At 42.9% G+C, this 144,179-nt stretch overlaps 1 protein-coding gene across 1 annotated transcript; it reads right to left on the reverse strand.

Annotated features, from left to right (window-relative positions):
• Positions 1–14,503: 14,503 nt before the first annotated feature.
• Positions 14,504–105,822, reverse strand: slc6a17 (solute carrier family 6 member 17). Its single transcript, XM_072563966.1, has 12 exons — positions 105,207–105,822; positions 67,377–67,793; positions 47,363–47,520; positions 42,542–42,668; positions 41,743–41,924; positions 37,425–37,535; positions 35,894–36,135; positions 25,554–25,746; positions 21,953–22,145; positions 20,069–20,228; positions 16,947–17,109; positions 14,504–16,252 (listed from the first exon to the last, which is right to left on the reverse strand). Exons 2-12 carry the CDS (start codon positions 67,660–67,662, stop codon positions 15,887–15,889), a joined length of 2,181 nt encoding a protein of 726 aa, XP_072420067.1. The 5' UTR covers positions 67,663–67,793; positions 105,207–105,822; the 3' UTR covers positions 14,504–15,886.
• Between the last annotated feature and the right edge of the window lie 38,357 nt (positions 105,823–144,179).

The raw sequence follows: 144,179 nt of genomic DNA on the forward strand, positions 1-144,179 counted from the left end.
TTTTAAGTATATCGCAGTTTTCTTTCCTGGGCTTTATACCTACATTGTCTTTCTCTACAGTAAATACAGAGATGAAGTACTCATTTAAATTTCATCTGTCTCTGGCTCCATATACAAATTGCTATTACAATCCCTGATGTGCCCTGCTCTTTCCCTTTGGATTATCTCTTACCTGCCCTCAATCTCTTCATTGAAAACTGCCACCATGACATTGGCCTTCTCAATTTCTCTGTTACTCTCATCTACTCTAACCTGTCCCCTTCTGAAATTGCTGCAATTCGCACTCTCAGGTCAAATCCTAACTTTGTTATCAAACTCACTGACAAAGGTAGTGTTATAGTCTGGCACAATGATCTTTACTCTATGGAGGTTCAATGTCAACTCTCTGTCAACTACCTGTCCCAGACCATAACCTCACATCCAAACATCAAGCCATCATTACCAGGACTGTCACCAACCTCATTACCTCCAGAGATCTTCCCCCACTGCTTCCAATCTTACAGTCTCCCAACCCCAGACAGCCCGCTTCTGCCTCCTTCCCAAAATCCACAGACCAGACTGCCCAGGATGCCCATTGTATCAGCCTGTTCCTGCCCCACTGAGCTCATTTCCACTTACCATGACTCTATCTTCTCTCCACTTGTCCAGACCCTGCCCATCTATATCCATGAGTCCTCTGAAGCCCTCCACTATATTGACAATTTCCAGTTCCCTGGCCAACTGCTGCCTGTTCACCATGAACGTCCAATCCATCTGTATCTCTATTCCCCACCGGGATGGTCTGGGAGCTCTCAGCTTTTTCCTTGACCAGAGGCATGAACAATCCCCATCCATCACAAATGTCCTCCACTCGGCCGAACTTGTTCTCACGATGAGTAATTTCTCTTTAAATTCATCTCACTTCTACCATGTCAAAGGAGTGGCTCTGGGCACTCTCATGGGTCATGGACTCATTGAGCTGTAGAATGGAAACAGACCCTTCAGTCCAACTTGTCCATGTCAACCAGATATCCTAAATTAATCTAGTCCCATTTGCCAACACTTGGCCTATATCCATCTAAACCCTTTCCTATTCATATACCCGACCAGATGCCTTTTAAATGCTGTAATTGTACCAGCCTTCACCACTTCCTTGGGCAGCTCCACAGTTATGCATCTTTAATGGGTATGTGGAACAATCCTGGGTAGTCGTACACTGGCCCCTCTCACAACTCTTCACGCGGTACATCAACTACTGTTCTTGGTTTCTCTTCATGCTCCCATCTGGACCTTGAAAACATTGTTCATTTTGCCTCCAATATCCACCCCTCTATAACTGTTACATCATTCATTTTCGACACTTCTCTTCCTTTCCTTAACCTCTCTTCCTTTCCTTAACCCCTCTGTCTCCATTTCGGGGAACAAACTGTCATCTGCCATTCACTACAAAGCCAATGACTCTCACAGCTACCTTCACTGTAACTTGTCACACCCCACATCCTACAAGGACTCCATCTTATTCTCCCTAATCCTTTACCTACATTGTATCTGTTCAGATGATAGCACCTTCCCCATCAACGCTGCTGACACGGCTTCCTTCTTCCAAAATCGAGGTTTCCCACCCACTGTGGTTGACAGGACCCTCAACTGCATCTGACCTATCACCTGTGCTTCTGCCCTTGTCCCTTCCCATCATGCACAGCAGCGTGATCAGGTCCCCCTTGTCCTCACTTTTCATTCCACCAGACTCCACATTTAAAAGGATCAGTCTACACCATTTCAGACAACTCCAGCAGAACGGCACCACCAAACACATCTTCCCCTCACTCCACCCATCTGCATTTTACACAGATTGTTCTCTCCAGGACACCCTAGCCCATTCCACAATCACCAACACCACCCCTCTCCCCTAACCCTCCACAGTATCTTCCCGTGTAACCGCAGAAGGTGTAACAGCCGCCCCTTCACCTCCTCCCTGCTCACCATCAAGGGGTCCAGTCTTTCCAGATGAAATAGCATTTTCTCTGCACCCCTTCCAATCTTATGTATTGTATTCACCACACCCAATGTGCTCTACTCTACATTGGAGACACCAAACACAGACTTGGTGCTCACTTTGCAGAACATCTCCAGTCTGTGCTCAGGCAGGACCCCCACCTTCCCATAGCCGGTCATTTTAATACAGCGTCCTGCCCACACGTCCAAATGTCTGTCCTCAGCATGCTGCAGTGGTCTAGTGAATCCCAGTGAAAACTGGAGGAATAACATAGCTTCTTCAGAGTGGGCACTTTATAACCTCCTTGGCTCAATACAGAGTTCAACACCTTCAAACTGTGATCCTTCCCCTTCTGTTTGCTTTGCTTGTTATATTCTCTCTGTACTCTCTCCCCTCCCCCCACTCCAGTGGGACTATCTGTTCTTGACAGTCTGAAAGTTAAGATTAGATTAGATTAGATTAGATTACTTACAGTGTGGAAACAGGCCCTTCGGCCCAACAATCTACACCGACCCGCCAAAGCGCAACCCACCCATACCCCTACATTTACCCCTTCACCTAACACTATGGGCAATTTAGCATGGCCAATTCACCTGACCTGCACATCTTTGGGCTGTGGGAGGAAACTGGAGCACCCGGAGGAAACCCACGCAGATACGGGGAGAATGTGCAAACTCCACACAGTCAGTCGCCTGAGGTGGGAATTGAACCCGGGTCTCTGGCGCTGTAACACATCATTCTTCTGTCATTTCACATTCCATTCACTCAATCTGAACTATCAAGATCCTTTCTTCACCCTCCCCCACCCCATACTCCAAAATTCCCTCCCTTCCATGACAGCATAAATGCTGCCCCTCCACACTTCACTTCAGCTCTGATGAAGAGTCATCTAGACTCAAAACATTAGCTTGCTCTCTCTCTCTCTCTATGGATGTTCCCTTTTGCGATCTCCAGCATATTTTGTTTTCAGCTTTGGATTATCGTTTATTTTTTCACTGGTGCTTTTTTTGTAATGCTCCCTCCTCACTCTCCTGATTTCCTTGTGCAACTCTGGGATATTGCTCTATCTCAAGTGCTTCTGATAATTAGAGTCACTGTCACCAAAACTCTCCCCCCACTGCCACATTTACTTCTTGCCCAGCTTCATTCCAGAAAACTACACTTTCCTATGATGCCAATCACACTTCCTTCAAACTCTGCCAAACAGTTATGGAGGGGTGCTCCTATTTGCAAATGGACCCTTGTTGTCCCAGAAGTTATAATTTGCATAACATTCATGTACATTCAAGAGAAACAGGAGGCTGGGAAAAGGTATCAGCATAACTACTAACAAGACATTGGTACAATAGTGAGATGATCTTAGTTCAAAATAATAGCATCAGTTTAGGTTGGAACTAAAAAAAACAAGAGGCAATGTTTGGTGGTATATAATGTAAATTACAACACAAATCAGGAAATTGTTGGTTGTATGTAACAAGGATAATACAGTCACCATGAAGGATTTTGACATATATAGACTGAAGCTGTAAAGACAAATTGCCTGCAGATTTGGAAATTACATTAAATGTACAACATTAATGGCTGACGTTTAAAGAACTCATACATAGTTTACAACAAAAATACATTTCATTGTGTTACGATTAGGTTAACAAAAGAAAGCAAGAATCGTATTAGATCAAATGAAAACGCCCATAAAGTTGCCAAACAAAACAGCAAATCTGATGATTGGGATGACTTTAGAATTTTGCAAAGGAGAACAAAAAAACTTAAAATTAAAGAGAGAAATAAAGAAATAGCAATAAATATAAAAACTGTAGAAGCTCTTTTGGTTGTGGCCGGACGGGCTGCTCAAAATGATGAATTAATGAAAATGGGCAATAAACAAGGCATGCTGGGAAATTGAGACAAGCCTTGGCCAAAAGTGGACAGCATGGTGGCTCAGTGGTTAGCACTGCTGCCTCATAGCACCATGGACACAGGTTTGATTCCCGCCTCGGGTAACTGTGTGGAGTTTACACATTCTCTCCATGTCTGCGTGGGTTTCTGCCCACAATCCAAAGATGTGCAGGTTAGGTGAATTGGCCATGCTAAATTGCCCATAATGTTCAGGGATGTGTAGGTTAGATGCATTACTTAGGGGAAAATGTAGAGTAGTAGGATAGGGGAATGGGTCTGGTGGGTGAATCTTTGAAGAATCAGCATGGATTTGTTGGGCTGAATGGCCTGTTTCCTGCTGGGATTCTATGATTTGGAAATGCTGGTGTCGGACTGGGGTGTACACAGTTAAAAATCACACAACACCAGGTTATAGTCCAACAGGTTTATTTTGAAACACTAGCTTTTGGAGCGCTGCTTCTTCATCAGGTGGTTGTGTAGAAAATGAAAAGTGACTGTGCTCAAAGACTGGAGTAAACAAGCTGCAGAATCCAGACAGGCTGCAGCTAAAGATAAAGACCATTGACCCAGCAGCTGCAGACAATACAATATACAATTGAATTTGACAGGAACGGGATCGAACTGAATGACATCCCCAGGTCAATCAGAAACAGAGTTGTTTACCAGACACAGGGGCACCTCACACCTTTATTTGGAAAGGACTTTCTGACCCATGCGCGCCTAACACCTCCAGGAATGGATGCTCAAGGACCACCCTGTATCACCTGATTGGATCCAATTGATCAGGGTGATTGAGGGGCAGTAACTCGAGACCAACCACCATGAAGGGAAGACAGTCCTAAGGCCACCAGGAGAAGACAACCAGATGATCATCACCACATGGATCAAGGCCAAGATCTAGCATGCTGGGATATGATCATCCAGATTTAAGGTAAAGGACAAGACAGTTGATTAGATCTATAGTGTAAATTGTGTTAAAGTAATAAATGATAATATTTATTTAAGAGTCAACTCAGTTTCTTTGCTTGATACAAGTGTTTAAACAAACTATGTGATGACAGTATGTAAAATAGAAAAGTTAGAAGAGCCCAGCAAGTCAGGTACCAGCAGGAGTTGAGAAATTGGTATTTTGGGTATAACCTTTCTTCAGGACTAGGAGTGAGGGTAGGTGGAGTTGTAGATAAGGAGAAGGGGGGTGGGAAGGGTTCTGGGTGGGGAGAGGGGCAGAGTGGTGAGGTAGTGATAGGTGAATACAGGTCGTCGGTACGAACTGTTAGGTCCACAGGAGGAATGAATCCAGTTGGTAGCTGGAAAGTGGGGTCAGTGGGAGGGATGGAAGGGAGGAGGTGGGGCAGCAAAGGGAGTTGGAGGATTAGTGAGAAGGTTATTTGAAATTGAACAACTCAATATTGAGTCGTCCGGGCTGTAGGCTGCTTAGGCGGAAGATGAGGTGTTGTTCCTCCTACAATACCTCATCTACTGTCTGGACAGCTGACAGCCTGAAGGACTCCACATCGAGTTCTCTATTTTCAAATAACGTCCCTTCCCATCCCATCACTCCCTTTGCTGCCCCACCTCCTCCCTTCCATCCCTCCCACTAGCACCTCCTTCCAGCTACCAACCAGATTCATTCCTCCTGGAATGAATGGACCTAACAGTTTGTACATACTACATGTGTTCATCTGTCACTACCTCCCCACCCATAACCCTTCCCCCATCTTCTATTTATCTGCAGCTCCCCTTACCTCTTCCTCCAGTCCTGAAGAAGGATTATACCCAAAACGTCGACTTCTCCACCTCCCGACACTACCTGGCTTGCTGTGTTCTTCCAGCCTCCTGATTATCAACCTTGGATTCCAGCACCTACAGTTTTATTTTGTCACTAACTGAAATAGAAAAGTTGAGCAAATAGAAATGTGGGTCCTTTACAAGTCAAGAAAAAAGAATTTATAATGGGGAATATGAAATAACAAAACTAAAACAGACTCTGTCTCCCTAACTTCATGGACAAAAATCCTACTAATCTCCAAGTAGTAATAGAGAATCTCAGAATTAAAGCATTTTGGGTAATCTGAGATAGAGGATAGGACGAAAATGTGGCTGTCAGAGTTGCTCCTTTTTTGAGGTATTTTGGGTGTTTGAGGTGATTTCCTAAAATTCCAGGAGCAGCAATTACTGTTTTATAAACTGTTGCATTGTTTTGGAACTTTGGGGGAGAAAACATCAAAACAATGGCTTTTTAAAAAGGAAGACAGACAAAAGGCAGTCACCAGATGGTCAGAGAAGGAAACCTATCCTGCTGTCTGACACAGCAGTGAATCTGTACAGTTACTGCCTTTGCTGTTGAGTTCAAGTATCACTGGACATTGGAGTGCATGTGTGAAAAATTAAACAGCAAAATTCTCAGCTGACCTTGGAGGAACCTGTGTGGAAGAGCTCACAGCACAGGAACAGTTAAGTGCATAGATTTTAAATGTATCCTTGCTGTAAATCTACAATAGTGAGTATAGGGGGTTCCTTCTTGATTATATGCTTTACTGAGATCTGTCCCTTGATTAAATTTTTAAAATATATTAAGTATTAAGTTTGCCTGGAGCAGTGTCTTTTTACAGCAAGAAGACAGTGCTATTTTCTGGGTCTGTAGATTGTGAAGGAGCAAATATGACCTTGAGTAGAATGATGTGCTCTTCCTGTCAGATGTGGGAGTTTCCATATTGCTGATGATTATGTCTGCAGGAAGTGTTTTTGGTTGCGAATCCTATCAGATTATATGGATTAGTTGGAATGGCAGTTAGAGGGAATGAGGAATTTACAAGAGCTAGGAGGTATGATGGATGGCAGTTATAGTAAGGAAGAAAAGCCGCAGAGACAGTCAGGTCAATGAGTTAACTCCAGGAAAGTTGGAGGAGTAGGCAGGTAGTGCAGGAGTCTCCTGTGGTTATCCCTATCTCAGATAAGTATGCTGTTTTGGAAAATGTAGGGTGTGATGGACTTTCAAGGGAATGTAGCAAAAATAGTCTCTGGCACCGAGAATGGCTCTAACGTAATGAGGGGTACATCTGGTTCAAAGCAATCGATTGTGATAGTGGACTGTCTCGTCAGAGGCACAGACAGACATATCCGCCGCCGGCAATGAGAAATCAGAATGGTGTGTTGGCTCCCTGATGCCAGATTCAGAGAGGTTGCACAATGTTCTCAAAGGGGAAAGAGACTAGCAGGAGGTCATTGTACACATTGGAGCCAATGACATATGAAGGAAAAATGAGATTCTAAAGGGAGAATATAGAACGTTGGGCAGGAATTTAAAAAGGAGGTCCTCGAGGGTAGTAATATCTGAATTACTCCTGGTGCTACAAGCTAGTGAGAGTAGGATTAGGAGGATAGAGCAGATGAATGCATAGCTGAGGAGCTGGTACATGGGAGAAGGATTCACATTTTTGGATCACTGGATTCTCTTCTGGGGTAGAAGTCACCTATACAAGAAGGACGGATTGCTTCCGAATTGGAAGGGGACTAATATAGGTAGAGTTGCTCAAGGGGATTTAAACTAGGGGGGTTGGAATCCAGGGAGATAGTGAAGAAGGAGATCAACCTGAGAGTGGTACGGTTGAGAACAGAAGCGAGTCAGTCAAGACAGGCAGGGACAAAGCAGAGAACAGGGGAGGACTGATAAATTAAGCTGCATTTATTTCAATGCAAGAGGCCTAACAGGAAAGGCAGGTGAACTCAGGGCATGGTTAGAACATGGGACTGAGATATCACAGCAATTACAGAAACATGGCTCAGGGATGGGCAGGACTGGCAGTTTAATGCTCCAGGATACAAATGCTACAGGAAGGATAGAAAAGGGGGTGAGAGGAGAGGGAGTGGTATTTATGATATAGCATTACTACTGTACTTAGGGAGGATATTCCTGGGAATATATCCAGGGAAGTTATTTGGCTGAAACCGAGAAATAAGAAAGGGATGATCACCTTATTGGGATTGTATTATAGAGCCCTTCAATAGTCAGCAGAAAATTGAGAAACAAATTTATAAGGACAACTATAAGAATAATAGGGTGGTTATGGTAGGGGATTTTAACTTTCTTTTAACTTTAACAGATCTAAAAGTTGCAGTTCTAAATTTGAGGAAGGCCAATTTTGACGGTATTAGGCAAGGACTTTCAAAAGCTGATTGGGGGCAAATGTTTGCTGGAAAACAGGAAGCTTTCAGAAATGCGATAACGAGAATCAGAGACAGTATATTCCCATTAGGGTGAAAGGAAAGGCTTGTGGGTTTAGGGAATGGTGGATGACGAGAGAAATTGAGGTTTTGGTTAAGGAAAAGGAAGTATATATCAGGTATAGACAGGATAGATCAAGTGAATCCTTAAAAGAGTATAAAGGCAGTTAGGAGTATACTTAAGAGAGAAATCAGGAGGGCAAAAAGGGGCCATGAGATAACTTTGGCAAATAGGGTTAAGGAGATTCCAAAGGGATTCTACAAATACATTAAGGACAAAAGGATAACTACAGAGAGAATACAGCCCCTCAAAGATCAGCAAGGCAGATTATGTATAGATCTGTAGGAGATGGGGGAGATACTAAATTAGTATTCTCCATCAGTGTTTATTGTGGAGAAGGACATGCAAGGTAAAGAATGTGGTGACATCTTTTTAAAACGTCCATATTAGAGAGAAGTGTCCTTCCAAAATGGACAACCTCACACTTGACAGTGTTGTACTCCATCTGCCACTCCTCAGCCCAGCTCTGCATCATATCTTTTCAGCCGACAACAGCCCTCCTCACTATCCACAACTCCACCAATCTTCGTATCATCTGCAAATTTACAGACCCACCCTTCGACTCCCTCTTCCAACACTCAGATGTAGATCATTAGATTCAGGGGAAAATGTTACCTTGTTATGGATATTAACTACCTTGCAGTTTTGCTTACTCCAATCCTTACTGGACTTCCACGGACGATACTTGGGAGTATTGCCTGCAGCTTGGTCTTCTTGCCTAAGGAAAGATATACCTGCTGTACAGCCAGTGCAATAAAGGTTCACCAAATTAATTCCTGAGTTAGAGTGATGTTCCCATGAAGATTAAATAAAAGGCCCCTTATCCCCATGAATAGACAATGAGATAAGTTTCCATATCCCACACATCCAATTTACCCATTTCAGCAAGGGAACAGTCTGGCAGGATGGGGAGGGAGAGAGAGAGAGAGAGAGAGAGAGAGAGAGAGGAAAGAGAAGTCGGTGGGGTGGGGGGGTGGTGGGAAGAGAGGGAGAAAAGGTTAAGGAAGAACTGGGGAATCTTTTGTACTCATCCTGTCTCCTAAAGCACATTATCAACCTTACCGACCAGCTGCAGCTAGTGCAAGTCGTCCTTGTCTGTCATCTGGAATGCTGTAGCTCCCATCACACTGCTCCTCAGTGGACACTGAGCCACAGTCTAGGGCAGTAATGAAATAAATAACTCCAATTGTCAGTGTCCAGGTTAAATTGTTTTTTAAGATTCCCTACAGTGTGGAAATAGGCCCTCTGGCCCAACCAGTCCACACCGACCCTCCAAAGAGTAACTCACCTAGACCCATTTCGCTTTGACTAAGGCAGCTAACACTATGGGCAACTTAGCATGGCCAATTCACCTGACCTGCACATCTTTGGACTGTGGGAGGAAACCCACGCAGACACGGGGAGAATGTGCAAACTCCACACAGACAGTCACCCTTGGCTAGGATCGAACCTGGGACCCTGGTGCTGCGAGGCTGCAGTGCTAACCACTGAGCCACCGTGCCACCCAAGTATTCATCAATACTTGGTCAGGATTGGAATTGCCCATCAATCTATTTCAATCTGAGACAAAGTTTTGCTACCAGGTTTTTGCAAATCTCAAAAGCAGAACTTACACCGATCTTTGATCCACTAACTTGACTGGTCATTTTATTCCTCTTCAGCATCATTTTGCAATGTTGTGGGACTTCCCCTCAGCCAGAGTGACATTGCAGGGAGACAGAATAACATCAGCATCTTTAGCCACTCCAGCCACACCAATGACCAACTCTGTGACAACCTGAGGCACTGAACCCATCAGGGCAGTGAACTTGGATGTGGACCAGGATCAGGATACTGGGTATCTCAGCCCCTGGTCCCTGTCCCCCACTATTTATCTATACTTCTTCATAGTCCCAGTGGGTGAGGCTCAAATGTCTACACTTCAATGAGGCTTCAACAGAAGGAAACAGTAAATCAATCAATGTAAATCAGTGAACACAGATTCACCACAAAAAGACAAGAAACTTCTTCAGACAGAATAAAAACAAGAAATTTCTCTTCCCATACAATATATTCAATATACAATGAATATATACAGCACCACAAAGTAACAATAGCGTGAAAATATTCAGCGTAACATTTGTAAATTTTATCATTTAACATAATGTACACAGACATATACAGTTTCAATATACAATATAAATATCTTTAGACTATTACCATGTTCTCTAAATCACACAAATGTCAAACTGGAATTAATTGTTGATCAATATTCCAACTATAAACACTAGAGTACAACAATTACGGGTAGATCTTAATCAGGAATGAGGAGCCCACTCCCAGTGGAATTTAACTCTATGGCTCTGATAACTCCTGGTAATTTTATGCTTTAGTTCTGACCTTGAATGACTGAGTGGCACCAACACAGGAATAAAGGGGAGGATGGTCAGCAGATAAACTGGTGGAATAGTAATAGACAAATCTGCTGTGATACTATTCCAAAACTTTGATAGGTAATTGCTGTTTTCTCAAGAGATTGCTCAATCTCTTTTCTCACATTGATTTGATTTAACATTAGTTTTATAGAACTTTTCTCTCTATATTAAAATCATATCTGCAAACTCTTGACTTTTGACTTTATAAGCTTCTCATTGACACCAGAAGATCCAATGACATTTGTGTATCGTAATCCATCCACCCTATGAAGGAGCTCAGTGCCACCCTGGTGCACGGTGTCATGACAACGTGATAAATTTGTAAAGACTGGAACTCAGCAAAAAATACAAGGCACCAGGAGAAACTTGTGCTAATTATTTGACTGCAGTGCTACATGTTCTCAATAAGTGTCTCCTCTATGTTCCAAACGTTAAAACTGACTAACCTTGTGTATCTGTGCCAAGTCAGCAGAAGTCCCCTGAGAAATATAGGGATGATTGACACTGCAAAGCTGATAACTTTAAGCCTCATCTCTGCTGTTGACATTCCACCGATGTCTCTGTTTTGATCAACGTTTATATAGAGACTTGGTAGTGACTATGTCTAAAGCATTAGTTACTTGTCAGTGCGACTAGTTAAGTGCCAGTAAATGTTCCTTTACACTACATCCTCCAATATACTACTTAAAAGTCTCTCACCATCTACTCCCTTTCACACAGTCCAAGATGTCAGTCTGAACGAAGTATTACTTACTGCATTCACCTTAATTTAAAATATTAAATAGAACTCTCTTCCTCTTCTCCAGCCTGATAATACTAATTACAAACAGTAAATAAAAGCAGTAGGCTATTTGGCCCTTTGAGCTTTCTCTGCCTTTCAATATGATCATCCAAAAGTTGCGATTTCAAATAAACTGTTGAACTATAAGCTGGTGTTGTCTGACTTCTGAAGTAGAGTTTACATAGCCACTGGCCCCACTGGAGTTGAAGGATTGTACTGCAAGCAAGCTCCCTCCTGCCCCACATTTTCTTACATCTAGTTAATGTTAATACATCTGCTTAAGTGTAAAGAATTTCATCTGAAAGCAGATTAGTGTAATTTTCAATAAATGAATTAGATAAATACTTTTGAAAGGATAAAAATGAAGTGGAGGAGGAATGGGACTGATTACATAGCTCTACCAAAAGAGCTAGTACAGGTGTGAGGAGTTAAACAGCCTCCCTTTGGGCTGTATATAATTCTGCCTCTGGATTAAATAGCGAACTTCTAGGAATAATAAAGTGCAATAAACAATTATAACTCATCCAACTGATTGTACAATTTATCAACACTTTAAAGCTGAAAACTATAAATCTTTGAAAACAGTAGGATCTAACTACACCAAATCTAAAGAAATTGCAATGGTACATTCTCACTGTGCTTACCATCTTGTGCTAAACATTAACTGAGCTCCACAGAACATCTAAAATAATTTGCTCCCCAGACACACACACTTATCACGCTACCTAAAATACCAACATCGACAGAAACTTTAACTACTGACATCTAACACGAATACATCAATATCTGAACATTATACAGAATGCAACGATTATTACTCAGCACCAGGAATTTGCTGCTTATTTGTTGAAGTTGTTACTTGTATATTTTGAGCTTTAATACTGTAATTTATAAACCAACACTGATTTTTCAGTGACGGTGAGACCAGCTGCCACCTACAAGTCAATCATTAAACAATATCAACAAAGTTGAAAAAGCTGAGGGGCACAATGGGTTATGTTGGCACTGCATGTTGATGCATTATGTGTTGACTCTTGTTGGGCAGAACTTGCCTGACTCAGCTGTGGCTTCCATCCCTGTGACAAAGAAGCAGTGAAACTCAGTTGGAACACTTTATGAGAAGAATCTGTTTGAATAACATTTGAGCCATAAATGGTTTCTGCTGTTCTCATGACTGCAAATTCATTCCGGGTCTGCCAGAACCCAAATGATTTCAACCAGAAACTGCTCACAAGATCTCAGCTTGTAGAATGACCCTCTTCCCACTGTCTCCCTAAAAAGGTTCAAATTCTGTATTACAAGGTGAAATTACAATAGTAGACTATGGGAGCCAAGTGATGTAGATTTCACATAATGGAACGTTAACTGAAACCAGAAAGGAAAGCAGGTGAAGGGGAGGGTGTAGGGCCAGGAGACCACATGCCGACCAAATCAGTATGAAGTAGAAATTTTGGCTCTCTCTTGAATTTGTATCTCTTGCAAACTGTCCAGAGGAGTGAAAATGACAAGCTTTAACAAAAAAATTATTCTTTAAACAATAATCAAGTTCTATACCATCAAACAATTAAAAACAATGTGTAAGGACACCTACTTTACACTGTTAAAAATCACACAACACCAGGTTATAGTCCAACAGGTTTAATTGGAAGCACACTAGCTTTCAGAGCGACGCTCCTTCATCAGGTGATAGTGCAGGGCTCAATCCTAACACAGAATTTATAGCAAAAATTTACAGTGTGATGTAACTGAAATTATACATTGAAAAATTGATTGTCTGTTAAGCCTTTCATCTGTTAGAATATTGATAGTTTCACTTCTTTCATGTGCAAATCACAAAACCTTTTTTTAAAGTTGCATTCTCGGGTTAGCTGTTAACAATGGTGATAGCTAGGCAATATGTTGAAGGTGTTGGCCCCCTGTGTTCTCTGTCTATGCCATGATGTTTAGATTGATTCTAATCTAAAAAGTGAGATAACAGAGTTTTACATAAATTCATGCAGTTTTTGAGCTCAAGAGTTCTACATGAATGTATGCAGTTTTTGAGCAAAGTACAACGTAACTCTGCAAGTACAAATTCACCCCAAAAATATATGTGTGTGCATGTGGGTCTTTGTCTGTCTGTGTGTGTGTGTCTGTCTGTCTGGGGTGGGGGTTGTGAGTGTGAGAAAGTGTGTGTGTGTGTCGTGACTGCAGAGTAGGTCTTAAGTCTGTAAGGGGATGCATGTGTGAGCGTGGGAGTGTGTGTGTCGGTATCTGTGTGCGTGTCTGTGTGTACCTGTGTCCATGTGTATGTGAGAGTGTGTGTGTGTAGGAATATCTGTGTGTGTGTGCGTGTAGTGCAATGGTGATCACCTGTAATGTGACATGAGCAGAGGCTGATAGCTAAGTTCTGTACCCATAGGGAGGGCCTCAACCGGGACCTTGGGTTCATGTCACATTACAGGTGATCACCATTGCACTACACGCACACACAGATATTCCTACACACACACACTCTCACATACACACGGACACAGGTACACACAGACACGCACACAGACACCCACACACACCGTCCCACACTCACACATGCACCCCTCACAGACTTAAGATACTCTGCACTCACTACACACACACACACACACACACACACACTTTCTCCCACTCACAACCCCCACCCCAGACAGGCACACACACACAGACAAAGACCTACATGCACACATATATTTTTGGGGTGAATTTGTACTTGCAGAGTTACATTGTACTTTGCTCAAAAACTGCATGCATTCATGTAGAACTCTGAGCTCAAAAACTGCATGAATTTCTGTAAAACTCTTATCTCACTTTTTAGATTAGAATCAATCTAAACATCATGGCATCGACAGAGAACACAGGGGGCTAACACCTTCAACATATTGTCTAGCTATCACCATCGTTAACAGCTAACCTGAGAATGCAACTTTAAAAAAAAGTTTTGTGATTTACACATGAAAGAAGTGAAACTATCACTGTATTCTAACAGATGAAAGGCTTAACAGACAATCAATTTTTCAATGTATAATTTCAGTTACATCACACTGTAAATTTTTTGCTATAAATTCTGTGTTAGGATTGAGCCCTGCACTATCACCTGATGAAGGAGCGTCGCTCTGAAAGCTAGTGTGCTTCCAATTAAACCTGTTGGACTATAACCTGGTGTTGTGTGATTTTTAACTTTGTACACCCCAGTCCAACACCGGCATCTCCAAATCATGACTACTTTACACTGTATGTGTTATTCTGAATGGGTTACTAAAGATCATTTTACACTTATTTACGTGTGACTACTTGTGCAGATTTTGGAAAGTTAGGGTCCAATGACAGAAAAGGAGAACCAAAGGTAAACACAGTCAGGTGATTAAGGGAACAATGATCATTACAGAAATGATACTAGTAATGGCCTTGCAAGTTCTCAGGGACTGCTCTCATAATAACTGACTGAATTTACCATTCTGTTACCAGTTTTTGTGCTTTAGTCGAGATCTTTACCTACAGATAGAGCTCGATTTGTAGGATAATCCTCCGAGGTTAGGATACAGTGTGTTCACTGGAACTTCAGAGCCTGCATCACTTACACACAGGTGCTATCAGTCCACACATGCTCAAACACAGGGTTAGTAACAAATCCATACAAGGCCTAGTATCAAAGCTTCAATGAGATCATTAATACAGCAACAACATTAATAACAAAACCAAAGACAAGCTTAACATAGCTGGACTGACACACCGAGCACACACTCATACTGACTCATGGCAAGTACACAACACTTACACGCTCAGTTAGTACACAGACTCATACTGACTCTGGTTAGTACATGCATTGCTTGTCTTCATAAATGGCAGTATATGGCATGTACGTGCAGATGCAGACCTAACATTTGTGCTATTTCAGGGCTGATATGGTGTTTGGAGTAATATAGTGCAGCAGATGTCGCTCTTGTGCTGATTTTGGTTCAGGATGTGCATTTCCTGTACAGTATTTGCATTATCTGTACCTAAACTCAGTTTTTATTTCATCTGCTACTGCTGAAGGGGCCAGGGCACAATCTTCAGCATTGATTCGAGTAAGAGCTAGTATACTTGTCTTGATGCAGGTTCAGCATATGTAGTGTATGTGCAGATAAAAGGTGAGTATATACATATCTGCGCTGATGCAAGGCTGGTATATGTGGTATTTGTGCTATTACAGGTATATGTGTATGACTGATTTGATACAAGGTAATATATTCAATGTTTGCTGATATAGGGTCAGATCAATTACAGTGATTCCCATTGTAGCATTGTACATGCAGTGCCCGCACTGCTACAGGTCCAGTCTATCATTGGCTAATTTACATAATTGTGTGTTTTTTTTAAACCAGTGGAGATCAATGTCAAATTGACCAGATTTCAATCAATGGTGCTAGTTATAGGTTGTTTTCTCCAATTACAACCTGCTAATTAATCGTTACACCTCTCACCAATTCACTCAATATTATAACTATATTAGATGCTGATTTCCCTCTTGAAAGCCCAGCTTACAGTTCTGATTCAGGAGTGCCAGCGGACAGGTAACCAATGCAGTATCGTCCATTAGCAGCAGTCATCTCCAGCGGTGATATACTGTCTGGCCCATTATAGGAGCGATGAATAGGCATTGGTGAGGGAGTCTCACTGGGGACCTTACTCAGGATGAATCGAGTCTCATCGTGATCATCCAAATTGGACATATCTTTCATCATTCGACCTCTGTTGTAGGAGACTGATAAAGTGTTGGACCCATCAGACACGAGATGGAAGTGCCGGACAATGAAAACAATAGGAATGGGGAGAACTCCCAGCACAATCAGAGTTACAGTCAAACCCAGGGCCCAGCCCGGGAATATCAGGAACCTCTCCATAGCCTGTTCAAAGAAAGGAAGACTCTTAATTGTTGATCAATACACTCAACTAGCAAAAAGGTAACTGGATTATGATAGGGTTATGGGTAGTGCCTATAGCCAACTGCAATCCTAAACTAGAGGGAAATTTAGAGATCATCACTGATGAGGCTAATCCATAGAGATCCTGTCCCATTATAATTTCCTGTTCAATTCTAACACCTCACTGTCAAATGCCAGACAGCTCAGGATCTGCTTGGAGGCACATTTCCAATCCCCAGCATCTCACCAACCCTAATCTCACAGAAACACTGCACCGACCCCATTCCTAAGCAGCTCCCACCCCAGCGACCCCATCCTCACATAGCCCCACCACCACCAACCCCATCCTCACACAGCTCCAATGCACCGACCCCATCCCCACAAAGCTCCCACCTCACCATCCCATCCCTACACAGTCCCCACTCCACCATCCACATCCCTACACAGCCCCCAACGCAGCAACCCCACCCTCTCACACTGACCCCATTCCCCCAACATCCCACTGCATCCCCAACACAAACTCTTCACACACCCCTCATAGCCCAGTGATTTGATCACTGCCTCTACACATCCAGATTCTGTCCTTTGGAAAGTAATCACTTCTCACTGCAACCATAAGACCAATGTATCTTTGTATTCGAGAATATTAACATCAGATATGCCATCTTTCGATTACCTCCTCCATTATCCAGGCATTGTATCCTGGTGGAGTGATCCCCATCTGAATAATACTGGCCAACATCAGAATGACCATGGCCAGAGGAGAGATGTACTTCCAGGTGTAATAGTAATATCTGTATGGAGTGAAACCCAACATTTCTGTCAACTCCTGCATGAATCTGGAAAACAGCAGAGTTTATGTTAGCTGGTACCTTATGCTCGCAATAGTTGGATTTCTGCCTTTGGCTGTTGCTCACTGCCAACAATGTGTGCTGATGTAGCAGTTCAAATGACAAGACCCTCCATTATCTGTAATTATGGCATCAGTATTGGAATTTATTTATTGAGCAAATTCATATTCTCAGAGCCAAGTTATCACCTCCTCACTTGCTCAGTTTGAGGTGAATGTGCTCAGTCTTGAGAGGGGCCACTCCTCAGTAATCAGCAGCACCGTGAGAGTCTCTCTGCAAGAGCATTACAGCTTTGTCCTGAGGCCTCAATGATGGGGCTGGCTGCTGGCTGCTCAGCAAGGACTACTCTCACTGTAATACCTAAAAGGCCTGCCATTTGACAGATAGGGTTTGTCACAAATAACTTTTTGTGAAATCATTAGCTGGAACATAGAATATAGGAGCAGTGAAGTCTTGTTACAAGATTTTAAAATATTGGTGTGGAATATGGAATATGGAATACTTTGTGTAGTTCTGATCACCACACTACCAGAAGGATATGATTGCACTGAAGAGGGTGCAGAGGAGATTTACCAGGATATTGCCAGGAATGAAAATCTCAGTCTCAGAGACTACATAGTCTGGGGTCTGGGATCTGGGATCTGGGATTTGGGATTAGGCAAAATTGAGGATTGCAGATGCTGGAGATCAGAGTCTAAATTAAAATGGTGGTGGAAAAGCACAGCAGGTCAGGCAGCATCCGAGGAGCAGGAAAATCGACATATCAGGCAAAAGCCCTTCATTAGAAATGAAGACAGGGAGCCTCTGAGGTGGAGAGATAAATGGGAAAGAGTGGGGCTGGGAAGAAGGTAGCCAAGAGTACAATAGGTGGATGGAGGTAGGGATGAAGGTGATAGGTTGGTAGCTCTTCAACCATGTCCTGAAAGAGACTCGCTACCAACCTATTACCTTGGCAAACAAAAATCTCTCTACCTCTGCCTTAAAAATATTTGAACATTCTGTATCCACTGCCTTTTGAGAAAGGGAATTCCAAACACACACCCAGAGAGGAAAAAAAAACATTTCTTCATTTCTATATTAAATGGGTGCCCCAAAAAAAACATTTTCCCAAATGCCCTCCCACTCTGACTTTCTCCACTTTGCCTGCCTCATTTCCTACAACTCCTCCCTGTAGGGCTGGAAATATACTATTCCAGAAAGTTCTCTGCACACACTGCAAGAATTTCTCCCGTTCCATGCCCCACACTCTAATGTTTTTCCCCAGTCTGCCCCTGGGTAATTGAAAATGGCTTGTCCATTTTCATATTCTTCTTACAAACCTCTTTACTAATTCCTTCTTTCTATATGGAGTCTATAATAAATACCCAGCAAGGTCACTGCTGTCTTCATGTTTCTCACTCTAACCATTTAATTTCTACTACAGAAACTGCATCTCATGTATGGGCAATGTTACTATCTTTGACCAAGACTGCTACACCTCCTCCCTTTCTAACCCACCCTGTTTCTACTGAACACTTTATAACCCAAGTTATTAAGTATCCAGTCCTATTCTGGCTTGAGCTGTGTTTCTGTTAATACTACTATGTCATATCCTCCTAGTGCAATTTCTGCTTCCAGTTCTTTGAAACTGGGTTGTCCACAATCCCCTTCTCAGTTGTAGTTAGTGAGCTGAATTCTCTCAGAATTCTCCTCGATCAGTTCTCAACACCTGCCTCTCTGATTCATTCTTGTAATTCTGATCTCCTTCTCAAAGAAGCTCACATCATTACTAACATGTGAAAAGAAGATCTGGTCACATTACTCCAGTTCTGACTTGATCAGAGCTTTAGAAAAGGTTCAGAATAACCTCCCTGATTTTATGATCAGTATCACAGAATGCTGTAGAATAAGAGGTGGCCATTCAGACCAGTACACTTGCACATCTCTGTACAAGCAATTCACCTTGTGTCATTCCGTTATGATATAATAATCACCATCACTCAAATAATTTCCTACTGACACTTACTTTACTTGGTGCACCTCATTTCCAAGAACTAGGTCTAGCAGTGCATCTTTTCTCATTGGACTGGTAACATACTGCTGCAGAAAACTGTCATGGACACACCCTAGAAATCTTTGTACCTTTCTGCTTTTTGCATGACTACTATCCCAGTCTATTTTTAGATAATCAAATACCTTCATTATAACCACTCAAATTCTTGCATCTCAATGCTGATGTAAATTGTTCCTCCACATCACTGACTGATAGTCTACAGACTATTCTCAGTAGAGGGATTTCTTCATCCTCAAATAGATTCTTTCCTTGATCCCTCTGGGGCAACCTCTCTTTTCAGTTCTGCAATATTCTACTTAATCAATACTACCTTCCCTCTCTTCAGTTCCTTATTTTTATGAGTACGTTGCATCCAGGAATATAACTGTCCTGGATACTGTAACACAGTAAAATTTCATAATTTGCTGATGACACCACACTTTGAAGTGCAGTTAACTGCCAAGTTAATAACAATTTACTGTAACAGGAGAAAGAGAGGCCAGCTGATCAAATTTAATACAGAGGAGTGTGAGGTGATGCATTTTGGCAGAAGGGATGGAGAGAAGCAACACAGACTTAATGAACCAGTTCTAAAGCGTGCAGGGACACATCTGTCATGATTTTTCAAAGTGGCAGGACATATTGAAGCAAGCACATGGGACCATGGACTTCATAAATAAAGGTATTGAGGGAGATTTTCTCTTAAAATGGTGGAATAGATAGGAGGACTAAGTGGGCTCCTTCTTTTCTTATCTCCCTTGGTCTTAAGGAAGCAGAGATGATGGTTACGCAATGGGCAGCAGCCTGGACCAGTTAGAGTAACAGTTTAATGGGGATTATAGCATTAAACAAAAATACACTTTCTTTGCTCTTAGCTTTAATGAAATATATATCAGAGGATTTGAGAAGACTTACTTTTTTGTCCCATAGATCCATGAAACAGAGATATTTTCCAAAATGACCACAATTGTGAGGGGTAATGTAGCAGAGTAGTCATCGAACATGGTGACAAAGTAGTTCCCAGAACGTTGAACGAATATTAGTCCGACTGAGAAAGCGATAATTGTGCAGCCAACTGTGAGAACGAGGAGAAATTAAAATTGATCACAAATAATCATTGCATAATTAAATAAACAGAAGCTCTTTTTGCAAACAGCTTCAGAAGCTTAAGAGTTCAGGCCATGAAAGTCTTTATTTCACTAAAAATTTCTCTTTAAAATGCCACCTCTGTCAGACCATCACTCAATGGCATGGTCTGAGAGCAAATGCTAGTGGGGGTGAATACAGTAGTGACCAGTGAGACACAGCAGGGATCAATATGAGGATCCCAGCTATTCACAATATACAGTCATGATTTAGATGAGAAAACTAAAGGTTACATCTCAACATTTGCAGATGGTACACAGCTGGATGGGAAAGTGAGCCATGAGGACGATGCAGAGATGTTATAGTGTGATTTGGTTTGAACACACTGAGTGAGTGTGCAAATCCATGACAGATGCAGTATAATGTGGACAAGTGTGACATTATTCACTTTGGCAACAAAATTAGGAAGGCTGATTATTATCTGAATTGTAAGTTGAGAAGGGGAATGATCAACGAGACCTGAGTGCTCTCATGCACCAATTACTGAAAGTAAATCTGCAGGTGCATGAAGTGGTAAAGAAGACAAACTGCATGTTGGATTTCATAGCGAGAGGATTCGAGTACAGCAGCAAGGATATCTTGCTACAATTATTTAGGAGTTGTTAAGGCCACATCTGGAATATAGTGTGCCGTTTTGGTCTCCTTATTGGAGGAAGAGTGTTCTTGTGGTGGAGGTAGTACAGTGAAGGATTATCAACTAAAGTCCTGGAATGTCAGGACTGACATTTAAGGAGAGACTGAGTCAGTTAGGATTGTATTCACTGGAATTTAGAACAATGAGGGGAGGAGGATCTCATTGAAGCCTACAAAATTCTAACAAGATTCAGCAGGTTAGATGCGGGAAGGATATTTCCAATGGTGGGAGAGTCCAGAACCAGAGGTCAGGTTTAAAGATATAGGTAAACGTTTTAGGAAGAAGACAAGGAAAAATTGCTTCACCCAGAGGGTGATGAGCCTGTGGAATTCACTATCACAGAAAGCAGTTGAGGCCAAAGTATTGTATATATTCAAGGAGTTAGATATAGCTCTTAGGGATAAAGGCATCAAGGGATACAAGGAGGATGAGATTAGGGTATTATGCTTAATGATTAGCCATGATCATATTGAATGGTGGTGCAGGCTTCAGGGGTGGAATAGCCTGCTCCTATTTTTCACGTTTCAATGTAAATTTCTTCATGCAAACTATTGCGAAACTTTAATATCCTTTGCACCAGACAGTTCTGGTTTATCCATCACAAAATAATGTTTTAGACTAAAGTAGGCACGTTTTGATTTCTCAGGGAAAAAAAGATATGAACAGCAGGAGATTAAGTGGAGTTGGAGGCCAAGATCATTCATGATCTTATGAAATGGTGAAGCATGTCACTGCTGCTGGAACAGTTCTACATGATCTACTCCTGCTCTTACTTCTTATTTTGTGTTATTTTAATGGGACAGTGTTGATGGAATTTTAATCTTGTGCAAGTCATGGTTCAATTGATAACACTTCTGACTGAGAAGTGTATGAGACGAATCATGGGAACATTGCCATCATTAATATGGGATTCCAGCAAGTCAACTCAAAACACAAGTTGAAATTCTGAATTCTGGACAATTAATTTTTACTCCAGCAAGTAACTGACAAAGTCCCAGAAAGTAACATTGGACTCTTACTTGTCAAGAACTCTTTGCGCATTTTAAATGTGTCAACAATCGGTGAGGTGATGCCTTCCATGGTTCCCATCATGCTGCCCAATCCCAGGTTAATGAGCATCAGGAAGAAGAGCACAGACCAGAAAGGGGAGGCTGGGAAATGGGTCATTGCCTCCGTGAAAGCAATAAAGGCAAGGCCTGTACCCTGCACTGACTGCAAGAGATCAGAAAGATCAAATTAAATGGCAGAAATTGAATAATCATGACAGAATAAACTACAGCCAGGTATCAAATGACACATTGCAATCAGAGTGCTTTCTATAAAACAGTGGATTAAAAATCTTTGCCAATGTTTGTATGTTGTGCACAGACAGTGCTCATTTTCAAATTGACAATTTTTGACCAGTTCTAACCGAACTCTTTCGTATACCAAACATTAAGTTTTTAAAGAGCCAACAAAACTAGCAGCATTTAGAAAAGAAAATTTTTTTTTGAAATACACTAAAAGTTATTTCTTGATATATTTAAGATTGATAACTTGTTGCAGCTCTTAAGGCTAAAAACAGGCCCATTCAACAATAACCTGCATAAATATGATGCTTTGAAGGTAATAAAACATCTCACAGGTGTTATTAGGTATTAAAGATTAGGATTATTAAAGAGGAGGATCAAGGGTTTCTGCAAAAAGGAATATTTTAAGCAATGTCCTAAAGGAAGAGCAAGAGATTAGGGAGGGAAAGAGACAGAATTCGAGGGTTTAGGGCCCAGACAGTTAAAGGAATCAATTGTGGAATGATTAACAACAGAGAAGCTGAACAGACCAAAACTGAAGGAGTGCAGGTATCCCAAAGCATAGAGGGGCTGGAGGTAGTTAGCACTGGGGAGGGGCTGGACCATAGTATAATTTGTAAAGATAATAGTTTAGTGAGTTCAGGGATGTCAGGTAAATGCAAGCTAAAACATAGCAGAATTTTAAATTACCTCATGTTTACAGAGGGTAAAATGTGGCAGATCAGCCAAAAATGTTCTGAAATAGTCAAGGTTAACAAAGATACAAACATGGAGTCCAGCAGCAGATACTAGGCAGAAAGTTGGGTGATGTCATGGAGACTGCAAAAGGCAGTCACAGCAATGGCACAGATATGTTATCCTGGGGGTCAGAAATGACATGAAGTTGAAAACAGTATGATTCAATCTCAGTGAGTTGTCATGGATACCATTAATAGCTCAGGAAGGACAGGGCTACAGACTAAAAAGAAGCCTTCAGAGATTCATAAATCCTACAATGACTGATTAATAAAATTTAACTGAATGCTAGAACTGAAACTAAAGAACAAGATGAAAATATACCAATTTACTTCTTTAGTAACTGGCAAGAGGAGAAGGATACAAAAACAGAACTCAGCATTTAAACAACAATCTAAATGTGAGTGCTAGGAGCAAGGAACCTGACTCTGCCATGATGTGATGTGGTCAGACAATATCTTTTATTAATCAACTTTGAGGTCGTTGCACATTGTGTCAGTAGAAAACTCTCTACAGTGGTTTTGAAATAGCTGCTGTTAAAATATTGAGGTATTGATGTCAACTCCCTCCTGTCATCCCATCCCCACCACCACCACCACAAAAAGTAGGACAAATCCAACCCAGCCAATTACCACACAATTAGTCTACTCTCGATCATCAGTGCTATCAAGCAGCACCTGCTCAGCAATAACCTGCTCAGTGACACCTTGTTTGGATTCTGCCAGGGCCACTCAGCTCCTGACCTCATTACAGCTTTGGTTCAAACATGGTCGAAAGAGTTAAATTACTGACATCACTGGTTGTAGTTGTTGAAAACGAGTCATCGCAGCTCCAGGACATCTCTGCAGGAGTTCCTCAGGGTAGTTTCTTGGGCCCAAACATCTTCAGTTGCTTCATCAGTGACCTTCCTTCCATCATCAGGCTAGAGTGGGGATGTTTGCCAATGTTCACACCATTCATGACTCCTCAGATACTGAAGAAGTCCATTCAATTGCAACAAGATCTGGACAACATCCAGGCTTGGGCTGACAAGTGGCAAGTAATATTCGCACAGACAAATGTCAGGCTATAACCATCTCCAATAAGAGACAATCTAACCACTGTCCCTTGACATTCAATGGTGTTACCATCACTGAATCCCCACTAGCAACATCCTGGAGGTTACCATTGATCAGAAACTCAAATGGACTCACCACATAAACATAGTGGCTACAAGAGCAGGTCAGAGGCTAGGGATAGTATGGTGAGTAATTCACCTCCTTACTCCCTAAACCTGTCCAAGGCACAAGTCAGGAGTGTGATGGAATACCCCCCACTTGTCTGGATGGCGCAGCTCCAACAACACTCAAGAAGTTTGAGCCAAGAGTGTGGTGCTGAAAAAGCACAGCAGGTCAGGCAGCATCAGAAGAACAGGAGAATTGATGTTTCGGGCGTAAGCCCATCATCAGAAATTCATCATCCCTGATGAAGGGCTTATGCCTGAAATGTTGATTCTCCTGCTCCTCAGATGCTGCCTGACCCATTCTTTTCCAGCACCCCATTCTCGACTCTGATCTCCTGCATCTGCAATCCTCACTTTCTCCTAGTCAAGAAGCTTTACACCATTCTAGACAAAGCAGCCCCCAAAACTACATCCACAAGCATCCACCCCTCTACCACTGAAGCTCAGTAGTAGCAGTGTGTACCATCTACAAAATGCACCTCAGAAATTCATTAAGGCTCTTTAGACAACTTCCAAACCCACGAAGACTTCCATCCGGAAGGACAAGGGCAGCAGATAAATGGGAATATCACCACCTGCAGTTCCCTTTCAAGCCACTCACCATCCAGACTTGGAAATACATTGCCTTTCTTTCAATGTCACTGGGTCAAAGTTCTGGAATTACCTCCCTAATAGCATTGTGAGTCAACCTACTATAGGTTGACTAAAGTGTTTAAAAAAGCCAGCTCATCACCACTTTCTCAAAGGTAACTAGGGACCAGCAATAAATGCTGACCAGCCAGCGACACCCATATTCTACAAGTTAATTTTAAAAAACACTGGATGGGGTCTTGAGTAACCTTTCAAATTTCCCTCAACTGTGGCACTCCATCCACTGAAATTTAATCGATGAAACATTTCCACTGATTGGTACTGCTGAAATTAAGACTTCACAATTTTGATTCCCAGGTGTCTGACCATTGAACATGTGTGACAACTAGTTAAATTGTAAGCACTAACTGAACAGCTAATCTGGCTTGAGCAATAAATGTAAATAAATGAGGTGAATTTATTAGTTCTTTTCAGTTTGCTAATTCTTCCATATTTAAATTAACTGCAACAACTTCTTTTAATAATTCATTGTTTAAAATTATAAATATATAAAAGATAATAAAGTTCCCTTCAAAGTCCATTAGAATTAGTGATATTGGTGGAAACAACAGAAAATTTTACAATTCACACAATCTTAACATTTCCCATCAAAGAAATTAAAACTAACAAAATGAAACACCAGTATCTGTCCATTTCAAAGATTAATTCTGCCTCTTTACCTCACTGTTCATCCACAACTGGCTCATTGATTTAACATTGCACTAACCGTCAATCATGGCTCACCTTATCCAGCTCATCCTCCAGTTGACACGTGTCCAGCCCAAGTTCACTGAAATGATTTTCCTTTACAGTCTTTATGACACTGTACATCTCAGAATAATCAGAAGCTGTCAGATGTGAGAAGTTGATATGGGGTGGAATCAGATCATGGCTCAGTATTTTGGAATTTAGGTATCCAATAATCTTTTCAGAATTTCTGCCAACAAAAAAAACCTCTTAAAAGGTGAAGAACGAAAGGTACAGACTGTATCTCATGTGTCAAACATAGAGCAGTAATGCTGCCAGCACAGTCAAGACCAATGCCCTTACTCAATACAATATCCAAACATTGGTAAGAGTGCAATGGAGATTTACTAGGAAGTGGCCTGGGCTGGGAAATTTTAGTTATGAAAGGGGACTGGAGAATCCAAGGCTGAAAAATGGAATTTGAATAGTTAGGTGGTTGTTTTTGGACCAACATAGATTTTCTGTGCTGTAGACCTCTTTGACTCTATGACACATGAACCACATTACAAATCAATTTCATTATTTATCATAATTCGAGCCGGTCCTAAAAGTGCAAACAATAAAACCTCAGAAGCCACTCTCCCATTAACCAAGAACACAACCCAAAACAAAAAGTCAGGTGCTACACTCAACTCTTTAGTCAATGATGATTACTCAGCCATTCAATTAGATCGCGTTATACCCGGCGCCAGGTTGACCTCCGAGGGGGGAGGCACGGGCGCCTGTCGGCCGGTGGACAGTCCTTTGGGTCGGCCGTGGAGGGGGTCGTTAGGGCCGACTGCCTGCCCCTCTTCCGGGGTTACGTTAGAGCCCGGGTGTCCTTGGAGAAGGAGCACGCGGTGTCCACCAACACCCTGGAGTTGTTCAGGGAGAGGTGGGCGCCGCAGGGAGTGGAGTGTATTATTTCCCCCTCCAACTCTATTTTGATTTAGTCCTTACCCTCCCCTTCACTGTTTTGATCACACAGCATTGCCCTGTGGTTTGAAGGGCAGTGCTTGTCACTGGCCACTCGGGTGTTTTTCATATCTTCCTGGTGGTGGAAATTGAATAAAGATTTGTGCACTTTGTGTCTTTTCACTTTGTCTCGCACCTACACACACACACCATGAGTGCTGGGGAATAGAAATAAGCACTCCCGCACTTAGGCGGTAGTATGGGGGTTAAAAAACAAACAAACAGGAGTGGCCCTTTGATGTGAAGGACCACTGCTTGTCACTGCCCACTCGGGTGTTTTAAAAAAGTAAATAAATAAATAAATAAATAAAATAGATCGCGTTATCGAAGCACATAGGAGGTGGAAGTTGAAATGCAGATCAGCCATGATCATTGAAATAAATCAAAGAAACAGGAAGTGCTGGAGAAACGTAAAGTTTGGCAGAATCTGTACAGAGGAAGATTATCTTAGGGATAAATTTGAATTATACATCATGTGATTGCACTGAATGCTCAAAAGGCTGATTGGTCGACTTCTGCTCCAATTCCACACATTCATTGGACAACCTCCCCCCCACACACCCCCAAACCCCCAGCCCCCGACACCCCCCACAACCCTACATCCACAAACCCCCACCACCCTACATCCACAAACCCCCACCCCCCTACATCCCCAACCAACACCCCCACCCCCCTACACCCCCCAGCCCCCTACACCCCCACACCCTTACACACCCACACACCCCCACACCACCACCCCCCTACACCCCCAGCCCCCCCACACCCCTACACACCCCCTACACACACCCCCACACACCCCCTACACCCCCAGCCCCCCACACCTCTACACAACCCCTACACCCCCACCCCCCACACATTCCCTACACCCCCAGCCCCCCCACACCCCTACACCCCCACCCCCCCACACACTCCCTACACCCCCACCCCCCACACACTCCCTACACCCCCAGCCCCCCCCACACCCCTACACACCCCCTACACCCCCAACCCCCAAACCCCTACACCCCCACCCACTCCCTACACCCCCAGCCCCCCCACACCCCTACATACCCCCTACACATCCACTCCCCACACACTCCCTACACCCCCAGCCCCCCCACACCCCTACACACCCCCTACACCCCCCACCCCCCTACACCCCCCACCCCCCACACACACTCCCTACACCCCCCCACCCACCCCTACACCCCCTACACCCCCACAACCCACCCACTCACCCCTACACCCCCCCCACTCATCCCTACACCCCCCCCACTCATCCCTACACCCCCCCCACTCACCCCTACACCCCCCCCACTCATCCCTACACCCCCCCGCCACTCATCCCTACACCCCCCCCCACTCACCCCTACACCCCCCCCACTCACCCCTACACCCCCCCCCCACTCACCCCTACACCCCCCCACTCACCTCTACACCCCCCCCACTCACCTCTACACCCCCCCCCACTCACCTCTACACCCCCCCCCCACTCACCTCTACACCCCCCCCACTCACCTCTACACCCCCCCACTCACCCCTACACCCCCCCCCACTCACCCCTACACCCCCCCCACTCACCCCTACACCCCCCCCACTCACCCCTACACCCCCCCACTCACCCCCTCACCCCCACCCCCCCTACACCCCCCCACACACCCCCACCCCCACCCCCCACTCACCAACACCCCCACCACTCACCCCTACACCCCCTGCACCCCCCCACTCACCCCCACCCCCCCACTCACCCCTACACCCCCTGCACCCCCCCCACTCACCCCTACACCCCCTGCATCCCCCCACTCACCCCCACCCCCCCACTCACCCCTACACCCCCTGCACCCCCCCCCCACTCACCCCTACACCCCCCCACTCACCTCCACCCACCTACTCCTTTTTAAAGGTGACACGTTTTTAAAGTGAGAGAGGAGAGAGATTTTAAAAAGACATGAGGGCAAGTTTGTTTTATACAGAGGGTGCGAGGAAGTGGTGGATGTAGACACAATTACACCTTTTAAAAGACATTTGGATAGGTACATGAATAGGAAAGGTTCTAGGGAATATGATCAGGAGCAGGCAGATGGGACTACTTTGGGATTATGTTCAGCATGGACTACTTGGCCCAATGCGTCTGTTTCCGTGCTATATGACTATGAACATGAGAGCAAGTAGGACTTGAACTTGTGCCTCTTGTCTCAGAGGTAGGATACTACCATTATGCCACAAGAACTGTCTTCCTGTGCTTGCATTGTGACTTTGCATCTTCGTTGTACAAGTATACTCGAGTCTCTCTGAACATTTTTAATTTCACACATTTTTTAAAAATTCTGCTTTTCTATTCTTAAGATCAAAGTGAATAACTTGACAGTTCCACACATTATATTCCATCTGTTATTTTGCTTCCCACCCACAATCTCTCTAGATCACTTTACAGCCTTTCTAAATCCTTGCCACAGATTGTCTTCCCCACCGAGATTTGTACCATCACCAGATGTGATACCATTTCCTTTATAAAGACAGAACTGTTCTGAGGAAGGGTCACTCGACCCAAAAGATTAACTCTGCTTCCTCTCCACAGATGCTGCCAAACTTGCTGAGTTTTTCCCCACAATTTCAGCTTTTGTTTCTGATTTACAGCATCCACAGTTCTTTCGGTTTTTATACAATTTCCTCTGTCTGTTCAGTCACAAATGTAGATTATAAGAGAAGCTCAGGCACCAGCACTGTTCCTCATGGCAACCAGTGCTCATAGCCTACCAACTTGAAAATGTCTTGTTCATGGCCACTCTCTGCTTTTTGTATGTTAATCAATTCTGTATCCATGCTAACATATTCCCCCTGAAGCCATAAGACCTTATTTTACCTGGTTAATATGGGAAGCATACATGGTAATGACAATAGTGATGTCAAAATCTCTGGCACAGTCTGAGCTTTATGACAAACATCTAAATTGAATGTTAACTCACAAGCTCTCATGCATTACTGTAATAATTATACAATATCCAGGAGAAAGAAATTGAACACCTTTTCAGAACATTGGAATGAAAATTGGCCTTTCTCCAATTTGGAACTTCAACTTTTAGATCTGGTCTATCCTTTTCCATCACTTTTAAAACGAATAGAATTATGGTCGCTGTCCCCCAAAGTGCTGCCCCACGAACACCTCAGTCACCTGCTGCCTTATTTCCCCAAGAGTAGGTCATGTTTTGCACCTTCTCTACTAGGTACATCCACATACTGAATCAGAAAATTGTTTTGCACACACTTAACAAATTTCCTCTCCATCTAAACCTTTAACTCTGTGGCAGTCCCAGTCTATGTTTGGCAAGTTAAAATCCCCTACCATAACTACCCTATCATTCTTACAGATAGCTGAGATCTCCTTACAAGTTTGTTTCTCAATTTCCCTCTGACTATTGGGGGGTTCTATAATACAATCCCAATAAAGTGATCATCCCTTTCTTATTTCTTGGTTTCAGCCAAATAACTTCCCTGGATATATTCCCAGGAATATCCTCCTTAAGTACAGTAGTAATGTTATATCATAAACACCACTCCCTCTCCTCTCGCCCCCTTTTCTATCCTTCCTGTAGAATTTGTATCCTGGAACATTAAACTGCCAGTCCTGTCCACCCCTGAGCCATGTTTCTGTAATTGCTGCGATATCCCAGTCCCATGTTCCTAATCATGCCCTGAGTTCATCTGCCTTATAGAGATAGAGGAAGCTGATGTGCTGAAAATTTTGTCAAACATTAAGATTGACAAGTCGCCAGGCCAGGACCAGATTTGTCCTCGGCTGCTTTGGGAAACGAGAAATGCAATTGCTTCACCACTTGTGAAGATATTTTCATCCTCATTCTCCACTGGAGTTGTACCTGAGGACTGGAGAGAGGCAAATGTAATTTCTCTCTTCAAGAAAGGAAATAGGGAAATCCCCGACAATTACAGACCAGTAAGCCTCACATCTGTCGTCTGGAAGATGTTAGAAAGGATTCTGAGGAATAGGATTTATGACCATCTGGAAGAGCATGTCTTGATTAAATGCAGTCAACACAGCTTTGTGAGGGGCAGGTCTTGCCTCACAAACCTGATCGAGTTCTTTGAAGATGTGACTAGAAGAGTTTATGAGGGTCGAGCTGTGGATGTGGTGTATATGGACTTCAGCAAGGCATTTGATAAGGTTCCCGATGGTAGGCTTATTCAGAAGGTCAGGAGGAATGGGATACAGGGGAACGTAGCTGTCTGGATACAGAATTGGCTGGCCAACAGAAGACAGCAAGTGGTAGTCGAAGGAAAATATTCTGCCTGGAAGTCTGTGGTGAGTGGTGTTCCACAGGGCTCTGTCCTTGGCCCACTATTGTTTGTAATTTTTATTAATGACTTGGATGAGGGGATTGAAGGATGGTCAGCAAGTTTGCAGATGACACAAAGGTTGGCGGTGTCGTTGATAGTATAGAAGGCTGTTGTAGGCTGCAGCATGACATTAACAGGATGCAGAGATGGGCTGAGAGGTGGTAGATGGAGTTCAATCTGGATAAATGCGAGGTGATGCATTTTGGAAGGTTGAATTTGAAATTTGAGTACAGGATTAAGGATAGGATTCTTGGCAGTGTGGAGGAGCAGAGGGATCTTGGTGTGCAGGTACATAGATCCCTTAAAATGGCCACCCAAGTGGACAGGGTTGTTAAGAAAGCATATGGTGTTTTGGCTTTCATTAACAGGGGGATTGAGTATAAGAGCCACGAGATCTTGTTGCAGCTCTATAAAACTTTGGTTAGACCGCACTTAGAATACTGAGTCCAGTTCTGGTCGCCCTATTATAAGAAAGATGTGGATGCTTTGGAGAGGGTTCAGAGGAGGTTTACCAGGATGCTGCCTGGACTGGAGGACTTATGGGGAGAGGTTGACTGAGCTCGGACTTTTTTCATTAGAGAAAAGGAGGAGAAGAGGGGACTTAATTGAGGTATACAAGATAATAAGAGGCATAGATAGAGTCAATATCCAGAGACTATTTCCCGGGGCAGAAATGACTAACACGAGGGGTCATAGTTTTAAGCTGGTTGGAGGAAAGTATAGAGGGGATGTCAGAGGCGGGTTCTTTACACAGAGAGTTGTGAGAGCATGGAATGCGTTGCCAGCAGCAGTTGTGGAAGCAAGGTCATTGGGGACATTTAAAAGACTCCTGGACATGCATATGGTCACAGAAATTTGAGAGTGCATACATGAGGATCAGTGGTCGGCACAACATCGTGGGCTGAAGGGCCTGTTCTGTGCTATACTGTTACAAATTCCCTGTTAGGCCTCTTGCATTGAACTAAATGCAGTTTACTTTATTAGTCCTACCTTCTCCCTGCCTGCCCTGACTGTTCGTCACACTTCTCTTCTCAGCTGTACCCGTCTCAGATCGATCTCTTTCCTCACTATCTCCCTGGGTCCCACCCCCCCATCTTACTCGCTTAAATCCACCCAAGCAGTTCTAGCAAATTTCCCTGACAGTATATTAGTCCCCTTCCAATTTAGGTGCAATCCATCCTTCTTGTACAGGTCACTTCTACCCCAAAAGAGATTCCAATGATCCAAAAATGTGAATCCTTCTCCCATATACCAGCTCCTCAGCCATGCATTCATCTGCTCTATCCTCCTATTCCTGCCCTCACTAGTTCATAGCACTGGGAGTAATCCAGATATTACTACCTTTGAGGACCTCCTTTTTAAATTTCGGCCTAACTCTCTGTAAACTTCTTTCAGAATCTCAACCGTTTCCCTTCCTACGTCGTTGGTTCCAATGTGGACAATGACCTCCTGCTGGCCCCTCTCCCCCGTGAGAACATTCTGCACCCTCTCTGAGATATCCTTTATCCTGGCACCAGGGGAACAATACACCATTCTGCTTTTTCTCTGCTGGCCACAGAAACATCTGTCTGTACCTCTAACTAGAATCCCCGAACACAATTGATCTCTTGGAAGCCGACGTATCCCTCGTTGCATTAGAGCCAGTCTCAATACCAGAAACTTGGCTGTTCGTGCTACGTTCCCCTGAGAATCCATCACCCCTTATATTGTCCAAAACAGCATACCTGTTTGAAATGGGTATATCCATAAAAGACTCCTGCCCTAGGTGCCTACCTTTCTTACCCTTCCTGGAGTTAACCCATCTATGTGACTTTATCTGAGACTTTCTCCCCTTCCTGTCCCCGGACCAGAGGGGACAGATTAAAAATAAGGGGTAGGCCATTTAGAACAGAGTTGAGAACTTCTTCACCCAGAGAGTGGTGGGTGTGTGGAATGCTCTGCCCCAGAAGGCTGTGGAGGCCAAGTCTCTGGATACTTTCAAGAAAGAGTGGGATAGCCCTCATAATCAAGGGTTATGGGATAAGGCAGGAACAGGATACTGATTGAGGATGATCAGCCATGATCATAATGAATGGTGGTGCTGGCTCAAAGGGCAGAATGGCCTACTCCTGCACCTATTGTCTAATAACTGCCATCCATCACATACTGCTGCTGTTGCAAATTCCTCATCGCCAATTTTGCTCCTTCACAATCTACAGACCAAGAAAATGAGGTGTCAGTGGGGGAGCACTTTGGGGCCAATGATCATAACTCTATTTATTTTAAAATAGTGATGGAAAAGGATGGATCAGATCTAAAAGTTGAAGTTCTAAATTGGAGAAAGGCCAATGTGACGGTATTAGGCAAGAACTTTCAAAAGCTGATTGGAGGCAGATGTTCGCAGTTAAAGGGACAGCTGGAAAATGGAAAGCCTTCAGAAATGAGATAACAAGAGTCCAGAGAAATTATATTCCTGTCTGGGTGAAAGGGAAGTCTGGGAGGTATAGGGAATGCTGGATGACTAAAGAAATTGAGGCTTTTGTTAAGAAAAAGAAGGAAGCACATGTCAGGTATAGACAGGATAGATCGAGTGAATCCTTAGAAGAGTATAAAGGAAGTAGAAGTATACTTAAGAGGGAAATCAGGAGGGCAAAACGGGGACATGAGGTAGCTTTGGCAAACAAAATTAAGGAGAATCCAAGGGGTTTTTACAAATATATTAAGGACAAAAGGGTAACTAGGGAGAGAATAGGGCCCCTCAAAGATCAGCAAGGCGGCCTTTGTGTGGAGCTGCAGAAAATGGGGGAGATACTAAATGAATATTTTGCATCAGTATTTATTGTGGAAAAGGATATGGAAGATATAGACTGTACGGAAATAGATGGTGACAGCTTCCAAAATGTCCAGATTACAGAGGAGGAAGTGCTGGATGTCTTGAAACGGTTAAAGGTGGATAAATCCCCAGAACCTGATCAGGTGTACCCGAGAACTCTGTGGGAAGCTAGGGAAGTGATTGCTGGGCCTCCTGCTGAGATATTTATTTCATCAATAGTCACAGGTGAGGTGCTGGAAGACTGGAGGTTGGCAAACGTGGTGCCACTGTTTAAGAAGGGCGGTAAAGACAAGCCAGGGAACTATAGACCGGTGAGCCTGACCTCGGTGGTGTGCAAGTAGTTGGAGGGAATCCTGAGGGACAAGATATACATGTATTTGGAAAGGCAAGGACTGATTAGGGATAGTCAACATGGCTTTGTGCGTGGGAAATCATGTCTCACAAAGTTGATTGAGTTTTTTGAAGAAGTTACAAAGAAGATTGATGAGGGCAGAGTAGTAGATGTGATCTGTATGGACTTCAGTAAGGCGTTCGACAAGGTTCCCCATGGGAGACTGATTAGCAAGGTTAGATCTCAGGAATACAGGGAGAACTACCCATTTGGATACAGAACTGGCTCAAAGGTAGAGGACAGAGGGTGGTGGTGGAGGGTTGTTTTACAGACTGGTGCCCTGTGACCAGAGGAGTGCCACAAGGATCAGTGCTGGGCCCTCTACTTTTTGCCATTTACATAAATGATTTGGATGTGAGCATAACAGGTACAGTTAGTATGTTTGCAAATGACACCAAAATTGGAGGTGTAGTGGACAGTGAAGAGGGTTACCTCAGATTACAACAGGATCTGGACCAGATGGGCCAATGGCCTGAGAAGTGGCAGATGGAGTTTAATTCAGATAAATGTGAGGTGCTGCATTTTGGGAAAGCAAATCTTAGCAGGACTTATACACGTAATGGTAAGGTCCTAGGGAGTGTTGCTGAACAAAGAGACCTTGGAGTGCAAGTTCATAGCTGCTTGAAAGTGGAGTCGCAGGTAGATAGGATAGTGAAGAAGGCGTTTGGTATGCTTTCCTTTATTGGTCAGAGTATTGAGTACAGGAGTTGGGAGGTCATGTTGCGGCTGTACAGGACATTGGTTAGGCCACTGTTGGAATATTGTGTTCAATTCTGGTCTCCTTCCTATCGGAAAGATGTTGTGAAACTTGAAAGGGTTCAGAAAAGATTTACAAGGATGTTGCCAGGGTTGGAGGATCTGAGCTACAGGGAGAGGCTGAACAGGCTGGGGCTGTTTTCCTTGGAGCATCGGAGGCTGAGGGGTGACCTTATAGAGGTTTACAAAATTATGGGGGGCATGGATACGATAAGTAGACAAAGTCTTTTCCCTGGGCTTGGGGAGTCCAGAACTAGAGGGCATAGGTTTAGGGTGAGAGGGGAAAGATATAAGAGACCTAAGGGGCAACGTTTTCATGCAGAGGGTGGTACTGTATGGAATGAGCTGCCAGAGGGATGTGGTAGAGGCTGGTACAATTGCAACATTTAAGAGGCATTTAGATGGGTATATGAATAGGAAGCGTTTGGAGGGATTTGGGCCGGGTGCTGGCATGTGGGACTAGATTGGGTTGGGATATCTGATTGGCATAGACAGGTTAGACCGAATGGTCTGTCTCCATGCTGTACATCTCTATGACTCTATTTGGGTAAAAACATGTCACTTGACACAAAAGGCTCATCCCTCATTGGTTGATGATGGTCAAACCCACCAACATCTTATGACATTTGGGTCATTTGATTCCTTTTTTGTATAACTCACCATCAATAGTTTGCAAAGGTCTCTAGTTTTCAGTACTTTTAGTACGGTCATTAATAATTCTAAAGAAATGAAGTGCAGTCACAGTGTCAAGAGAAACTCAAGTCCCATTGTGCCTGGTGTAGGGTTGCTTAACCTCAATCAGTCGGAACACTTCCTATACCAACAAACATCTGGGAATTCTCAATGAGCACAGCTGTGTTTACTCTGTTCCACACAGTAACCCAACTATTCCGATACCACGGTTCACAATCATATCTTTGAGCACACTGCCTGACCTCACTCCTTATATCCACATCATTAAGTAGTGCTCATGGAAATAAAGCATTTGATTGTGTGATTCATAGATCACAATGCTCTGATCATCATCACTGCTCTGGGTTTCATTCTATTTTTCTATACACAGATTATTCAATAAACATCTGACAAACGTACGTTATGACGCATTTCTCATTCATCACATTAGCTTTGAATCCGAGGACTGCGAACACCACAAGTGTTGCCAGAACAGAGGTGAAGAAATTGATAAAAGCAACAAGGGCTGCATCAAAATGACAGTTGTTATCTTTCTTGTTGTAACTTGAGAATGCGATGACTCCTCCAAACCCGAGTCCAAGAGCAAAGAACACTTGTGTAGCAGCTTCCCTCCATACCTGAGCTTCCATCATCTTCTCCAACTGTAAAACAACAAAAAAAGAGAGAGCTATATGCAAAAACAAGTTAAACAAGCTGGAGGCTGGAAGAACACAGCAAGTCAAGCAGCATTAGGAGGCGGAGAAGACAATGCTAGGGATGTAACCTTCTTCAGGAACAAAAATAAGCCAGTCTCATTGTCATAGTGCGGGACAGGGTCTGAGGTCAGGGCAGGGGACAGGGCCTGAAGTCAGGGTGTGGGATGGGGGATAGGGCTTGGGTCACGTCAAAGTTTCAGATGTGACTGGCAGTTGGAACCGGGTTAACTGATCTCAGCAAGATGGCAGTTTCGACTCTACAATCAGATAAAGAAGGAAGGAAATGATAATCGTGAGCCTGAAGCCCATCTAATGTGGCATGTAGATAATATTTATACACCACACGTAGAAGTTGCTTTCAGATAGTGACTGAATTCATCAAACAATAAACAATTAGGAATGTATCAATTACACACAACATATGTAAAAAGACTAAAAATTAATCCATCCAACTGGCTCCCACATCAGGGTCAAATTCAACAGCCAATTCCGAAGGGGACATAATCCAGCAGTTCTTATTCTTTAATTAAATTTCCAGGTTGAAACCCCTTTGTTTGTTCCTTCTACAAAAATTAATACAATTTCTTTTTAGAAGAATCAACTTTACCAAAAGCAGAAATTTTGAGAAATTCATTCATAGGCTGTGGGCCTCACTAGCTGGACATCATTTACTGCCCAACTTAACTGCCCTTGAGATGGTGGGTGGTGAGCTGCTTCTTGAATACAGCTCCATGGCTCGATAATAGACATCAAAAGGCAGTTATGAATCAACCACATTACTGCGGCTCTGGAATCACATGTAGGCCAAGCCAGCTATGGGTGGAATCAGTAAATCAGACGTTTTTTTAGAACAATTGGATAATTTCTATGTCTCCATTGTGAATGCAGATTTTTAATTCAAGATTATTTAATTGAATTTAAATTCCTGTGGTTATATTGACAAAATTTGAACACATTTCTCGAGCATGAATTCACTCTGCATTAAATAATCCAGTCACATGATCTCTCTGCAGCTGACCTTAGCAATGAACAACTCCAGGAATGGAAAAGCTAGTTCTTAAAATTAAAATTAAGTTTAAAACATAACAAACTAAAAGATTTTCCTCTCCTGTCAAGGCTAATGGAATTGGCCTGTCCAGGAGTCCCTATCAAACAGCTCAGTCTGCTCCACTGCACCCTGCTCCAGCCAGCTGCACCCATTTGACTGACAGACTGTGCTGCTAGATGTTCGGTACCTTAGGAGTGAACATGTGAAGAATTCCATCAATCGAGCCTCTGAGAAGCAGACTTCGAACCAGGAAGCAAATCAGAACGACATATGGAAACAGAGAACTGAAATACATCACCTGAAAAGAATACAAACAAATACATGGAATTATATTCCTCTATTGAATATAAGTTTGTTATTAATTTTATAGCAACTTGAACGAAGCTTTCTACTTTAGTACTGAGTGGGTGTTCAGATAAGTCGGGTATGGATGCTAGGGCAGTTGCTTGCTCCTCCTGCAGAATGTGGCAGGTGGGAGACATGGCACACGTCTCCGCTGGCTACATCTGTGGGAAGTGCACCCAACTCCAGCTCCTCGAAAACCGTGTCAGGGAATTGAAGCTGGAGCTGGAGCTGGAGCTGGATGAACTACGGATCATTCGGGAGGCGGAGGGGGTAATTGAGAGGAGTCACCGGGAGTTGGTCACTCCTAAGGCTCAGGACAAGGATAGATGGGTTACAGTTAGAGGGAGGAAAGGGGACAGACAGACAGTGCAGAGATCCTCTGTGGACATTCCCCTCAGCAATAAGTATACCGTTTTGGATACTGCTGGGGGGGGATGACCTACCAGAGGAAAGCCATAGCAGTCAGTTCTCTGGCACTGAGCCTGACACTGTGGCAAAGAAGGGAAGGGGGCAGAATAGAAAAGTACTTGTGGTAGGGGACTCGATAGTTAGGGGAATCGACAGGAGATTTTGTGGTCAGGATCGGGATTCTCGGAAGGTATGTTGCCTTCCTAGTGCCAGGGTCTGGGACATCTCGGGTGTATAAGGTTCTAAAAGGGGAGGGCAAACAGCCAGAAATCGTGTTACATATTGGCACTAATGATATAGCCAGGAAAAGGATCGAGGATATAAAAAGTGATTTCAGGGAGTTAGGATGGAAACTGCAGAGCAGGACGAACAGAGTAGTGTTCTCTAGTTTACTACCGGTTCCACGAGATAGCGAGGCGAGGAACAGGGAGCGGGCGCAGCTTAACACGTGGCTGCGCAGCTGGTGTAGGAGGGAGGGCTTCAGGTATGTAGATAATTGGGATGCCTTCTGGGGAAGGTGGGACCTGTACAAGAAGGACGGGTTGCATCTGAACTGGAAGGGGACCAATGTCCTGGGTGGAAGGTTTGCTCGAGTAGTTCAAGAGGGTTTAAACTAGCATGGCAGGGGAATGGGAACCTGAGCTGTATACCGGAGGTGAGAGTTGATGCAGATGAGGCAATAGCAAGAGGTAGACCAGCTAGTGGGAATGAACCAAGTGTGTTTGCTTTAACGCAAGGAGTATCAGGAATAAAAGTGATGAACTTAGAGCATGGGATCGGTACCTGGTGCTATGATGTTGTGTCCATAACAGAGACATGGGTTTCTCAGGGGCAGGAATGGTTGCTGGATGTTCCAGGGTTTAGAGCATTTAAAAAGAATAGGGAGGGGGGAAAAGAGGAGGGGGTGTAGCACTACTAATCAGAGAGGGTATCACAGCTACAGAAGCTTCCATTGTCGAGGAAGATCTGCCTACCGAGTCAGTATGGGTGGAAATTAGAAACAGCAAGGGAGCAGTCACCTCATGAGGGGTTTACTACAGGCCCCCCAGTAGCAGCAGGGAGATGGAAGAAAGCATAGGTCAGCAGGTTTTGGAAAAGTGTGGACGTAGTAGGGTTGTTGTAATGGGTGGCTTTAACTTTCCCAATATTGATTGGAACCTCCTTTGAGCAGAAGATCTGAATGGCGCTGTTTTTGTAAGGTGTGTTCAGGAGGGTTTCCTAACTCAGTACGTTGACAGGCCGATGAGGGGAGAGGCCATTCTAGACTTGGTGCTCAGAAACGAGCCGGGGCAGGTATCAGACCTTGTGGTGGGAGAGCATTTTGGTGATAGTGACCACAACTGCCTCACATTCTACATAGCTATGGGGAAGGAGAGGATTAGGCAAAATGGGAGGATATTTAATTGGGGAAGAGGAAACTATGATGCGATAGACATGAGTTAGGAAGCATGGATTGGGAGCAATTGTTCCATGGTAAAGGCACTATAGACATGTGGAGACTGTTTAAGGAACAGTTGTTGCAAGTGATGAATAAATATGTCCCTCTGAGACAGGCAAGAAGGGGTAAGATAAAGGAACCTTGGATGACGAGAGCGGTGGAGCTTCTCGTCAAAAGGAAAAAGGTAGCTTACATAAGGTGGAGGAAGCTAGGGTCAATCTCAGCTCTAGAGGATCACAGGCAGGCAAGGAAGGAGCTCAAAAATGGTCTGAGGAGAGCCAGGAGGGGGCACGGGAAAGGCTTGGCAGAACGGATTAGGGAGAACACAAAGGCATTTTACACTTATGTGAGGAATAAGAGAATGATCAAAGAAAGAGTAGGGCCGATCAGGGATAGCATAGGGAATTTGTGCGTGGAGTCTGAGGTGGTAGGGTAATCCCTAAATGAGTTTTTTGCTTCTGTCTTTACGAAAGAAACGAACTTTGTAGTGCATGAAACCTTTGAAGAGCAGGTGTGCATGCTGGAATGGATAGAGATAGAGGAAACTGATGTGCTGAAAATTTTGTCAAACATTAAGATTGACAAGTCGCCAGGCCCGGACAAGATTTGTCCTCAGCTGCTTTGGGAAATGAGAAATGCAATTGCTTCGCCACTTGCTAAGATCTTTGCATCCTCACTCTCCACTGGAGTCGTACCTGAGGACTGGAGAGAGGCAAATGTAATTCCTCTCTTCAAGAAAGGAAATAGAGAAATCCCCGGCAATTACAGGCGAGTAAGTCTCACATCGGTCGTCTGCAAGGTGTTATAAAGGATTCTGAGGGTTAGGATTTATGACCATCTGGAAGAGCATGTCTTGATTAAATGCAGTCAACACGGCTTTGTGAGGGGCAGGTCATGCCTCACAAACCTTATCGAGTTCTTTGAGGATGTGACTAGAAAGATTGATGAGGGTCGAGCTTTGGATGTGGTGTATATGGACCTCAGCAAGGCATTTGATAAGGTTTCCCGTGGCAGGCTCATTCAGAAGGTCAGGAGGAATGGGATACAGGGGAACTTAGCTGTCTGGATACAGAATTGGCTGGCCAACAGAAGACAGCGAGTGGTAGTAGAAGGAAAATATTCTGCCTGGAAGTCTGTGGTGAGTGGTGTTCCATAGGGCTCTGTCCTTGGCCCTCTATTGTTTGTAATTTTTATTAATGACTTGGATGAGGGGATTGAAGGATGGTCAGCAAGTTTGCAGGTGACACAAAGGTTGGAGGTGTCGTTAATAGTATAGAAGGCTGTTGTAGGCTGCAGCGGGACATTGACAGGATGTAGAGATGGGCTGAGAGGTGGCAGATGGAGTTCAACCTGGATAAATGCGAGGTGATGCATTTTGAAAGGTTGAATTTGAAAGCTGAGTACAGGATTAAGGATAGGATTCTTGGCAGTGTGGAGGAGCAGAGGGATCTTGGTGTGCAGGTACATAGATCCCTTAAAATTGTCACCCAAGTGGATAGGGCTGTTAAGAAAGCATGTGATGTTTTGGCTTTCATTAACAGGGGGATTGAGTTTAAGAATCGTGAGATCTTGTTGGTTAGACCGCACTTGGAAAATTACATCCAGTTCTGGTTGCCCTATTATAAGAAAGATGTGGATGCTTTGGAGAGAGTTCAGAGGAGGTTTACCAGGATGCTGCCTGGACTGGAGGGCTTATCTAATGAATAGAGGTTGACTGACCTCTGACTTTTTTCATTGGCGAGGGGACCTAATTGAGGTATACAAGATAATGAGAGGCATAGATAGAGTCAATATCCAGAGACTATTTCCCAGGGCAGAAATGACTAACACGAGGGGTCATAGTTTTAAGCTGGTTGGAGGAAAGTATAGAGGGGATGTCAGAGGCGGGTTCTTTATGCAGAGAGTTGTGAGAGCATGGAATGCATTGCCAGCAGCAGTTGTGGAAGCAAGGTCATTGGGGACATTTAAGAGCCTGCTGGACGTGCATATGGTCACAGAAATTTGAGGGTGCATACATGAGGATCAGTGGTCGCCACAACATCGTGAGCTGAAGGGCCTGTTCTGTGCTGTACTGTTCTATGCTCTATATCTAATGAGTGGCAAGAACTATTATCTTGACAACTGAAAACCAGTGCAGGCATTATCAAATCAGTGAATTAATTGTTGATTTCACCAACTTTCAGAATTTTACTGCTGTACACAGAATAAAATTTCTTCCATACTATCACATCAAACATTCCCAGAACAAATACAACAGTGAGTTCAACACAGCAAAGCTCCCTCTATGCAGTCTCCCTGAAACTGATGGTCTTACCTTACCAGATGACTGGATACCTTTGATCGTACACAATCCTACAAGGAACCAAGCTGATAGGAGACACAGAGTCATCTTCCAGTTCAGACCTCCTCCTTCATTGATGTTATTGGCAATGTTCAGAGTGTCTCTGTACCAGAAGTAGGTAGTAGCTGAACTCTTTTCACATTCTGGTTCCACAACTAGAGTGAGATACATATTCACAGTGAGTGCCATCACCAACTTCATTGTAAATGTTAATGTGACTTACTTCATCCAGCAACATCCAGACGGTGGATCACAGGACTGTGCTGGAGGAAGTGTTTCTGGAAACATGGAACATCAGTGTCTGTTTGACACAAGGGAATCCAAACTGAGGGAAAAGACATTGAGCGTGGGAACCAATGGAGTGGGTGTGATGAAAAGAAACTCAATGGGGCATAGCATAGTTTGATCAGAAATGACCTTGTTGGAGGGCGAGGCACCCCAGTTTCAGTTTGTCTGGTTAGTGTTGCTTAACAAATCCAATATGTCAGAGAACGTTCATTGTCTGAGAAACTCTGACCTGTTTATTCATTAATTGTGTTTTTTTCAATTCTCATTAGATGATTGATTGACACAAATGTTTCCTATTCTTATTTTGGTATTGTTGGAAAACAAATTATGACTTTTACACATTTTTACCTCAAGCAAGCTGCTCCATTGGCTTAAGCTAAACAAGTGAAGGAGAGCAAAGACTTAACCTTAAATCATAACATTGACAGGAGGAAGTACTGAGGAAACACAAATAACAAGCCTCAGAATTGAATATTTTACTTACTGGTAACACTACCATTGGTGATAAGAGGACACTCGCTCCATGGGAGGGGAGACTGGAATGATTTAAAAAAATAAAAAATACTCCAGCCAATGATAACATTGTAATAAAGTCCAACAAAGAAACAGACCTAGGGAGAGACAACAGAGTTCAGTCTGAATGATGGTCACAGCAGCAAGAATACAGGAAGGGAGGGGAATGAGGGAGACAGGATAATTAGGAAAAGGAGAAGGGGACTGAGGAAAGCAGAAGGGAGATCAGGACAGATTGATAGAAGACATTGGGTTGGGGATCGGTAGGTGAGAAGGATGTGGAGGAAAGAGGAGAAGTGGGAATTGGAGGAGACAGAGGGGAGTACAAAGAGATGCAGGTAAGGAATGCCATTATGAGCATTTCTCATATCATGCCTGCATCAGAACAGGAACAATCATTGATTTGTTACAGCGCAGAAGTACTTTATAAAGTTCTGGCAAAGAGTCACTGGACCTGAAACATTAACTCTGATTTCTCTTCACAGATGCTGCCACACCTGCTGAGCTTTTCCAGCAACTTCTGTTTTTGCTTCAGAAGAACTTTTGTTTGTCAAACAGCCTAGCTGTGAGGATTGGGATACCGAAAGCTAGAACATTGCAACAGTGGCAACAGTTTAACTAGTCTCAGGCTGGATGAACAATAATGGACAAAATGGACTGAATAGACCTAGTCCAGTACAGTAGCAGCACAACAACTCACCATTATTAAAAATGAAACAGTATAATGACTGAATTAAATTGAAACATTTCCCCTGGAGCTGTCAGTCAGATTGAATGCTTGACAAAAAGAAATCTTGTAAATTAAGATTTCTGCCTCAACTAAACAAATAGGTGCTGGATAGAGTACTGACAATAAAAAATATTTTCTAACACAGATATTTCTCAATTTAAAATTCTGAGGGTTTATATTTGCAAAAAACTAAGATGGTGACAAATTTGAAATGGCCACAAAATTAATTCGAAAGTGTTTGAAAATACTTTTGCCTAGAGGAACTCTCTCTGGCAAACTGGAGCTGATTCAGATTATGGAAATTTACTGAGAAATTTAAATGGTGATCTGATTGAAGAAACATTCCAGAATATTATAGGCCGTTGAGTGAAAGCGTGGGGTTAGACTGGTACAGGTAACAAGAAACAGTTGGATGAGACTCAGACTGACCGAAGCATGAGTCAGGACCTTAGAATTGCAGTTCAAATTACAAAGAATATAGAACATTACAGCGCAGTACATTACGGCCCTCGATGTTGCGCCGACCTGTCATACCAATCTGAAGCCCATCTAACCTACACTATTCCATGTACGTCCATATGCTTGTCCAATGACAACTTAAATGTACTTAAAGTTGGCGAATCTACTACCGTTGCAGGCAAAGCATTCCATACCCTTACTACTCTGAGTAAAGAAACTACCTCTGACATCTGTCCTATATCTATCACCCCTCAATTTAAAACTATGCCCCCTCGTGCTCGCCGTCACCATACTTGGAAAAAGGCTCTCCCTGTCCACCCTATCTAACCCTCTGATTATCTTATATGTCTCTATTAAGTCACCTCTCAACCTTCTTGTCTCCAACGAAAACAGCCTCAAGTCCCTCAGCCTTTCCTCGTAAGACCTTCCCTCCAAACCAGGCAACATCCTAGTAAATCTCCTGCACCCTTTCCAAAGCTTCCACATCCTTCTTATAATGTGGCGACCAGAACTGTACACAGTGCGGCCGCACCAGAGATTTGTACAGCTGTAGCATAACCTCATGGTTCCGGAACTCGATCCCTCTATTAATAAAAGCTAAAACACTGTATGCCTTCTTAACAACCCTGTCAACCTGAGTGGCAACTTTCAAGGATCTGTGTACCTGGACACCGAGATCTCTCTGCTCATCTACACTACCAAGAATCTTACCATTAGCCCAGTACTTTGCATTCCGGTTACTCCGACCAAAGTGAATCACCTCACACTTACAGAATGGTACAGCACACAAGGCAAATCAGTCCATTAAGCCAATGTTGGTACTTTCAAAAATCTATACAACTAGCCCAACTCCCCGTAAATCTTTTTACTTTAAGTGTTTATCCAATTCTCTTTTCAAAGATAGCACTAATTCTGTTTCTATTGCCCCTTCAGGCAACACATTTCAAATCAATGTGCTGCATCAAAAAAACTCTCATCTTTCTTTTGGTTCATTTCCAAATTGGAAAGAGAATATAAAACTCAGCACAGGACATTGGTGGGACAACATCTGGAGTACTGTGTACAATAATGGAGCCCTTATTTGAAAAAAAAATCCTTGCTTAGAAACAGTTTAAAAAAGTTTCACTCAACTTATCCTGGGATGAAGGGATCATCTTGGAAAGAAATGTAGGCAAACATTTGAAACATACAAGATCTTAAAGGGACTTGACAAGGTAGCTACCAGGAGAATGCTTCCCCTTACCAAGAAAAGTACAATTAGGAAAAAAGACTGTTTAAGAATAAGAGGCCCCTCTTGTAAAATGCAAATAAGACATTTTTTCTCTCAGAAGCTGGTTGGTCTACGGAATTATGAAAGATTAGGCATTCTCTCATCTTCTTCCTTGGGACCCTCCAACCACACGGATCAATGTAGATTTCACCAGTTTCTTCATTTCCCCTTCTCCCAACTTATCCCTCATCAGACCTTTCAACTCGTACCATCCTCCTGAACTGTCCCACCTGCCCATCTTCCTTCCCACCTATCCACTCCAACCTCCTCTCCGACCTATCACTATCACCTCCACCTCCATCTACCTATCGTATTCCCAGCTACCTCCACCCCACCCCACCCCGGGCCATCCCCTCATTCCTGATGAAGGGCTTATGCCAAATCATTGACTCTCCTGCTCCTTGGATGCTGCCTGACCGGCTATGCTTTTCCAGCAACACACTCTTTGACTGACATTGAATGATGGAACAGCTTGAGAGGCCTACTTCTCCTCCTATGTCCTATGATCCTGTATTCAAGCAAATGAAATGTGTGGTCTCTGGTTGCTGATTCTCTTAACCATTCAAACAGACTCTCTCCATTTATCCTATCAAAAGCCATTGTGATTTTTAACATCTTTAAATCTCCTCTTAATCTGCTTGGCTTTAAAAAGAACAATCCTAGTTTCTCCAGCCTCTCGACATTACTTGATAAGATGTATCCAGGCTGCTATGGGAGGCAAGGGAGGAGATTGCTGCAGCACTGGCAGAAATAGTGAATACTTTGCTGTTTGCAGATGAAGCATCAGATGACTGGCAGATCGATAATGCGGTTCTTTTGGTCAAAGTGGGCAGCAGGATAGGCCAGGTAACTTCAGACCAGTTAGTCTATACATCACCGGGAGGGAAATTATTGGAAAAAAATCTGAGCAACAGGATTAATCAATCAGTGATAGTCTGATTTGCAAAAGGGAGAAGATTTTCTCTAACTTAATTGAATTTTTTGAAATAGTGACAAAATACATTGATGAGGTAGGTGTTGTTGACATGAAATATAAAGACTTCAGTAAGGTCTTTCACAATCCCACATGGAAAGCTGGTCCAAAATGTAACAGTCCATGGAATCCAAGGCAAATTGAGAAACTGGATCTAAAACTGACTTGTAAACACTGGGCAAATGTATTGGTGGAGGGGTGCCTTTGTGATCAGAAGACTGTGACCAGCAGTGTACTACAGAAATTATTGCTGGGACCCTTGCTGTTTATTTTATATATTAACGACTTGAATATGAATGTAAAAGTTTGCAGATGACCAAAATTGGTGCGTGTTGATGGTGCAGAGGATAGTTTCAGGCTACAGTCTGATATTGATCACACAGTCAATTGAACAGAGTAATGGCAGATGAAATTTAATCCTGATAAATGTGAGATGATGCATTTTGGGAGGTCTAATAAGGAAAGGACATACACAATGAATAAGCCTCTAGAGAGTACTGAGGAATAAAAGCATCTTGGGTGTACAAATTCACAGATCCCTGAAGGTGACAGTACAGGTGGACAGGGTGAAGGCAGCATACAGGATACTTGACTTCATCAGCTAGGATACAAAATATGGAGCAAGGAAGTCTTGTTACACCTTTATAAAACATTGGTTAGGCCCAAGGTGGAATACTGTGTGCAGTTCTGGTCACCACACGGATTGGACAAATGTGACTAAAGTGAAGAGGGTGCAGAGGAGATTATGAAAAGTCCTAGTTATGAGGAGAGGCTGGATAAGTTAGGTTTATTTTCCTTGGAGCAGAGGTGGCAGTGGGGAGAATCTTATTGAGATATATAAATTTCTTCCTGATGGCAGATACGTCTAAGACCAGACAGACATAAGTTGAGATGTAAGTGGTTTTGAGGAAAAAAACCTTTCACCCAGAGGGTGGTAGAAATATGGAACATGCTGCCTGAGAGGGGAGTTCAGGCAGGTACTTTTGCAACATTTAAGGAGCATCTGGATGAGCACCTAAAATGCCAGGGCCCAGTAGGCTATAGAGCAAGTGCAGACAAATGAAATTAGTTTAGTTTGGCGTTTATTGGTTGACAGGCCTGTTTCTATGCTGTATGACTCTAAGTCCTTCATCGCTGGAAACATTTTAGTAAAACCACTCCTTAACCTCCAAAAGTCTTGACATTCTTTCTAAAGTACAATTAGTCTACAATTAGTCACAAGGCTCCAGATTAGGCCTAAAATGTAATTTTTAAATGTTAAACATGATTTCCTTCTCTTTAATCTCAATGCCTTTACTTATAAAAGTCAAAACAGATCTACAGTTTTAACAGCTTCTCAACATTCAGCGATGGTACTCACAATGCAACTTGCAAATCCAATGCCGCCCAGCCTGGGGCATATGTAGTTCCAGACACCAATACTCCCACGCCTTATTCTTTGGCCCACTGCAAGTTCCAGGAAAAACAGGGGAATTCCAATGATAAGGAGCAGGATGAAATAGGGAACAAGATAAGCACCTGCAAATAAGACAGATCTTTAGCATGAATTAAAATAATTTGACAGGATCACACAGTCTGTAATATTCAGACAACGTGTTCTCAGATTGATGTGTGAAATCTCTGCTCCTTGCAGTTTGCTTTGTGTTTGAAGGGCAACTGCAGTCAAGGTTAAGCTGATGCTGTCTTCACAATCTCAAACAGAAGGCTCATCTGCTTTTCACATTACAGAAATTGACACCATTTCCGTGTCCCCTTCTGTCGTATCTTTTTGCAACTTCTCCTCACTGATATCAATTTTCTGCAATATAACCAAGTCTTGTTTCATCCTGCTCCCCAGAACCCTGACCAAGAAACTGTTCTGATCCCAAAATCCTGATTCTGAAACCATTCCAATCACCCCATCGTTCTTCCAATGCTAGATCTAAACCCCCATCCCTAATCTGAATCCTGATCTTAACTCAAATGCTCAAAACTGATGCCTGACAAAGCCCTCAGTGTTCTGTTCAATACCCCAACCCCAACACATGCCCTGAGCCAGCTACAGTCCCCTTCCTGGAACCCACTGCCAACTCTTTAACCGGTCTGGCCTCTTGTTCTCGTCGACCTTGACATGTCTCTTGACTTTAATTGCTGCTGCAGACAGTAATGAACCGGCAGGGCACAGAATATAAATCTTCACAGCTTGGTTGCCCAGCTGTCACGCTTCTCAAAAAATCTTATTTTAAAGCAAGAAATCAAAATTTCTAGTTTGAATGTATGACAACCATGAATAGTTTGGTTTTGTCAATTTTTAAGATATTGGAATTCATTCAACTTGCATTGAGAAGACATCTTTAACATTGTTAACACAGGAAAATTATCAAAGTATGAATCATACGACATAAGGATATCAGTTCAGGGCAAACTTGCTCAAAGAGGCTAGTTTTAAGGAGCTTCTTACAAACTCAGAGAAAAGGGCAGAAGCACTTAGGGAGGGAATTTTAAAGATCTGGTGACAGACAATGAAAGATATGGCCACTGCTGATGGAGTGCTTCAAACCGGGAAGGTTCAAGAGGGGAGAAGGGCAGAAATTGGGGTGTGAAGAAGATTACAGAGATAGAGAATGGGAAGCCACAAAGGGATTTGAGAACAAGATGAGAATTTTTAAAAATTGAGGCATTGCTTGACCAAGAGCTAATGTGGTCAGCAGTTAATGAGCAGGGCTTGGGTGCAAATTCAGATACATGCAGAATAGCTGAAGGCTAGATTAAGTTTAGCTAGGAGGGAATGTGTACACTCAGCCTCTAGGAATCACAGCTCAGAATAAAGAAAACAAAAACTTTCCAGTTATGAGCTGAGAAATCTGCAAGTTGAACAATGCAATGGAAGTGAAAATAGACACCATTGCTGATAAGAGATTAGCTGTGATAAATGCTGGGTAATGGGAATAGGGTAGTGGAATGGGTCTATGTGGGATGTTCTTCAGAGGATCAGTGCAGACTTGACTGACCAACTGGTCTCTTTCTGCACTGTAGAGATTTTATTATTCCAGAAATTTCTTCAGCCAGAGGATGATGAATCAGTGGAACTCATTGCTGCAGAAGACTGTTGAGGTCAAGTCATTAAGTATACTCAAGACAGAGATCGGCTCTTGATCAGTGAGGGGATCAAGGGATACGGGAAGAAGGCAAGAGAATAGAGTTGAGAAACATATCAGCCATGATCGAATGGTGGGGCAGATCCGATGGGCTGAATGGTCTAATTCTGTTCCAATACCTTTATAGTCTATGGTATTATGGTAATCATAAATCTACTTTAAATAAAGAGTACTCACCAGCTACCCATTTCTTGTTATAGATCGTAGAATGTTACAGCACAGTACAGGCCCTTTGGCCCTCGATGTTGCACCGAACTGTGAAATTAATCTGATGCCCATCTAACCTCCACCGTTCCATTATTATCCACATGTATGCCCAATGCCCATTTAAACGCCCTTAACATCAGCAAGTCTACTACTGTTGCAGGCAGCCGTTCCACACCCCTACTACTGAGTAAAGAAACTACCCCAATATCTGTCCTAAATCAATCACCCCTCAATTTAAAGCTATGTCCCCTCATGTTCGCCTTCACCATCCAAGGAAAAAGGCTCTCATTATCCACCCTATCTAACCCTCTGATTACCTTATATGTCGTGATTAAGTCACCTCTCAACCTTCTTCTCTCCAATGAAAACAGCCTCAATTCCCTCAGCCTTTCCTCATAAGACCTCACCAGGCAACATCCGAGTAAGTCTCCTCTGAGCACTTTCCATAGCTTCCACATCCTTCTTATAATGCAGTGACCGAAACTGTACATGCGATTCTCCAGGCGCGGCCTTACCAGTGTCTTGTACAGGTGAAGTATGACCTCATGGCTCAGAACTCTATCCCCCTACCAAAAAACGCCAACCATCATATGCCTTCTTAAAAACCCTATCAACCTGGGTGACAACTTTCAGGGATCTATGTACCTGGACACAGAGACCGCTCTGTTCATCCACACTGCCAAGAATTTTACCATTAGCCCGGTACTCTGCATTCCTGTTACTTCTTCTGAAGTGAACTACTTCACACTTTTCTGCATTTCTCCAACCCACAACATCCTTTGGCACTATCTACAACTCTGCCTACTTTAGTGTCATCCACAAATTTATTAACCCATCCTTCTATGGCCACATCCAGATCATTTATGAAAATGCCAAAGTAGTGGCCCCAAAACAGATCCTTGTGGCACACCACAGGTAACTGAGCTCCAAAATGAACATTTCCCAATAACCATCATCCTCTGTCTTTTTTCAGCTAGCCAATTTCTAATCCAAACCACTAAGTCACCTCCATGTCCTCGGCAGAGTGGGAGGGGGAGTTGAAATATTGGGCCACGGGGCGGTTTGGTTGATTGGTGCGGGTGTCCCGGAGATGTTCCCTAAAGCGCTCTGCTCTGAGGCATCCAGTCTCCCCAGTGTAGAGGAGACCGCATCGGGAGCAACGGATACAATAAATGATATTAGTGGATGTGCAGGTAAAACTTTGATGGATGTGGAAGGCTCCTTTAGCGCCTTGGATGGAGGTGAGGGAGGAGGTGTGGGCGCAGGTTTTACAGTTCCTGCGGTGGAAGGCGAAGGTGCCAGGATGGGAGGGTGGGTTGTTGGGGGGGTGTGGACCTGACCAGGTGGTCACAGAGGGAATGGTCTTTGTGGAAGACAGAAAGGGGTGGGGAGGGAAATATATCCCTGGTGGTGGGGTCCGTTTGGAGGTGACGGAAATGTCGGCAGATGATTTGGTTTATGCGAAGGTTGGTAGGGTGGAAGGTGAGCACCGAGGGGTTCTGTCCTTGTTACGGTTGGAGGGGTGGGGTCTGAGGGCAGAGGTGCAGGATGTGGACGAGATGCGTTGGAGGGCATCTTTAACCACGTGGGGACGGAAATTGCGGTCTCTAAAGAAGGACGCCATCTGTGTGACCTGTGGTGGAACTGGTCCTCCTGGGAGCAGATACGGCGGAGGCGGAAGCGTATTCCCAATTCCAAGAGGAAAGAAATAGTTAACAGCAGGACCTTTGGAACTTGATAAACAGAGAGCGGTGCAAGTTCACAGCTCCCTGAAAGTGGTAACACAAGTGGATATGATATGTTGGTTAAAAAAAAAGGCATACACCACGTTGCCTTTATTGGCTGGGGCACTGAATATAAAAGTAGGCAAGTCATGTTGCAACTGTATAAGACTTTAGTTAGGCCACATTGTGGAGTATTGTGCACAGTTCTAGTCCCTATACAAAAGGAAGGTGTGGAGACATTGGAAAGGGTGCAAAAGAGATTTACCCGGATGTTGCCTGCATTGGAGTGTATTTACCATAATGAGAGGTGGACACTCTTGGATTGTTTATCTAACAGCATTATTCACCCAGGTCATTTAGCAGCCTCGGACAATGGGATGGTGGCCAACTTCCCATATGCCAAACAAGGAGTCTCGAGACTAATTTTGCAGTGTATGAGGGAGGACTATCTCATCATATAGAGGGATCAGAGGGGTACATCCTCATCCCTCTTACGTGGCCTTAATCAGGAAGCTGAGGTGCTTGAAATGAAGCACTACCATTACTTTAAACTGGCAATGCAAATAAGTCACTGAAATAGAAAGTTAAACAAGCATGAAGTGGATTATTGTTTAAATTAACAGTTATGATTAGCTCCACGTGACTGAACACCAGGACCAACACTAGGACAAAACGATCAAAGGAAAGGTTATTGATTTCATAAGAATACTATTTATATATAGAGTGAGTGCAGTTTCAGTGTGCAATTTCAATGAGGTAAGCATACTGCTTTTAACTCAATCTTCAGATAAACAAAAACTAAAAACTTACCTTCCCAATTTTAGCCTCAGTCAGCCCTGGGGGTAAAATAAAAGTTTTCCTACTGGTGGAAAGATCAAGATTGATAAGGTGATTGGTTAAAAAAACAACAGGAACTCGAGTGGTTAAGGTCTGTAATGTACTCTCTGAGAATGTGGTGGAAATAGGTTCCCTTGAGTGCTCAGGGTCTAGAATGCACTGCTAAAGGTGGATTTTCAAAAGAGATTGGGAATATTATCTGAAATGGAGCTCTAGGGTGAGGTTGGGGCAGAGTGGCCTTATGAAAAATCTTCATCTGGAGAAATGGTGCACACCTGATGGGTTGAATGGCCTGTGGTAGTAATTCTGTCATGAGAATGGCTGCTGCTTTGTTGCTCTGCATTTAAAGAAACTGATCACAGCAGCCAAGCACATGTCCACCAATTTCATTTGTACTTCTTCCAGGGCCACTCAGCTCCTGACCTCATTATAGCCTTGGTTCAAATATGATCAGACGAACTCAAATCCAGAGGTGAGGAGAGAGTGATTGCCCCTGACATCAAGGCTGCATTTGACCGGGTATGGCAACAAGGAGAGTGAGCAAACCTAGATTCAATGGGAATTGGGAGGCAATCTTGCTGCTGGTTGGAGTCATACCTGTGTCACAAAGCTGGTCCTTTTTCTAAAAGTGGTTCCTTTTCTCAAGGATACAGAGTCTTTGATTTCTTTCAGTGGGGTCATAAAAATAGTCCGGGTTCCGAATTGATTGGGTTGGTACAGAGATGAAAAGGGCATTGGGAGGTCTTTTTGTTTATGCGTAAACAGATGACACTTTAGGCCACAGCTTTTATGTTTTGGAAGTGACCTGTTTAACAAAAGGGGAGTCCTAAAAGCTAAAACCATGTTTGAGTCAGTTCAGCAGTGGGCTGTGTGGAAACAAGCAACTAGACTCTCTCCTTCTAACTTCAACCTGTCAGCCTTTGTTTCATTTTTGCTCTGTGTTTAAAGGGTTTGTTTATTGGGACTGTTGCACGTAATATTTGGAACAGCAAATTAAGTCTGGTTTGGATAGACGGAGTTGTGTGGGTATTCCATATTCTGCTCTTTATGTTTCATTCAGTAATTTTGTAAATAACTTTTTGTCTGTTTTAAAACCTGGTAGTCAACCTAGCTAACTAACTCTGGTTAATTTTCACTGTACACTTACCAAAACAAATAGCAAAGTTACGATCTGGGCTGCCTGCTTAAGAATGTTTTGAGTGGTCTTTCTTAGTTCATAACACCCAGCACAAAGACAGTTACAATGGGTTAAGATCAGTCATCTCAGCTCCAGGACATCTCTGCAGAAGTTCCTCAGGATAGTGTCCTAGGCCCAACCATCTTCAGCTTCTTCATCAATGACCTTCCCTCCATCACAAGGTCAGAAATGGGGATGTTTGCTGATGACTGCACAATGTTCAGCACCAACCACAACTCCTCAGGTACTAAAGGAGTCCAGACCAAATGCAACAGGACCTGGATAATATCCAGGCTTGGGCTGACAAGTGGAAAATAACATTTGTGCCACACAAGTGCTAGCAGTGACTCCATCCAACAAAAGATAATCCAACCAGCGCACCTTGACATTCAATGATGTTACCATCACTGAATCCCCCATTGTTAACATCCTGGGGGTGGTTACCATTGACCAGAAATTGAACTGGACTATGTAAGTTTTGGATGTAGGTTTGCTCGCTGAGCTGAAAGGTTCATTTCCAGACATTTCATTACTTTACTAGGTGACATCTTCACTGGACTTTATGCAAAGCAATGCTGAAACTTCCTGCTTTCTATTTATATGTTTGGGTTTCTTTGGGTTGGTGATGTCATTTCCTGTGGTGAAGTCACTTCCTGTTCCTTTTCTCAGAGTGTGGTAGCTGGGCTCTAACTCGATGTGTTTGTTGATAGAGTTCTGGTTGGGATGCCATGCTTCTAGGAATTCTCGTGCATGTCTTTGTTTGGCTTGTCCTAGGATGGATGTATATGTTATGTAAGTATTGTGGCTGCAAGAGTAGGTCAGAGACTAGGAATCATGTGGTGGGTAACTCACTTCCTGACTCTCCAAAGTCTATTCATCATCTTCAAGGCACAAGTCAGTAGTATGATAAAATACTCCTGACTCATGGTTCTAGCGATGCTCAAGAATTTTTACACCATCCAGAAAAAATAAATTAGCCCACGTAACTGGTACAACATCAACAAATATTCCTCCACGGTCAACACTCTGTAGCAGCAGTATATACTCTGTACAAGATACACTGCAGAAATTCACCCGGGCTTCTTACCTAGCACATTCCAAAAACATAACCATTTCCATCTGAAAGAATGAGGGTAACAGATACCTGGGAACACTACCAACTGCAGGTTCCATTCTAAGCCACTGATCATTCTGACTTGGAAATATGTCACCATCTGTTCAGTGTTGCTGAGACTAGAATTCTCTCCTTCACAGCACTGTGATCCTAGCTACAACAGTTGGACTGCAGCGGTACAAGAAAACAGCTCATCACCTTCTCAAGGGCAATAAATGAATAAAATCAAAATTGGGATCTCATTCTGGATAGTCAACATCTGTTTTTGGCTAGACATCTGCAGAACGATATAGCGTGCTATCCAGTACATCCATAGTGAGGTTTTCTACATCCATCAGTTACCTGAGTAGAGTGTTGATCAATCTAATTTCTAAACCTACGATTCAATCTCACATCATTAGGTTCCGGCTGGAAGACTGTGTGCATCTCTGAATTTACCTTCATTGACAGTAACTGTAACAATTACAATAATCATTTGGATTAATATGACACCTTTGACATATCACAACATCCAAAGCAATGTTAAGCAAAAAAAATCTGACTTCATGTCACAAAAGAAGATATTCCTGTCTACTGGAGAACAGTGCCAGAAGACTATAGGATAGCAAATGTTGTTCCCTTGTTCAAGAAGGGGAATAGAGACAACCCTGGTCATTATAGACCAGTGAGCCTTAATTCAGTTGTGGGTAAAGTGCTGGGAAAGGTTATAAGAGATAGCTTCCTCAGGGAGCTGAGGAAATTTGACATGACGGCGAATCCCCTTCCCAACTTTCACAGGTGCACCATCAAGAACATTGTGTCTGGATTTAACACTACCTGGAATGGTAACTATAACATTCAAGATCAAAAACAGTTACAGAGAGTGGTGAACTCAGCCCAGCCAATCACAAAGGCCAACCTCCCATCTACTGAATCCACCTACCAGGCCCGTTGTCAAGGAAAGGCCGCCAGCATTCTCAAAGATCCATTCCACCCTGGCAATGTTTTTCTGCAACCTCTACTATCAAGGAGAAGGTACAGAAGCCTAAACACACACCAACTGGTTTGTAAAAGTTTCTACCCTCCTGTTGTTAGAATACTAAATAGACTCACAAAGTCTTAACATTCGCCTGTACCTGGGTTTTTGTTTTTGCTGTTGTTTACCTATCACCTATGCTACTTAACTCTGTGATCTGCCTGTATTGCTCGCAAGACAAAGCTTTTCACTGTGCCTCAATACATGTGACAATAAATTCAATTCAATTTATAATCATCCAGAAAGGAATGAATCGATTAGGGATAGTCAACACGTTTTTGTGAAGGGTAGGTCATGCCTCACAAACCTTAATGAGTTCTTTGAAAAGGTGACCAAACAGGTGGATGAGGGTAAAGTGGTTGATATGATGTATATGGAGTCCAGTAAGGCATTTGATAAAGTTTCCCACAGTAGGCTATTGCACAAAATACAGAGGCATGGGATTGAGGGTGATTTAGCGGTTGGATCAGAAATTGGCTAGCTGAAAGGACAGAGGGTGGTGGTTGATGGGAAATGTTCATCCTGGAGCTCAGTTACGAGTGGTGTACTACAAAGATCTGTTTTGGGTCCACTGCTGTTTGTCATGTTTATAAACAACCTGGATGAGGGCATAGAAGAGTGGGTTAGTAAATTTGCAGATGACACTAAGGTCAGTGGAGTTGTGAATGGTGCAGAAGGATGTTGCAGGTTACAGAAGGACACAGATAAGCTGCAGAGCTGGGCTGAGAGGTGGCAAATGGAGTTTAATGTGGAAAAGTGTGAGGTGATTCACTTTGGAAGGAGCAACAGGAATGCAGAGTACTGGGCTAATGGTAAGATTCTCAAATGTGATCAGGAATGAGAAACTGTATTAGTGACAAAAATAGTGAAAGCATGTGGCTCTTTCCAGTGGAACAGGTCAGTATAGATTAAATTAAGATCTTAACATTCTGAAGGTTTGCGTGGGGACTCGTCCATAAATTATATCCCTTGAAGAATGGATCAGACTGGACACCTTTAGTCACCTATTGTGGTTATTTGACTGGTGAAGTAAACTGTTTCAGACCCTCAGGCCAGTTACTGAATTCTCACTGCTTACTCAGCACGCACTCTCTCTCTCTCTCTCTCTCTCTCTCTCTCATTCCATTGATTGTTCAGTTTTAGGAGGCAGAGGATTGAACATTTCCCCAGTCCCATGCTTCTTCTTCAAAAAATGTGTTTTCCTGCCTTTCATAGCCTAAAATACCAAGCACATTCTGTGTCACAATTTGTTTTGAAGGAAGATCCCTGGTTGCTGTGTTTATAAATCTTCCTTTTGAATTCAGAGAGTTCTGGTTCTTTTAAATCATCAATTTTCCCTGAAATGGTATCTTCTACTAGTTTTAATTAAATTTACTCATTTTCAGTGAAAATAAATTCTGAGGATTTCTCAATTCCATAGCCTTTGTCTAATTTCTTTTCTGCCTCTCATTTTCCTTTGCAGCTGAACCTAATGACCGGACCAAAAACTGAAGTTGCTGGAAAAGCTCAGCCCAAGGAAGGGTCACTTGGCCTGAAATGTTAACTCCTTTTTTTATTCCTGATGAAGGGCTTTTGCCCGAAACGTCGATTTCGAAGCTACTTGGATGCTGCCTGAACTGCTGTGCTCTTCCAGCACCACTAATCCAGAATCTGGTTTCCAGCATCTGCAGTCATTGTTTTTACCTCTCTGATTTCTCTGCACAGATGCTGCTCGACCTGCTGAGCTTTCCCAGCAAATTCTGTTTTCGTTTCTGATTTACAGCATCCGTAGTTTTTTCAGTTTTTATCTAAGTGACCTGGACAGTGATTACAGAATTGTCCTTGTGTAGGAAGCAGCTATTTGGCTGACTGTTACAATGCTCAGAGAGCAAGTGTGACATTGGTCCAATCTCTTGCTCTCTCCCCATAGCCCTGCATATTGGTTATTAGGATAGAATTATTCAGTGCTGTCTTGAACCTGCCTTCACTATATTCCCACACAGTGCATTCCGTACCTTAACTACTCACCAAATGAAAAAGGTTTTTCTCACTTCACACCTGAACATTTGCAAAGCACTTTAAAACTGTGCCCTTTGGTTCTTGATCCATTTCCAAGTGCAGATTCTCCTATCCATTGTATTCAGATCCCTCATGATTTGAAAAACTCCTCTCAAATCTCTGCTCCAAGAAAAACAGTTCCAGTTTGTCCAATCTTCCTTGTAACTCAAGTTCCTTATCCCTGGAACCATTCTTGTAAACCTTTTCTGCACGCTCTTCAATCTATTCCCATCTTTCCTTTATCCTTGTGCTTAGAACTCCACATAATACTCAAACTGCAATTTAATCTGTCTCTTATACAAGTTTACCATAAACTTCAAGCTATTGTACTCCATGCACCTCTATGAACCCCAAAACAGTGCACGTTTTAACTATCTTATCTATCACCTTTGATGATGTTGGTATATATAAATCCAGGTCTTTATACTCCTGTGCACCTTGCAGAACAGTACCCTATATTCTCTCTCCATGTTCTTCTCACCAAAATGCATCATCTCACACATCCCCAAACTGAACTTCATCTGTCATTTATCCACCCACTCCCCTAAGTTGTCAATGTCCTTTAGAAGTTCTTCTCTCGGTTTACAATTCCATCAAAATTTGCCATTCACAAGCTTTGAAATTGTCCCCTGTAGACCAAGAACTAGTGATTAGGTGTTATTTATGGGACAAGGAATAGCAATAGAGCTTAATTCAAATAAATGCGCGATGTTACATTCGGCAAGACAAACTAGGGCAGGACTCACACAGTTAATGGTTGGGCCCAGGGGAGAGTTGTCAAACAGAGAGACCTAGGGATGCAGAACATAGTTCCTTGAAAGGAGCATCACAGGCAGACAGGGCAGTGAAGGTGCATTTGACACACTTGCCTTCATTGATCAGAGCACTGTGTAAAGTAGTTAGGACATCATGTTAGAGCTTCATAAGACATTGCTAAGGCCACATTTGGAGCACTGCATACAATTCTGGTTACCCTGCTATCGAAAAGATGTCATGAAACTGGAAAGGGTGCAAAAAAAATTTAAAAGAATGTTATCAAGACTGGAAGATTTGAGTTCTAAAGAGAGGCTGGATATGCTGGAGTTTAGGAGTCTGAGGAGTGACCTTATAGAGGTTAATGAAATCATGAGGGGATTAGATAAGGTGAATAGCCAAGATCTATTCCCCAAGGTAGGGGAGTCCAAAATAGAGGGCATAGGTTTAAGGTGAGAGGAGAAAAGTTTAAAATGGACCTGAGAGGCAACCTTTTCACACAGAGGGTGGTTTGTACGTAAGAATGAGCTGCCAGAAGAAGTGGTAGAGAGGGGTACAATTACAATATTTAAAAGACTTTTGGATGGGTACATAATAGGAAAAGACTGGAGAGATATGGGCCTAACGCAGGTAAATGGGACTATTTGGGAATCCTGGTCAGCGTGGACGAGTTGGGCTGAAAGGTATTTCTCCATGCTGTATGACTCTATGATACTATTTCAGGAAAACAAGGGTCCCAATACCAGGTGGAGAACTCCACTGCTATCCTTCTTCCAGTCTGATTAACATTTTCTGTTTCCTCTGATGCTTGTTGAAGGTTACATTTGGTAAAAAAAGGCTGAATTGGGCTTTCATGCAAATACAATGGCTGAAAGACTAGGAATTCTGCAATGAGTAAAGAGAAAGTGAGGACTGCAGATGCTGGAGATAAGAGTCAAGAGTGTGTTGTTGGAAAAGTACAGCAGGTCAGGCAGCATCTGAGGAGCAGGAGAATCAACACTGGGCATAAGCCCTTCACTAGGAATGAGGCTTGTGGGTTGGGGCTGAGATATGAATGGGAGGGGGATGGGGTTGGTGGGAGGAACCAGCTACCTCCCATTTATCTCTCAGCCCCGACCCACAAGCCTCATTCCTAATAAAGGGCTTATGTTCAAAACATCAATTCTCCTGCTCCTCAGATGCTGCCTGACCTGCTGTGCTTTTCACTCTTGACTGCAATGAGTAAGTCACCCCTTTACTCCCCATAATCTGTCCATCGTTTGCCACATGTCAGAAGTGTGATGCCTGGATGAGTGCAGTTCCAACAATACCCAAGAAGTTTGACAGAGATCGTTTGACAGCACCTTTCAAACACATGACCACTTCCATCTAGAAGGACAAGGGTAACAGATACATGGGAACACCAGCAGCTGCACAATCCCCTCCAAATTACTCATCGTCCTGACTTGGAAATATATCATTGTTCATGCACTGTTGCTGGATCAAAACCTGGAATTCCCTCCCTCAGGGCAATGTGGGTCAACCTACAGCACATGGATTTGCAGTGGTTCGAGAAGGCAGCTCACCCCTACTTTCTCAAGGGCAAGTAAGGACAGGCAATAAATATTGGGCCAGCCAGTGATGGCCACATCCTGTCAAATAATACATCTAGAAATAAAACAGGAGCAGACAATATGGGAATGTATTTAGTTGGGGGAGGGGAAGTTACAATGCTATTAGGTGGGAACCGTGGAATATAAACTGGGAACAGGTATTCTCAGGGAAATGCATGACAGAAAAGCGGAGGTTGTTTAGGGAACACTTGCTCTGAGTGCTGAATAGGGTTGTCCCACTAAAACAAGGAAGGTATGGTAGGGTGAAGGAACCTTGAATGACAAGAGATTTGGAACATCTAGTTAAGAGGGAGAAGGAGCTTACTTAAGGTTGAGGAGGCAAGGATCAAACAGGGATTCAGAGAGTTACAAGGTAGCCTGGAAGGAGCTAAAGAATCGACTCAGGAGAGCTAGAAACGGACATGAAAAATCCTTGGTGGATAGGATTAAGGAAAATCCCAACGCATTCTACATTTATGGAGGAACAAGAGGATGGCCAGAGTGAAGGTAGAGCTGATCAGGGATCGTGGGGAATGAACCCAGCCAGGTGTTAGATTTGGAGGTCGGTGAGCATTTGGGTGATAGTGACCATAATTTGGTTATGTTTACAATACCAATGGGCAGGGATAGGTATATACTACAGGGAAAGAGGTTTAACTGGGGGAAAGGCAATGATGATATAATGAGGCAAGATTTAGGTAGCGACCTGGATGAGGGCATAGAAGAGTGGGTTAGTAAATTTGCAGATGACACTAAGGTCAGTGGAGTTGTGGATAGTGACGAAGGATGTTGTAGGTTACAGAGAGACATAGATAAGCTGCAGAGCTGGGCTGAGAGGTGGCAAATGGAGTTTAATGCAGACAAGTGTGAGGTGATTCACTTTGGTCGGATAACCAGAATGCAAAGTACTGGGCTAATGGTAAGATTCTTGGTAGTGTGGATGAGCAGAGAGATCTCGATATCCAAGTACACAGATCCTTGAAAGTTGCCACCCAAGTTTCATCTTTTATTAATAGAAGGGATTGAGTTCCGGAACCATGAGGTTATGCTACAGCTGTACAAAACTCTGGTGCGGCTGCACTTGGAGTACTGTGTATAGTTCTGGTCACTGCATTATAAGAAAGATGTGGAAGCTTTGGAAAGGGTGCAGAGGAGATTTACGAGGATGTTGCCGGGTATGGAGGGAAGGTCTTACAAGGAAAGGGTGAGGGACTTGAGGCTGTTTTCATTGGAGCTTGGAAAGTTAAGAGGTGACTTAATAGAGACATATAAGATAATCAGAGGTTTAGATAGGGTGGACAGGGAGAGCCTTTTTCCAAGAATGGTGATGGTGAGCACGACGGGGCATAGCTTTAAATTGAGGGGTGATAGATATAGGACAGATGTCAGAGGTAGTTTCTTTACTCAGAGAGTAGTAAGGGTATGGAATGCTTTGCCTGCAACCGTAGTAGATTCGCCAACTTTAAGTACATTTAAGTCATCATTGGACAAGCATATGGGCATACATGGAATAGTGTAGGTTAAATGGGCTTCAGATTGGTATGACAGGTCGGCGCAACATCGAAGTCCGATGGTCTGTGCCACGCTGTAATGTTGTATGTTCTATGTTCACAGGATGGGGAAGGAAACTGCAGAGAATGGACACACTTGAAATGTGGAGCTTATTCAAGGAACAGCTACTGCGGGCCCTTAATAAGTATATACTTATCAAGCAGTGAGGTTGTTATCGAGAGAGGGAGCTATGGTTTACTAAATAAGTTGAAGATCTTGTCAAGAGGAAGAAGAAGGAATATGTGGGGATGAGGCATGAAGGCTCAGAGGGCTTGAGAGTTATACGTTAGCCAGAAAAGATCTAAAGAGAAGGCTAAGAGGAAGGGACATGAGAGGTTGTTGGTGGATAGGATCAAGAAAAACCCTAAGGCCTTCTATACGTATGCCAGAAATAAAAGAATGACTGGAGCAAGATTAGGGCTGATCAAACACAGTAGTGGGAAGTTGTGTGTGGAATCTGAGGACATAGGGGAAGCACTTAATGTGTACTTTTCATCAGTATTCACACTGGAAAAGGACAATGTTAGTGAGCATATGGAGATACAGGCTAATAGATTTTTGATGGGATTGAGGTTGGCAAAAAGGAGGTTTTAGTAAATTTGCAAGATCTTGAAAAAGATAATATGCCTGGGCCAGATGGGATCTATCCTTGGATTCTCTGGGAAGCCAGGGAGGAGATTGCACAGCCTTTGGCTTCGATCTTTATGTCATCATTAACGACAGGAGTCATGCCAGAGGAGCAGTGGATAGCAAATGTTGCTCCCTTGTTTAAGAAGGGGAGTCGGGCCAGTGAGCCTTACTTTGGTTATGGATAAGGTGTCGGAAAAGGTTATTAACAGATAGGACTTATTGTCATCTTGAAAGGAATAAATTGATCAGCGATAGTCAACACAGTTTTGTGAAGGATCAGTCGTGCCTCACTAACCTTATTGAGCTCTTCAAGAAGGTGACAAAACAGGTGGATGAAGGTAAAGCAGTTGATGTGGTGTATATGAACTTCATTAAGGCATTTCACAAGGTTCCACACGATAGGCTATTGCACAAAATATGGAGTTACGGGATTGAAAGTGATATAGCGGTTTGGATCAGAAATTGGCTAGCTGAAAGAAGACAGAGGGTGGTGTTGATGGGAAATGTTCATCCTGGAGCTCAGTTACCTGTGGTGTGCCACAAGGATCTGTTTTGGGGCCACTGCTATTTGTCACTTTCATAAATGATCTGGATATGGGTGTAGAAGGATGGGTTAGTAAATTTGCGGATGACACTAAGGTAGGCAGAGTTGTGGATAGTGCCGAAGGATATTGTGAATTACAGAGGGACATAGATAAGATGCAGAGCTTGGCTCTGAGGTGGCAAATGGAGTTTAATGTGAAAAGTATGAGATTGTTCACTTCGGAAGAAGTTAAAGGAATGCAGAGTACTGGATTAATGGTAACATTTTTGGAAGTTTAGATGAACGATATGTCCTGGTGCATAAATCCCTGAAAGTTGCCATCTAGGTTGATAGGGTTGTTAAGAAGGCATATGGTATGTTTGTGGTTATTGGTAGGGGAATTGGGTTTTGAAGCCACTACATCATGCTTCAGCTGTACAAGACACTGGTAAGGTTGCACCTGGAGTATTACGTGCAGTTCTGGTCACTGCATTATAGAAAGGATGTGGAAGCTTTGGAAAGGGTTCAGAGGTGATTTACTAGGATGTTGTCTGGTATGGAGAGAAGGTCTTATGAGGAAAGGCTGAGGGAACGGAGGCTGTTTTCATTGGTGAGAAGAAGGTTGAGAGGTGACTTAATTGAGACATATAAGATAATCAGAGAGTTAGATAAGTGAATAGTGAGCCTTTTTCCTTAGATGGTGAAGGCAAACACGAGGGGACATAGCTTTAAATTGAGGGGTGATAGATTTAAGATAGTTATCAGGGGTAGTTTCTTTATTGGAGAGTAGTAGGGGCATGAAACGACCTGCCTGAAATAGTAGTGGACTCACTGACTTTAAGGGCATTTAAATGGGCATCGGACATACATATGGATAATAATGGAACCGTGTAGGTTAGATGGGCATCAGATTAATTTCACAGGGTGGCGCAACATTGAGGGCTGGACAGCTTGTACTGCACTGTAACGTTCTATGTTCTATTTGTGCCTGGAGTCAGAGGAGGTAGGGGAGGTTCTTAATCAAAACTTTGCTTCAGTATTAATTAGAGAGAGGGACTTTGTCGTTTTTGAGGACAGTATGAAACAGGCTGATACACTCGAACAGGTTGATATTAAGAAGTAGGATGTGCTAGAAATTTTAAATAACATGAGGATAGGTATGTCCCCTGGACCAGACGCGATATACCCAAGGTTTCTACCGGAAGTGAGGGAAGGGATTGTGCACCTTCAGTGATGATCTTTGCATCCTCACTGTCCACTAGAGAAATATCAGATGATTGGAGGGAGGCAAATGTTATTCCCTTGTTCAAGAAAGGGAATAGGGATAATCCTGGGAATTACAGACTAGTTAGTCTTACTTTGGTGGTGAGCAAATTACTGAAGATGATTCTGAGAGACAGGATTTCTGATTATATGGAAAAGCATATCTTGATTCAAGATAAGCTGCATGGCTTTGAGAGGGACAGGTCATACCTCACAAACCTTGTTGAATTCTTTGAGGATGCGGCAGAACACATTGATGAAGGTAGAGCAGTGAATGTGGTGTACATGGATTTTTGCAAGGCGTTTGATAAGGTTCCCCATAGTAGGCTCATTCAGAAAATAAGGATGCATGGGATACGGGGAAATTTGGCTGTCTGGATACAGAATTGGCTGGGCCATAGAAAACTGAGGGTGGTGGTAGATGGAAAGTATTCATCCTGGAGCTCGGAAACCAGTGGTGTCCGCAGGCATCTGTTCTGGAACCTTTGCTCTTTGTGATTTTTATAAATGACTTGGATGAGGAAGTGGAAGGATGGGTTAGTAAGTTTGCCAATAACACAAAGGATGGTGGAGTTGTGGATAGTGTGGAGGGCTCTTGTAGGGGGCAACGGGACATTGACAGGATGGAGAACTGGGCTGAGAAGTGGCAAATGGAGTTCAACCTGGAAAAGTGTGAAGTGATTCATTTTGGAAGGTCGAATTTGAATGCAGTTTACAGGGTTAAAGGCTGGATTCTTGGCAGTGTGGAGGAACAAAGGGATCTTGGACTCCATGTGCATAGACTCCTCAAGTTCTTCCCAAGTTGATAGGGTTGTTAAGAAGGCGTATGATGTATTCGCTTTCATTAGCGGGGAAATTGAGTTTAAGACCCACAAGGTTATGCTGCAGCTTGATAGAGCCCTGGTGAGATCACACTTGGAATATTGTGCACTTTTCTGTTTGCTGCATTATTGGAAGAATGTGAAAGCTTTAGACAGGGTACAGAGGAGATTTATCAGGATGCTGCCTGGACTGGAAGGCATGTCTTATGAAGAAAGGGTGGTACAGTTGCCTAAATGGTTAGCACTGTTGCCTCACAGCGCCAGGGACCCAGGTTTGATTCCCACTTTGGACAACTGTCTGTGTGGAGTTTGCACATTTGCTCTGTGTCGGCGTAGGTTTCCTCCGGGTACTCCGGTTTCTTCCAGATGTGCAGGTTCGGTGAATTGGCCATGCTAAATTGCCCATAGTGTTTAGGATATGTAGATTAGATGCATTCGTCAGGGGAAATGTTGAGTAATAGGTTGGGGAATGGATCCAGATGGGAAACTCTTCGGAAGGTCAGTTCAGGCTTGTTGGGCCTAATTGTCTGTTTCTGCACTGTAGGGATTCTAATAGAAAAGTTGAGAGAACGAGGGCTTTTCTCATTGGAGTGAAGAAGGATGAGAGCTGACTTCATGGAGGTGTACAAGATGATGAGAGGCATAGATAGAGTGGATAACCCGAGACTTTTTCCCAGGGCGGAAACGGCTATCACAATGGTACATAATTTTAAGATGGTTGGAGGAAGGTTTAAGGGGAAACTTCAGAGATAGGTTCTTTACACAGAGAGTGGTAGGTGCGTGGAATGCACTGCCAGCGGTAGTAGAGTCACATTCGTTAGGGACATTTAAACGACTCTTAGATAGGCACATGAATGATAGTAAAATGTAGGGTATGTGGATAAGTTTGATCTTAGAGCACAATAAAAGATCAGTACAACATTGAGGGCCAAAGGGCCTTGTATTGTTCTATCTTAAAAAATTATAATACAAAAAGCTACAAGAGAACATAAACAGAACAGCGACGGATGAAATTAAGATGAAACCTCCTTCAGTAAATGCGGCAGAATATCTATTACACAAATTGTATGCAGAAAATTTCCAGAAGGTTGGAAGAGACATGAAGACACCTAACTGTGAGGAAAGCTCAGCTACAGATTGCAGAGCTGCATTAAAGCACACGATGAATCATTGACCTAGTTTCACAAGGGTAGTATCAGCTGTAACTGACAGCCAGGAGCAGCAAAATGGGGAACAAATTCCCAAATGATTGTCGAATTTTTAGCCATTCTCCCCACAGCTCTGCAAATTTCCAGTTTATCCCACTGACCTGATTTCTCCATAGCCCCAAACTTATCCCACTGCCCCAGTCATTCCCCATATTGCTTCTCTCTTTCTCTCCCTCTCACTCACACTCCATTCCCTCATCCCTCCCATTCACACCACCTTCCCCAACCCATCAACCCCTCACTCCCAAAATGTTCCCAACCAACCCCTCAATCCCAAAACCATCCCCAAACTCCTCACTCCCAAACTCTTCCCCCCACCAAACCCTCACTCCCAAACCCTTCTCCCCTACCCCTCACACACACCTCAATCCTCACCTTTTTCTTCCCTCTCTCCTGATGAAATCCTGCTGTTTTCAAACTGGATGACCTCCAACTGGCTGTCTATGTTTCAAATCCTACCATCCTTAATTGGCTAATTGGTGGAGAACTATATGTGTGTGTGTGCATGGGAGAGAGAGCAGAAGCGCGAGAGACAGAGAGAGCAGAGAGAGAGAGAGAGAGCCCAACAAGCCCACACTGACCCTCCGAAGAGTAACCCACCAGATCCATTCCCCTAACCTATTACTCTACATTTCCCCTGAGTAATGCACCTAACCTACACATCCCTGAACACTATGGGCAAGTTAGCATGGTCAATCCTCCCTAATCTGCATATCTTTCCGCTGTTGGAGGAAACCGGAGCACCCAGAGGAAACCCACGTATGACGAGGAAAATGTGCAAACCCCACACAGACAATTGCCCGAGGCTGGCATCAAACCGATCCCTGGCACTGTGAGGCAGCAAGGCTAACCATTTAGCCACCATGCCGCTGATTACTCTGGACCAGAAAGCTTCAGCCATCATGAAGAAGTCCTGAATTCTTCTCCATCCCCTCCTTCCCACAGTCTCTCCATCTCAATCCCTCCCTCCCCCCAACACAAATGTTGCATGCCTTTTGCCCTTTTGTAACCATTACTTATTGGTCAACCTTGCTTTCATCTGCAGTCCTGTTCATTTATTTGATTACTTGTGCTGAGTAGGACAGGTCCCCACTCCAAAAAATGTTACTCGTAACCATGGAGCTACTTCCAATATTTGCACCTATGTTTGTACACTATTTTAGCATATAGCTAAAACTCACTCTCACACAAATGATTAAAAACATTCATAGTTTCCTACTGCCACATCATATTATCTGTAAATGTACATACTGTGTAAATAAATTGAGTTCCCATGACTGGCACCATCTATTCCTCAATTCTATTTATTCAGTAATGTGCAAATAACTACATCTGCATTAGTTGTTAGTCACTTATGGACAATATAGACCCTTCACAGTTCAAGCATCTCCTGTTCTAAGTTGACAGGCTATTTTATCAATATTACTACAGCCATTTCTTCCCCAAAATTTCCTCTAGTTTCTGCCAAGCCACAGATCACCTCCTCCCCACCCTCTGAGTTATGTTTCTCCCCCATTTTTCAAATGGATTCACTGCATTAGTCCCCAGGCCAAACCATTTTCTCCCACAATCGCCAAGCCACAGGAGACTTCAAGTGCTCCCCTCTCGGTTCCCTCAGCCTCCATTCCCAACTGCACCCCAACTCATCTCCACCCCAACCTAATTCATAGGGATTTTAATTACCAGTCTCACAATAACCTTTTCTCCCTTCTTGAGCCCGCAAGGAGTGGGATCTTAGCTACACATAATGACTCTGAAGGTGAATGGATTCTGTGACTGTCTTACCTCCACCATTTTTTTGACACAGGTAAGGGAAACGCCAGACATTTCCCAGGCCTACGGAGTAGCCAATCTGGGCAAGGATGTACTGTAGCTTATTGTTCCAGACTGGGCGATCATCATTCTCGATTGCATTCCCTCCATCCTGGTCTTTCGTCACAGGGACTCCTCCCACATTCAGCACACTGTGTTTATAGTCAACAGGTTCTTCTCCAGCGAGCAGGTCAGCGACAGATTCTGTGACAGGATCATTGCTGTGCTCTCGTTGCGTGACTTTACTGTTTTTCGGCATTGGGCAGACCTATAGGCAAAGCTTCAGAAATGAGGAGCAGAGGCAAGAACTTTCAAAGGTGCCACAGTCTCTGGAATATTCTGGGACTCCCGATATTGATATAGGCAGTAAGAGTCTTCTTTGTGACAACCCTAATTACAAAAATAATCACAAGTTAAATGCATAAATGGTGAACTTCAAAATCACAGACCCCAAATTGTTGCAGACTTGACACTGCTCCCATAGCATTTAAGAGGTTCCCATAAACCACAGAGAGACATGCTTCTCAACAAACCTGCATTCCAAAATGAGGATCAGTGCCTCAACAGACCATGTGATTTTGTCTTTTTTTTTGGAGGTGGAGGGGGGAGGCGGCGTGCAGTGGGTTGTGTGCAGAAAAAGAGATGGGATGTCTGGAATTCGGAGACATGAGGAATTGAGGGTACAGGTTTGGTCTCAATAGGGGAGTGTGGAGGGATAGGGTTGGATCTCAAAGGGAAGTGGGCTTACAGAGCCTAGTCTTGATAGGAGAGAGGAGGGTGGGAGCAGAAGGACTGTTCTCGATAGGGAATTGGGGGTGGTCAGGGAGTGCAGGAACAGAGCCCGGTCTCAATTAGGCACCACATGGCTGGGTTTTGATTGGACACTGATAGACAGTTGGGTCTCAGTGGGGGCTGGTACACATTTGGGCTTTGATGGGGCAAGGGTAAACGGTTGGGTCTCAGTTCTCTCCTTGTAGCGGTCACATTGCAGAGCAGCAGAAGATCCTGAGAAAAATCATCCAAAAGGTAAAAAACTCATGTTTCTGCTGAAAATCTGGGACACTGCCAGTTGTGGGGTTTTTTAGTTCCATCTCTGAGTAAACAATTGGAAAAAGACTAGTTTTGCAAATTTGAAAACACTGGGACTTGTGTGTCAGAATCAGGAATTAAAATTCTCCAATCAACCAAACACTCTCAATTCTGGGTTGCTGCATTATAATCTCTGAACAAGACATTCACTTGGTTTCTTTTCTCCTCAGCAGGATTCTATACATGTGTGTCTGAACATCTAACTCAATAATGTTTTGAAAATGGTGTACTGGAGGTTAGCTCAGCTTTCTTCAATCACCTTGAATTCTTCTTTACTCTATTAAACTCCTTTTTTTTTCCAAACAACCTGTTCAAAACATTTATTACACTCCTCTGGAGCAGGTGAGACTTGAATCAAGGATATGCACACTACCACTGAGGTGTAAGAGGGCCCCGATCTAATCTTTTCATTCTTCATTATTTTATGAATTGTAAATTATTCAATCTCACTTTCCCCAACTATATGTTGACACCATGGTGGGGGGGGGGGGGGGGGGGGGGGGGGAGGTAAATCTTCCCAAATGGAACAACTAACATTGAGCCAGAATCAATAGGAAACTACAATTGGACCAGGCAGCTGAGCTCCCCATGGATTTCTAGGATTTGAGAAGACATTTACTCCATACGGTAAAGCTCCTGCTGAGAGCTCAGACTGTCAAAACTGTACCCACTAAGGTTTCTAGATTAGATTACTTACAGTGTAGAAACAGGCTCTTTGGCCCAACAAGTTCAACCGACCCGCCGAAGCACAACCCACCCAAACCCATTCCCCTAATTTACCCCTTCACCTAACACTACGGGCAATTTAGCGTGGCCAGTTCACTTAACCTGCACATTTTTGGTCTGTGGGAGGAAACCGGAGCACCCGGAGGAAACCCACGCAGACACGGGGAGAATGTGCAAAATTCGCAGTCAGTTGCCTGAGGTGGGAATTGAACCTGGGTCTCTGGCGCTGTGAGGCAGCAGTGCTAACCACTGTGACGCCCATAAATCTCAGCTCACAAGTCTCTCGCATTTTAATAATCCTTCAATAATCTGAATACCTCAATTAAATCTCACTAATATTTCTCTGCACCAAGGAGACAGAACCCTCATCTCCACACAGGTCCCACTCCAGGGACAATACTGGTAAAATGAGTCTGTGCCTTTCCAAGACCTGATATCAATGCCAAAGGCTGAGGCTAAACCAGATATCAGGGAAAGTTGATTAATCAATCTTTGCTTTTTTGAATTTCAAAAAGTTTGTCAAGTGTATTTCACTGAGATTTTCAGGAACAGGAGATCAGAGATTAATTCAGAGCTAAAATCCACAGAATAAATTGATAATCACCCAATGAATGTGAAATAGTTTTGTTATGAGATGCAGTGCACTATGAAATAGCAGGGTGAGTTTATATGGATCTAACAGACTGAGTAGTTTATAGAAAATTAATAACTTATAGGCATATTTAGAGTCCAGTGGGGAGTCTCAAACAATCTTCAACAATATTGAGCCTACAAGCACCATGTGAATGTGAGAGCAGGAGTGGGGATTGTAACTGAGAACAATGTGCTCATAATAACCAAGCCTTCTAATAATAACTGGATAAACATTCAGTGAGACAACCAAAATGCTCAATTTACCTGCTGACTGTTACTCAGGACAAAAGCAATTCACACCAGGTTTCATCATTAACAGAAAGTAACTATGTATTATAATAGGTTTAAATTTAACACCTGGCAAAGAAAGGAATCCAAATCATTACCTCATGAGTTGAATTATACCACCAAAGAAAACCCAGCTCACACTAATTCATGCTTCACACAAATGGAAGACTCACAGTTTGACACAGGTATTGTGTGGGGGAGAAAACAGGCAACAAAATTCTGAAGAACAAATGACCAGATCTCAAGAATGGGTTAAATTGCTCTCTGTTTCTTTTCATTTTAACAATAAGAATAGTGTTGTCTGTAAAACAAAAGTTTGGTCTTCACTTCAAGTGTTGCTCAGTTGAAGCCAAGACTTCTCTACTTACAAATCTTTATTTTAAACTTTATTGTTTGTCTGTTGGAAGATAAACAGGGAGGGACAGAGGGAGAGAGAAATGGGGAGGAGGGACAGAGGGGGAGGGGAAAGGGAAGTAAAGTGGATAAGGAGACCAAAACCGCACATAATATTCTTGGAATGGCTTCACCAGTCCTCTATGTAACTGCAACAAGACATGCCTGTTCCTGTATTCAAATCCTGACTATGGAAGTCAGGATACCATTTGCCTACTTTACTGGCTGCTGCATCTAAGACCAAAAGACATAGGAGCAGAAATTAGGCCATTCAGCACATCAAGTCTGCTCCACCATTCCATCATGGCCGGTACCTTTCTCAACCCCATTCTCCCACTTTCTCCCTGTACCCTTTGATACTCCAGAACCTAGCTATCTCAATCTTAAATACACTCAATGACCCGGACTCCACAGCCTACTGTGGCAATGAAATCATAGAATCCCTGCAGTGTGGAAAAGGCCATTCGGCCCAACAAGTCCACACCAACCTCTGAAGAGTAACCTGACTAGACCCATTTCCTTACCTTATTCATCTACATTTACCCCTGACTAAAGCACCTAACCTACACATCCCTGAACACTATGGGCAATTTAGCACGGCCAATTCAACTAACCTGCACATCTTTGTGATTGCGGGAGGAAACTGGAGCACCCGGAGGAAACCCACACAGACACTGGGAGTTTGCACAGTCACCTGAGACTGGAATAGAACCTGGGTCCCTGGTGCTGTGAGGCAGCAGTGCTAACCCGCTAAACCACCATGGCACTCTATGAATTCTGTAGATTCACCACTCTGTAGCTGAAGCTGCATGCTTACTTTCAGCAGCTGGTGTACGAGGACACCTATGTCTCATTGTGCATTTCCCGGTTTCAATATATGGCCACTCCGGTAATAATCTGAGTTCCAGTGTTTGCTATCAAAGTGGATAACCTCACATTTATTCATATTATACTGCACCTGCCATCCATTTGTCTATTCTTATAGCAGCTTAACTTCGATTCTAGTTTAGAGACCAATAAAATGTGACTACTCAAAACAGGAGTATGCAGAATGGGAATGAATAGTTGATGGGACAGTGCAGAGGGAGCTTTATCTGAATCTAAGCCCATGCTGTCCTAGTCCCAGCAACGTTTGGGAATTGTTTAGAGGAAGCTTAACTTCAGTTTAAGTGTGTAGAGGTAGCTTTACTCTGTAGCACGTTCTGTTCTTCCCCAAGAATACTTCACAGGGAAAATGCAGACAGAGCTTTCCTTCGGAAGGTGTTCAATAAAGTATCAGACATTAGATGATTTAATAAAAAAACAGCCTTGGGTGTTGGGGTAGTGTCAGCACGGACATAAGTTTGGCTAAATAGCAGAAGACTGAAAGTTGATGTAAGGGGGCATTTTAAAGACAGCAATCTGTAACAAGTGGAGGGTTACAGAGATCAGTGCTAGGTCCACAATAATATAAATATGAAGTAGGGTTGAGGATGATCAAATCAAACATAATTGATTGGCACTGCAGACTCAATGAGCTGAATCGCTTACTTCTGTTCTTCTGTCTTTGGTCTTATAGGCCTTCTCCTGATTCGTAAGTTTGTATGTCACAGCAATTATCAAGAATCACACTCAATCTGTGTGACACTTGGTTGAGTCCCAGATGTATCAAATCACCTGCACTTGAACCGAATTATTGAGGCAAATTGAAGTTTATACAAAAATGTGTATAGTAGGAACACAGCAAGTTGATCCATGAGAAAGAAACAGACCAAACAGGTTTATTGTCTCTCTTATATTCTTGTTCTGTTATGAATTCTTTCTGGGTGCCAGCTGCCACTGAACAGGCTCCAACCTTTCATTAACAGGAATTCTTTCTCCATGACTGAACTAAAATGCACATCACAGTGGGATACACACCAGCTGCACTTAATCTTGTTCTCAGTTCACACATGCTCACCCTCAACAGAATCTCCCTCGCCTTTGACATGTTAATCCCTCAATAGACACACCCTTAGCATACACCCCCTCATCAGACAAATGCTCACCCTCAGTACACATACCCTCAACAGATATACACTCACCATGGACATGCTCAATCTCAATAGATTCACCTTCAGCGCACGTACCCTCAACAGACTCACCCTTATCCTGCTTGACAAACAGTCCCCAGCTTGTACACTTGCATACTCATGAAAAAACTTTCCAAACGTAATAAGAAACACCAGTGCTTTGTGAGCCCAGTAACCTGTCCCAAATTGGATGTGTGGTGGACAGCGAAGAGGGTTAGCTTGGAGCACAACGGGATCTTGATCGGATACACCAGTGAGCCAAGGAGTGGCAGATGGAGTTTAATTTAGATAAATGTGAGGTGTTGCATTTTGGAAAAGCAAATCAAAACAGGACTTTTACACTTAATATTAAAGTCCTGAGGAGTGTTGCTGAACAAAGAGACCTTGGAGTGTAGGTTCGTAGATCCTTGAAAGTAGAGGCACAGGTAGATAGGATAGTGAAGAAGGCATTTGGTATGCTTTCTTTTATTAGACAGAGCATTGAGTACAGAAGTTGGGAGGTCATGTTGCAGCTCTACAGCACATTGGTTAGGCCACTTCTGGAATATTCTGTGCAACTCTGGTCTCCCTCCTATAGAAAGGATGTGGTGAAACCTGAAAGGGTTCAGAAAAGATTTATATGGATGTTGCCAGGGTTGGAGGGTTTGACCTACAGGGAGAGGCTGAATAGGCTGGGGCTGTTTTCACTGGAGCGTAGGAGGCTGAGGGGTACCTTAGGTTTATAAAATCATGAGGGGACGGATAGAGTAAATAGACAAAGTCTTTTCCTTGGGGTGGGGAAGTCCAGAGGGCATAGGTTTAGGGCGAGAGGGAAAAAATGTAAACGGGATCTAAGGGGCAACTTTTTCATGCAGATGGTAGTGCGTGCATGGAATGACCTATCAAAGGAAATGGTGGAGGCTGATACAATTATAACAGTTAAAAGGCATCTGAATGAGTGCATGAAGTGTTTAGAAGGATATGGGCCAAATGCTGGCCAATGGGAGTAGATTAGGTTCGGATATCTGGTTGGCATGGGTGAGTTGGACTGAGGGATCTGTTTCCGTGCTATACATCTCTATGACTCAAAGTGACTAAGAATGTCGATAAGCGTAGGGTAATGGACATAGTCTATATGGATTTCAGTAAGGACTTTGACAAGGTTCCACATGGTAGACTGTTCTAGAAGGTTTGATTGCATGGAATCCAGGAAGAGCTGGCAAATTGGATATGCAATTGGCTTGATGAAAGCAGAGGGTAATAGTGAAAGGGTGCTTGTTGGTGTCTCGGCCTGTGTCTAGGGTGTACCTCATCCTGCAGTACCTGTTACTGTTTGTTATCTATATCAGTGTTTTCGATGAGAACGTACAAGGGATGATTAGTAAGTTTGCAGATGACATTAAATGTGAGGTGCTGCATTTTGAGAAAGCAAATCTTAGCAGGACTTATACACGTAATGGTAAGGTCCTAGAGAGTGTTGCTGAACAAAGAGACCTTGGAGTGCAGGTTCATAGCTCCTTGAAAGTGGAGTCGCAGGTAGATAGGATAGTGAAGAAGGCGTTTGGTATGCTTTCCTTTATTGGTCAGAGCATTGAGTACAGGAGTTGGAAGGTCATGTTACGGCTGTACAGGACATTGGTTAGGCCACTGCAATTCTGGTCTCCTCCCTATCGGAAAGATGTTGTGAAACTTGACAGGATTCAGAAAAGACTTACAAGGATGTTGCCAGGGTTGGAGGATTTGAGCTATAGGGAGAGGCTGAACAGGCTGGGGCTGTTTTCCCTGGAGCATCGGAGGCTGAGGGGTAATCTTACAGAGGTTTACAAAATTATGAGGGGCATGGATAGGGTAAATAGACAAAGTCCTTTCCCTGGGGTCAGGGAGTCCAGGACTAGGGGGCATAGGTTTAGGGTGAGAGGGAAAAGATATAAAAGAGACCTAAGGGGCAACTGTTTCACACTTGCATAGAATGAGCTGCCAGAGAAAGTGGTTGAGGCTGGTACAATTGCAACAGTTAAGAGGCATTTGGATGGGTATATGAATAGGAAGGGTTTGAAGAGATATGGGCCGGGTGCTGGCAGGTGGGACTAGATTGGGTTGGGATACCTGGTCGGCATGGACAGATTGGACCAAAGGGTCTGTTTCCATGCTGTACATCTCTATAACTCTATGACTCAAATGAGATCACTTGCCTTGACTGTGTCAACCATCAACTAATCCTCATTCAATCGAATAGGGTGGAGCACAAAGTAATGGATATTGAGGTGACATGAAATCTGCTTCACTGGCAATATACGTCGATCAGTGAACACAGTCTGGTCACAGGAAACAAGCAGCTTTTTAAATCCACACTCTGTAACCCAAGAACTGAATGTGACCAGGTGGAAGACTGGCGAATGATTGTTTGAAGGTGTTAGGTGATCCATTTGCCGTCTTTCTCAGTCAGGCTCTGCCCAGCACTGTTGGCTTTTTACCAGCTGAGGAGTAATCTCTCGCCCATAGAAAGGACACCAGGAAAACCCAAATCTTCCAATAGATACTGTGGAGGCTTTCTTTATAGACACTCCATGGCCCAGGAAAGGGCATTTCTGTGGCAACTACTCCATCTCCCCTCAGTGATCCCCTTTCATCCACTGTTACCAGGCAATGCCTGAATAACCCCAGTGCCCCCAGACCCTACTTACTGGAGCCATCGGTTCCCCATATCTTACCTATTTTCTTGATACACTTACCCGGTCACAGGACTGTCACAGCATCTGCCTGTGTTACTGGATTTTTAAATCGAAGAACGTAATACTGTTATAAAGGAACGTAATTTCATCCAATTCTCTTCACCCATGGTTTCTGGGGTTTCAAGATGGGCTCATAAATGACACCCTGTCCCAGAATGTTCAGTGCTGAAAACGTCTGCAGTTCAGGGCTAATTCGGAATTAGGGTTCCCAACCCTGATCACAAGATGTGTACCAACATAACAATCATTGTATTCTTCAAAAGGAATATATTAGCACCTTTCTGAATTAAGGAATGAAAAGTGAAAGGACAAGTTTCGCTTCTGTATTGTAACATTTTCATATAATCATGAGGCTCCTCTGGTCACCTTTGGGAGTTTTTCCCAAGTCACACATTCTTTTTGACATGTAGTCACTATTACAATAGAATTGAGCATGGAAAAAGATACTGTATGCAGACAGCAATTAATTGAAGGGCCAATTTTCGTTTTCTGGTACAAGACTGACAATGGAAACTGGAATGTTATTCAGGAGCCTGGGACACGCTTTCCTACTCTGCTCTCCCCCAAAAAGCACAAAGGGATCTCAAACAGCTTCCTACAACACTGAAAAAAACAGACTGTCTCAATTTAATATCTCAAGACAGCACCTCAAGCACGTACAGCTTGTGAGAGTATAAAGAGTAGTTAGGGCAGGGAGTGGCAGTGACGGCTGCATCCTGCATCATTTGATTCAACAGCAAAAGCCTGCTGGGGATATGAACCAGAGCAGTGATGATGTACAATATATATAAACTGTCATTTCAAGCTATAAATAACCTCAGCTGGATCAGACTTTAAAGAGTTCACTGCAGTGAAGGATTTTAGAGCTGAAATATTTCTCCATCTGATGTGTATATCAGCCCTGAGTATATTTCGCTTGCTGCTTTTTTTCCCTGATCTTCGAACACAACAGCTAATTTATGATGAGATTTTGAGAGGCAATCTCATGTTTACCCTAGCACTGGAGTCCTCTCATATCAAACTGGCCTTGCTACAGCACAGTCACAGAAATGGTAGACAGTGCTAAAACCTCATGTTGCCTACATGCCGAGGTACTACTGAAGAATAAAGTATGTCATTTACAAGTGGAAAACACTAATCTACCAGTTTAAAGGATTCATATTTATTGGCACCAATAGCTCATGCGTGTTAATTGACAACAAGTTTTAAAATGATGACAGGTGCTTAAAACAGTCTTTAACAGATGAATGTTTCCTATTGTGTATTTACCATTGGGAGATAAAATTGGGGCAGGGCTCTTGTGGCACAGTGGTTACATCCCTACCTCCAGACTGTGGAAGCTGAGGCTTAAGTCTCACCTGCTCCAAAGTTGTGTAATAACATCCCTTAAATTTTTTTTTTAAAATACATAGGAGCTAAAATTGGGAGTAAACCCAACGAAGGTTCATTTTTGATTTGGTGTGTGTGATGCAATCAGAAGACAAGGTCTGATTTGGGAGCAGGATTCCAGAAAAGGATTAAGGAAAAGATTCTTTCATTCAGGTTTTCAATATTTAAAAATCTATAGCAAGTGTTTTCAAAAAGCTACCAAAGGACTACAATAAAGTTCTGAAGACATTAAGAGGAAAGACCAAATAAATCAATAGTTATGGGCTTTAAAGCATTTCTGTGGCAAGACATTGAGAGGGAAGGGCTGGAGGAGATTGGGGATTTTGAGAATCTGGCATTATTATAGAGTGGGTGTTTTGTGGAAACACAAGGTGCAGGAAATTAATCACAGAATCATACGGTGGGGGAGAGGTTTTTTAGCATATTGTGGCTGCACCAATAGAAAAACCACTGTCAACCTACACTAGTCCAACTTTCCAGCACTTGACACACATCCTTGAATGTACTGACATTTCAGCTGCTCATCCGAGTACTTTTTAACTTTTACCCTTTCCATATCAAACCTAAAATATAGGGTGTTGTGGTTCCTATCAATAAAAGCTCTCCCACTGCCATCTTGAATATCTGTCTGTTGTGTTCCACTTAATTAGATCCAGAATGATTGTAAAAGCCTACACCATTTAATTAAAATAACCTGCTTCATCAAATTATCCAGGAATAATGAGCCACTTAAAAGGAAAATCAGAAAAGGCCTTACTAGGAAATGACCTTAGACTGGGCAAAGTATGTATTCAATTTGTCAGCTGCAAGCTATCAAGGTGAATGAAGTGAGACACAGCATTTGACTACGTATGCTGCTCATTCATCACTCACAATTTTAGGTTAGATATATCCAGGAAGCATATTTGGAAATATTTCAGAAAACAATTTGTTACTGAAGAGAAACACATCAGATCTTGTACTTAACAGAATTACTGGAAGTGTTAATTTTCACATAGGTGTTAATCATATTTTAATCATCCCTGGAATATGAGCATTGCTAGCTCAGCCAACATTAATTGTCCATCCCTAACTGCCCAAAGGTGGTTGTGATGTTGACCAACTTCACAAACAGCTGCACTCCACGGGGTGCAAGAACACCCACAATCCCTTTAAGAAGTGAGTTCCAGGATTCTGATCCAGTGACACAATGAATGGCTGTATGAGAGCAGGTCAGGGTCAAGAATAGCTTGGAGGGGGTGGTGTTCTCATGTATCTGCTGTCCTAGTCCTTCCATATGCAAGTGGTTGCAGTGTTTGGAAAGTGCTATCTAAAGATCTTTGGTGAATTTCTGCTGTGCTTCTTGTAGATAGTACGCACTGCTTCTACTGAGTGCTGGTGTTGGAAGGAATGCATGTTTTAGGATGTGTGCCAATCAAGCAAGCTACTTTGTCGTGAATGGTATCAGGGTTCTCAAGTGTTCTTGGAGCTGCATCCATCCAGGCAGGTGAGTACTCCACCAAACTCCTGACTTGTGCCTTGTAGATGGGCAAGGTTTTGGGGTGTCAGAATGTGAGATACTCATCACACAGCTGCTTTTGTAGTCACGTTAGTTATATGATGAGAGGAAGTGAGGACTGTGGATGCTGGCGATCAGAGTCGAAAAATGTGGCATTGGTAAAGCACAGGAGGTCAGGCAGCATCTGAGGAGCAGCAGAGTCAATGTTTTATGCATAAGCCTTTCATCAGTACTGGTGAGGGTGATGGGTGGTGAGACATACATAGGAGCGTGGGGATAGTGGGTTCGTGAAGGTAAAAGTAGCTGGGAAGGTGATAAGTAGATGTAGGTGGGAGATGATGGAGATAGGTCAGAGGGACACCAACTCATGGAACGTTTCAGAGAATATCGCTGGGACAACCCCAACACCCTGTGGCTGAACACTTCAACCAAAAACCCCACCCCCCACCCCAGTCCATCAACGACATGGAAGCCTTCTTTATTGCCAGATCGATCCCACCCAACACCTGGAGAAAGAATGCCTTATCTTCCGACTTGGGACCCCCCCCCCCATCCACATGGCATCAATGTTGACTTCACCAGTTTCCTCATCTCCCCTCCCCCACTTCATCAGAGATCCAACCCTCCAAAGTTGGCACTGCCCTCTTGAACTGTCCATCATCCTTCTCACCTATCCGCTCCTCCCTCCATTCCAACCTATCACCATCAACCCTCACCTTCATCTACCTATTGCATTCCCAGCTACCTTCCCCCACTCCCCACCCTCCTATTTATCTCTCAGTCCCCTTCCCCACCCACCCCCACATTCCTGATGAAGGGCTTATGCCTAAAGTGTCAACTCTCCTGCTCCTCAGATGCGCTTTTCCAGCACTACACTTTGACTCTTATTTTTATGGTGAGTTCAGTTCAGTTACTAGGATGTTGGTTTTGGGAGATTCATTGATGGTAAAGACACTGAAAGCAAAGGGGTAATGGTTAGATTCTATTTGGAAATGGTCATTAACTCTTACTTATGTGACACAAAATGCTAATTGCCACCTTTAAGCCCAAGCTTAGAAATTTCCAAGTCTTGCTGCTTTCACCATACACTATTTTAGTATATAAGGAGCTGCAATTGGTGCAGAACTTTCTACAATCGTAGGCAAATACACCCACTTCTGATATTATGATGGAGAAGGTTGTTGATGGAGCAACTGAAGAGCACTTGCAGAGATTTCCTGGAACTAAGATGACTGACTTCCAACAACCACAAATATCTTTGTCTGTGCCAGGTATGAATCCAAATAGTGGAGATTTTTCCCTAATTAACCATGACTTCAATTTTACTAGGGGTTGCTTGATCTTACACTGAGTTACAGGGCAGTCATTCTTGCCTCACCTCTAAAATTCAACTTATAGCCCAATTTGTTGTGATGATACCTGCAGCCAAACACCCTTGGTGGAACTCAAAACTGAGCATCAATGATTGATCATTGGTCATTACCACCTGCTAAGACCATTGACACCATCTTCCATCAGTTTGCTGATGATTAAGGGCAGCAATCGGTTAGATTGCATTTGTCCTTTTTCTTGTGATGGGAAGTATTGTCCAGTAGATGCCAGTATGGTTGTTGTACTGGAACAGCTTGGTTGGGGCACACAAAGTTCTCAATATGCAATATGTTATCAGATCCATGGTGTTCACTGTCACCAGTACCTGCAGCCATTTCTTGATATCACAAAGTGAATTGGCCAAAGACTGTTTGCATTCGTGCCACATAAGTAATAGCTAATGATCATTTTAAATGGAATCTAACAATTGTACCTTGACAAGGTCAGGAGGAGACAGAATTGGATTAAATACTGCTAGCTGAAAATGCTAGCAAATGCTTCCTCTTTATCTTCTGTATTGCAACATTTAAGAGGCATTTGGATGGGTATATGAATAGGAAGGGTTTGGAGGGATATGGGCCAGGTGCTGGCAGGTGGGACTAGATTGGGTTGGGATATCTGGTCAGTATGGACAGGTCGGACCGAAGGGTCTGTTTCCATGCCGTACATCTCTATGACTCTATGTATTGGTCTCTATCATCAAGGGAACTTTACGCATGGAGTCTTGTCCTTCCACTAGTGGCCAAATGGTCCACTGCTATTCATGACTAATGTCACAAGGAGATCTTCCTTTGTTTGGTTTGCTATTGGTCATGTATTGTAGTTCCATGACATTGTGACTTCAGTTTAGATGCTTGTTTTGCTGTTCTCACCAGTAAGCTTCACATGAGCAGCTGGGAGAGAACATATACAGAGAAAGAGATAGCCAGACTAAATGTGTTCTCCTGGAAATTTGGAACACTGTGTGGGAATTCAGTGCAGAGGGGAAGAGGTGTATTTTGGTTCTTTTGGTTTATAGCTCCTAAAGTCTATATTCCATAATATTGAAGACCTGGGAATAACGGCCTGGACTAACTGATATTATTTAATATTAAGCATCTTCCAAAATGTTTAATTTAAAGGGGAAAGTTATGGCAGGACAGCTCAAAGCCATGGAGTGCTCTTCCTGCTTTATACGGGAAGTTGACACGGTTTCAATGCCCTGGGCCAGCATGTATACAGGAAGTATCTCCAGCTGCAGCTCCCAGACACTCAGGTTTTAGAGCTGGAGCAACCAGGAGGCAGATGGTATCATGGATAGTGTGTAGAGGGGAGGTGGTCACACCAAAGACTAAGACTCCATGTTTAAAGACTGGAAACCTCTTTCTATGACCTTCACCCACCAATACACCCGTGGCATGACTTGAACTGTTTTCAGCACATACAAACCATTTTCACCCACTCATAGACCACATTATCACCATCTAGCTTTTCTCCTTCCTTCCCTCAACAATCCCTTTGCTCCTGTTTCTCTCTGGCCTCTGGCCTCTGTCTCTGTTTATCAGCTCCTCCATTCCCCCCAGCCCTTGTCATCAAGATGCTATTCAGTACTCAACTGGGCTTGAAGTTAACTGCTTTCTCTCAGTCAATCCTGCTGAGGTTCTCCAGTAACTTGTTTTTCTTTCTATGCAAATTTTGTAACTTACACAATAAGTCACAGAGGCATAGAGATGTACAGCATGGAAACACCCTTCGGTCCAACTCGTCCATGCCAACCAAATATCCTAATCTAATCTAGTCCCATTTGCCAACATTTAGTCCATATCCCTCTAAACCATTTCTATTCACATACCTATCCAGATGCCTTTTAAATGTTGTAATTGTACCAGCCTCCACCACTTCCTCTGGCAGCTCATTCCATACACATGCCACCCTCTGCATGAAGAAATTGCCCCTTAGGTCCCTTTTAAATCTTTCCCCTCTCACCCTAAACCTATGCCCTCCAGTTCTGGTCTCCCTGACCCCAGGGAAAATGTCTTGACTATTTATCCTTTCCATGCCACTCATGATTTTATAAACCTCTAGAAGGTCACCCCTCTGCCTCCAATGCTCCAGGGAAAACAGCACCAGCCTATTCAGCCTCTCCCTATAGCTCAAACCCTCCAATCCTGGCAACATCTTTCTAAATTTTTTCTGAACCCTTTTAGATTACATTACATTACAGTGTGGAAACAGGCCCTTCGGCCCAACAAGTCCACACTGACCCGCTGAAGTGCAACCCACCCAAACCCCTACATTTACCCCTTACCTAACACTAAGGGCAATTTAGCATAGCCAATTCACCTGACCTGCACATCTTTGGACTGTGGGAGGAAACCGGAGCACCCAGAGGAAACCCATGCAGACACGGGGAGAACATGCAAACTCCACACAGTCAGTCGCCTGAGGTGGGAATTGAACCCGGGTCTCTGGCACTGTGAGGCAGCAGTGCTAACCACTGTGCCGCCCACTTTTGGGCTTCACACTATTGTTCCGATAGGAAGGAGACCAGAATTACACACAATATTCCAAAAGTGGCCTAACCAATGTCCTGTGCAGCAGCAACATGACCTCCCAACTCCTATGCTCAATGCTCTGACCAATAAAGGAAAGCATACCAAATGCCTTCTTCACTATCCTATCTACCTGCAACCCCACTTTCAAGAAGCTATGAACCTGCACTCCAAGGTCTCTTTGTTTAGCAACACTCCCTAAAATCTTACAATCAAGTATATAAGTCCTGCTTTGATTTGCGTTTTCAAACTGCAGCACCTCACATTATATATAAATTAAACTCCATCTATCATTCCTCAGCCCATTTGCCCATCTGATCAAGAGCCCATTGTACTCTGAGGTAACCTTCGCTGTCCACTACACCTCCAATTATAGTGTCAACTGCAAGCGCATTAATGATCCCTCCTATGCTCATACCCAAATTATTTAGGTAAATGACGAAAAGTAGCACCAATCCTTGTGACACACCACTGGTCACAGGTTTCCACTCTGAAAGGCAACCCTCCACCACCACCCTCTGTCTTCTACCTTCAAGTCAGTTCTGTATCCAAATAGCTAGCTCTCTCTGTACTCCATGAGATCTAACCTTGTTAATCAGTCTATCATGAGGAACCTTGTTGAACACCTTACTGAAGTCCATACAGATCACATCCACTCTTGAAAACTCAAGAAATGGAGGAGAGGGTTACAGCAGGAGTTATCTATGAGCCTTCAGAAAAAAAAGGGGCGGCACAGTGGTTAGCACTGCTGCTTCACAGCACCAGGAACCCGGGTTCGATTCCAGCCTTGCGCGACTGTCTGTGTGAAGTTGCACATTCTCCCCGTGTCTGCGTGGATTTCATCTGGTTGCACCAGTTTCCTCGCACAGTCCAAAGACATACAGGTTAGATGAATTAGCCATGCTAAATTGCCCATTGTGTTCAGGGATGTGTAGGTTAGGTACATTAGTCAGGCGGAATGGATTGGGGTGAGATACTCTTAGGAGGGTTGGTGTGGACTTATTGGGCCAAATGGCCTGTTTCCACACTGTCGGGGTTTTAAGTTTCAGGTCATAATTGCTCTGACATCATCAATCCTCTTTGTTACTTCTTCAAAAGACTCAGTTTTGTGAGACATGATTTCCCACGCATAAAGCCACGTTGATTATCCCTAATCAGTCCTCGCCTTTCCAAATATGTGTAAATCCTGTCCCTCAAGATTCTCTCCAACAACTTGCCCACCAGGAATGTCAGGCTCACTGATCTATAGTTCCCTGGCTTTTCATTACCACCTTTCTTCGCACCACCAGACAACACATCTTAGACAACACGTCCAACAATGCAGCATTCCCCAGGAATGCACTGGAACATTAGCTTTCTAATCTTTACACTTAAGTCCTGGAATAGGACTTAAGGTCATGAAAATCAGACGAGCAACTGAGTACGAGCTCCTGTTTAAGCTATGACTATGTGTTATAATTGAGAACTCACACAGAGCTAATGTTTAATTATGCAAACTTATGTTACAGTGGATGGATATTGCCAGGAGCACTGAGGATCCAATGATATAATTAACTCACAACTGTCTGCAGGAGAAAAATAAAATACTCTGACAACCTTAAAATCAGAGCATATGATAACCCAGTACTTCATATTTTAAAAGTCCTAAAGGACTTGATTAGGTCCCAACATGTAATTTAACCCCAGCTAGTGTTTACATAAACACCACCTTCCTTCCATACCTCTCAATTAGATTCCAGTTTTGAACTCACTCCGAGGAAAGTGTTACAGGCAACACAAGGTGATTTAAAAGCAAATGGGTTACTTGAATTTTTCATGAGAAGCACAGGGTGAAAAGATCAAGCGAATAATACTGCAAGTTCATAAATTCTAGAGAGTTTAACAGGGACTTGAGCATGCAGAGCTTACACGGTCACTGTCAAAATGCAGGGCATGATACTGACCACACCAGCTTTTTCAAAGATGTTGCTATATATTTGTGCATTCCTTCTGTGTATATACCAAAAGCTCACAATTATGTTTCAGTCTGAAACTCCCTGTCTCAAACTGCTCAGATAAGTTACTTTTGGGATTTGGGAGGCATGTAACTTGTGACATGATTTGCTATGAGCATAGTATGATTGGACCAATGTTTCCAAAAGTTCTCCATTCAATGGAGTTTCCTCACTTCATATCCAGGTCTGTTGGAAACTCACTGGCAGAGATTAATCACTGTGATTCATCACCATCTATCACTGTCTCATGTAACCACTAAGAATACAAAAGAACATAAGAAATAGGAAAAGTAAACCATTTGACCCCTCACACCTGGCCTGCAATTCAACAAGATCATGGCTGATCTACCCCAAGGCCTCAACTCCACTTTCATGCCAGATCATCATAGCCTTAACCTGATAATACTTTAAAAAAAAACTTACCCACATTCTCTTTAAATATTTCCAGTGATCTAGTCTCCACAACATGTTGGGATGAAAACTAACAGACATTCACTACCTTCCAGGAGAAGACATTCTTTCCACATCTCAGTTTTAAATTAATCTCCTCCTATTCTGTAATTACATTAGCTAATTTGAGACTCCCACTAGTGGAAACATCTTAACATCTACCCTGCCAATTACTCTAAGAATCTTGTATATTTTCAATGGGATCATCCCTCAATCTTCTAAATTCTAATAAAGACCTAATCTGCTTTATCGGTTCTTGATGAGTCAACTTAGTGAAACTCTTTTGAGCATCCTTTCCTAAATACAAGACCAAAACTGTTCACAGTACTCCAGATGTAACCTCACCAACACCCTACAGTTGTAATGATGTTAATGGAAACAAAGTGCGAACAAACCTCAGCAGATCTAGGAGCATCCAGGAAGAGGAAAACAGAATTAACATTTTGAGTCTGATATAACCCTTCTTCAGAACTCACGTTTATGTTTGAGTTTTGAAGAAGAGTCATATTGCAGTTGAAATGAGAATTCTGTTTCTCTCTCCACAGATGCTGCCAGACCGGAGTTTCTCCAGCACTTCCTGTTTTTATTTCAGATTTCCTGCACCTGCAATATTTTGTTTTTAATTGAATGTAACAAGATTTCCTTGCTTTTAAACTCTAATCCCCAAACAATAAAGACCCAATTCAATTTTTCTTCTTAACTACTCTATGCATCCGCACACTAACATGTTGTGTTTCATGCACACCACCAAAAGCCTTCAACACTACAATTTCTTTTTGAAATTTATTTAAATAATAGCCTGCTTTTTGATTCTTCCTAGCAAAATGCATGGACTGACACTTTGTTACATTAATCTCCATTGCTAGCACTCTGTCCTGTCGAGAACACTTGGCAGATTCTTCATGTCCTCTTCACAACACACCCTCTCACCTATTTCTGTATCATCAGAAAATGTGGATACACCCACCCCCTCCTCCAAATGTGAATACACTGGTCCCCTCCTCCAAGTTATGAATATAGATAATAAGTAATTGAGATTCTAGGTTTGATCCTTGGGGCACTCCACTTTCTTTCCAACCTGAAAATGACCCATGAATCCCAACCCTGTCTTCTGTGTATTAACCAATCTTCAATCCATGCTAATGCATTAACCCCAATACAGTGAGTTCCCACATTGCAGAATAACTTTTTACCTGATACCTTATCAAATACTTTCTGGAAATCCAAATACACCACATTGACCAGTTCACCTTTTATCAACTCTGCTTGTTATATCATCAAAGAACTCTAACAGATTTGTCAAATATGACTTCCCTTTCCCAATTCCATGTTGGTTTTTTTATTGTGTTCAGCTTTTCTTCAATGTCCTACTATTTCTTCTTTAATAATGGACTACACATTTTCCCAATGACAAATGATAAACTAGATGGGTTATAATTTTCCACTCTCTATCTACCTCCATTCTTGACCAGAGTGTCATATTAGCAGTTTTCCAATTTGCTGCAATCCTTCTGGAATCTAGAGAGTTCTAGAATGTTTCAACCAATGCCTCCACCATCACCACAGCCACTTCCATTCAAACTCTTGGATACCAGACATCAGTGTTGCGGCAGACTGGTCTGCTTGAAGTCCCACTAATTTGTCCAACACTTGTCCCTCATTAATAGATCTTTGCTTCCATTAGCACACTTGCTTATCTATTATATTTTGGGTGTTTTGTAGTGTCCTCCATTGTGAAGACTGATAAACAAAATATTACTTTAAACTATCTGCTATTTCCTTACTCTCATTATTAATTCCCACATGCCAGATCTCCAAACATAAAAATGGAGTAAATAATTTATTTACCAGTCCAACCTCTTGCTGTTTGTTCTCATTTTTCGTGCCAATTTACTTTCATAATCAATTCTCCTTCTGTTCGCTTTCTAGTCATCTGTTGCAAGTTCCTTAAACAAAACCCCAATCCTGTGGCCTACCACTATGTGTCACTGCTTTGCAGGCCTTAGTCTTTGATTGGATTCTCTCCTTGAATGCCTTTGTTAACTATAGGTGGTTCGTCCTTCTCATCGAGCCCTTCTTTTTATGGAATAACATGTTGTTGAGTATTATAAAATTGCTTAAATGTCTTCCACTGCCCATCCACTGACTTCCCCTTACTCAGCTAGCTTTAGATAACACTTTCTTTAGTAATTGCTTTTATTTAATTTCAGACCCAAGTCTCTCTTCAAACAAAATTTGTAATTCATTCTGGTGTGATCACTTTGCCCAGAGGACCCTTAACTACAAAATCTCTAATGACTCCTCTTTCACTACACATTACTAGATCTAAAATAGCCTGTTCTGGACAGATTGTACCTTCGAGAAATAAAGTACACAATCTCCATTGTACTCTACAAATTTATCTTCCATGTTACCCTTAACCATCTGATTTGTCCAATGAGAATTATAGAAAAACCAGAAGAATCCTGATCTATTTTCAAATTCCTTTCTTCCTCAACATTATTCTTTATGTAACCCCACTCATTGTTCCTGGAATTGCCATAAAGAGAAAGAGACTTGCATTTTTGTGGTGCCTTTTGTAGAACCTCAGGACACTACATGGCTCTTTACAGTGAGAAAGGACTTTGGATGTGCAATTCTGTTGAAACTTAAAGTGCAACAGATACTTTATGCAAAAAAGATTCCAGCAACATCGAAATAAATCATTTTAATTTGCTGATATTCTAAGTATTGGTCTGAATACTGGGAGGACTCCCCTAGACCTCAAATAAAGTAAGGAAAACCTTAATTTACTGAGTGAGCAACATGGCCCATGGTTTATTGTCTGAGCTGAAAGTGTACTTGTGTCAACCAGAATAACATAGTCACTATGGAGCAAAGCTGAAATACATCACCTTCTGACCTAACATGTGAGTTCTCCACACTCAGCCAGCAAACACTAATTTATAACTTTTATTAGATTTAATTAGGTATTTTTATAAATATTACTTTGTTTGAAATGACTTCCAGGATGCCCTCTGCCCTCCATGAGCTGATGTGGCAGTTTATAACAAAGCACATGATAGAGAAATAGTAGCAATATTAAGCAAATATTTCACTTAGGTATTTATCAGGGAGATAAAACAGATACACATGACATTGAATGAAAAATTAAATGCATTTAAATGAAAAAGGAGGATGTATCAAATAAAGTCAATAACTCTAAGAGGATACATTCCCAATTCCATGCATTTTAAAATAATTATTAATTCTGAATTACTTAAATAAATACTTCTTTTTACACAGAGGGTAGTAGGTGCCTGGAATCTGCTGCCAAGGGAGGTGGCAGAAGCAGATACGACAGCACAGTTTAAGAAGTATTTAGACAGACACATGAAGAGGTAGAGAATAGAGGGATACGGACCATGTGCAGGAACATAGGATTAATTTAGAATAGCATCACAGTCAGCACAGACATGGTGGACTGTTGTCATGCTATGCTGTTCCATGTTCTAACAAGGTATTACTACTCACATTTAATGATTCATTAGGAAAAGGTGTTGGACCAGTAGAATGGTAGATTGCTATATCGTATTTAACAAGTGGAACAGAACATGCTGGGGAATCATGGACCAGTCATCCTAATATTTGTAATAGGAAAAATAATGGACTCTTTATGAAATAAGAGATAAGAAGGATATCTACAAATGAAAAAAAAAGAATCATCAGCATGGGATACTGATAAAGATGCTAAAAGTTCATGGGATCTAGGTGTCACAAAACTAGTCCCTTTTTTTCTAAAAGCTGTTTCTTGGCTGAAGGAGACTCTGTCTTGATGTTTTTCAGAAGGGTAATAAACCAGGCCGGGCTCTGATTAGTCTGGTTTGGTATAGAGATGAAAAGGATTTTGAGAGGCTCTTTGTTTATATGTAAACAGATAAGACTTCAGACCAAAGTGATCATGTGTTAGAAGTAACCTGTATAAGGAAAGGGGAATGATCAGCCATCCAGCTGAGCTGATCGGTTTTAATTTAGCTTGAATGGTTGGAAGTTCAATAGGGAGCTGTGTTGAAATTCTCTCTCTCTTTCTGCCCCTCAACTTCAACTTGGAAGTATGTGTTCCATTTATACTAGTTTTTAAAGGGTATTTGCTTTTTGGGACTGTTGTGTATATTCAGAACAGCATAATTAAGTCTTGTTGGATAGGTTGAGTTCTGTTCTTTGTGTTTAATTGTGTAATTTTGTGAATAAATTTTTGTCTGTTTTAAAATCTAATAGTCAACCTCGCTAACTAAATCCAGGTAATTTTCACTGTTCATGTACCAAAACAAATTGCAAAGTTATGGTCTGGGCTGCCTGCTTAAGAATGTTTTGAGTGGTCTGGTTTAGTTTATCACAGATTGGAGGCTCTTTGTGGTATTTTAAACAGTGAGTGGTAGGTGCTAGTGTCTTTATTTGGGGTGTTGGTTTGATTGGGTAGACAAGGTTTGGGATAGTAATGGCTCTTTCAATCACCAAACGTTTTCTGGACATGGATGCAGTGACTTTGGAAGTTTTGCAAAAACTGAATAAGACTAAGTTGCAAGAATTAGCAGAGAAGCTGGAATTGGAACAAACTGCTTCCATGAGGAAAGGAGAGATAATTACAGCAGTAGCTCAGCATTTAAACTTGCTGGAGAAACCATCAGAATCTACAGAGATGGCAAGAATTCAATTGCAAATGAAGCAGCTTGAGTTAGAGGTGAGAGGTAAGGAAAGGGCAGCAGAAATGAAACTGTTTGAGTTAGGATTAGAAACAGAAGAGAAAGGAAAAGAGAGAGCTATTGACCTTCAAAAACTGACATTAAAAAAGGAAGGTCAGCTTAAAAGGCTAGAGATAAAGGCTGAGGGTCGGCTCAGTGAGGGAGTGAGGGTGAGAAAGCCCCTGGTAATCCGAAGCCTCATGAGAAACCGTTTAAGTATGTTCAAGCATTGCCTAAATTTGATGAGAAGGATGTGGAAGCCTTTCTATCTCATTTGAAAAGGTGGCTAAACAAATGCAGTGGCCAATGGCAATGTGGGTTTTGTTGATCAAAGCAAACGTTGTAGATAGGGCTCATGAGGTATTCGTATCACTAAGAGAGGAGGTATCTGGGGAGTATGAGGAGGTTAAAAAAGCTATTTTAAGAAGAGAGAAAGAGAGAAAACCTGCATAATTACTGCCTTTGCTGTTTGAATTCATATATCGTTGGACATCGGAGTGCATCTGGGAAAATTAACAAACAGTGAAATTCACAACTGATCTTGGAGGAACGGTTGTATGAAGTTCACAGCACAGAATCAGATAAGTTAATCATTGTTTTAAGTGTGGCCTACAGAGAATCTGCAGTAGTGAGTAGAGTGGGTTCTTTCTTGATTACATGTTTTTGAAGATATGTCTCTTGATTAAACTTAAAATATAAACCATAACTATTAATTTAATATGGGGCAGTGTTGTAGAGGAATAAGACGGTGTTAATTTCTGGATCTGTAGATTGTGAAGGAGCAAAAATGGCCTTTAATAGAGTGATATGTACTTCTTGTCAGATGTGGGAGTTTAAAGAGAGTTTAAGGGTTATTGCGGATTATATCTGCCATAAATGCTGTTGGCTGTGAATCTTATCAGATCAAATTGATTGGTTAGAGAGACAGTTAGGAGCAATAAGGAATTTGCAACTTATATGATGGATAGCAGTTATAAGAAGTTGGGGGGGAAGTCTCAGATGCAGTCACATAAATGGGTTAACTCCAGGAAAGGTAAGAGAGGTAGGCAGTGAGTGCAGGAGTCTTTTGTGGATATACCCATTTCTAACAGGTATGCTGTTTTGGAAAATGTAGGGGGTGATGGATTCTCAAGGGAACGTAGCACGAACAGCCACGTTTCTGGTATTGAGACTGGCTCTAATGCAGTGAGGAGTATATCAGGTTCCAAAAAAAAGTTGTGCAGGGGATTCTGTAGTCCGAGGTACTGACAGACATTTCTGTGGCCAGCAGCGAAAAAGCAGGATGGTGTGTTGTTTCCCTGGTGCCAGAATCAAGGAAGTCTCAGAGAGGGAGCAGATTGTTCTCACGGGGGAGAGGGGCCAGCAAGAGGTCATTATCCACATTGGAACCAATGACATAGGAAGGGGAAAGGTTGAGATTCTGAAGGGAGATTACAGGAAGTTAGGCAGAAATTTAAAAAGGTCCTCGAGAGTAGTAATATCTGGATTATTCCCTGTGCTACGAGCTAGAGAGGGCAGGAATAGGAGGGTAGAGCAGATGAATGCATGGCTGAGGAGCTAGTGTATGGGAGAAGGACTCACATTTTTAGATATTGGTATCTCTTTTGGGGTAGAAGTGACCTGTATAAGAAGGACGGATTGCACCGAAATTGGAAGGGGACTAATATACTGGCAGGGAAACTTGCGAGAGCTGCTTGGGAGGATTTAAACTAGTAAGGTGGGGGGGTGGGACCCAGAGAGATAGTGAGGAAACAGATCAATCTGAGACAGGTAGAGTTCAGAACAGAAGCGAGTCAAACAGGCAGGGACAAGGTAGGACTAATAAATTAAACTGCATTTATTTCAATGCAAGGGGCCTAACAGGGAAGGCAGATGAACTCAGGGCATGGTCAGGAACATGGGACTGGGATACCACAGCAATTACAGAAACATGGCTCAGGGATGGACAGGACTGGCACCTTAATGTTCCAGGATACAAATGCTACAGGAAGGATAGAAAGGGAGGCAAGAGAGGAGGGGGAGTGGCATTTTTGAAAAGGGATAGCATTACAGCTGTGCTGAAGGAGGATATTCCTGCAAAAACATCCAGGGAAGTCATTTGGGTGGAATTGAGAAATAAGAAAGGGATGATCACCTTATTTGGGATTGTATAATAGACCCCCTAATAGTCAGAGGGAAATTGAGAAACAAACTTGTAAGGAGATCTCAGCTATCTGTAAGAATAATAGGGTAGTTATGGTCGGGGATTTTAACTTTCCAAACATCGACTGGAACTGCCACAGAGTTAAGGGTTTAAATGGAGACGAAATTTGTTAAGTGTGTACAAGACAATTTTCTAATTCAGTATGTGGATGTATCTACTAGAGAAGGTGCAAAACCTGACCTACTTTTGGGAAATAAGGCAGGGCAGGTGACTGAGGTGTCAGTGGGGGAGCACTTTAGGGCTAGCAACTGTAATTCTATTAGATTTAAAATAGTGATGGAAAAGGATAGACCAGATCTAAAAGTTGAAGTTCTAAATTGGAGAAAGGCCAATGTTGATGGTATTAGGCAAGAACTTTCAAAAGCTGATTGGGCAGATGTTTGCAGATAAAAGGGACGGCTGGAAAATGGGAAGCCTTCAGAAATGAGATAATGAGAATCCAGAGAAAGTATATTCCTGACAGGGTGAAAGGAAAGACTGGTAGGTATAGGGAAAGCTGGATGACTAAAGAAATACAGGGTTTGGTTAAGAAAAAGAAGGAAGCAAAAGAAGGTATAGACAGGATAGATCAAGTGAATAGAAGAGTATAAACACAGTAGGAGTATACTTAAGAGGGAAATCAGGAGGGCAAAAAGGGGAGATGACATAGCTTTGGCAAATAGAATTAAGGAGAATCCAAGGAGTTTTTACATTAAGGACAAAAAGGGTAACTAGGGAGAGAGTAGGGCCCCTCAAAGATCAGCAAGGCAGCCTTTGTGTGGAGCTGCAGAAAATGGGGGAGATACTAAATGAGTATTTTGCATCAGTATTTACTGTGGAAATGGATATGGAAGATATAGACTGTAGGGAAATAGATGGTGACATTTTGCAAAATGTCCAGATTACAGAGGAGGAAGTGCTGGATGTCTTGAAATGGTTAAAGGTGGATAAATCCCCAGAACCTGATCAGGTGTACGCTACAACTCTGTGAGAAGCTCGGGAAGTGATTGCTGGGCCTCTTGCTGAGATATTTGTATCATCGATAGTCACAGGTGAGGTGCCGGAAGACTGGAGGTTGGCTAACGTGGTGCCACTGTTTAAGAAGAGTGGTAAGGACAAGCCAGGGAACCATAGACCAGTGAGCCTGACCTCGGTGGTGGGCAAGTTGTTGGAGGGAAGCCTGAGGGACAGAATGTACATGTATTTGGAAAGGCAAGCACTGATTAGGAATAGTCAACATGGCTTTGTGCATGGAAAATCATGTCTCACAAACTTGATTGAGTTTTTTGAAGAAGTAACAAAGAGGATTGATGAGGGCAGAGCGGTAGATGTGATCTATAAGGACTTCAGTAAGGTGTTCGACAAGGTTCCCCATGGGAGACTGATTAGCAAGGTCAGATCTCACTGAATACAGGGAGAACTAGCCATTTGGATACAGAACTGGCTCAAAGGTAGAAGTCAGAGTGTGATGGTGGAAGGTTGTTTTTCAGACTGGAGGCCTGTGACCAGTGGAGTGCCACAAGGATCGGTGCTGGGTCCTCTACTTTTTATCATTTACATGATTTCGATGAGAGCATAAGAGGTACAATTAGTAAGTTTGCAGATGACACCAAAATTGGGAGTATAGTGGACAGTGAAGCGGGTTACCTCAGATTACAACAGGATCTGGACCAGATGGGCCAATGGGCTGAGAAGTGGCAGATGGAGTTTAATTCAGATAAATGCGAGGTGCTGCATTTTGGGAAAGCAAATCTTAGCAGGACTTATACACTTAATAGTAAGGTCCTAGGGAGTGTTGCAGAACAAAGTGACCTTGGAGTGCAGGTTCATAGCTCCATAAAAGTGGAGTCGCAGGTAGATAGGATAACAAAGAAGGCGTTTGAAATGCTTTCCTTTATTGGTCAGAGTATTGAGTACAGGAGTTGGGAGGTCATGTTGCAGCTGGACAGGACACCAGTTAGGCCACTGTTGGAATATTGCATGCAGTTCTGGTCTCCTTCCTATCAGAAAGATGCTGTGAATCTTGAAAGGGTTCAGAAAAGATTTAAAAGGATGTTGCCAGGGTTGGAGGATTTGAGCTATAAGGAGAGGCTGAACAGGCTGGGGCTGTTTTCTCTGGAGCATCAGAGGCTGAGGGGTGACCTTATTGAGGTTTACAAAATCATGAGGGGCATGGATAGGGTAAATAGGCAAAGTCTTTTCCCTGGGGTCGGGGTGTCCAGAACTAGAGGGCATAGGTTTAGGGTGAGAGGTGAAAGATATAAAAGAGACCTACGGGGCAATGTTTTCACACAGAGGGTGGTGCGTATATGGAATGAGCTGCCAGAGGAAGTGGTGGAGGCTGGTACATTTGCAACATTTAAGAGGCATTTGGATGGGTATATGAATAGGAAGGTTTTGGAGGGATATGGGCCAGGTGCTAGCAGGTGGGACTAGATTGGGTTAGAATATCTGGTCAGCATGGATGGATTGGACCGAAGGGTCTGTTTCCATGCTGTACATCTCTGTGACTCTAAGTGCATGTGAGCTTGTACCAGAAGCTTAGAGACAATGTTTCAGGAATCGAAGGAGGGACTCTGGTCAAACTATATTGAGTTTGAAGGATCAAACAGAGTAATTTCGATAGATGGATAAGAGCTTTAAAAATCATGCAAACCTATGATGCCTTTAGATGTAATTAGTTTGGAGGAATTCAAAAATTCACTGCCTGAACTAATGTGAACTCATGTGGAAGAGCAGAGAGTTAAAACAGTGAGGTTAGCAGCTGAAGTGGCTGATGATTATGAGCTGGTCCATAAAACACTGTTTGGTTTCCAGAATCAATTTCAGTCCATGAGGGATAGAAATTGGGGCAAAGAGAAATCTTCACGTGGAAAGGGAAAGGTAGATCTCAGTGAAGATCATAAGGATAACTTACCACAGGGTCAAAAAGAAACCCTTGAGGGGGACAAAGAAGTTAAAAAGCTCCGATGTTTCATTGTAATAAAGTGGGCCACGCCAAATCACAGTGTTGGTGGGCTAGGAGAAAGCCAGATGTAGGAAAACCAGACAAGCCTGGACTAGTAACAAAAAGCACAAGGGAAGTTAGACAACTGCCTCAGAGTGTACAAGATGTTCAGAGGTTGATTAAGGAGGAAGTGCCAGATCTGTTTAAAAAATATACGTGCAAGGGTGAAGTTTATTCACCTAGGTCAGGAATAGTAGGTAAGGAGGTTACAATATGAAGGGACACAGGATCGTCTCAGTCAGTAATACTGAAGGATGAGCAGTTATGTATTCCTGAGGGACTATTGCCAGAAATGCTACTGGTAACAGAAAATCATGGTGAGTCAAAAAGTGTTTATTTATGTAAAGTGAGGCGAGAGATCCAGAGAAGAGTGGAGAATTTGTGGTAGGAGTATGGGACAAACTCTCAGCTCCTTGCAAATTATATAGCTTATTCACCTGTAGGCGTGTTGCCTACTCATGAAAAGCCCATGGAGACGTAGGCAACTGAAGACATGGAGAATGTTCATCCAGGAGTTTTCCTTGATTGTGTGATCACAAGATCACAGAGGCACAAGTTGAAGCAGGAGAGATCAAAAGGCACAGAAAGAAAGCTGACACAGCTTTGTCAGAAACTTCCTTCAATCAGATATATGGATCAGATAAGGAGCAAATAGGTAAACATGCCAGTATCTTTGCCTCTACTAAGCTGATTGAATTACAGCAGAAAGATGAGGAGTTAAAACAGTTATATCAAAAGGCGTACACAGAGAAAGAAAGTGAATGCATTCCTGTGTGCTATTACTTAGCAAATGATGTCTTAATGAGGAAATGGAGAGCATCACACATTCAAGCAGATGAGAAACAGGAAGAGATTCATCAAATTGTTTCGCCTGTAGGGTACAGAAAAGAGGCACCATGAATGGCACATGAGCTACAACTTGGAAACCATTTAGGAGTGAGGAAAACATAGAATAAAGTACAAATACATTTTTACTGGCTTGGACTACACAAAGATATAGGTGAATTTTGCCAGATGTGTCATACATGTCAGCTAATCGGAAAGCCACAGGCAGTAATAAAACCTGCACCTTTAATACCTATTCCAGCATTTGCAGAATCTTTCACAAGACTCTTGATTGATTACGTGGGTCCCCTACCTCAAACAAAAAGTGAGAATAAGTCTTTATTAACAATAATGGATTGTTACACAACATCACAGCTAAAAGGGTTGTAGAAGCATTACTTAAATTTTTTATGAGATATGGACTATCAATAGAGATCTAGTCAGATCAAGGATCAAAGTTCACATCCAAACTATTCAAAGAGGTTATGGATAACTTGGGAATAAAGCAATTTAAATTGACTGCATACCATCCGGAATCACAGGGAACATAGACATGGCATCAAATACCAAAGACCATGTTGAAGGCTTATAGTCAGGACTATCCAGATGCGTGGGATAAGGGTATTCAGTTTGTACTTTTTTGATCAGAGATGCACCAAACGAATCGACCAAATTCAGTCCATTTGAATTAATTTTTGAGCTTGAAGTAAGGGGACCATTAAAACTGATTAAGGAGAAATTAATATGTCAGAATTCAGAGACCACTCATTTGGAATAAGTGTCAAATTTTAGGGAACAATTAAATAGAGCTGGAGGGCTGGCTCAACAGAATTAAAAGGTATCACAACATACAATGAAACAGGAAGTGGATAAGAGATCACAAGTGCACAATTTTGCAATTGGGGATCAGGAATTTGCATTACTTCCAGTAACCGATGAGCAAGGTTTAGTGGGCCGTATCAAATTGAGAGGAAATTGAGTGAGGTGAACGACTTGATAAGGACTCCAGACAGGAAGAAATCTCACAAAGTGTATCATGTGAATATGCTCAAAGTATTTTGACAAGGAAGGAAAGCAAGAGGAGAAGGTGTCAATAATTACAGCACAGAAGGAAGAACCAAGTTCAGGAGATTCTGAATTGCACATTCCTCAAATCAAATTGGACAATGAGGAAGTTGTCAAAAATTGGGATAAATTATTGAGTTACCTTCCACAAGAAAATCGAAATGATCTGAAAGAGTTATTACTGTCACATGGGGAGATATGTGGAAATACACTCGGAAGTACTAACCTAATTGTGCATGACGTAGATAAGGAGATGTTGTTCTGATTAAGCAACATCCTTACAGGCATAACCTTCTAAAGTTGGCACAGGTTCAGAACGAGATAGAGCGCATGCTCCAAGATGGCATAATCAAAGTGAGTTACAGAGACTGGACTTCATCCATAGTCATGGTGCCAAAGTCACATAGTGCCCAACAGTTATGTGTGGACGATCAAAGTCAACGCTATTACAAAGACTGATGCATATCCAATTTCACGGTTAGAGGACTGTGTTGAAAATGCGTGACAAGCAATTCACATTTCCAAGTTGGATTTGATCAGAGGCTTCTGACAAGTACCTCTGTCAGAGAGCGAGCAAAGGCAATTTTAGCTTTCATAATGCCAAATGGACAATATCAGTTCAAAGTCATGCCATTTGGTATGAAAAATGCTCCAGTCACATTTCAGAGACTGACTAATAAGGTAATTGCCAGATTACCCAACTGTGTGGTGTATATTGATGACCTGGTGATTTTTAGTCATGGAAGGAACATTTCCAGCACCACCATTCATTATGATCATGGCTGATCATCCTCAATCAGTATCCTGTTCCTGTCTTATCTCCATAACCCTTGATTCCACTATCTTTAAGAGCTCTATCCAACTCTTTCTTGAAAGTATCCAGAGACTTGGCCTCCACAGCCTTCTGGGGCAGAGCATTCCACACACCCACCACTCTCTGGGTGAAGAAGTTTCTCCTCAACTCTGTTCTAAATGGCCTACCCCTTATTTTTAAACTGTGTCCTCTGGTTCGGGACTCACCCATCAGCTTGGTAGTCAACCTAGCTAAAAGTGAATTTGTCAAAGCCCAAGTTATCTTCCTGGGCCACGTTATTGCACATGGACAAATGGCCTTACGAGATGCGAAAAATGAAAGTAATTGGGGAATTTTCCACACAGTCACCAAAAATAGCAGTACTACGGTTCCTGTGATTGATTGGATTTTACTGTAAGTTTGTGCCGAACTTTAGCAGTGTGGCTGTTCCACTCACTGAATTGTTTAAAAAAAGGGCAAGACGTTGCAGTGGGACAGCAGACTGTCAAAGGCATTTGACAGCCTAAAATCAGTGTTAACCACTGCCCCAGTATTAGCCATACAGGATAACACAAAGCCCTTCAAGGTGGCTATCAATGCCAGTGATATGGGTGTCAGTGTGGTCCTCCTGCAGGAGGGTGACGAGGGAACAGAAAGACCCATCAGGTATTTTTCCAGGGAGTTGAACATTCATCAACAGAAATATTCAATGATGGAGAAAGAGACTTTAAGCTTGGTGTTGGCATTACAACATTTCAGTGTTTATGTTAACAGCTATGCATCTGAGATAATCGTACACACTGATCACAACACATTGACATTTGTGGAAAGATTTAAGGACAAAAATGCCAGACTGTTTAGATGGAGCTCGTTGTTGCAGCCGTTCAAGTTGATAATGGTGCACATGGCAGGTCATGAAAACGTGATTCCCGAGCATTATCAATAACTTGAATGAGACAAAGGCATTCAGTGGAGGGTGTACTGTGGCCTGTTTACATGTTTAATAGTGTATATGTGTGTTTAGACTATGAACTGGGTTTTGAAGAGTTAAAAATGAAGCCATCTTTAGCATTGATGGGTATTTTTTTAAGGGGGGGGAGGGGCAAGGTCTCACAAAGCTAGTCCTTCTTATCTAAAAGCTGTCCCTTGGCTCAAGGATACTCTGTCCTTGATTTTTATTCAAAGGGGCAATAAACCAGGCCAGGCTCCAATCAGTCTGGTTTGGTACAGAGATGAAAAGGATTTTGAGAAGCCTTTTGTTTATATATAATCAGGTGAGACTTCAAGCCAAAGTGGTCATGCGTTAGAAGTGACCTGTATAAAGAAAGGGGAGTGGTCATCTCTCTCTCTCTCTCTCTCTCTCTCAGCTGAGCAATTTTAGTCAAGTCTTGAACTGGTTGGAAGTTGTACAGGGAGCTGTGTGGAAACTCTCTCTCTCACTCTCTCTTTCTGTTCTTCAACTTCAACCTGTAAGCATGTATTCCATTTATTTAAAGGAGTTTGTTTATTGGGACTGGTGTGTATACTTGGAACAGCATAATTAAGTCTTGTTGGATAGGTTGAGTTCTGCAGAAGTACTTTATTCCATTCTTTGTGTTTCATTGTGTAATTTGTGAATAAATTTTTGTCTGTTTTAAAATCTAGTAGTCAACCTAGCTAACTCAATCCATGTAATTTTCACTGTACACTTACCGAAACAAATTGCAAAGTTATGGTCTGAGCTGCCTGCTTAAGAATGTTTTGAGTGGTCTGGCTTAGTCCATAACACAGAGTAACTTGGTAAGTTGGATCCAAAACTGGCTCAGTGGTAGGACAGAATGTTTGGTGGTAGAAGGCTGTGCGTGTGCATGCGCGATGACTGGAGCCCGGTGTGCAGTGGTGTATCAGACATCACGGCTGGGTCCCTTATTTTTTGTGATATTCATAAATGATGTCAAGCGGGGGGAATGACAAGTTTGCTGATGACTCAACAATTGACTGGGTAGTTGACAGTGACGAAGAAGGTATTAAATTGAAGGAGGATATAAAAGGATTGGTCAGAAGGACAGTTCAGTGGCAGATGGAATTTAATCATAATAAATGTGAGGTAGTGAATTTTGGAAAAGGAACAATGGAGTACTCAATGAATGGCAAGAAGGGACAGAGGAACAGAGGGTTCCTTGGGGTGCTCAACCACAAATCTCTGAAGGTGGCAAGACAGGTCAATAGGGTAGTTAAGAAAGTTAATCAAGTTGATAACCGGGTGCTTGCCTTTATCAGTCCTGGTATAGACTATAACAGTAGTAGATTGTGTTTGATCTGTTCAGGACTTTGGTTAGACCACAGCAAGAGTACTGTGTGCAGATCTGGTCACTGTGCTGTTGGCAGGATATGGCTGCACTGGAGGGGACACAAAGGAGATTCACCAGTGTGTTGCCTGAGATGGAGCATTTCAGCTATGAAAAAGCTGGATAAGCTTGAGTTGTTTTCTTTAGAGCAGATAAGGTTGAAGGGGGAATCTGATAAAGATGTATAAAGATTTTGAGAGACACAGAGTCAGAGATGGACAGGACAGAAATAGACCCCTCAGTCCAATTTGTCTGTGCTGACCAGATATCCTGAATCCAGTCCCATTTGCCAGCATTTGGGCCAAACCCCTCTAAACCCTTCCTATTTATACAACCACCCAGATGTCCATTAAATGTTGTAATTGTACCAGCCTCCACCACTTCCTCTGGCAGCTCATTCAATACATGCACCACCTTAGCATGAAAAAATTACCTCTTAGGTCCCTTTTAAATCTTTCCCCTCGCACCTTAAACCTATGCCCTCTAGTTTGAGACTCCCCCACCCCACTCCAGGGAAAAGATCTAGTCTATTTGCCCTATCCATGCCCTCATGATTTTATAAACTTCTAAGGTCATCAGCAGCCTCTGAGATGCCAGGAAAAATAGCCCCAGCATGTTCAGTCTCTCCCTATAGTTCAAACCTGCCAGCCCCAGCAACATCCTTGTAAACCTTTTCCGAACCCTTTCAAATTTCACAACATCCTTCCTATGGCAGGGAGACCAGAATTGTACACAATATTCCACAAGTGGCCTAACTAATACCCTCTTCAGTCACAACATTATCTCCCAACTCTTATTCTCAATGCACTGACCAATAAAGGGATGCCTAACAAATGCCTTCTTCACTATTCTATCTACCTGTCATTCTTTCCAAGGTCTTTTTTTCAGCAATATTCCTCAGGATCTCACTATTAAGTGTATAAGTCCTGCACTGATTTGCCTTTCCCAAATGCAGAATCTTTCATTTATCCAAATTAAACTCCAACAGCCACTCAGCCCACTGGCCCATCTGATCAAGATCCCCAGGTACTCTGAGGTAACCTTTTTTTGAAGTCCATTACCATGTCCAATTTTGATGTCAGCTGCAAACTTACTAAACATATCTCCTATATTCATATCCAAATCATTTATATAAATGATGAAAAGCAATGGACCCAGCACCCATCCTTGTGACACCTCGCTGGTCACATGACACATGACACGATGAATAGAAAGCAGCTACTCCCTTCAGTCAAAGGGTCAATTACAAGGAGACATAATTTTAACGTGAAAGATTTTGTAGATCAGAAATGTTTTCACCCGGAGGGTGGTCGAGATCTTGTATACTCTACCTGGGTGTGTAGTTGAGGCAGAAAACCTCACAACCTTTAAAAAATACTTTGATGAGCGCTTGAAATGTCATAACATTCAATGCTATGGGCCTAGTGTAGGAAAGTGGGACTAGTGTAGACAACAGAATAATTTTGGATGCACAGACTCCAAGGGATTATTCTGTACCATATGATAAATCCTGATGAAGGGCTTATGTCCGATGTTGATTCTCCTGTTCCTCAGATGCTGCCCGACCTGTTGTACTTTTCCAGCACCTCACTCTCGACTCTGATCTTCAGGATCTGCATCCTCACTTTCTCCCCATATGTTTCCAGGATGGATTTGAAAATGGAAAATCTTGCCCGGGTAATTTTTTTTTGAGGAACTAACACTGGGGATAGACAATGGCAATGCAATGAATATCTGGGTATTCAAAAGGGCTTTGATAGGATACCCCAAAATAAATGATTGATTATGGTCAGTGAATGTAGAGTCAGGGACAAGCAGCAGAATGGATTTGTCACTGTCTTCAGGACAATTAGAGAGTGGTGTAAAAAGGAGTTAATCAGAGTGACAAAGTGGGAGATGGTATTCCACAAGGATCAGTGCTGGGTCCACTGCTGTTCACAAATTGCACTAATAACGTGGACTTTGAAGTCAAAAATATAATTCCTAAATTTTTGACTGATACCAAATTCTATGATGAAGACAGTCAACACAGAGAACTGCAACAAATTAGAGCAGGACAGATTAAAATTCAGAATGGGAAATAATTATCAAATGCAGGACCAACTCAGACAAACATGAAGCTATACACATCAGAGGTGGGGAGTGGTGCCGGTGTAATTACGGAAGATCAACTGCTCTACGTAGCCAACGAAGAGACAGGCATAGCTGGGGCCCATACGTGTGCCCATGGCTACCCCTTTGGTCTGGAGGAGGTGGGAGGCACCACTCCCCACCTCTTCCTCCGCTACATTGATGACTGCATTGGCGCCACCTCGTGCTCCCGCGAGGAGGTTGAGCAATTCATCAACTTCACCAACACATTCCACCCTGACCTTAAATTTACCTGGACCATCTCTGACACCTCCCTCCCCTTCCTGGACCTCTCCATCTCTCTTAATGACGTCCGACTTGACACTGACATTTTTTACAAACCCACCGCCTCCCACAGCTACCTGGATTACACCTCTTCCCACCCTACCTCTTGCAAAAATGCTATCCCGTATTCCCAATTCCTCCGCCTCCGCCGGATCTGCTCCCAGGAGGACCAGTTCCACCACAGCACACACCAGATGGACTCCTTTAGAGACTGCAATTTCCCTCCCCACGTGGTTAAAGATGCCCTCCAATGCATCTCGTCTACATCCCCCACCTCCGCCCTCATACCCCACCCCTCCAACCGTAACAAGGACAGAACGCCCCTGGTGCTCACCTTCCACCCTACCAACCTTCACATAAACCAAATCATCCGCCGACATTTCCGCCACCTCCAAACAAACCCCACTACCAGGGATATATTTCCCTCCCCACCCCTTTCCGCCTTCCGCAAAGACTGTTCCCTCCGCGACTACCTGGTAGGTCCATGCCCCCAAACAACCCACCCTCCAATCCTGGCACTTTCCCCTGCCACCGCAGGAACTGTAAAACCTGCGCCCACACTTCCTCCCTCACCTCTATTCAAGGCCCTAAAGGAGCCTTCCACATCCATCAAAGTTTTAACTTGCACATCCACTAACATCATTTATTGTATCCGTTGCTCCTGACGCGGTCTCCTCTACATTGGGGAGACTGGGCGCCTCCTAGCAGAGCGCTTTAGGGAACATCTCCGGGACACCCGCACCAATCAACCACACCGCCCTGTGGCCCTTTCAACATTTCAACTCCCCCTCCCACTCTGCCGAGGACATGGAGGTCCTGGGCCTCCTTCACCGCCGCTCCCTCACCACCAGACACCTGGAGGAAGAACGCCTCATCTCCCGCCTCGGAACACTTCAACCCCAGGGCATCAATATAGACTTCAACAGTTTCCTCATTTCCCCTTCCCCCACCTCACCCTAGTTCTAAACTTCCAGCTCAGAAACTGTCCCCTTGACTTGTCCGGACTTGTCCTACCTGCCTAGCTCCTTTTCCACCTATCCACTCCACCCTCTCCTCCTTGACCTATCACCTCCATCCCCTCCCCCACTCACCCATTGTACTCTATGCTACTTTCTCCCCACCCCCACCCTCACCCTCCTCTAGCTTATCTCTCCACACTTCAGGCTCACTGCCTTTATTCCTGTGAAGGGCTTTTGCCCGAAACGTCGATTTCGAAGCTACTTGGATGCTGCCTGAACTGCTATGCTCTTCCAGCACCACTAATCCAAAATGTTGGAGGTCACCTATCACACAAAGTGCCAGCGTGACTTTGGGAGAGGAATAGAGGGATCTCAGATACAAATACATCGAAAGCTGTGCCACAGGTTATCAAGACCAGAACAATCAGTTTTATTTCCAGAGGGAGAGAAGGGGAATCGTGTTGTAGCTGCACTGAACCCTGGTGAGAGCACACGTCAGCTACTGTGTTCAGTTCTGGTTACTGTAAGGCACTGAATGGTTGTGGAGGGACGTTGATTAGGATGATACTGGAAAGGCATGAGTTTATCCATTAGGAAGAGATTCATAGACTGGGTTTCTGTTCATTTGCAAAATCACAAAGAGCTGACCGCATGAATGTGAGTGAAGCAAGAGTACAGGCTTTGGCTGGTTTTATGCAGCCCACATGAACGAGGTATAGACATAGCATTCAGCTTGCTTCACTATACAATAATGTTGTGGCTGTTTATTTAGAATTCTATGTTCCCACCTACTGTGACAAACTTTGATTGCTCTACCTAGCAGGAATTTATCCTCTTGTCTTAAAAATGTTTAATGACCCCCATTTTTACCATCGTATGAGGCAGAGTTCCAAAGTTGCACAACCTTCAGACAAAAAAGATCAGATCCCTAAATCAGCAATCCCTAATTTTAAAAGAGTTCTGGATCACACCCACAAAAGGAAACGTCCTTCTGATACCTATTTTAATAAGATTGTTCTGTTCAGGATCTTATACATTTCAATCAAATCACCCCTCTCACACGTCAAAACCTCAGTGCAAACAAGCCCAGTCTGTCCAAACTTTCCTAACCCTCCTTTGAACCACCACCACCAAATCATTTAGATCCTTCCTCAAGGAAGGAGGCACAATATTCCTGGGGGATCTCTGAGCAACTGAAGCATCACACAGGAACATAGGAATTAGGAGAAGTAGGCCATTTAACACACAGAGTCTGCTCCTTAGTTCAACATGATCATGGATGATGGTCTACCCCTAAGCTACACTCCCCCTCTCTGCCTATGCCCTTTGCCACCTTTGCCTCTTAACATCTATTTCTTTATTAAATATATTCAGTGACTTGGCCTCCACAGCCTTCAGTGGTAGAGAATTCCACAGGTCCATCCTACTAAGTGTCTAGAGACTATGACCCTGATTCTAGGTCCCTGGCCACTGTAGAACCTCCAGTCAGCCCAGCCCTGCCAGAATTTTATATACTTCATTCCAGAAAATTCCAGAGAATACAGATTTGATTAGCTAGTTCCAGGGAGAGGCAAGTGGGGGTGGGGTGGGAGAGCAAAGGGGGAATGAGGATAGAAAATGTGGTAAGGGTGATCAGGTAGAGAGAGGGGGCACATGGGGGAGGAGAATGAGGAGAGGGGAAAATGAGGGAGGAGTTGAACACGTTAAATGTCGGTTGTTATTAGCGGTTGAAACGGTCCAGTAAAACCAAGTGTTAAAGGGATAAGTCCTGGCCGTACCGGAATCTCCAGGACACCAGGCCATTCGGCCCATTCACTTGACACTCTCCCCGAGGGTAAGGGACAGATGCTAAAATAATCTAGAATTCCCATAATTCTGTTTTTTTTTCTATTTTGAAACCCAATATGAGTTTTGTTTTTCCCCCTACAGCGAGACCGTGTGAATAATTCGGAGTGAAATCGGAGCGAGGCAGAGGGAGATCCAACAGCAACTAGAGCCTTATTGAGGGTGAGAGGCGGGGGCTTGGATCCCGCTCCTCGGAGCCCAAAAGCATCGCCCCTTCCTTTTTCCCCAATTCAAAATAAACATCCAGCGCCCTCCCAATCCCAAACCCACATTCTCTCCAAATAGTTACAATGAGGAAATTTAATCAATGCAGAGTCTCCTCCCACCCCACTACCGCATCGAGAATTTGTTTCTGAATCTCCGCACAAAAATAATCTAAAGACAGCGTTTTTTCCAGAAGCCGGCACTCCCCTGAGTTTTGAGGAATGGGGGGGGGGGTTGATGTGAAACCCCGAGCGGGTCCCGGAGAAAGGGGCGGATTCTCTGTAAACTGTCGGTAAAACAGACTAATCGCCCGCCCCCGGATAACGAAGGACTTACCGCCGAGAATCAGCGCAGACACCGAGAGAAATCGGAGAGGCTGCACAATCAGAGTCGATCACGATTGAGACAGACTCGCACAGAAAGATCCCAAACTCCAAGCAGCAGCGTCCGCTCGCATTGACGCAGGACACATCGCCCCGCCCAGAACACAGCCTCCGGGCACTGAGGGCAACTCAGAGGGAGGGAGCCACTGGGGGGTAAACTGGAGACAGACACAGAGGGGTCAGGTGTTTTTGTAAACTATTGGTGAGGAGCTGAGGGAGAGTAACAGACAACATTGGGGCAATGGGGGGGGGGGTAACTGAAGAGGGGGCAGCTGTGTAGCAGAGGACACTGAGGACAAATAGAAAGAGATGGAAACGAGTGACAACTGGTTTCCCTGAATGTCAAGTAGAGGGCACTGAGCTCCTGGAGTGGACTGTGTGATGGGGCAACTAGGGTTATGAAGACAATGTGATTTGCAATTGGGGCAACTGAGATTGGAGGCAAGTTATGGGGTTGACTCTCGTGATCGGACGGCAGCCCCCTGTCAGCCGGGGCGGGGGGAGGGGGAATGTGCACCCCTTCACTCTGACTCTGGCTGGGAGTAGTCCTGTCTCCTCTTTCTGGGAGGGTAGAGCTGTGAACGTGGCACGAAGTGAGCCCCTATCACTCTCTGTATTACCGTGCGTCAGTGCTCGGTGTAGGAAGGTGGGGAACGTGATGCAGTTGAAAAGGACAGAGCGTGTGGTCCAAAACCAGAGCCTGACGCAGGTTGAGTCAATGCCAGTGACGTCAGCGTGTGTCTGAGGCACATTCTTGGGAAAAGGATGAGAGAGATTAACGGAATCACTGTCAACAACATGTCATCATGCATTGATAAGGGATGAGTGAAACATTTTCAGAAATGCTTTTTTCTTTGTGAAATTCAGTCTTCTTTTCATTCAGGGGATGTGTGCATCACTGGATGGGTCGGCTTTTATTGCCTTTCCCCAGTTGAGAAGGTGGTACTGAGCTGCCTTCTTGCAGCCCATGTGGTGTAGATAAATCCATAATGCTATTGGGGAAGGAATTCCACAATTTTCACCCCGTAACAGTGAAAGAGCAATAGTCGGAATGCTGAGTGGCTGGGAGTGGAACTTGCAGTTGGTGGTGTTCCCAATATCTTAAGTGGTTGAATTCAGGGATTTGAAAGGTGTTGTTCCATCTCTGGATTCTCAACAAAGCAGGGTCTAAACTTTGTCACTCTCCATTCAACTATATTGCCATCACTAAATCTCCCACTGTCAACATCCTGGGGTTACCACTGACCAGAAAATGAACTTGATCAGCTATATTAATACTGAGAAAGTGAGGACTGCAGATGATGGAGATCAGAGTTCAACTGTGTGATACTAAAAAAGCACAGCAGATCAGGCAGCATTTGAGGAGCAGGAGAGTCAATATTTTGGGCGTAACCTCTTCATCAGGAATGCAATAGGGTTCAGGTTGGGTTATTCCTAATAAAGGGCTTATGACCAAATTCTCCTCGGATGCTGCCTGAACTGCTGTGCTTTTCCAGTGCCACACTTTTCAACCCCATATTAATACTATGACTACAACAGCTGGTGAACCTTGGTGAGTTACTGCAGTATCTTTTGGAGATGGTACACACCTGCTTCCACTGAGTGGTGGTGGTGAATCAGATGAATGTTGAAGATGTTGGATGTGATGCCAATCAAATGGGGGGCTGCTTTGTCCTGGATGGGGTCAAGTTTCTTGACTGTTGTTGGAGCTGCACTCATCCAGGCAAGTGGGGAGTATTCCATCACACTCCTGATTTGTACTTTGTAGATGGGGGATAGGCTTTTGGGAGTCAGGAGGTGAGCTACCTGCTGTTGTAGTCATAGTATTAATATGGGATTGAAACGTGTGGTGCTGGAAAGGCACAGCAGGTCAGGCAGCATCCGAGGAGCAGGCAAGTCGACAATTTGGGCATAAGCCCTTCATTAGGAATAACTCAACCTGAACCTTATTGCATTCCTGATGAAGAGCTTATGCCCAAAATATTGACTCTCATGCTCTTCAAATGCTGCCTGACCTGCTGTACTTTTTCAGTGCCACACGTTTGAACTCTGATCTCCATCATCTGCAGTCCTCACTTTCTCAGTATTAATATAGCTGATCAAGTTCATTTTCTGGTCTGTGGTAACCCCAGGATGTTGACAGTGGGAGATTTAGTGATGGTAATACAGTTAAACGAAGAATGACAAAGATTAGACCCTGCTTTGTTGAGAACCCAGAGATGGATCAATAATTCAACGTTTCTGGCTAAAGATGGATGCAAATTTTCAACCTGGTACTTTGCACTGATGTGCTGGTCTCCCCCATTATTGACAATGATGACAAAAACAGAAATTGCTGGAAAAGCTCAGCAAGTCTATTAGCATCTGTGAAGAGAAATCAGAGTCAACGTTTCTGGACCAGTGACCCTTCCTCAGAACTGCAGGAAGATTCACCAGCCCCAAACTCTGATTTCTCTTCACAGATGCTGTCAGACCTACTGAGCTTTTCCAGCAATTTCTGTTTTTATTTCTGATTTACAGCATCCACAGTTCCTTCAGTTTTATCGATTAATGATGATATTTGCAGAGCTTCCTCCTTCAGTGAGTTGTTTAGTTGTCTTCCACCATTCAAAACTGGATGTGTTAGTACTGCAGAGCTTAGGTTTGATCCATTGGTTGTGGGGTCACTTAGCTCTGTCTGTTGCATGTTGTTTCTGCTGGTTAACACACATGTCGCTTCACCAGGTTGGAACCTCATTTTTAGTTATGCCTGGTGTTGTTTCTGGCATGCCCTCTTGCACTCTTGCTTTAAACTGTCCTATTACAGAATTGGACAGAATTTTTAATGTAACAGTGAAGTTATTACATTTAATAAGTTGCAAGATAATTTAATAAATCAAGTTAATAAGTGGGTGGATAAGGTATTTTGTAGTGGGTAATAAATCAACCGATCTCATGCTAAGCATAATGGGACCAGACTTGATTATTTGTGTGGTTATACCACATAATGCCCACAAAGATCTGCTCCATAGCAGCAGTAGATTCACTGTTGAAGTGGCTAGTCGAGGCGAAAGCTGTAGTCTGTACCATCACTCATCTTCTCACTGCTGCACATTGCCAAACACCACATTGTTAAGGTGTGCTGCTGTTGAAAGTTAAAATGCAGGGATTAGACTTTCATTTGAGATTATTTAATGGAAATGTTAGCTCTGATGAACTCTGAGGAATGTTCTGGAGCTGAGGTGAATGGAATATAATGTGGTAAAATGTGAGATTTTACACTTGGGCAGAAAGAATAGAGGAGCTGAATATTATTCAGATGGAAAAAGATTACACAAAGCTACAGAAAAGAGGGATTTGGGTGTCCTCATCAATGAATCACAAAAAGCTGGCATGCAAAACAAAGCAGCAGCTTGATTAGCACTGCATCCATAATCAAAGAAAAGCACAGCTGATCAGGCAGCATCTGAGGAGCAGGAGAATTGACATTTTGAGCATAAGCTCTTCATCAGGAATGAGGCTTGCAGGCCAAGGGGGCTGAGAGATAAATGGGAGGGGGGGATGGGACTATGGGGAAGGTAGCTGGAAATGAGATAGTTAGATAAAGGTGGGGGTGAAGATGATAGGTCAGAGTGGAGGCTGGACCAGATAGGTGGGATGGAAGATGGATAGGTGGGACAGTTCAAGTGCCGAGTTGGAAGGTTGGATCTGGGGAAAACTGGGAGGAGGGGAAATGAGAAAACTGGTGATATCTGCAATGATCCCGTGTGGTTGGAGGGTCACAAGACGGAAGATGAGGTGTTCTTCCTCCAGGGTTCGGGTGGGTAGGGTTTGGTGGTGGAGGAGGCCCAGGACTTGCATGTCCTTAACAAAGTGGGGGGGAGAGTTAAAGTGTTCAGCCACTTTCTTGCGTGTGTCCCAGAGATGTTCTCTGAAATGTTTCGCAAGTTGGCATCCTGTCTTCCCACTGTAGAGGAGACCACATCGAGAGCAATGGAGACAATAGTTGATGTGTGGAAGTACAGGTAAATCTCTGTTGGATATCCCTCCATTTCCTTGCAACAAGGACAGAACCCCCCAGTTCTCACCATCCACCCCACCAACCTCCGCCATTTCCACCACCTCCAAACAGACCTCCCCACCTCTATCTGCGTTCCGCAGAGACCATTCCCTCCGTGACTCCCTTGTTAGGTCCACAACCCCCAGCTGCTCACCCGCTACTCCCAGCATCTACTCTTGCTACCGCAAGAAGTGCAAATCCTGTGCCCACACCTCCCTCCTCACCTCCATCCAAGGCACCAAAGGATCCTTCTGCATCTGACAGAGATTTACCTGTACTTAGAGTCATAGAGCTGCACAGCTTGGAAACAGACCCTTTGGTCCAACCCATCCATGCCGACAAGATATCCCAACCCAATCTAGTCCCACCTGCCAGCACCCGGCCCATATCCCTCCAAACCCTTCCTATTCATATACCCATCCAAATGCCTCTTAAATGTTGCAATTGTACCAGCCTCCACCACATCCTTTGGCAGCTCAATCCATACACATACCACCCTCTGCATGAAAAAGTTGCCCCTTAGATCTCTTTTGTATCTTTCCCCTCTCACCCTAAACCTATGTTCTCTAGTTCTGGACTTCCCAACCCCAGGGAAAAGACTTTGTCTATTTATCCAATCCATGCCCCTCATAATTTTGTAAACCTCTATAAGGTCACCCCTCAGCCTCCGATACTCCAGGGAAAACAGCTCCAGCCTGTTCAGCCTCTCCCTATAGCTCAAATTATCCAACCCTGGCAACATCCTTGCAAATCTTTTCTGAACCTTTTCAAGTTCCACAACATCTTTCCGATGGGAAGGAGACCAGAATTGCACGCAATATTCTAACAGTGGCCTAACCAATGTCCTGTACAGCCGCAACATGACCTCCCAACTCCTGTACCCAATACTCTGACCAATAAAGGAAAGCATTCCAAATGCCTTCTTCACTATCCTATCTATCTGTGACTCCACTTTCAAGGAGCTATGAACCTGCACTCCAAGGTCACTTTGTTCTGCAACACTCCCTAGGACCTTACCATTAAGTGTATAAGTCCTGCTAAGATTTCCTTTCCCAAAATGCAGCACCTCGCGTTTATTGGAATTAAACTCCATCTGCCACTTCTCAGCCTGTTGGCCCATCTGGTCCAGATCCTGTTGTAATCTGAGGTAACCCTTTTTGTTGTCCACTACACCTCCAATTTTGATGTCATCTGCAAACTTACTAACTGTACCTCTTATGCTCGCATCCAAATCATTTATGTAAATGATAAAAAGTAGAGGGCCCAGCACTGATCCTTGTGGCACTCCACTGGTCACAGGCCTCCAGTCTGAAAAGCAACCCTCCACCACCACCCTATGTCTTCTTCCTTTGAGCCAATTCTGTTTCCAAATGGCTAGTTCTCCCTGTATTCCATGAGATCTAACTTTGCTAATCAGTCTCCCATGGGGAACCTTGTCGAACGCCTTACTGAAGTCCATATAGATCACATCTACTGCTCTGCCCTCATCAATCTTAGACATAGAACATTACAGCACAGTACAAGCCCTTTGGCCCTCGATGTTGCACCGACCTGTCATACTAATCTGAAGCCCGTCTAACCTACACTATTCCATGTACGTCCATATGCTTGTCCAATGATGACTTAAATGTATTTAAAGTTGGCAAATCTACAACTGTTGCAGACAAAGCATTCCATACTCTTACTACTCTCTGAGTAAAGAAACTACTTGTGACATCTGTCCTATATCTATCACACTTCAATTTAAAGCTATGCCCCCTTGTGCACACCATCACAATTCTTGGAAAAAGGCTCTCCCTGTCCAATCTTCTTTGTTACTTCTTCAAAAAACTCAATCAAGTTAGTGAGACATGACTTCCCACGCACAAAGCCATGTTGACTATCCCTAATCAGTCCTTGCCTTTCCAAATACAGGTACATCCTGTCCCTCAGGATTCCTTCCACTCACCTCATCTACTGTGTCTATTGCTCTTGATGTGGTCTCCTCTACAATGGGGCGACAGGATGCCAACTTGTGGAATGTTTCAGAGAACATCTTTGAGACACACACACCAATCAATCCCACCACCCTATGGCCGAACACTTCAACTCTCCCTCCCTCTCTGCCAAGGACATGCAAGTCCTTAGCTGCCTCCACTGTCAAACTCTAACCGCCCAACACCTAGAAGAAGATAGCCTCATCTTCTGCCTTGGAACCCTCCAATCAGATGGGATCAAATTTGATTTCACCAGTTTCCTCATCTCTCCTGTTCCCACCTTATCCCAGATCTAACCATCAAACTTGGCACTGGCCTCTTGAACTGTCCTACCTGTCCATCTTCCTTCCCACCTATCTACTCCACTCTCCTCTCTGACCTAACACCATCACCCCCAACCTTCATCTAACTATCACATTTCCAGCTGCCTTTCACCAGTCCCACCCCTCTCCCATTTATCTCTCAGCCCCTTGACCCCAGCCCAAAGAGCTCATGCTTGATATGTCGACTCTCCTGCTCCTTGGATGCTACCTCACAACTGTGCTTTCCCAGCATCACACTTTTCAACTACATCCCCAAGCATCATCTCCCTCACCACTGATGCTCAGTAGCAGCAGTGTGTACTACCTAGAAGTTTCACTGCAGACATTCCCCAAAGATCCTCCGACAGCACCTTCCAAATCCCAACAATTTCCATCTATTATGACAAGGGTAGCAGGTACATGAGAGCACCACCACCTTCAAATTCCTCTCCAGGCCACTCACCATCCTGACTTAGAAATATATCACCATTCCCTCACTGTTCCTTCACTGCCACTGGGTCAAAATTCTGGAATTCCCTCCCTAATGGCATTGTGGGTCTACCTACTGCATCTGGACAACAGAGGTTCAAGAAGGCAGCTCACCACCACCTTCTCAACTAGGGATGGGCAATAAATGCTGGCCAGCCAGCGACACCCACATCCTACAAATGAATAAATAGGAAAAAAGTTCAGAGAGTAATATGGAGAGCAAAGGGAATGTTGACCTTCATTTCAAAGAGAATGGAATCTAAAAGTAGGGAGTTTGCTAAAACTATACAAGACCACAGCTGGAACACTGTGAAAAGTTTGGGCCTCTCATCTAAGGAAAGATATTTTGGCATAGGAGGCAATCCAGAGCAGGTTCACTCGGTCAATACCAGTATGGACAATCTATCTTATAAGGTGCAGATGAGTACATGGACATATACTCATTGGAGTTCAGAAGAATGAGAGGTGAGCACATTGAAACATACAAAATTCTTAAAGGACTTGACGGGATAAATGCAAAATGGTTGTTTCCTCTTATGGTAGAGTCTCAGACAGAGGGCATCATTTCAAAGTAAGAAGTTGCACATTTAAGACAGAGACGAAGAAGAATCTTTTCTCTGAGGGATGTGAATCTGTGGATTTCTTTACCACAGATGGCTTTGATGCTGAGCCATTAACTATATTCAAGGCTGAGTAAGCGAATTATGAGTTATGGAGAAAAGGTAGGAAAATGGAGTTGAGGATGGTCAGATTAGCAATGATCTCAGTGGTTGGCAAAGCTCTTTGAATGGCCTACTTCTGCTGCCATGCTCCAGTCTTATTGTCCTCCAGCAAACACACTGGCCATAAAATTCAGTTTCAGTTTTGGCATTATCGGTATTGGCACCAAAATGGCATCTGTACCAATTGAGTGCACTTTTGGCCTGACAAAATTGCCAGTGCAAACATCATGGGGCCAAAGGGCCTCTTCAGCATTGTAACAATTCTATGATTCTGACACAAAAATGTACAACCTTGATGAAGGTGTTATCATCAACAATATATTTGTGTGCTGAAAGTATGTAGAGTAAACAGAATGTGATATTAGTTAATATCGAATGCCGATTTCTCATGCACTTTGCTATTTCAACTTAATCATTCTAGTTAAAGTCCTTCCTGAAATTCAGTAGATGAGGGAACCCTGAATGATTTAAAGACGTCACTAACTCAAGAGGTTTCTGAACTTCTCTGGTTGTCAGAGAGATTCATAAAATTAGAAGCTTTTGCCTGAAATGGGTAAGTTCCACAAAATGTTGCTGCACTTGAATAGGTACGATGTTGAAGTTTGGTATGGGGAGGAAAGTTGGTTACAGGGAAATTGTCTGAAGCCAGTGTCTGAAAATCATTTAAGAAGCAACAAAAACAGAAAAAACAACCGGTTAATTAGGATTTTGAAAAGGGAGAATTGAAGACCTTCCCTTTAAATCTGACCATGTGTAAATAGCTTTAATTTAGTTCAGTTCAGTATAAAATGCAGCAATGATAGAAAGTTGAATTTATTATAAAACATGTGGATTTACAGGCTAATGTATAGGTTCATTATTGATGTGATATATGTTGGAAATCTATTAAGAAAATTCAGCTTTCAGTGGGTTAATGTCTATAAATAAAAGAATTGTCAAGCAGAGGTTGAAGTGATTTCTCATTTCGCTGGTAAAAGATTGCACCCTGTTGAGCTGTGAAGTCTGTGGGTCTCTTGCTGGATGCAAGGTTCCCAATAATTAACAGATGGTAAAGGCAGACAAATAACCATTCTTTTATTAGCCTTGATAAGCTGCATCACTGTTCTCACTTCAATTAGAACCTGCTGCAATGACACATCAAAGTCTGTGTCCTGGCTTCCATTGTGTTGCATATCAGATATCAAACATGCAAACAGTGACCTACATCATTAGACACTCTAGTCCTTTCTGCTTGATAACACAGTTATGCTGCCTTCTATATCACAATGCATGTGTCTGAAACCATGGGACTACCCAAGGAAAGACAAAAACAGCAAAAATCCTAAATACAACTCAGTCCACGGTAAAATCATCTAAACAACATTTTATGCTGGAATTAATTCAACAACATTTGCCAAGGATAAGGTGCAGGAAGCAGTCAGGCTCAGCTACATAGCTGCAAGAACTGCTTTCTGGCTTGTGAGATCAGAATAAGCAAAATTCCCTTTTTGGACGCCCATCAGTCAGCATATCAAGATCTTCCAATAAGTATTTTGACCAATGTAAGAGCCATTCCTGATGAAGAGCTTATGCCCAAAACATCAATTCTCCTGCTCCTCGGATGCTGCTTGACCTGCTGTGCTTTTCCAGCACCACGCTCTTGACTTTGATCTCCAGCATCTGCAGTCCTCACTTTCTCCCAATGTAAGAGCCACACAAGCCAGTGCATCAAATGGTCTCCTGTGTTGCATCAGTCTATAAAATACTGTTGCATAAAATGCTGAATTAAATGCAGAAGTATGTAATAAAACATGTAATGTGTGATTTTTGCAGCTTTCTTTGACCAAATACATTGGCTAACAGCAAGCTGTGTGCACAAGATCTTGTCTGGTAATTTTACCAGATTTTTTTACTGCTTCATTCTAATTGTTTTGACATCATTGAACAAGGCAATTGTTCCAAAAGAACATACCATGTAAAGTTAAAAATCATACAACGGGGATCCAAGATGGCAGCGACCCAGCAAGTCTGAGTCTATAGTGCTCCTCCCAAGACTTGGGTAAAGTGGGTCACTCACCCCCATCAAACTCACCAAATCATTTATAAAAGCTGTTTAATTTAATTAGTTGTTTAATATTAAATTTAAACAATCTAATATTTAGTAAAAATGACCAAAGGGAAGGGAGCCCGCAGCTCTCAGCAAGCAGGACCCCCTCCCCCACCCTCTCCAGCTGCAGCAGAGGCGTCCACAGCCGCCCCGGGGGACTTACCTACAGTGACAAGCCTTGTAGAAATGATCTCCAAACTGGATGCGAAGATTGACGCTTTTATTGAAGAATCCTGAAATCGAAGGGACTCACTCTCGGCCGCACTGCAGAAGCACGACCGAGACATCCAGGAAATCGAGCACCGAGTCGGAGGGCCGGAGCTAAAGGCCGCGACCTCCGAATCTACAGCTCAATCGGCCGTGGATCAGGTCCGGACTCTCGAACAGCGAGTCCGGACCTTAGAGAATTACATTGACAACCTCGATAATTGAGGTCATCGAAAAAAATACTTGTTTGATGGGCCTTCCCGAACGGGAAGAGGAAGGCCAGCTTACAGCATTCCTGGAGCAGTGGCTGCCACAGCTTTTAAATCTGGAAGCTGGATCAGGCCACGTAAAGGTGGAATGGGCCTACCGGGTCGCAATACGCGGGCCCGGCTCGAACCAGCGCCCTCGCCCGGTCCTGTTCCAGCTGCAGAGCTATAGGGAGAGGCAGATACTCCTAGAAGCTTCTAGAAATCTTGGAAAAGACCCCCAAGCTATGATCTATAAAGGATCCAAGATCATGTTATTCCAGGACTTTTCTCCAGTTCTGGTCCGAAAGAGGAAGGCATTCGACGAGGCGAAGAAGCATTTAAGGGACTTAAATATTCAGTACTCCTTACGCTACCCAGTGACGCTACGCTTTAACCATGAAGAATCCGTGTATAACTTTGGATCACACCAGAAAAGGCTAAGGAATTCTTGGACTCTCTTAGATAAACTGTAAGAGATAATGGATGTTGGTTTGCCTTCCCCCTCACTTTGCTTTATATCCCCCCCTTTTTTTTTTCTTTTTTCTTACCTTATTGTTTAATATTATCGGGAGGGTGGGGAGAGGGATTTGATTTTCTCCCCCCCCCCCCCCCTTGGGGTTGTTTTCTTTTATTATTTTATGTATGTGTGTGTGTATATATGTGTGTATGTGTGTATATGTATGTATAAGCTGGGGGGTTTGGTTGGTGTTGGTGGGGGGAGGTGATTACCTTATTCTATTTTACCTCTATCTTTAGGAGCGGGGTTTTTCTCCCTTGTTATTTTGTATTGTTATATTTAAATATTATTTGTTGAGGTTGTAACTTTATAGTTATATGTTTATATATGGTATTAACATTACCAAATATATCCAGGTGTTGGTATGGGTGGGGGTAGGGTGCTCACTGTTAACTCTAGCTTTGTATTATATCTGATTTCTCCTCATTTTATTGAGGAGCACCTGGGTCAAGGTTGGGGCATTGGTTGGGAGAGGATATGATGGACCTTTGGAGAGGAAGTGACACCCCCTGGGAACAAGGGGGAAAATCTCCACTTAGATACGTTTTATATTTTTTTTATTTATAAATAGTTTTTTATTATACTGTTGCGAGTGTATTAGAGAGCCTTTATTTTTGTAAATTTTATATACCCTATGCTCGGAATGTTCTGGACAGGGTTTCCCCTCCCGAGGGGTCTCAGGTTTGCCCAGATGATTATGGTTGATCAGTCGGTTAAGTGGTGCACCTGGAATGTCAAGGGGAGTAATTCGCCAGTCAAAAGGAAGAAAATATTATCAAATCTTAAGAACGAAAGAGTTGATATAGCTCTCCTACAGGAGACACACCTGTCGGATAACGAACACTTGAAATTACGACAGGGTGGATTTGATCAGGCTTTTTTTTTCTTCTTTTAGCTCAAAAAGCAGGGGAGTTGTTATTCTTGTTCGGAAGAATTTCCCTTTCAAAATCCTAAATCAGATAAAAGACGAATCTGGATGATATATTTTGATTAAAGCCCTCACAAATGGAGAGGAATATGGGATTTTAAATTTGTACTGCCCACCCCCCCCCGCCACACCCCTTTAAATTTATAATGGAAGACTTTTCAAAATTGATGGCTTTTGGTGCCCGTCATACAATTATAGGGGGAGACTTTAATTGTATTATGGATCCGGAAATAGATAGGATTCCCAAGAGTACTGCAGGAGTATCTCCCAGATCTAGACAATTGGTGGATCTGAACAAAGAATTAGGATTAGTAGATGTTTGGAGATGTCTTCATCCACAGGGCAGAGATTTTTCTTTCTACTCCAATCCACATAAATGTCATACCAGAATTGATATGTTTTTTGCCCCCTCGATTTTTTAAAATTCCATATCATCCTGTAAAATAGGTAGTATAGCAATTTCTGACCACGCTGCTGTATATATGGAAACTAAGGCGAGGAACAATGGGACATCCCCTCGGCATTGGAGTATGAACCCCTTCCTAATGAAAGATAGTAAATTTGTAAAGTACTTCACTCAAGAATTTAAAACTTTTTTAGAAATTAATTCAGGTACAGCTAGCAACCCATCCATGATGTGGGAGACCATCAAAGCTTACACGCGAGGTTTGATCATCTCCTACTTCAGCTACCCAGAAAAAATTGAAGGGAGAACAACAGCGTCTACTTGAAGCTCGCTTAAAAGCAGCTGAAACAGCATACGCTGATAGACCTTCTATTATTAAATTGCAAGGGATTACGGCTCTTAGGACAGCTCTAAACACTACGCTTACTCAAACGGCTAAGAGGGAAATATTATTTGCAAAACAAAGGTTATATGAATATGGCGACAAACCGGGTAGATACTTAGCGTTTCTTGCAAAGAAAAAAAAGGCCCCTCAGACCATTACGTCTATCAAGGAAAGTACGGGTATTTTGACTCATGATCATAAAAAGATTAATGCGATCTTTAGAGAATTTTATTCTGAGTTATATAAATCGCAGGATTGTGAAGATAGGACTAGGAGGATGCAGACATTTTTTAAAAATTTGACCTTTCCGGTCCTAATTCCAGAACAGGTATTGGTCCTAAATGCTCCTCTAACAGTCCAAGAAATACTTGATGCAATTAGGCAACTTCAGAGCAGTAAGGCACCGGGCCCAGATGGTTTTCAAGCTGAATTCTGTAAAGAATTTACAGAAATATTGGCTGGTCCACTTATGGTCATGTATGACTATGCATATAGTCAGGGCTGTCTCCCGCCTTCATTGAAAGAGGCAAATATCTCTCTTATCCTTAAAAAAAGGAAAGGATCCAGAAGATTGTACGTCATATAGACCAATATCCTTGCTAAATGTAGATTTTAAAATCCTTTCTAAAATGTTAGCACTGAGACTAGAAAGGGTACTGCTACATATTATAAAGGAGGATCAGACGGGGTTTATTAAGGGCCGTAGATCATCCAATAATATTAGAAGGGTTTTGAATATGATTCAAGCCTGTCATCAGGGAAAGATACCAGGAGTAGTAGTTTCATTAGACGCGGAAAAGGCATTTGATAGGGTTGAATGGTCATATTTGTTTTACACATTGGAAAGGTTTGGCGTTGGACAGGTGTTTACCAAATGGGTCTCAACATTGTATAGTGATCCCAAAGCAGTTGTGGTTACCAATGGATTAGGTTCGGATAGCTTCAGTGTGGGTAGGGGCTGCCGTCAGGGATGTCCTCTCTCGCCATTGTTATTTACGCTAATAATTGAACCACTAGCAGAAGCTATACGGGTTGATCCCAACATAACAGCCCCGAGGATTGGTACAGGTAACATAAAATTACCCTTTATGCAGATGATGTTCTTTTATTCCTCAGTAATCCTCTGATGTCCGTACCTTGCCTAATCCAAGTTATTAATGCATTTAGCGCATTCTCAGGCTATAAAATTAATTTTTCAAAATCGGAGGCTATGCCAATGGGTGGCCTTGCTATGACACCCCACTTAGTGGACAGATCCCCTTTTCCATTTCGTTGGTCCCTGGAGGGCTTCTTATATTTAGGCATTTTTATTACTCCAGTATTTAGTCAGTTGTATAAGGCTAATTTTGTGCATTGACTGGAAAGGATAAGGCAGGACCTCCAGCGATGGGGAGACCTTCCAATTTCCTGGTTGGGTGGAATCGCACTAATTAAAATGAATGTCCTGCCCCGTCTCCTATATCCTATGAGAATGCTTCCGGTGATGGTGGGTTCCTTTATCTGGAATCATAGACGGCCCCTCATTAAGCTGAAGAAGCTACAGCTTCCACAGACAAGGGGAGGATTGGACTTCCCAGATTTTAGGAAATATCAGTTAAGTTCCCTATTACGTTACATAGCTGATTGGGTCTTGTCTGATCCACAATCAATCTGGTTGGACATCAAGGCCTCTCAAGTAAAATACCCACTTATTAACCTTTTATTTTCAGACAAGAGGAAAATCATTACAGATCACTGTAAAAACCCTATAATACTAAACACAATCAAGGCTTGGAATATAATGTGGCAAAATGAGGGTAATTCACATAAAACATCCCCCTATGCACCGATAGTGGGAGCAACGGGATTCCAACCGGGGCTTACAGATGCCACTTTTAAACTCTGGAGATCCAGATGTATCTCATGTCAAGGGGACCTATTTGAGGATGGGGTCCTGATGTCTTTTGAACAGCTGCGTCAGAAATTCGGATTACCTAATGAAGACCTCAATCGATACTTCCAAATTCGAGACTATATACAGAAGAAGACTACGTTATTAGATAGTCTTTATAAATCAGATAGAGAATGTAATGTCCTACGACCAGTGGGGGTATCTTCCGTCAGTACTATTTATCATTTACTACATGATGAAGTATCGGGAGATATGGACAATCTGCTTAAAACATGGGATCAGGATTTGGGACTAGAAATCTCTATAGAAACGTGGAATGATATTTGGGAAAATGCTAGAAGAATTACTATCTGTAACAGAACCCAGGCTATCCAGCTGAAGATACTTCATAGGGCCCATATAGCACCGGTTCGATTGGCAAAATTTAAGGCAGGAGCATCTCCAATGTTTCCCAAATGTAAAATAGAGGTGAGCACTCTTGTACATTGCTTATGGACCTGTCATAAGATCCGTAGATATTGGACTAAAGTAGCAAGAACCTGACAGAAATTTTAGGAACGGAAATTAAAGTGGACCCTGTATCTCTCCTTTTGGGCTTTTCGAACTTTCCCTCCCTGGACATGTATGGGAAGAGACTATTTTCTATTCTCTCTTTCTGTGCAAGGAAAAATATTTTGGTGAACTGGGTGGCTGAGGGCTCCCCTGGACTTTCAAATTGGCACAGATTAATTATGGAATGTATTCCCCTTGACTTCCTTACAAATATGGTGCACCGAAAGACCGAATTATTTTATAAAATATGGCAGCCCTTCTTGAATTACATAAATACAGATATTTCGACTGTCCTAACAAGGGCTTTTATTTAATTGAGATTACAAACCTGGCTGGTCCGGGGCCCCTTAGGAGAGGAATCCCGCACGAATACGGGTTTTATTTCATCTGATGTTAACACATTCCGAGCATGTAAGAGATTTAAATATACACTCTGGTTAGTTGTAGGTTAGATTAGTAGACAGTTGAGTTTTGTTTTTTTTTCTTTTTGGTTTTTTTTCTTTTGTTAAATTTTGGCTATTGTAAATTTGATTCAATTGTATATCAATGTTTGTATATGAGAGTTTTGTTTATTTTTGTAAACTTGTAAAAATGTTAAATTTCTAATAAAAATATCTAAAAAAAATCATACAACACCAGGTTATAGTCCAACAGGTTTAATTGGAAGCACTAGCTTTCGGAATGCTGCTCCTTCATCAGGTAGTGTCCCACTACCACCTGATGAAAAAGCGTTGCTCCGAAAGCTAGTGCTTCCAATTAAACCTGTTGGATTATAACCTGATGCTGTGTGATTTTTAACTTTGTACACCCCAGTCCAACACCGGAAACTCCAAATCATGACTACCATGTAAAGGTCACCTCCAGAATTATTTGTAACATCAACAATAACTAAGTTACTTAGTAAAGTTCACTAAACAGAAAGATAAAAAGGGACAAGGAATTTGACAAGAAACTGTTTCAATTCATTCAACTCGGAGAGTGATAAGCAATCAAACCATTTGCAAAAGTCAATTAAGAAATTGCAAAAGTAATTTAGAAAATGTTCTATTCAAATATCATCAGGGCAAAATTGTGCTAGATGAAGAAAGATTCTGAGATTAATTCTGTTCAGCATCAAGCAATTTCCTCCTATTGCTTGCTGTTCCAGGTGCATGACACATTGACTTAATGCTGATTGTTAGGACATGTCACTGCATTACCTGGATCAGGGTGGAGGCAGCTGCTGCAAGAGGATTTAAGTATAATTTGCATCAGGATGGCAATACCAGTCACAGTCAAGATCACCTTCACCCCTTCCTATCTTGGATTCCTTCTATTCTGGCACTGTTGAACCTATCAATGCACTGTCCATATAGTTGTTAAATAGATGATTGTCAGGTTTCTTTCCCCACTGAATAATGATATGACTTGGAAGCCTCCGGTCTCTACCATGCTGAGAGGAAGAGATGTTCCCCTCATTCAGGCTTGCTGATTCAGTCAATGCTATCTTCTGAATCTGATTGATGGTATAGTCAATAAAAACAGAAATTGCTGCAGGTCAGGCAGCAAGTGTAGAGAAAGAAAGAGTTAACATTTTGAATCCCATGACTCGTCTTCAAACTTCTGGTATGGTTCTACACTAGCAACTCAGAAGTACATGAAGTAAAATTGCAAAATGAAAAGCTGCAAAATGTTTATAGAAAGGTTTTGCTACTTCAAATTCCATTTTCCTTGTAAGTAAGACCAACATTCTATTTGCCTTCCTAATTAATTCATAGAATTATAAAATCTCAACAGTGTAGAAACAGGCTATTTGGCACATTAAGTCTACACTAACCCTCCGAACAGCTCCCCATCCTATTCCAGTAACTCAGCATTTACCATGACTGACCCACCCAGCCTGCACATCCCTGGACACCACTGGGCAATTTAGCAAGGCCAATCCACTGGACACATCTTTGAACTGTGGAAAGAAACCAGAGCACCTAATAGAAACCTTACAACTTGCTTTGTGACCTGTCTTTGTACCATCAGTAGATACATTACAATACAAACGGGTCCTTCATTCAGATCATTAATATAGATCACGGCATTGATTCCCTTTGCCTCCCCATAATTACCGCTTACCATTGAAAATACCCCATTTATTCCCAATTTTGTTTCTGTTGATTAGTCAATCCTCTAGCATGCTACTCCATTATCCCCAACACAATGAGTTCTGTTATGTAATAACCTTGTATTTGATGCTTTATCAGATGCCAAATACAACAGAAGCTAACATAAACCAACATAAACAAACACCCTTTGTATCTCTCCATTCTTTAAAATTTCTTTTAAAAGTTTTAATTTCTTTTCATATTAATCATTCCCAGCAATTGATTTTTATTCTCTTTGCTGTCCTACAAAATTCTCTGCCACTTTCTAGCACATGGCAAGATGCTATTGATGCTTTTGTAACATTAGTTGCTGCTGTTCCAATGGGTTACTATTCCATAAATAAAAAAATTGTCAAGCAGAGGTTAAGGTAATTGTTCATTTTGATGGAGAAATATTGCATCCTGTTGAGCTGTGAAGTCTGTGGGCCTCCTGCTTAATGCAAGTCTCTCTGACATCAACTGATGGGGTAACTAAGGTGGCACAATGGCTCAGTGGTTGGCACTTCTGTCTCACAGTGCCAGGGACCTTGGTTGACTGTCTGTGTAGAGTTTGCACATTTTCCCCATACCTGCGTGGATTTCCTCCAGATGCTCTGATTTCCTCCCACAATCCAAGATGTGCAGGTTAGGGTGAACTGGCCATGCTACATTGCCCATAGGGTCCAGGGATGTTTAGGTTAGGTGGATTAGCCATGAGGAATGCACAGTTAGAGGATAGGATAGGGTTGTGGGTCTGGAGGGTTGGTGTGGACTCAGTAGGCTGAATGGCCTGCTTCCACACAGTAGGGATTCAATGATTCTATTGTCCTTTCTCCATTCTTTTTAACTCAATGGTGCAGTGATTCATAGTTAACAGGTTTATCTATGCTTTTTGTTGTATTAAACATTTGAAATTGAAATTGATTTCCAATGTATCATTTAATTGTTTTTTTCAGAGATTACATCACAAATATTAAATAAACCACATTCAACTTTAGGGGAAGTCAATGGCCTAGTGATATTATCATTAGACTGTTAATCCAGAAACCCTGCTCCCTATCGCTTCCATCCAGAGACCCAAACAGTCCTTCCAGGTGGACCTGTCTCTCGTCCAACCTAGTTTACTGCATCAAGTGCTCCCAATGTGGTCTTTTTTACATCAGGGAGACCGAGTGTAAACTTAGGGAATGGTTTGTCGATCATCTCAGCTGAGACCACAGAGGCTGACCAGACCTCCCAGTCACTGTCCATTTTAATTCCCCTTCCCATTCTCTTTCAGACATGACCATCATTGTCCTCTTCCATTGCCACAACAAACCAAACTGCAATTTGAGGAACAACACCTCATCTTCCGCTTCTATGCCTACAACTGGAGGACTTAACATTGAGTTCTCCAATTTCAAATAACCTCACTTCCCAGCCCCTCCCGCTCCCTTCCACTTCCCCCTGCCACCAACCATATTCATTCCTCCCATTGACCAACCAGGTCATACCCTCTACCTGTCTTCACCTAACCCCACTTCACCACCCTGGCCCCATCACCCCCTTTATCTGCAGATCCCCCTGCACCCATCCCCAGTCCTGAAGAAGGGTTACACCTGAGCCATTGACTTCTCTACCTCTTGATGCTGCCTGGCTTGCTGTGTTCTCCCAAACTCCTGCCTGTCATGGCAGATGGTGTAATTTGAATTCAGTAAAATCGGCAAGTAAGAGTCTATTGATGGCCATGAATCCATTGTCAATTGTTGGAAAACCCATCTGGGTCACTAATGTCCTTTAAGGAAAGAATCTTCTATCTTTACCTGGTTTGGCCTACATGTGATTCTAGGCCCACAGTGATGTGGTTGACTCTTAAGTGCCCTCTGGGCAATAAATGCAGGCTTGGCTAGCAACACCCTCATCCCGTGAATGAATTTTAAAAAAAACCTTCGAAAAAAGGCTGTTATGTGATTCAGGGTTATCATGGAAAATTAACCAGGTTGTGAGCACATGACAGTTGGTAATGATTCAAGAGCACTTGTGTGTGAGTGAGAAAAAGAAGAGGGAGAGTTTGTGTGCTAAGGTGAGAGAGGAGAATGCATGTGAGAAAGGGAGAGGACAGGGAGTGAGATCAAGAGTGCATGGGGAGAGAAATAGAAGAGACTGAGTGAGTGAGCTGGGGAGACTGCATTAAAGAGATAAAAGAAAAGGAGAAAATGTGTAAAAGTCAAAAAGAGAAGGTCACAGAAGAAAGAGATTTGAGACGATCTGAAGTATCGTTTCCCCAGCTGGCCGCTGATTAACATTATATTTGGTGTAATGCTGCTGGCTTTTCGATCAGGGCGACAGTTTTAGTAAGAAGTGGTTTATTGCTTCATAAGTAATAGCTAAAAAGATAATAAATTGTACATCATTGACAACAATCTGATTAGCATGTTGAAACTAATCCATAAGATAAATCCACTCTTTCCTCTGAAGAGGAGCAGGAAATGCCAGGAGCAAGTAAGTATTTCTATTTGCTTGGCACAGGGCACAACCTAATTCACTCTGTGTCAATTCAGTGGGTTGTTCAGATATTCATCTGATGAAGGAATCCTTTGATCTCAATGTTTCAGATATTTTAAGATCCAAAGGTCACATGTTATCTACCCTTTATGATGAAGGACCATCCCAAGATGCCTTTTCTGAAATTGTTCTGTTCCTATTGTTATCCTGTCCTCAGTCACTTTCTTTCTGTGATTAATATTTTATACCTAATTAAAAGCTGTCCTGGTGAGGTCTAGATGTTAACATTCAGTCATTTGTCTTATACATTAAAGCAATGAGGAGAAGACCATTCAATCCCTCTAATTTATTCCATCATTAGTTTAGAACAGCTTGATTTGCCTGCCATGGTTGCCTAGCTCTCAGCCTCCCATAATTACCTGGACTACACCTCTTCCCACCCAATATCCTGCAAGAACTCCATCCCATTTTCCCAATTCCTCTGCCTCTGCCACATCAGCTCAGATGAGGAGACATTCCAATCCCAAGAAACCCAGATGTCCACCTATTTTGAATAATGTGCTCTTCTCCCCTCTGTCATCCAGACAGCCCTCCACTGCACCTCATCCTTTCCCTGCTCCACCTCTCCAAACACCCCCCTGTAAACATAATTAAGATAGGGTCCCCCTTATCCTCATCTACCACCCCACCAATCTCTGCAACCAACATATCATTCTTAAACACTTGCACCAACTCCAATTAGACTCCACCACCAAGGACATCTTCTCCTCCTCATCCTTCTCGACCTTCTGCAAGGACTGTTACCTTAATCAACCCTTGGTGTGTGCCACTTTCCCCACCAAACCCCCCAAGCCCCCAGGTATCTTCCCCTGCAACAAGAAAAGATGCAAAACCTGCCAACACATCAACACCCTCACCTCTATCCAGGTTCCCAAATAGTCCTTCCAGGTGAGAATAGGTTCACCAGCCTCTCCTCTGACCTAGTTTACTGTATCTAGTGCACCTGATGTGGTCTTCTCTGCGTCTGTGAGACCAAATGTAAACTCAGGGCAAGTTTCATCAAGCATCTCAGCCAGGCCCACAGGGGTTGACCAGACCTCCCAGTTACCACTCATTTTAATTCCTCTTCCCACACCCTTTCTGACATGACCATACTTGGCCTCCTCCATTGCCACAGCGAACCAGACCGCAAACTGGAGGAACAACACCTCATCTTCCACCTGGGCAGCCTACAGCCCAGAGAACTCCAACATTGAGTTCTCCAATTTCAAATGACCTCCCTTCCTATCCCCCAAGTCCCTTCCCTGGCCCTCATCCTCATTTCCCATCCCCCGACTCCCTTTCCAGCCTGTCCCCCTCCCTTCTATTCCTCTGACTGACCCTTCCTTCCAGCTACTATCCGGATTCATTCCTCCCATCAACCAAACAGGCTGTACCTTCTACCTGTGTTCACCTATCCCTACCACACCACCTCACCCACCTCTGCACCCAAAATCCTCCCCCACTCTTCCCCTTTTATCTGCAGCTCCCCTTACACCCACCCCAGTCCTGAAGTAGATTTACCCCTGAAATGTTGACTTCTCCACCTCCTGATGCTGCCTGGCTCGCTGCATTCTTCCAGCCTCCTGCTTATTTAACTCTTGGTATTGAAGTCTAATAAAATCTCTCAATATCAGTTTGAAGATTTTCAGTTGATCTCAGCTGCAACAGCTTTTCTTGGAGAGACAGTTCCAGGTCTCCACTCTTTTTTAAATGAGTAAGTACTTGCTGACAATACCCGGAAATATCGAGGCTGTAAATTTAAGGATATTCCCCCTTGTTTTGGATACCTCGCCACCCTTCCCCCGGACATCAAAAAAGATTTGTTTTCAAAGTTCATAAAATAATGCAAACAACTATATAAAAACAATAATTGAAAGCGTGGTTCAGTGAAAATTTGGTTAACACTATGAATATTCTGGAACAGCTATACAAACATTTTCACTTGCTCACTTTCTCTGACTATCAGTGAGAATCTCTCTCTCCAGAAACACACATTTTAGAATGGACGATTCGTGACTTGCTTCTTTGCCCCACCCCTGAGGCCGTGGCGCTGTGCGTCGAAACTACACTCAGGCAGAAAACGCAGCGTGGGAGTGAAGAACACCACAAATGAAACGGCCCCATAAGGATGTTTTCACACCTCTTGTCCAAGTGTGTCAAAGATGATTTAACGATGTCAACTACCCGGATATTTTTAAATTGGTTCAAAACTGAGTCCCCTTTGGTATCAATGCAAGCGGTGCATCAGTAAGAGTGTATTGTCATTGCGTTTCAGCAGGTTGGAGGGAGCTGTCCGCAGTGCTGAAAGCATAATTTTGCAGCACTCATTATAGTGGAGGTAACATTCTCTAATAAAACTAAGTTAAAAATCACACACTATGTTATAGTCATCAAGTGGTGAAGGAGCAGCGCTCTGAAAGCTAGTGCATCCCTGATGAAGGGCTTTTGCCCGAAACGTTGATTTCGCTGCTCGTTGGATGCTGCCTGAACTGCTGTGCTCTTCCAGCACCACTAATCCAGCATTCAATTAAACTGTCAGACTATAACCTAGTGTTGTGTGATTTTTAATTTTGTACACCCCAGTCCAAAACCAACATCTTCATATCATGACTAATGAAACCAATGCAAGGAATTCAAATTGCAATGAATAGAAAAAAAAAATTGATCATCGTGGTGTTGGTTAGATCTCTCCCATGGGCCCTATTCACTTTCCAACAATCTGGAGGGACAGAACAGTATTCAGTATTCATCACACTCTCTCTTCCCATGTTACTCTTTCTCCAACAATCTCCCTCTTTCCTCATCTAAAGGTGTGATGATGTTCACGATAGATATCTTTATAGCACTTAGTGTTAAGATTAACATATCAGTAGATAGCAAGCAGCTTTTCCCCTTAGTTGGAAGGTCAACAATGAGGGGGCATAATTTTAAGATGAAGGACCAATGGTCTAAAGGGAATTTGAGGAAAAACGCTAACACCCCGAGGGTGGTGGGCATCTCAAATGCACTGCTGGGGAGACTGTAGACTGGGAAAGCATTTAAAATGTATGTGAATGAGTGGCTGAAATGTCATAACATTCTAGACTGTGTCCCATGTGCTGGAAAGTAAGACTAATGAGATTGACTCAGAAAGCCTGGACCAAAGGGACATTTCTGTTCCTTATGACTCTCTTACTATTCAAAACAGAAGAGCAAACAGAGAATTACAGTCTAGCTAGCCCGACATCAGTCATCAGGTAAATGATGAAATCTATTATTATGTCTTAACATTTCTCTTAGAAAATTATTGTCGTATTATACACAGTCAAAATGGATTTTCAAAATGGAAGTTGCATTTAGCAAATTAATTGGTATTTTTGAGGATGTAATTAGTAGCGTAGATAAAGGGTAACCATTGGATGTAAACTTGAGATTTCCAAAAGGCATTTGATAAGGTGCTAAATTAAAGGATGATAGAAAAAAAGGGGGTTCCTGAGGTTGGGAGTGATATAATGGCATGAATAGAAGATTGGAAACAAAGCATGGGTTTAATTGAAGCATGTTTAGGTTGGCAGGCTGCATCTAATGGAGTGTAACAAGTCTAAGTAACTTCCAATCAATATTAATGACTTAAATGAAGAGGCAGAGGTATTTTTCTTAATTCATTAATAGTTATAAATTTCACACTTAGGCCAATATTTATTGTTCACCTTTAGTTGCCCTTGACCAGTGATGTTGGTCGGCCTCCTTGAACCATGGCGGTCTATGTGGTGTTACCCACAGTGCTGTGAGGGAACGAGTTCCAGGGTTTTGACTCATGACAGTAAAAGATCATTTATGTAGTTCCAAGTTAGAATAATGTGTGGCTTGGTGGGGAACTTGCAGATTGTGGTGAACCAATGTGTCTATAGCACTTGCCCTTCTAAATGATTAAGGCCATGGATTTGAAAGGTGCTGTCAGAGGATCAGTGGTGAGTTGTTGTATCGCATTTTCTAGAAGGTATACCCTCCTGCCATTATGTGTTCGTGGTGGAGGGAGTGAATCTTGAAGCTGATAGGTAGAGTGCCAATCAAGCAAACTGGATGGTGTCATGCTTCTTGAGTTTTATTGGACCAGCACTCAAAATGATGAATGGAGATGATTCCATCATACTCCTGACTTTTGCCTTGTGTGTGGTGCACAGACTTTGAAATGACAGGAGGTGAGTTACTACCAGCACATTTCAAACGTTGGACCTCCATTTGAAGTCACATGAGGATTTTGTGTTATCTCTGACCAAGGAGGTCCAGGTTCAACGCCCTCCTCCAGAAGTGGGTCATAACATCTCTGAACAGGTTGAATTTAAAAAAACTACCCTGAGAATTTTTTTCTACTTTGCCTGACAGTGCAAAGTTGTGCAGAAACCACAAAAGGGCAAGTAGGGGCAGGCAATAAATTCTGGCCTGCCATCATCTCATGAGTGAATAAAATGAAATAGATATAGATATGTTAAATGGGTGGAAACAAGGCAGAAGTTGAAGTATAATGTGGAGCAGTGTGAGGCTGTTCATTTTAAAGAGTAGAAAAGCAGAATGAAATTTTAAAACCTTGAACTTAAAAACTTGTCAACATTGGTTTTCAGAGAGATTTGGATGCACATCTCTATTAGAACTGATCTATCAATTTACATTTGGATTTCCTAAAAGCGCACATTCCATTTGTTGAAGTTCTAATAGTTTAATATCAATTTGAACAGTTTTGTGTTTCTTACGCTATGTAGTGTTGTGTTGTATGTGAGCAGATAATGAATGAGGAGAAGAGAAGAAAATTCTTCCCACAATATGGATTAAATATGCACCAGGACCCTGGTGTTGCTGATAAACACAATCTCCCAGACTGGTGTCAATCTTAAGGAGATTTTAAAAATGCAATAATATATTCCCCTTCTATTGTGCTACTAATGTTTAGAGAGACAGGTTCGCTCAGTGCTTTCTGCTAAATTTGCTGATCAGCAATGTCCTCTGGTAGGGTCTATTAATAGGTTTCTTTGCAAGTAGAATTGTCAGAATTGTTACTCTTAGAGAATAGATTATCATAGTAATTGCTGTACCAAGTTTTCTACCATAATCACAAATTTTGATTGTGTAAGTTATACTTGGAAGTGCAAGAATGGATAGCAAGTCAGTACAAGATTAAAGTTGTGACACTGGCCAGACTTGAGAGCTACCGATGCTGCTTGTTCAATTCCGATTGACCCAGTGACCTTCTGGTCCACATGATTAGTACCAAAAAGGGTTACAACTCACACTAATGAAAGATACTAACCAATTCATGTGAATATGGTGCCCCTTTGAGGAGAGCAAACTGAATGATTTTCTGAAACAAGCTTCGAAATTCTTTGATTTGTTAAATTCCTGCTTCACTCTCAGCCCAGCTTTACATAGACTCAGTCTCTCAAGCTCCAAACAAGCCAAATTGTGATATGACCTCAGCAGTCACATGACTCTAAACAGACGGCACTGGAAACAGGGTTGACGTCACTGCCCCCTGGAGATTATACCTTTCCCTGTTTCTGTCTTTCTGACAGCTGTCTCACCTTGACTTCTTGTGAGCTTTCTCATTTCTCCTGCTGTATTTATATTGATTGATACTGCAGTGTTACACTACCCTTGTAAATAAGATCTGGGTTTGAAAGGCATTTTATTTCCTCTCTCTGAAGAGCAGTGACTCAGAGTGTAATATGTCAGAGTCAGGAAAGCTCCAAGTCCAGGAAAACTGAACCTCTGGAAATGGCATCGGGATATGCAACCATGAAGTGCACCACAGTGAGCACACCCTTATCCACCCACAACTGTCTTAGAACTGAATTAACCATTTGCCAATCAGGAGCAGGTATCCTGTCAGACATCCTCTGTGCTTTCTATGGAGGTACTTTTCTCTGCGAATCTCATGTCAATCATAAATTATTTAGCAAAGTCATCTAAGACCACAAACCAAATCTAAACCCTTCTGGTGACTTGTCTGCCAAATTGTTAGCACTCTTATCTTAATGACAATTCGCAAATGTTGTCAAATCCGCCAAAGATACTTGATCACAAGATTTAAATTGTCATCACATTGTCATACTAGGGAAGTACTGCACTGTCAAAGGGTCAGTATTGAGGCAGTGATGCACTGTCAGATGTTAGTACGGTGGGAGCATTACAGCTGTCAGAGGTCAATATTGAGGGAGGACTGCACTGTTGGAGGATCAGTGCTGCATGAGTGCTGCACTATCATAGGGTTGTTACACAGGTAGAACTGCACCATCAGTGGGTTAGTACCAAGAAAGTGCCACATTGTTAGAGGGTCAGTATTGAGGGAGTATCACAGGGTTAGTACTGAAGAAGTACTTTGCTCTTGGCGAATCAGTATGGAGGGTGTACTGCACTGTCAGATGCCAGGATTGAGGGAGAGCTGCTATATCTGATGGTCAATTTGAAGGGAATGCTGCAGTGTCCAAGGATTAGTATTGATGGAATGCTGCAATGTCAAAAATGCATAGATACATTTCCCTGTCAAACCTCATCCACTGCCATGTAGCTCACTCCATCATCACAGGACATGGAACAGAGAAAAGATGCATGTCAGACAATTGAAAGGTGATGAACATGACTTGCCTGTGAATTGGATTGTAGACATGTAGAGTTATACATCATCAGGTTCATTCTCTTGCCATTACCTATTGTGTTCAGCCATGAGTCCAGACAACTGAAGATTTGACTAGATGCAATGGTCACCTGTACCTTGTTGAGTTATACACATTTCACAACACTGTGATTATACAGTGTTCAGAATGTTAATCACACCTGCTTGCTCTGCTAATATCAGTCTTGATGCACCAGAGTTGGAAAATCGCTAAAATGCCAAAGTAGAAGATTTGACAACTTCCCCAACCTGGTTGTCAAAGAAGGTATCAGGGATGTGGCCAATGTCACATGTAAATAGCTATTTGGAGCCACAGGTGGGAGTTGGGGATGACCAATACAGGATGAGCTGTTCCAAAGATTGCAGCAGTTGTTAATGGGACGTATGGCCCCTCCCTTACATCCCCATCTGATGATTAGAAGACCATGAATCTCAACACTTTGACGAAAACTGTGTCCAATATGTGAACTGGGCTTAATCTGGAGCATGAGAAAAACAAAGAACTGCGGATGTTGAAAATCTGAAACAAAAACAGAAATTGTTGCAGAAATGCATCAGTTCTGGCAGCATCTGTAGAAGGAAAGGAGAGTTCTGAAGAACGGTCACTGAACCCAAACACTGACTTTGTATTCCCTCCGTTGCTGCCAAATCTATTGAGATTTTTCAGAAATTTCCGTTTTGTTTCAATCTGGAACACACTGGACAATGTGTCAGTGCTTGTGAGTTGAGGTACAAGTGGTAATTCACTTTTTGAAGTGTGTCTTTCAGGTGAAATATTAATTCTATGAGTCAAAGGAGATTAAACCTATCATATCTCCTTCTGCTGAGGGAGGAATTCTCCAGTCACCTGCTCAAGATTCCTCCCTTAATTAATGTCCACTGAAGTCAATCATTCTGTTGCAGTTTATATTGTACTATTGTGAACATTTAATGATAACTTGCCTGAGGAAGTAACTCACTCTATATAGTGGACTGAGCAATGTTGTAAGATGATATGTGAACTTCTATTTTCTCATCTTTCAGACTGAAAAGGAAACCAAGAGGAGGGCGACTCAGTACAGAATATCACATCATCTATCTGCTTTCAGTAATTAGGCTGGTCCATCCAGAAACATTTCTGTTTTAGCAAGGGAAAGTGCAGACAGACCTGAGGCTCCAGGTGTGAAGTTCAATGAGTTTCAGCAATTCAGATGGCAAGTTCCAGATTTAATTGTGATCTGATGGGAGGAAGTCAACCTACACACTAAGTAAGCTCTTCTATACTAGTCACCAATGCTGTGTTAGTGAGACCGTAGAGACGGGAATCTTTGTAATGGGCACTTCCAGCACCTAACTTTCCTGAAAGCATTTCCACTATCCTAAGGAAGTAGTGATGAATTTCAAACACTGCAGTTCACTGGTTCAGTGCTCTCAGCACTGCACTTAGTATCCAACTCTGTTGTTCTCTTTCCCCTACAGCCAATCAGTCCATCCTCCTCCCCCCATCCTGTTGGACACACAAGCAGACAACAGAACCAATAGGCATCAGTACTCTTCATTTAATGAGATTCTCTTTCTCTCTCTCTTTTTATTGGTACTTAAACTTTTCTTTTACCTCCAGCAACATCCTACCAATGAAAGTTAGGATTGTCTAATAAATGCTGGCCTTGTTAATGATGTTCATAGTACACAAATGAAAGAAATGAAATTTCTCACCTCTTCCTCATATACTGGGAAATGATAACAAACTCTTTCAATGCTTTGAGGAAGGATCACTGAACCCAAAATGTTAACTGATTTATTTCCACAGATGCTGCCGGACCTGCTGAGCATTTCCAGCAATTTCTGTTTTTGTTTCTTTCAATGATTTACCCTGTCAGTCTTTTTTTGTAACTGAATGAACTCATTCAGAGTTCAGAGAACATAGATTGGATTTTAATCCCTCCTGGGGGTTGAGCTGCATTGCAACATTTTTACATCTGGACGGAAGGTTGTACAGAGATACAAAGTGGCAGCATCTGACCCCTGTTGCTGAATTTCAGAAACCGAGAAGAGCTTTTAATCCTCATGGGTTAAATCACATGCTTGTATGATTTCATGCAGTTCCATAGCAACAATCACTATGCAAACTGTATTTTTGGATCTGATTCTTACAAATGAGGAAAGCAACCGGGAAAAATTGCAGGATGCGCCAAGATTGTACCATACATGAACAGGCAAGGGCTAATGGGATGCTGATTTATCATATCACCTACGTTATTCAAATTCTTAATTTTTTTATTAAATAACTTTGTGACCATGTTCTAACATGGTCACTCTAACAGATGAGAGACTTAATAAACAATCAAGGTATTTTTATATGTATAATTTCAGTTACATCACACTGTAAACTTTTGCTATAAGCTCTGTGCCTTACAATCTTATTCTCCACAACCACCTGATGAAGGAGCAGTGTTTTGAAAGCTACTACTTCCAATTAAACCTGTTGGACTATAACCTGGTGTTGTGTGAATTTTAACTTTGTCCACTCCAGTCCAACACCGGCATCTCCAAATTACGTGCTATTATGGTCAGACTGATTCTAATCTAAAAAACAGAATTACAGAATCTTACAAGGATTCATGCAGTTTTTGAGCAATGTAAAATGTAATTCTGCGAGTACAAATTCACCCCACAAACTTACATATGCATGTGGGTGTGGGGGCAGTATATGAGTATCTGTGAGAGAGTGAATGTATATGAGTATGAAGGGATACAAGTCTGTGAGGGGTTTGTGTGGGAGTGTATGTGTGAGTGTATGAGAGAGGGTCTACATGTCTGTCTGTGTGTGTGTGCATAGTGCAATGGGGTCACCTGTAATGTGACATGGACCTGTGTGTGTGTGTGTGTATAGGAGTGGCTGTGTGCGTGTGTGTGTCTGTGTCTGTCTGAGTGTATAGTGCAATGGGGTCACCTGTAGTGTGACATGAACCCATGTGTGCATGTGATCGTATTGCACTATACACACAGACAGACAGACACTGCTGCACGCGCACACACACACTCATACAGACTCCCTCTGATACCCTCTCACAGACTTATACGTCTTCACATTCACAAACACACACTTTCTCACAGACACTCATAACCTCCCCCCACCTCACCCCCCAACCCCACACACACACACACACACACATATACGTTTGTGGGGTGAATTTGTACTCGCAGAATTACATTTTACTTTGCTCAAAAACTGCATGAATCCATGTAAGATTCTGTAAATCTGCTTTTTAGATTAGAATCAGTCTGAACATTGGGGCACAGACAGCTTCACAGGGAAGCTCACACCTTCAATACATTATCTGGGCGGACATGACACTAATTGTTAAAGTGCACTTGAGAATATAACTTAAGAGAAAAGGTTTTGTGATTTACATATGAAAGAACTGAAGTCAACATGGTCATTCTAACAGATGAGAGACCTAACAAACAATCCAGGTATTTTTCAATATATAATGTCAGTTACATCACATTATAAACTTTTGCTATAAATTCTGTGTCTTACAATCTTATTCTCCACAGCCACCTGATGAAGGAGCAGTGCTCCGAAAGCTAATGCTTCCAAATAAACCTTTTATTCCTGATGAAGGGCTTTTGACCGAAACGTCGATTTTACTGCTCCTCGGAAGCTGCCTGAACTGCTGTGCTCTTCCAGCACCACTAATCCAGAATCTGGTGTCCAGCATCTGCAGTCATCGTTTTTACCTTCCAAATAAACCTGTTTGACTATAACCTGGTGTTATGTGATTTTTAACTTTGTCCACCCCGGTCTAACACCGGCATCTGCAAATCATGAGTGCATTCAAACAGTTCATTGCATTTCACACTCACAATTAACCCATTAGGATTTGTAGAGGTTAATGAACTGAGCAAACTGAAAGACCGGCCCTTTCATTATTGTTAAGCAATGGGAATCCAATGTAAGGACCTGAAACCAATTCCCTTCACATTCATTCTCCATCGATCAACTTGTGAAAAACTGAAAGCAGAAAATTCCTGCTTTTATTTTTGTTTAAGAGATGAAGAGTAAAGGAGTTAAAAATCACACAACACCAGGTTATAGTCCAACAGGTTTATTTGGAAGCACTAGCTTTCGGGGCACTGCTCCTTCAGCAGGTGGTTGTGGAGAATGAGATTATAAGACACAGAATTTATAACAAAAGTTTACAATGTGATGTAACTGAAATCATATATTGAAAAAGGCCCAGATTCTTTGTTAAGTCTCTCATCTTTTAGAATTACAATGTTGGTTTCAGTTCTTTCATATGTAAATCGCAGAGACATTTTAAACAGACATGTGAACAGTAAGGGAATAGAGGAATAATCTGGTGATTATTTTCCAGAGTTCAATAGAATCGGGGTCGGTTCCTGAGGATTGGAGGGCGGCTAATGTTGTGCCACTTTTTAAGAAGGGTGGGCGGGAGAAAGCAGGAAATTATAGACCAGTTAGTCTGACCTCAGTGGTGGGAAAGATGCTGGAGTCTATTATAAAGGATGAAATTACGGCACATCTGGATAATAGTAACAGGATAGGACAGAGTCAGCATGGATTTATGAAGGGGAAATCATGCTTGACTAATCTTCTTGAATTTTTTGAGGATGTAACTCGGAAGATGGACGAGGGAGATCCAGTGGATGTACTGTACCTGGACTTTCAGAAAGCTTTTGATAAAGTCCCACACAAGAGGTTAGTGAGTAAAATTAGGGCGCACGGGATTGGGGGCAAAGTACTAGATTGGATAGAGAATTGGTTGGCTAATAGGAAACAAAGGGTAGTGATTAACGGCTCCATTTCGAAATGGCAGGCAGTGACCAGTGGGGTACCGCAGGGATCCGTGCTGGGACCGCAGCTTTTTACAATATATGTAAATGATATAGAAGATGGTATCAGCAATAACATTAGCAAATTTGCTGATGACACAAAGCTAGGTGGTAGGGTGAAATGTGATGAGTATGTTAGGGGATTACAGGGTGACCTGGACAAGTTAGGTGAGTGGGCAGATGCATGGCAGATGCAGTTTAATGTGGATAAATGTCTGGTTATCCACTTTGGTGGCAAGAACAGGAAGGCAGATTACTACCTCAATGGTATCAAATTAGGTAAAGGGGCTGTTCAGAGAGATCTGGGTGTTCTTGTCCACCAGTCAATGAAGGCAAGCATGCAGGTACAGCAGGTCGTGAAGAAGGCTAATAGCATGCTGGCCTTCATAACAAGAGGGATTGAGTATAGAAGCAAAGAGGTGCTTCTGCAGCTGTACAGGGCCCTGGTGAGACCACACCTGGAGTACTGTGTGCAGTTCTGGTCTCCAAATTTGAGGAAAGACATTCTGGCTATTGAGGGAGTGCAGCGTAGGTTCACGAGGTCAATTCCTGGAATGGCAGGATTGCCTTACACGGAAAGACTGAAGCGACTGGGCTTGTATACCCTTGAGTTTAGAAGACTGAGAGGGGATCTGATTGAAACGTATAGGCTTATGAAAGGACTGGACACTCTGGCAGGAGGGAACATATTTCCGTTGATGGGGGAGTGCCGAACCAGAGGACACAACTTAAAAATACAGGGTAGACCATTTAGGACAGAGATGAGGAGAAACTACTTCACCCAGAGAGTGGTGGCTGTGTGGAATGCTCTGCCCCAGAGGGCAGTGGAGGCCCAGTCTCTGGATTCTTTTAAGAAAGAATTGGATAGAGCTCTTAAAGATAGTGGAGTCAAGGGGTATGGAGATAAGGCTGGAACAGGATACTAATTAGGAATGATCAGCCATGATCATATTGAATGGCGGTGCAGGCTCGAAGGGCAGAATGGCCTACTCCTGCATCTATTGTCTATTGTCTATTGTCTATTGAATATAGACCATGTGCTGGTAGATGGGATTAGTTTAGAATGGCGTCATGGTCACCACAGACCATGGTTAGCTGAAGGGTTCCTGTGCTGTACTGTTCTATCTTCTATGTTCTAACTAATCAGATATGAGTACCTCTTCATGAAGCTATGCTAGCTCTGCTAGATTAGATTATGATTCTCCAAACTTGCTGCTTTTCTGCCCTTAATAATTGATTCCAATATTTTTCGAAAACAGGTGTTAGTCTCATCAGCCTATAGTCACCAGCTTTTTGCATCCTTCACTTTTTGAACAGTGTACATCTCAAAGGTGTACACTAGCAGTTTTCCAATCCTGTGATACTTCTCCAGAATCCAATGATTTTTGGCAAATTACAACCAATGCAGGCACTATCTCTGCAGCTACTCCTTTTAGGATCCTAGGATGCAAGCCACACAGACCAAGGGACACATCTGCCTTTTGCCCCATTTGTTTGTCTAATATTATTTCGCTAGTGATGGTGATGGTATTTAATTCCATCTCCATATTCTTTAGCATTAATAAGATGTTCAAAATATCTTCCACCATAAAATACCTGTTTAACCCATCTGCCAAAGCATTGTTCCCCAAACTATTTTTAAGGGGTTCGTGTTCATTTTGACTTCTCTCTTCCTTTTTAAATTATTAAAGAACCTCTTAACATAGAACTTAGAACAGTACAGCACAGTACAGGCCCTTTGGCCCTCGATGTTGTGCCAACCTTTTATCCTCTAAGATCAGACTAACTTAAATACCCTACATTTTACTAACTTCCATGTGCCTATCCAAGAGTCATTTAAATGTCACTAATATATCTGACTATATGACCACAGCTGGCCCACCACTCTCTACATAAAGATCCTACCTCTGACATCTCCCCTAAACCTTCCTCCAATCACCTTAAAATTATGGCCCCTCGTGACAGCCATTTTCACCCAGAGAAAATGTGTCTGGCTATCCATTCTATCGCAGCTTCTCATCATCTTGTACACCTCTTATTGTCAGTTTTTATCATTTTTGCTTTAATTTAAACAGTTAATTTTTTTTGCTTTTTTTTAACCTACAAAGTTCCTCTGGGCTCAGTTACTTGACACAGTCACAGAGTCATACAGCACAGAAACAGATCCTTCGAAACAACTTGTCCATGTTGATCAGATTTCCTAAACTGTACTTTTGCCTGAATGTGGCCGATATCCCTCTAAACCTTTCCTATTCATGTACTTGCCTAAATATCTTTTAAATGTTGTGATTGTACCCACTGGCAGCTCATTCCATACATGCACCACCTTCTGTGGGAAAAAGTTGCCCTTCAGGTCCCCTCTCACCTTGAACCTATGTCCTCCAGTTTTGGACTCCCTACCTCCGAAAAAGTATAAGGCTGTTCATCTTATCTATGTCCCTCATGATTTTATAAATCAAAAGGTGACCCCTCAGCCTCCTACATTCCAGGGAAAAAAAGTCCCAGCCTGTTCAGCCTTTCCTTATAACTGCTGTTGGGGATTGGAATGAAAATATTCAGTCTAAGATTCGCTCATATCAATCCAAATTAAGGAAAATGACTCGCACCATACAAGCCTTGAGTTATTGACTATTTATTCATGAGCTCACAGGGAGAGACAAGTCAACCACGATGATCACAAGTCACTCCAACGCGACACAGAGAGTTGCATGGTTATATAGGTTACAATCATTTAATAATTAGCAATACTGTTAATTGAACCATAATGAGTAAGTTGGATATCAGCCCAGTCAGTAGCCCCAGTCACGTAGCTGTCTGGACAGTGCTGGTCCGTAGTTGATAAGCAATGTTATTATAACAATAGATTCTTGTTAAAGAAGAACATTCCCATGTTGGGAAATAGTTCACTATCTGGTGCTAGTACAGCAACAAGGTCAGCCATCTCACTGAGCCTGGAAACATACAAGCAGACACTAATATGAAAATTAAAATGGATTCTAGACTTTTAATATGTGACAAAATGGCTGCTTGGCAGATAACAAATCTCCCACAAACGCAAATTCTCCAGTCTTGGTAACATCCTTCTAAATCTTTTCTGCACTCTTTCCAGTGTAATAATATCCTTACTATAGCGAGGCAACTAGTGGCCTTACCAAGTGTACGGCTGCAACATGACATCACAACTCAATGCTCTAACCAATGAAGGCAAGCGTGCCAAACACCTTCTTCACCAACCCTGGACACCTGTGATGCTACATTCAAGGAAATATGCTTTTAAACCCAAAGTGTCTATACAACATCACTTCCCAGGGTAGAAGACATCTCCTCCTACTGCCCCCTCTACCACTACCTCACCTCCCATCACCAAACCATCATCTCCCAGACCATACACAACTTCATCACCCCAGGAGATCTTCCACCCACAGCTTCCAACCTCATAATTTGGGAACCCCGCACTGCCCAATTCTACCTCCTTCCCAAGAACCACAAGCCTGACTACCCCAGCTGGCCCATTGTCTCAGCCTGCTTGTGCCCCACTGAACTCATCTCCACGTACCTCAATACTGTCCTAGCGCCACCCCCCACCATCCCCTCCCCAGTCTAGGAACTCCCCACATACGTTTGGGACACCACCCATACCCTCCACCTCCTCCAAGACTTCTGTTTCCCCAGCCCCCAATGCCTCACCTTCACCATGGACATCCAATCCCTCTACACCTCCATCCACCATGACCAGGGCCTCCAAGCCCTCCATTTCTTCCTCTCCCAATGTCCCCACCAGTACCCTTCCACTGACTCTCTCATTCATTTGGCTGAACTGGTCCTCATCCTCAATAATTTCTCCTTTGAATCCTCCCACTTCCTCCAGATGAAAGGGTTAGCGATGGGCACCCACAATGGCCCCAGCTATGCTTGTCTCTTTGTCAGCTACTTAGAACAGTCCATGTCCCAGAGTTACATCGGCACCACTCTCCACCTCTTCCTCTGCTACTCAATGACTGCATCAGCGCCACCTTGTACTCCCATGAAGAGGTGGAACAGTTTATCAACTTGACCAACACATTCCACCCCAACCTTAAATTCACCTGGACCACCTCTGACACCTCCCTCCTCTTCCTGGACTTCTCCACTTCCATCAACAGTGATTGACTCAACATTGACATTTTCTACAAACTCATCAACTCCTGCAAGTAGCTGGATTACACCTCCTCCCACCCTACCTCCTGCAGAAATGCTATCCCGTATTCCCAATTCCTCCATCTCTGCTGCATCTGCTCCCAGGAGGACCAGTTCCACCACAGAACACACCAGATGGCCTTCTTTAAACATCTCAATTTCCCTTCCTCCGTGGTTGATTATGATCTCCAGTGCATCTCATCCACTTCCTACACATCTGCTCTCAAACTCCACCTCTCCAACTGCAACAAGACAAAACCCCCCTGGTCCTCATCTTCCACTCCATCAACCTCCGTATACATCACATCATCCTCCGCCATTTCCACCACATACAAACGGACCCCACCATCAGAGATATATCTCCCTCCCCATCCCTATCCACTTTCCGTAAAGACCATTCCCTCCACAACTACCTCGTCAGGTCCATGCCCCCCAACATCCCACCCTCCCGTCCTGGCACCTTCCCCTGCCACAGCAGGAATTGCAAAACCTGCACCCATACCTCCTCCCGCACCTCCATCCATGGCCCCAAAGGAGCCTTCCACATCCATCAAAGTTTCACCTGCACTTCCACACTTGCCATTTACTGTATCCACTGCTCCTGATGTGGTCTCCTCTACACTTGGGAGACAGGACCCCAACTCGCAGAGCGCTTCAGAGAATATCTCTGGGACACTCGAACCAACCAACCCCACCGCCCCGTGGCTGAATGTTTCAACTCCCCCTCCCTCTCCACCGAGGACATGCAGGTCGCGAGCCTCCTCCATTGCCATTCCCTCACCGCCTAACGCCTGGAGGAAAATCGCTCTATCTTCCACCTCAAGACTCTCTACCCCCAGGGCATCAATGTGGACTTCACCAGTTTCTTCATTTCCCCTCTCCCCACCTTATCCTAGTTCCAACCTTCCAGCTCAGTACTGCCCTTATGACCTGTCTCATCTGCCAATCTTCCTTCCCACCTATCTGCTCCATCCTCCCCCAGACCTTTGACTTTTACACCCACCTCCATCCACCTAATGTACTCTCAGCTACCTTCTCTCCAGCCCCAACCCTCTGCCATTTATCTCTCCACCCCTAAGGCTCCCAGCCTCATTCCTGATGAAGGGCTTTTGCCCAAAACATAGATTTTCCTGCTCCTCAGATGCTGCTTGACATTCTGTGCTTTTGCAGCAACACACTCTTGACTCTAATCTCCAGCATCTGCAGTCCTCACTTTTGCCTATCACTTCTCAGGGCCCAAAGATCAACTGTGTAAACCCTACCCTGGTTTGTCTTACCAAAATGCAACACCTTTCATTTATTTGAATTAAATCCCATCTGCCATTCTTCAGCCCACTGGCCCAGCTGATCAAGATTGTGCTGTACTCCTTCATCACCTTCTTCAATTGCATTGTGAACTGAAGGCATAGTCTAAGAATTTGGGCCAGGCCATTCAGTACTCCTGCATACACACAGCAGTGGAGGTTTGGAACTCTCTTCCTCAAACAGCAGTTGATGTTAATTCAACTGGTAAATTTAAATCTGAGACAGAGAAGTTTTCATTAAGCAAGGGTATCAAGGGATATGGGCGAAGGTAGGCATATGGAGTTAGGCCACAGTCATGATCGTATCGAATGGCGATGCAGACTTGAGATGCTGAATAGCCTACTCCTGTTTATATGTTCTTCAGCTCACAAACAAAATGGGAGAAAGAGAAATACTCAAATACTCCAAACTCATTCCTGTATGGGATTGAGCGTCCATCAGGGCAGATTGAGCCGGGGCTGCGTGGCAGGGTTGAACAACTGGTGTGTCAGTATCAGGATACTGAGCAAGAAATTGGACACTCCTAAATCTTATGAGGGAATGATTCTTGCCTCCCATTATTTTTCACTGAAATCAAGTTGCGTAAAATGAGTAAAAGTGAACCTGCAAAGAACTGCATGCTAAAGAAAATAGAACAAAGAACTGGACAGTACAGGCACCAGCCCTTTGGCCCACGATGTTGTGCCAAATTAAAATGAACCCTCAAAGTTGCCACTCAAGTTGATACGGTTGTGAAAGTATATGGTGTGTTGACTTTCATTTACAGGGGAATTGAGTTTAAGAGTTGTGAGGTTATGCTGCAGCTCTATAAACCCTGGTAGGCCACACTTGGAATATTGTGTTCGGTTCTGATCGCCTCATTATAGGAAAGATGTGGAAGCTTTCGAGAGGGTGCAAAGGAGATTTACTAGGATGCTGCCTGGACTGGAGGGCATGTCTTATGAAGAAAGGTTGAGGGAGCTGGGGCTTTTCTCATTGGAGAGAAGAAGGATGAGAGGTGACTTGATAGAGGTGTACAAGATGATGAGAGTCATTGATAGAGTGATTAGTGGCTATCATGAGGGGATATAATTTTAAGGTGATCGGAAGAAGGTTTAGGGGAGATGTCAGAGAAATAATCTTTACACAGAGAATGGTGGGTGCATGGAATGCACTGCCAGCAGTGATAGTAGAGTCAGATACATTAGGGACATTTAAGCAACTCTTGGATAGGCACATGGATGATAGTAAAATGAAGGGTATGTGGGGTTAGTTTGATCTTAGAGTAGGATAAAAGGTCAGCACAACATCGAGGGCCGAAGGGCCTGTATTGCTATACTGTTCTTATGTTCTATGTCCTATGATCTCTTCTGCCTGTCCTTGGTCAATATCACTCCATTTCTTGCATATTCATTCACTTATCTTAAGGTTCCTTAAATGCCCCTAATGTATCTGTCTCCACCACTACCCCGGCAGCATATTCCCCTGTCCTACCACTCTCTGTGTAAAAGAAAACCTGCCCCTCAGATCTCCTTTGAATTTTCCCCCTTCATCTTAAATTCAACTCTGGGAAAAAGATTTTGACTGTCAACCCGAGCTCTGCATCTCACAATTTTACAGACTGTTCTAAAATTTCCCCTCAGCTCCCGCTGCGCTAGAGAAAACCCAAGTTTCTTTTATTCTCTCATTATAGCTCATACCCTCTAATCTAGGCAGCATCATGGTAAACCTCTTTTGCATCCTGTCCAAAGCTTCAACACCATTCCTGTAGTGTAGTGAACAGAATTGAACACAATACTCTTTAGTGTGGCAGGACCAAAGTATGTGAAGGTTAGCTGTCACTCTCCCACCAGCATGGAAAACAAATCCAGTTTGTAAGACATTAAATGGTAAAAATTTGAAGAACCTAAGTTAGGCGAAAAAGGACAGAATACAATTTGAACTGGAAATTGGTAAATGGAAACCTACAGTAGATAGGAATTTGGAATAAAATGTTACAGAAATGAATATTGGTCCAGTCTCCAATGCATTTTTAAATCTCAAATGTCCAACAATGTGGTCTGAATGACTTGTTAACATTTCTGGTCAATTCAACAAATTTACAGATAAATGCAATCTGATTGTTTAAGTAGTTTCATTGACCTGTAGGTCTAGGGATTTAAACAGATTTGAGAAATTGAAATCACCGTACAGTCAGTTAGCTGGTATCAGTGTTGTTCAGGAGGAGAGCTGTGCAAGATATTTATAGTACCTGGATCAAACTCGCCTTTTCATGAGATTTATTTTTAGAGAGTAAATATCAGACCAAATAAGTTGCCTCTAAATCAGTACAGGATGCAATTGCAATGTTAATAAATTACTCTTTCTTGTAAAATAGTCACATGACTTACCCTTGGAAGAAGGTGAAATTAAATCTTGTTCCTGTGATTTCAAGATTAATACTGTTAGTTCTGCAGCTAGTGTTTGAGACAGTGAGATTTCCCATCACAAAGCCAAAGTGTGAAACAAATAAAATACTACAGATGCTGGAAATGTGAAATAAAAATGGCAATTGCCATTGGGAGCTTAATTCTTTAATCTTTCTTAACATTCT

This window comes from Chiloscyllium punctatum, chromosome 45 (genome assembly GCF_047496795.1).
Source record: "Chiloscyllium punctatum isolate Juve2018m chromosome 45, sChiPun1.3, whole genome shotgun sequence".
Classification (NCBI taxonomy): domain Eukaryota; kingdom Metazoa; phylum Chordata; class Chondrichthyes; order Orectolobiformes; family Hemiscylliidae; genus Chiloscyllium; species Chiloscyllium punctatum.

What these genes read in the sequence shown, in the direction of transcription:
- slc6a17 (XM_072563966.1), bottom strand. Translation starts at nt 67,662, where the DNA reads ATGCCGAAAAACAGTAAAGTCACGCAACGAGAGCACAGCAATGATCCT. An exon ending in GTGTCAAAAAAATGGTGGAG is followed by an intron (nt 47,521 to 67,376) that starts GTAAGACAGTCA and finishes TCTTATTTGCAG; the next exon opens with GTGCTTATCTTGTTCCCTAT. An exon ending in TGGAGGATGAGCTGGATAAG is followed by an intron (nt 22,146 to 25,553) that starts GTGAGCCATGAT and finishes GATCTCTTGCAG; the next exon opens with TCAGTGCAGGGTACAGGCCT.